We start from the raw sequence: 141313 nt of genomic DNA on the forward strand, positions 1-141313 counted from the left end.
ACTGGGTACAATCAGCCTTAGTCAACCTCTTAGAGATGATCGGCACTCCAAGATATCGAATCGGAAGTTTACCTTCCCGAAAGCCAAATTCTTGGAGGATTCTATTGCACAAAGCAGATCACCTCCCGAAAGAAAGATGTCACTCTTATTTTTGTTGGGGATAAGACCACTCCATGAAGAGAAAATGTCGAGGCTTCTTTTAAGGATCACAGCCGATTTCCAATCGCTTGGCAAAAAAGGAACACATCGTTTGCAAAAAACAGATGAGTGAGCTTGGGAGACTTACATCTCCAATAATATTTGAACTCTTTAGCCGAAGACCTTTGGTTCAAAATTCTGAGAAGATTTCCATGATCGCGTGAATAGATAAGGTGACATTGGGTCGCCCGCCTAAGGCCTCTCCGCCTCCGGGAAGAAGCCATTAAGCTCCCATTAATAGAGATAGAGAATCTGGGTATGCGTACACAAGCCATGATCCGGCGAATAATCCACGAGGAAACCGGAAGGGCGATGAAGGGTAAGTTCTAGGAAATCCTACCAATAGTGTCATAGGCCTTGCGAAAATCCACTTTGACGCACATCTTGGGAGGTATGGGTCTAAGTGGAAGCCCTCGCAAATAGCTCTTGAGCCAATAAGATATTATCCCTTATTCTTCTACCCTTCACAAACGCAGGATGGACTAACAATATCCTCAAATACAGCGCAATTCTATTGGCCAAAATCTTGGTGATAAGTTTGTAAATAGTGTTGCAGCAAGCAATCGGTCAAGTCGTTAACTTCACAAGCATTCGGCACCTTGGGAATTAAAGTTAGGATGGTCGCATTGACTTCTTTAAGAAGAGAACCTACCGAAAAGAAATCTTTCACAGCCTCAGTAACTAAAGAGCCCACGATACCCCGATTACTTTAAAGAATTCTACCGTAAAACCATCCGGACCGGGTGCTTTTCCCTTTGCAAGTGAGAACAAGGTCTTCTTGATTTCCAAATCGAGACAGCGAAGCTAGGGCACATACACAGCTATCGATAACGGCTTCAAATGAGAGAAGTAAGCTCTTGAATATCCGGCTTTGCTAAGCCAACTCTAGGAGCAAGTAGATCCGAAAAGAAAGATAGAAAAACTTGAGGCACCAAATCGGGATCCGAAATCACCGTACTGCAAAAGTCCTTGACAGGAGAGGATACGGTTATTAAGATGTCTAGCTTTAACACGCTTGTGGAAGAATTTTGTGTTGCGATCTCCTTCCTTGACCATCTAATCCTTGATTTTTGCTTAAAGAATGATTCCTCTTGACCACGAAGGTCTATAAAAGCACGGCGCTGCCCTCTTTCAAGATCAGCTAGTGGAACATTTTCAGGATCCAACTGAAGGAGATTCTGAGTAGAACGTAAGGCTTCCCTCGCTTCAAGAGTTCTTAGAGAAATATCCGAGAAAGCCTCTAGATTAAGATCCTTGAGGCGAGATTTCAACAATTTCAGCTTCGAGACTAGTTTAAACATAGGATATCCCCACACTTGAGTATCCCACACCCGCAAAACCGTAGAATGGAAGTCCGGTGATCAGCCCAAATCAAAGTACTTAAACGGCTTCCTCCTCGGACGCGGATCCACCACCCCGACAACCATAGGGGTATGATCGAAATTCCAGGATTAAGAAAAGACGCTCCGAGTATGAAAAGTCCATTCTCCATTTAGAGTTGACAAGAACTCTGTCAATTTTCCGCATCTTCCTATTCGCACCCGCCGAAGTCGACCAAGTAAATCGAAAGCCGTGAGTACCCGAGATCCTCAAGTTCCGTTTGATCCAGGACAAAGCTTGAAATCATCAAAACAGGGATCCGGGCATTAGTGCTACCAACGCGATCGAAGGGTCCTTGATTGCATTGAAATCTCCCGCAACTATCCAAGCATAGTCTTGAAAAAGATCGTCAATGGATCGATCGACCAAAGAGGCCTCCGCCTCAAAAGAATGCTCGCCATAGATAGCGAATAAAGAATTAAAATTTGAAGATAACCCCTTCACACACCCATGGATGGCTTGGTCATTTGAAGAGATCAACTCAAAACCGACGGTACTGGATCCCATCCAATCCGGACTCGCGCGAGGAGCAAAATCATAGTTCGCAATCCACTTCCACCTCTCAAAATATTGGAAGAAATGGAACCAAACAAAGGCTCGGAACTTTAGTTTCACAAAGCCCCATAAGGCACGCTTATTTGCAACAACAAACTTCCTAATCTCCGCCCTTCTGACAGGGTTCATAATACCTCTAACATTCCAAAAACCAAAAAACATAGAAGCAAAAGGGGAGGATTATTTCCGCTTGGCGATCCTACGCCTACCTTTAGTTGGTTTCAAGTCCTCCGCTAGCCGAAGGTCCCTGCGGGTCGTGCAAAAAAGGAGAAGCTGATCTTGGCTTGAACCAACCGATAGGTTCCGAAAGACCACTCATAGGGGCGGGTCTAGGCGTGTGGCCACCGTCTTCATTAGATAAGTTGTTGGTATCATCTTCCCGGTTTCCGTGCGGCAATACATATTCCGGTACCAATTCGAAGCCTCAAGTGGCTTAGCAGGGGACTTTAGGAGGCTTTTGGCCCGCACCGCTTCCTTCAAAGTTGCGAGTCCGCCCCCTCCTCCGAGAATGGTATCGGCGGATCGTTCAAATTCTGCGTTCTCGCTCCTTCTCTTTATCTTTAACTCCGATTCCCATGCTGCGCAAGGTCGCTTTGGTGCGATGGGAGAGGTTCCTCCAGTCCACCACCAATGAACGAGCGGAGAGGAACCACCGGGGAGCTCCCTGTTCGTCCGGCTTCCATTGGAGATTCCGGAAGAGAGGCCAAAGGCATACCCGAAGACATTCCCTTGATCCTCATACGCCACCGAGGGTGGTATGGTTTGCTGAGAGCTGCCATTTGCGGGCTTGCTAAGAGGTTCAGATTCCTCTGAAGGACGACCAAAGATCGGCACGCTCTACTCCCAGTCTACTAGGCCTCGATAGCCGTTGCACAATTGTGGCCAAAATGCCACATTCAAGCACAAGCAAGTGGGTCGCCACTCAAACTCCACTCCTATTTCACACTTCGTACCATTATGGGTTTTTTATTTGTGACACCAAAAACCCAAAAAAAAATTATGTAACACCAAATATGAATACTGAGAGTAATTTATTTTAGAAGATTGTATACAGAAGCGCTGCAGGCCAAAGTCGAAGCTGATCCAATAGTTTGGAGGATTTCAAACAGAAATTTGATGGGAATACTTAATTGGGGTCGAAAATGGTAAAGCCATAAGGACTAGAAATGTGAAAATCCGATTACACAGGGACCAAAAGCGAACTTCTCAAAACATACAGGACCCTAAAATGTAAATTAACTCATTTATTGTTGCGGTTTCACATTTCGCGGAATTACTGAGCATGGTATTAGCATCCCAACGGTTGAAATAAATGAACTCCATACATAAGGTGCATCATGCGATCTGCATCAACATGAAGTTCTACTTCAACCTGTAATACAGGTCCTCTATATAGCTCCCGCTAGAAGTAGCTGATAGTCATTATTTGCCAAGGCCGATGCAGAGCTCGACGGCGTACCGACCTAACTCGCATCCCCATTTTAGCTATAGCTAGGAGCAGTTCATCCGCCACGCTGTTTCTTGCCAAGCAAGTAGCTAAAGGGAGGTTGACTGTACCTCCCATTCAGAAACATGTCGGCAATCACCTTGTACATGGCTTCCGTGAGATGGACTCCGTCCCAGTTGATGTACTCCGAGGGACGAGGGCAGAGGTCAGTGGACGGCGTGCCACACGTCGCGAACGGATTGTAGTGATAAGGGTCCCCGGTACCGCAGCATGCCTTGAAAGGCTCCTTGAAGCCGTACTTGGCCGGGGTCTTCATGACCGAGTGGTACGCGTTCCAGTAATCAGCATAGACAATCACAGAATCAGGGAATCGCTTCCTGAGGTCGGAAATCTTGGCCAGGAGTGCGGCATTATGGGCGTGGGTTCGGTCATTCACGCTCTTCACGCAGCCTATGTCGTCTCTGTCGTTCTCGGGGGCCAAATACATGGTCAGGGGCAAGCAACCCGAAACCGGCAGACCTTGGACCACCATATACTTTGCCCCCCGCTTCAGAAGCGACTGCAAACCAAATGCAGTTAAAATCATATCATTGTGAAGTTACTGGCTATGGTGAAAATGCATCAGATTGATACTTGGATGACGTTATCGACATTAATTATCCGTGCCATCATCCAACCGAAAGTTCAAGCGCTTATTCAATGTTCGTCGAGGTTTCCACAGCAGATACATTTATGATCGGCCCACCTAAGTTAATTGAATTGAGATTATTCGACTCAAGGGACTTGCTGTCTGGCCAAAAAAGAAAGCAATCGGGTTCGATCCGGTGGTGTCGCCATGCTCCCTAATTAAGGCGCAAAATCAATCGGTCGAGGGTTTAGTACGGCAGACCCGAACAGATATTACCATAATTGGTGAACATCTAAAGGTATGAATGGACAAAACCCGACACTCGCTCTCTGCTCGAACATCGTCTGAGGATCGGGATTGACAGATCACTTCGACAGGGTTAGCGCGATTTCATTGCTTCTCTAAACAGTTGACACTGACCTAGATCTCCAAACTCTTCTCACTAGGACCATGACGGCAAAATACCAAGCTAAACAATGCGACTTTAATTCGACACTAACATTACGAAAAGCCAATTCGAATTAGCTAGTTTAACGTAGAAGTTCAGCTCAAAGGGTACCGGTGCCGGAGCTGGAGCACTGAATTATATGTCGAGCTTTATCAACTCCGTCATGGAATTTACTTCGTGCGAAACGCAGTCACGTTCGTCTATCTGTTTTTGTTTTCGAAGTTACCTCCAGAACTGCGGTGACGGTGGTGATGGTGAGCTTCTGGATGGTGTCGGCGGAGACGTTGGACCCGATGGTGTAGGCGTAGTCGTTGACGCCGATCTCGCCCACCCACACCAGCGCGTCCTGCAGCGCGCCCCGGCACGCCTTTCCCCTGCACCCCTCGTGGCTCTCCATGTACTTGCTGAACCAGAGGAGCTGCGTCAGGAGCGACTGCGGCGTCACGTCCAGGCTCATGTTGTTCCTCACGAAGAACTCGTGGTTGATGGCCGTCGAGCCGGCGACGGCGAAGTTGACGCCGCTGGCGGCGGCGGCGGCGGCGGAGGAGGAGGAGATGTTGCGGTAGGGGGGAAGGAAGGGGAGGGAGAGGGACTGGGCTACGAAGTCGATGACGAGGCGACCGTCGGAGTAGCGGTTGGTGGGGCGGTGGAAGAAGGTGACGCCGTAGGGGGGGCTGGAGACGTGGCCGTAGCCGCTGGGGCCGGACTCGGAGTGGGTGTTGCCGGTGTCGGTGAAGGAGTCCCCGAAGGCGTAGATCTTCTTGAAGGGGCGGGGCCGCGGGCCGGCCGCGGCGGAGGCGGGGGATGAGAAGGAGAGGGTGGTCAGGGTGACGACGGCGAGGGCGGCGAGAACTAGAGAAGAAGCGGAGGAGGACGGCGGCGGCGGCGACATTTTCGTCGGTGCTCGGTGCTCAGCTCTGACTGTGAGCTAAGCTCTTCCCCCCGGAGCGGTGCCGCCTATTTATGTTACGTCGCGCATCTATTTCATGAGATCCACGTGGGCCCCAGCACGGTCGTGATGGACCCGATCCAGTACATGCCGGTCCAACCAAGATTAGCCCGTGACTCGGGGTGCGCGAGTAACCGGTCGAACCAGCCGAGTGCTCCCCAAAAAATTGAGATACGCAACGTTTCTTGACAGAAGGCTAAGATTCAAGCTTATAAATGGATTTCACTCCATTCTTATCATGCCATGCGGTACGCTAATTATGTTTAACTACACGAATGACATTTCAAAAACCAAAAAGATGAGATTGATTATTAAGAGAAGTCACATTGGAAAATGCGATCCGTGCGTTGGAAGCCCGACATAATCATTCCTCATTATCTCTAGTAGGGGTATGCATGGTAATCGAAGCCTCTAAACAAGGAATAATGGGCCTAGTCCTAAATTTAATAATTGAATTGGAACCGAGTTGTGTGGTCTCGATTTGATTCTTGATTCTAAGTTGGAATTAGGAATGAGCAGTTTTGGATTTTATATAAGTTCCATTTGAAGTCTAAAACATATCCGTTGAAACAGGTGTTCATTTTTTAAAACGTGAAACCTATCCTACATATTTTACAACTTGCACCCTATCCTGTCATAGATTCCAATGTCTATACATGTTCTGCTTATATAATCAATTGAACGATTATAATTAATTATAACATTTAATGATCACCACTTACGGTTGCAATTTACTAACAATAGCTTATATTTATATGTATACACATAAAAATATGAACATTAATAACATAAAAGTCTTGGTTATAAAATGCAAGTTCAAGGCTAATGATTTCATATTATGGTATAGAATATTATAAGATCGCGCAAAAATATAGATCAAGAAAAGTATTAAAATTTATTCTAAATTCTAAATTATAGATTACAGATTCCTCCAACTAAAAATCTAAAACTTACTCGTCGTGAAACTTGAAATTTACTTTATATAACTTTGAACCTCTAATATACGAGTTCCTATCAATCTGATTCTCAAATTTCACATCCTATTGTAGAACCATGGTCATTCTCAATTGAAACCGCCCTCATTGGAAACAGACGTAAATATTATATCTAGGGAATGGCACGTCTGTTGGGCACGTGCGCGTGCTCTCCTTATCAGCGGGCGACGACGGTCGAATTAAATTGCCTCGTCGATTGATTTCAGATGGGATGGGACGGGGAAGGTTCGGAGGCGGTGGGGCAATCGACTGCGGACCGATGATGCGATGGGCGAGTCCCATTGGCCGGCATTAATTCGGGAGGCCCTCGCGAGTTGGAACGCGGGTACGCGTCATAAATTCTTGGCGGGGGGACGGGGACGGGGACGGTTGAGGGTTGGGCTTTCGGTATTAATGCCTTCCTCGACGATCGTGTGATGCACCTACCCGTCCACCGCCAGATTTGGCTTACCATAAATGGGCAATTTGAAAGAACGGATCAAAAATATATGAAAAGATCACCTTAATCACTGTGCTGGGAAGAAAAGTTTCGATGAAAATCAAAAGACCTACGGATAAGAAAGGTAGAGTTCACGTTGGTATTTCGATACTAGCTATTGTCGTATAGGAGGGTATAGAAGAAAAATTAAGCGGAAATCATTTAGAAGAAAAATAGTGAGTGTTTAATCTGACGTTGGCCTTATCATTGACTGAAGCAAGCAAATTTACAAAAGACAGTGTATGAAATTCGATAAAGGAATCTGACGAATGAAATCGACCGCATATCTTCCTAGCTAAAAGGAAGATTGATTGATAATTTTAAATGGAATGGTTACTTTTCAATAAGGTTGTTAGTTTTTGGTACACGCAATTGCCATTTCTTCATTAATAACTACTTAAACCACAAATTAGTAATCAAATGGATAAATTAACTTCACCGCTTTATATGGGCCTTATGAATTCAAATCTGGAAAGGTAGTTAATACTTACTTAATCAATTTTATAAACATAATCACACGGTATGCACATAACTATGACCGTTGAAATGTAATTTATTCACTGGTAAAAGGCACAAGAGCTATTCTTTTTTGTGTTCCGGGGATTTCTTCTTCAAATCCTTTGGCAATATCGAAAAACATCATAAACAAGAATTCAATGTGCTTCGAATGTGGAAATTCAATTATGTAGCTTCTTCTCTAGTACACAAATCACATGTCTAATGATTAGTGGAACCCGGATGCATGTTGTTTTCACCGATTGACAATTTATCTCGTTTAAATAGTACATTTGTTGCATGGAGAAACATTTACACAATATGATAAAAAATATATGAAACTAGCATACCAGCACTGATGCTCCCATCTCTTTGTAACCTTCCACTCCTTTTGTAAATTAAGCTTAAAATAGATTACTTATATGAAATATCTTATCTCGACAATGATGATGAGATATCTAATCCATATGTCACTAGTAAAACCTTACTCGGCTATCAACAAGCATGTTCACTTTTCTCCAATAAAGTCTTTAGAGACTATGTTTAGTAGCTAGGAAAAATTCATAATAAGATAAAATTTATATTATCACGTGTTTGGTTCCTGTCCAATGCATCATTAAGTCGGAAAGCATGGAAGACTAATGAGAGGACAGCACACTTGTCTTGAATCTCTGTCATGATGGGTCACCAAGAAACCCACGTGGCTCGGGTCAAGCCAGCCCACTCGACTGTCAACACAGCTCAGCCCGAAACACCACGGCCCGAGAAGCCCAATACAAAGCCCGGCCCGATAACCCGAAAATTCAGCCCAATCCACTATGCCCTTCCCTCCTTCTTCGCAAGCCATATATAAAGAGGCGAAGCTAGGGTTTTGGAAACCCTTACCCTCCATTGCCGTCGCCACTGCGGAGCTGAACCCTCCCCCTTCAACTCGGCAACCATGGTGATCTCTCCTTCTCCTCCGGTCGAGGTCGCCGGTTTTTCTCGCCAAAAATGGTCTCGTTTCACGTCATCATCTCGCGTCGCTTTGTTGGCATCTGCAGGGTCCCAAGAGAGGCGGAAAGGCTGCGGTCGCGGGCAAGAAGAAGCAGGAGAAGGTGACGAACCCGCTGTTCGAGAAGCGGCCGAAGCAGTTCGGGATCGGGGGCGCCCTGCCCCCGAAGAGGGACCTGACCCGGTTCGTCAAGTTCCCGAAGACCGTCCAGATTCAGCGGAAGAGGAGGATTCTGAGGCAGAGGCTGAAGGTCCCGCCGGCTCTTAACCAGTTCACCAAGACGCTCGACAAGAACTTGGGTACGACGCGCCGCGTTGTTTTGGCTGCTGACTGACTGCTGCGGCTTGCTATTTTCGCAGTTCTGAACCGTGGGGGATTTTGATTGGGATAGTATCTTAGTTAGGTTCTTTCTGCAACCTGGAATGACAGGAGCATGTTAAGATAGGGCTTTCGAAGTTTGATTATCGGCAATAGAGCGAGTAACACAGTTTATACTGTATTTGGCTGTTGAATTTGTGATTTTAATTCATTTCCCATGTGGAGTAAATAGTGATTCGTCTATCGCACCATAGGTGTTTCCGAAGGATTAATTCGGTCTATTCTTATGGAGCTTCACGGGTTGTTGCTTTCCAGCTGGTGAATTGTTGTAGATAAATCGTGTGGTACAAGGAGCTACATTGTGTTATATATGGATGGTATTGATCCTCATACTTGTAGATTTGTTGTTTATGACTCATGTAAGCATGCTTCATCGTCATGGCGGTTGCTTTTGACTAAATCAATTATAGTCTGATCAAGATAAATGTTTGAGTTCTACTTTAATTTCTCGTGTCTGTCTAGATTTGATCTCCAGCTGTTTTTCCTTGTAATGCTGCACACAATTAGATATTTCTTGTATTGATTAGGTATTATGGAGTAATACGACAATGAGAGAGTATCTCACAAATTAAATTCGAGTCCCTAGATATTGTCATACATTTCGTGTCTATTATATTTATTAGCTCTGGGGAGATCTCCTTCAGCAGTTTGTAGCTTTTGTGCCGGCATTAGGACTCGTGGCAATGGCATAATATGTTCTGCCTCTTTTTGTTCTATTTTCCCATAGTGATCCGAATCGTCTGCTTGTTTTACTCTTTTCCTTTTCAACGCATGGCGCATATGTGTGCTGCCTGCCTGCCTGCTTACCTTTTTATTTGTTTCATGGGAGCAAACTCAATCAGTAAGTCTTACGCCTATGCAGCAACCAACCTATTCAAGATGCTTCTCAAGTACAGGCCCGAGGACAAGGCTGCAAAGAAGGAGCGGCTCTTGAAAGAGGCTCAGGCAAAGGCAGAAGGCAAAACTGTTGAGGCCAAAAAACCAATTGTTGTGAAATATGGGCTTAATCACGTCACTTACCTCATCGAGCAGGTTTTACTTTTGTATTTTTGGTGGGTTCTTTTTTCTCTCCATATTGGAAAGTAAATTTAAGTCAAATAAATTTCCTTGCAGAATAAGGCACAGTTGGTGGTTATTGCTCATGACGTTGATCCGATCGAGCTGGTTGTGTGGCTCCCAGCATTATGCAGGAAAATGGAAATTCCATACTGCATTGTGAAGGGCAAGGCACGCTTGGGAACGGTAATTGCACTGCCTCCGGTTGCCTTGTTTTCTGAATTTCTAGCAACTGTCTCCTCAACATCATTTCTGTATCTCTGTAGATTGTCCATAAGAAAACTGCATCTGCATTGTGCCTGACGACGGTGAAAAACGAGGACAAGCTGGAGTTCAGCAAAATCTTGGAAGCCATTAAGGTACGGAAGTTCTGCATCTGCAGAATGAGGATAAAGAGTCCCATTTATAGGTCTCTTGAATTCTGCATTATGATACTGATATCTGTGATTTGCTCTTTCAGGCTAACTTCAATGACAAGTATGACGAGTACAGGAAGAAGTGGGGTGGTGGAATCATGGGTTCTAAATCCCAGGCCAAGACCAAGGCAAAAGAACGGGTTCTTGCCAAGGAAGCTGCCCAGAGGATGAATTAGGGTTGATATCGAGCATTTGCTTTTCCTTAGGATCAAGCTCTCTTGAGTCTTTTATCCTGGTTTTTGGTTTGTGCCCTTGATATAAGAGTAGACGCAGAAGTTTTGGTTTCTTCGTGGAAGGTTGGGATCTAAAATATTCCTTGAGACATCGATTGTTGGCTTAAACTTGAAGTTTTAATGTACTGTAGCCTTCTTCTTTTACGGGAGACTTGTCTTGATGCCTTTATACCTTGCACTGTCGTCAATCATGCGCATCTGTGGAGCTTGGTATCGGTTTCCTGATCATGGAGCAGTAGCATTTCATTTTTTTCTTCAACACTAGAAATGGATTCTGCATCCTTGAGCTGCTGAAACCCTTTGAAATGAAAGAGAATCAGCTTCCCTCCGATAACCAATCTTAGTATCATGGGGATGGTTCGTGCGTGGAAGAGGTCGAATGATGTTTTCCTCCAAGGCTTTAATTAGACTTCTCTAGAAGTGTTAGTTTAGTTTGACTGCGTTTGTCTTCGGCCCATTCAAATATGCAAGGCTTTTTCGGGGTTAAGTTTTCTCTGGAGGAAAAAATGCCCGCCTAGTTAGGCTGCGTTTGTTTGTATTTCTTTTTTTTGTTTTTAAATACTTTTAAATTTTTTTTTGTTCTTTTGTTCCCGGAACAAAAAAGAAAAAACAAAAAAACACAAATTTTGTGTTTCTTGTTTCCGAAACACAAATCAGAAAACAAAAAAGGAACAAAAGGGAACATGTCTCCTCCGAGCCTCTCCTCGTGCAAGCGTCTCCACCGTCAAGTCGTCTTCTCCCGGCGCCTCCCACTCTCCGGCGCCGACCCGCCCGCCTCGTCTCGAGACCATCCTGCTTCTCTACCGTCGTCCTCTCCGACGCCGACAAACCGCTGGCGAGCGTCTCCACTCGCGAGCGGGTGACGGCCGGGTCGCGGTGGGTCGGCGGGCGGCGGCGGCGGTGCGGGGCTCGCCGTGGGGTCTCGAGCGGCGACGCCTAGGAGCGGAGCGGCGAGGACGGCCTGGTCGAGTCGTGGGCCGACGCGGGTCGACGATCGAGCGGATCTCGAAGTCGTGGGTCATGGCGCGGTGAGATCTCGATGCGGCGATGGCGAACGAGGCTCGAGACCCGCAGATGCGCGATCGAGCGTGAGGCGGAGGGGCGGTCGCCGTGCGGTGGCGGCGAGGAGGCGTCGAGCGCGGTCGCCGATGCGGTGGAGGGAGACGACGGTGTGGCTCGGGTCACCGTCGGCCGGCGCGGCAGGCCGACCTCACGCCCGGGCCGGGCGAGCTCGATCTCGCCCGTGATCCGGCGAGGCCGAGCTCGCCCGGCGGCGGCGACGCCGAGCATCGCCGGGCCGGCGACGCCGAGCCTCGCCGTGGCGCCGCCCTCGTCGTCCCCGGTCGCCGGCCATGGCCGAGGCCGGCGACCGATAAAAGTAGAAAAAATGAAAAAGGAAAAAGAAAAAAGAAAAAGGAAAATAAGAAAGAAAATAAAAATTAAAATTAAAATATTAAAAAATTAAAAGAAATAAAAATTATACAAACTTACCAAACGTGTTTCTATTTATTTTTTATTCCCGAAACAAGTTTACCAAACGCGTTTTTGTTCGTAAATTGTTCCCTAATGTAAAACATTTTTTTCTATTTCGTTCCTAACAATTTTTAAACGAAAACACAAACAAACGCACCCTTAGGGCCTGCATGTTTTTGTTCCTCATTTCGTTTCGATCACTTTTTTTGTTTTTTGGTTGCGTTTCTGTTTTTTTTTTTTTTTTTTTTTTGGTTCCGGAACACGAAAAGAATGAAATGAGAAACAAAAAAATTTGTTTCTTGTTTTAAACGATTTTGAAGAAACGCATCTTCTTCTCTCTCTTCTCTTTTCTTCTTCTTTTTTTCTTCTTTTTTTTTTGGCCGATCGCTCGGCCTCGGCCATGGTCGGCGATCGGCCGTCAAGGGCCGGAGACACCGTCGAGGGTCGGCGACCTCGCCGGCCCCGCAAGGCCGCCGATAGAAGAAAAAATAAAAAGAAAGGAAAAAATGAAAATAAAATAAAAATATTAAAAAATTAAAAGAAACAAAAAATAATAAAATTTACCAAACGTGTTTCTATTCATTTTTTTATTTCCGAAACAAATTTACCAAACGCATTTTTCTCGGTCAAAAATTATTCTTCTAACATAAACACTTTTTTTTTTTTTATTTCGTTCTCCTAACAAAAAAAGAACAGTGTTTCATGTAGCCCCTTATTTAATATCCGTGCGTTCAGACTGTTTACGAGAATGTCATTCTTCTGATCGGGAATATGCTCGGGTTGTGAGGGCCAGGTCTTTGAGAATCAATCAAGCAGGACCTGCATGATTTAAGTATTTTCATTTGAACCTAAGATGCACATGGTAACGCTTCTTAGTCGGGGAACAATTTCTTTTCAAAAATAGTTATTTTTTATTTCTACTGGGAATAATTTCGAGTAAAATAAGGTGTTTAGTAACTATACAAAATTTCTATTCTAGAAATAGAAAAAGAATTGGTACGAAACTTCTTACGTTTCACCAAAAAAAGAAAAAAGAATTGATACGAAATGTTTCTTTTTTGTATTTATTCGTTTTTTATTATTGCTCATGGATTGCCGACCGCCGATTGCCGCCCACCACCGCCGCATGATCGGCCGCCGATCATCGCCGCCAACCGTCGCCAACAGTCCATCGGTTGCGCCGACCACCCGCCACCGAAGGTGGACTTCATAATTTGCTTTGAAGAAAATGTTTTTTATGTATGGTAGAATGCATTCTTCTCTACGGCAGACAGAACCCAAGTTAGTGAGTTTTAAGTCTATGGCCCCTTGGAAACAAACTCGAGTGGAAAGTACGAACTTTGGCTGAGTAATGAGCAAGCCTTCCACTAGAAGAACATATATAATCGAGCTGTCATTAGTCTTAGGGTCCATTCATTTCGCTAAAATATCACGTTTCCGAAAATATTCCTAAAATGACTATTTCCCTAGCCTTTTGACCGAAACCTAAACTTTGAATAGAATATATTTTCTACCGTTCGTTAGCTAATTTAATTCTTTGGTAAAAAATTATCAAAAATTGAATTTTAATATTTTTCATTGATAAAAATTAGTTATATTTTTTATATTTTTTTAAAAATGAATTTTTAATTATTTATATTTAAAAAAAATATTTTTTTTTTCCTTTTTCTTTTCCTTCCTCCTTCCTTCTCCTTCTTCCTCCTCATTCCTCATGCTGCCGCATGCCTGATGATAGTTGGCTACCTAGCGGTCGACCAAGACCTGATCACTAGATTCAACAAGCTCGAGGGTTGGCCAATCTCGCCCGAGCTCCACCGCCAGATCCAGTGAGCTCGCGACTCACTAGAGCCCAATGAACCCTAGCCTTGTTGGCCTAGGGGCTAGGCGTAGCCTCGCCGGCTCCGGGGCGAGGCCCAAGCCGACTTGTTGCCGCGGTCAATGACTAGCAGTGAAGAGGAAGTAGGGCATGTCGCAGAGATCAAGCATCGTTGGACAAGGGGACGCTCGCCGTTTCTAATCGTCGGCGTCGAAGGAGGAGGAGGACGAGATCAAAAACCCATGGCTTCATGAGGGTGGAGATCATCGGTGTCGAAAGAGGAGGAGATGAGATCATAAGGGTTTAATGAGAAAGATGGCAGAAATGAATAAGGAAAGCAAAAGATTGCACATGGGAAAATGATTTCCTCCTTTCAAAAGAGGAAATTATTTTCTACAATCTGATGGGGAGATTTTCCATTGATCAGAAAATATTTTCTTTGACCATCTATTTTCTGCCATCCGAACATCGGAAATTTCAGAAAATATTTTCTCGAAAATTGTTTTCCGTGAAACGAATGGAGACCCTTTGGGATATCGAGGGGCTTATTGATTTGGCAACACATTATAGCACTCGGGAGAATCACCATAAGCCTAAGATAATAGTTCAACCTGACAATGGAAAAGAAGACAAGGATGCTTGGATTACGGAAAAATTGTGAGTTAAGCATGAACGAGTCTAAAGTGTGAGATCCATAGGGACTTAATAATAAACCTATCGAAATGAATTTTAGAATGATAAAACTCGAAATAATATGGATGTTAAATAGCGTTTGTAATTTATTTAAATTCGATTCATCTCTATGCCCTCACTTAATTTCGCATTTGCCTATTCATTTCATCACCTCAGATTAATTCAAAAGCATTTTAGTAAAATGAGTCGGATCACTAAATTTATATTGCGTAAAAGTAAATCAATTCGAATCGAAATATTTTTGAAGCCGACCCACCGTGGACCCATCGACTCAAAAGAAGCATCCTCCGTTGCCTTAGTCCTTAAGGACTCCTCGGAACATTTCCCATTTCTACGCGCACATCCAACGCGCCACGGAGAAAGAGTCGCGGGTCAAATCGGCCTCCGCCATTTGGCAAAAACCCAGAAAGGGAAAAGAAACATACCATCGTACCTGATAAATGCCCGAAGCCGTTCATCGACCAGGAGGACAAAATGACACGACGAAACGGACGCTAAAACCCCATCGCCTCCAAAAGCATATTTCCCAAGCGGGGGGCGAATCCGTAATTCCGGAGCTCCTCCTCGCCTTCGTGCTCTTCCCGCGACCTCCGCATTTCTTCTCTTTCTCTCGTGTTTCTCTGCACTAAAAACCTCTTTCCTGTTCTTTAGAATTTCAAACCCCTCTCTCTCTCCCTCTTTCCGACTTCGCTTTTCCACTGCTCCCGAGCTCGCTTCCAGATCCGCACCCTCCGCCGTCGACGGATTCCGACCCGACCCGGCCCGGCCCGATCGGCGTCGCTCCTCAGCAGCAGCACGCGTGCGCGCGGCCGCGGGATTCCGGCCTCCGGCCTCCGTCCCCCTCCCCCCTCCGGTGGGAGGAGCCATGGCTAGGTCACGCGAGAACTGGGATAGGCTGGTCAGGGCGGCGCTGCGGAGGGAGCAGCAGCTGGCCGCCGGCCGCCCGGGCCACGCGCGGACCCCGAGCGGCATCGCCGGGTCGGTCCCGCCCTCCCTCACCCGCTCCACTAACATCGACATGATCCTGCAGGCCGCCGACGAGATTCAGGCCGAGGACCCCAATGTCGCCCGGATTCGTAAGGGCCTCTCTTCCCCCCTCCGAGCTGTCGTTCCTGCTGTAGCTCCGAGCATTTATCCATCTGATTCTCGGCTCCCGTTTTTTTTCTTTTTTTTTTTTTGGGTCTGAAGTATGCGAGCAGGCGTATTCGATGGCTCAGAATCTGGATCCCGGTAGTGAAGGTCGAGGCGTTCTCCAATTCAAGACTGGCTTGATGTCTATTATCAAGGTAGGGACTGGACGACTGGATTTGAATTGAGGCGTCGGCCTCTCTTTCGAGTTTCGTCATTTCTTGCTATCGGATTTTAGTTCTCCGGACGGTGGCGGTTGTTCTTTTTATTCTTTTCTTTTCTTTTGTTGGGTTTTATAGTCGTAGTCTGAAAAACTGGATCCTGCTGCAGCAAAAACTTGCCAAGAAGGATGGGGCGCCAATCGATCGCAATCGGGATATGGAAAACTTGTGGGAGTTCTATCAACGCTACAAGAGGCGCAATAGAGTCGATGATATGCAGAGGGAAGAGCAAAGGATGCTCGAATCCGGGAGCTATAGTGCTAATTTCGAAGAGTATGGAGAACTTCTGCTTGCCTCATTTACTCATTATCTGTCTTGATTGCCTAGCATAATGTTTTATTACATGAACTACCCCATGATTTCAAGGATCATGGGCTTTTTGTAGGATGTGACTCGATCAATAAGACCAGTTAATCCTAATATTTATAGGATATCATGTTTATTCAGAGCAAGACTATTGGCTTTTGGTAACTACTGCTTACACAAAAGATAATGCCTAATGAAATGGATTCTTAATATTGGAATGGCAAAAACACAAAAGGTGGCAATGGAGGATGCATCATCTTGACCCCTTGAATCTTCAGAAAGTTAGATGTATGCCAGTGACATTGGGTGGCTACAAAATCCGAAAGTAATTCTTCACCTTCTCACCAAAACATGAATATATATATATATTTTTCAAAAAATCATAAAAAGGTCTATGTGAATCTACCCGACAGAATTGATATGTTGTGAAAGTTTTGGGTGTTCAGGGTTGAAAAAGGATATATATTTTTGGTAAGGGTTGAAAAAGGATATTGAAGTGCATGAGTCGCAAGATTTTGATTCCGCACAAAGGAAAAAGTAGAAGACAATCTAGATGCGCCTTGAACTGATGAATCAACAAAGTTGGCAATTTGTAGTCTGTGAAGGTGAAAGTCTTCCAATGTATGGGCTTTTGTCAACTGTGAAGTTCCTTTTACTCCTCAGCTCTCGATTTCTTATCCTCCATGAAAATGATAGTAATTATGAACGCTTGTTCTTCGAGATTCCCTTGCTTATAATGTATTTTCTTCGCGATTGCTCTCTTACTGTCTTTTGTCATGAAATTGCGAACTGATGTTACTCCTTTATGGCTGCTTGACTAGATAATTGATATCAAGATGGATCTTTCCCCTGCAGTTCTAGAATGGGGGCAGGGAATGTCTGGCTCTTTCATGTTACTTTCCTGAGGTGGTTGACTATAGTACTTTGTCTGCAGGTTGGGACTCAGATATGCAGAGAAGAAAAAGGTGTTCAGTACCTTGAGAGCTTTAGTTGAGGTCATGGAGACACTTGGCAAAGATGCAGGTCCTGATGGTGTTGGAAAACTCATCCAAGAAGAGGTTATCGATCAACATTTTTGGGTTTTATCAGGACATCGTAGAGTTACTTTAGACAAACGCATGCTTTCTCTTTGGTCAATAGCTTGGTAGATGTTAGGTGCAGTGTGGGAATGGAAAGGCTTCAGTTTAGATTTCATGATCTTGTGATGTCTGAACTTTTTCTAGGAATACAGCTGTGGTTTTAATTAGTGAAATCCTTGGTAAGTGTGATCCCATGGGATTCCTTCAATTGTGAATGTTCTCTTTGAAAGGTTGCTTTGTTTGTGTGTGTGTGTGTGTGAGAGAGAGAGAGAGAGAGAGAGAGAGCAGGTGGTGGGGAATGAGAGGGCTTCTGTTAGTATTGGATCCTTTCCATAATTAAATGGATGGGTGCCTTCATTATGACTTTGGGTGGTAAGGATGAGATGGTCATTCTGGATGCTATACTATAGCTATGTGGTCTTCCTTTTAGAGAGTAAAGCTTTTTACTCAAGTTGTGCTGAAAATGGGTTAGTACCCACTCATAGACTTGCCATGTAATTCATCATTACTTACAGGAAGTTAGAGAAACTAGCTTTTTCGTAATTCCACAATTCAATCTTCATAATTACAGAAGAACAGCATTTTCCAAACAACTATATTAGTTGTGAAATTTTTTATCATGCTGTCGTGGCATATATGATTGTTTTTATTAGGTATAGTACTTACATAGTAAACCCTTTATTAGTGAGACAAGCCATGGTTGCTATTTTTGTTGCTGGTGTACTACTGTGCCAGGTTGACTCTGTATTTTAACATAAACAATTTTGTGAATTTTTGCAGTTGCGAAATATCAAGAAATCTGATGCAGCAATGGCTGGGGAGCTTACTCCTTACAATATCGTTCCTTTGGAAGCACCGGTGCTTTCTAATGCTATCGGCATATTTCCAGAGGTAAGTTAATCTCCCTTTAGGGGGTCCTAGTTACCGAAGTCTCTTGATCAGAGATTCTGCCCTTCTTTGGGAAAGCAATTGCTGTCATGCACTAGAATGTTCATTGTCAAACATCTGCCAGCTGGAAGTGATCCTACTGTCTTAGCTTATTGGTTTTTGCTGGTCACCATTTCCCTTTTTTTCCAAATTTTCTAGGTTAGAGGTGCCATATCAGCTATCCGATATGCTGGTCACTTCCCTAGACTTCCTGTCGAGATTTCTGGACAGCGGGATGCTGACATTTTTGATCTTTTAGAATATGTGTTTGGGTTTCAGGTATGTACATTTCATATTCAACTATTCACTTAGTTTTATTTTTTTATTTTTTTATTCCTCTGGTTAGTTGTGGAGTGCAATAAACTGTTTTCATACCTCCGTTCATACTCAGATTTCTTTTGGCATACCACCATCAGAATTCTTGACTGTAATCTGTTGAAGAATCAATAGTCCTTATCATTATGCATTCTTGTGATCACTTTCCCTTTATCTGTGCAATGTATATCATATGAGGTGCAATTTTGCTTATCATGCATGCACCCTGCTTTGAGTGGATCTAGATATTGATTTTAAGGGATTTCATGGGGCTATAGTAGGGTGGTTCTATATGATGTGCATAAAGGAGGAGAGAAGAGAGAATGAAAGCCAGGTTAATGATTGTAGGAGGATTAAAAGTAGTTACATTGACCTGATAATATCTCTTCTTGCGCAAGAAAAGTACCTGTATTGTTATGTAATGTCTATACTACAATGCTAATAATTGCACCTGGCTATTCTTTCTGGTGTCAAAATATTCACAATCATATTATTTTACTTATGGGCATTACACAATAAACTTCCTATATAGGACAAGATGCTGCATACATTTTTAAAAAGTTTGGAAGATGATATGCAAAACTATAATCTTTGTGTAGTGGTTTAGACTTACAATGCTCTGTTTTTAAATAGATGGGTTGTATAGCAATGCCCACCAGTCCATATTTTATAGTCTCTTGAGTGAGCGCAGATTTCTGTCATTTGCTTCTCCAAATGTTTTTCTTGGATTAAGCTCTTACTAGTGATTGCATGATCTTATTATGAAGCTAGAGTAGATAGTAAGGATACAAGCCAGAAAATATAGAAGGGAGGAAAGCAGGTACAAGGGTTGGACTTGCCTCTTACTGGCATAGTTTCTGCGGAACTTCTCTCCGAAATTATCACACTTGCAATTTACCTTTTTATATACAAATACTTGTTCAGTTGAACATTTCACAAGTCATAGGTAGCTGTTCTTCTCTCTAGCATACCTATAAAGGACTGGTGGATCAACCTTTGTGCTGGTATCATGACTTCTGCTTCAGAGATACAGCTCTTCTAACTCTTTCAGTGGCCTCACCACAAAATATTTGCCAGTGCTAATTGAAGCTTGTCAATGTAACCTATTGAATAATATTGTGTTGAGGAGTTTTTTAGGTTTTGCACCTTTTTCACTACATGCTGATGATAACGAGATTCCCTTGCAATGGGTTGGTTAATCAATTGTCTAGTTGCCAATGTCTCCATGGATTTTGTCTTGTTTTAGTTAAATGTGCAAGGTTTAATAAATAGTGGTAATCATTTAAAAGACATAGGATATTTCAGTTGAGATTAGCTGGTGCCATTTTCCCAGCCTGCCAGGTAGATTCTTTGTAGTTTCTGAAGTGCGACTTCACTAAAGACATTGCTTGTCCATGTTTTTCTCTTTGCTTGATAATAACGTGTGATAATATAATTTTTGTGCCTTTTATTTTTGTAGCAGAAGTACGATAGGGCATGGTCACCAACTATTCTGTCCATTTTAATTTTTTCATCGAAGATGATTGATAGGATGATCTAATTTTTTGTTTTATCTGCAGAAAGACAACATAAGGAACCAGCGTGAGAATATTGTTCTTGCTCTAGCGAATGCACAAAGTCGACTCATCATATCCGTTGAGCCCGATCCTGATCCTGTTGGTACCTTTGCTTTGAGACAAATTCTATATGGAAGAATTTCTACTGTTTCTCCTCACTGTTAAAGTTGCTCATGTTATTTGCTTTGCATACAATCTTCACATGCAGTTATTTGGTGAAATTTTTCTCCTTGATTGTCATAATATCTAAAGAATGAAGAGGTAGAAGGTGATTATTGCAATGTACTTACTAGTTTTATGTGCTTTTATGCCAACTATAATTGCGATTTCAGGTAGTTTGTTGGATCTTTTCAATATCAGTTTTGTTTGAAATTTATAGTTTGACAATTGTGGTATTCAAATTAAGCTAGGGATATTAATAGCAAATTTGTTGTATTTGATTTGGCCTATCTTATTGTTCTTCTCCCAAGTGTAGCTTTCTCTTAAGTAGACTACATGCATCTATGAGTTCCATTTGTGGTCCGATCCTTTTATGTCGGGTCCTGTCACTTGATTCATGGAGACTTCTGCAGGTGAAATTTTGCTGTATTTCCACCAAAATGTATGCCAAGATGATTGTGTGATAGGGATTGTTGAAAGGACAATATGACTCATGAGTCCCTCTATGTATAATTAGTTAAAATGGGTTTGGGAGGGTATGTGTCTCAAGAATGGATTGGTTCACGAAATCAACATAAATCTTGTCAGAGCATCTGAATTTTTTGTTACAAAAGGTTCCTTCTTTGAGTCTCATGGGAAATGATTAAATACTGTCCTCTTTTGGTTCCTTCTTTGAGTCTCATGTGAAATGATTAAATACTGTCCTCTTTTGCAATGTTTCAAAGTGATTCTCGTTACTAAGGATTCTAGAGGAGCTTGTTGACCAATCAGTCTCCTTCTAGATATTTTTGTTTCGATGGAGTGCATTCTAATCATTTCTTCAATAGCTTCACGGGGAATAGATCTAAAGAGGCAGGTTGCCTGAGATACATCCTAAAGCATATCTGTTGGTTTAGAAATTTTTTTGGGGTTTTATCTCAAGTTGTAGGAATTTGTTGATCAGTGCCATATTTAAGATTCTAAACAAAGATTTAACTGCTGTCTGCATTTTACTGCCTGGATGTATGGCCTCTTGGTGCTTATTTAAAAAAAAAAAAAAAGCTTTCCATGGAAACATGTAAATATATGATCTTTGTTCTGCATGGGTCGGTGGCTGAACCCTATCTGGTCTATCTTTTGATCCAGAAAATAGATGAGAAAGCAGTCAATGTGGTTTTCTTGAAGGCACTGGATAACTACATTAAGTGGTGCAGATACTTGAGGATTCGACTTGTTTGGAATAGGTTAGATTGCTGCTTTTGGAGACTTACTTATGTCCTGATTTTCTGTAATTTCATTTGTCTTGATCTAGCTAATGCTTTTATCTTCAGTTTTGAAGCAATTACAAGGGACAGGAAGCTCTTTATGGTTTCATTATACTTTCTTATATGGGGTGAAGCTGCAAATGCGCGTTTCCTTCCTGAATGTATCTGTTATATCTTTCACCATGTAAGTCCTTTCAGTTTGCTGTTCGATTGTTTAGACTTGTCCTTGGGCACTTATTCCTTACACGTGTAGTTGTAGTATCTTCAATTCTCTTGGTTTTGGGTTCTGGCTTGGGAATGGCGACGCTTGAATCAAGGTCAGCACTTGAGGAAGGGTTGCCTCTACCAATTCAGCAAACTGATGGTCTTGAGCATTAGACTATTTTATAGCTGACCGTACTTGATGCGTACTTCCGTTGCCAAAAGATGTCTGAAGTCTGTCTTGACATAGGGTTGCAACATTTCTTATGATGTGAATTTATTGGAGAATAGGACATTACTCAATTTAATATTTACTAGGAGTTACAAGCCAAGAAAGTAAGTCTAATGTCTACCAGTAGTCTAACATAGGAGAGTGCCTTCTTTGATATCCTGAAAGTTCAAAGAAATTAACCACCTCTTCTATAGCTTATGGGTCAGTTTCAGACCAAAATGGAAAAAATCGAGAAGACATGAACTTAGTAGCTCTGTATTTTTTTTTCTTTTTTAATTGGGTAATGTTTTGTCAAAGCACAGGAAGCTGACAATTTCTCTTCCAGTTATTTCACCTCCATCATTAATCTTGTTCATTGCTCTTTGAACAACATATTACGGCTTCCATATGTATGACCTGTGAACTTCTTTGAAGAAATACCATTTCCCAGTAGCTGGCTTCCCACCTGCATCTTTTGTTTGCCTGTCATATTCACCTTAATTTAACAAATAGGACAAATATGAGAACATCTCTGTTCATTGAGTTGTCGAGACCTCTCGAATTCACACTTGTCGTAAATCTTCATTCTAATTGTGAGAAGGCATGAGCATATCTATTGTGATGAAGTCCTGTGAAAACCAATGTCATTTTGTTTCCTATGAAGAAAAACAGGGTTTGGTCTTTCAAGGTCTTGAAGCATCATATCTGTTATAAAGAGATCATGCATTCGTTTTCCACGCTTGTTAAGATCATTTTCAATGCCCTAACTCCATAAGCCATTCTCCCACCTTGAAGCTCTATCAACTGTCACTGAGATTGCCCTGTTAATATATTTCAAGAATTAAGTCTGTGACTGCTAGGGGAGGTTGGAAATTTTTCTTTGACCAAATTTTTGTCCCTCTTATGCTAGCCCCAGAAAATTCTTTTGAAGACTTTTGACCTGTTAGCAATGGTTTACCTTCAAATTTCAATTTTTCTTGAGGTCAATGCTGTCATTTCTCGAAGTGCAATTTTCTTTTTCCAATATTTCGAGAGTTTCGGTTCAGATGTCAATTTGAGTTTGTTCTAGGTGCGAGTTGAGGAGTTATTTGTTGGAATGCATGCTGCCCATATAGAATTCTGAATATGCATTGCCTCATGGATGGTAACAAAATCGCTTTATCTTTACAGATGGCAAAAGAATTAGATGCAATATTGGATCATGAAGTGGCTAACATTGCTTCAAGCTGTGAAACAGAAAGTGGTCCAGCATCATTCCTGGAGAAAATAATTCGTCCTATATATGATACCTTATCCGCGGTGGGTACTCCTAGTTATTTTGATGATTCCTTTCTGATTTGGAAAGATGCCAATATTGTTTTGTTTCCCCTTAGAGTGTCGACATTGTGTTGCTGTTTTTTCTTCGAATGCTCTTGAGGCCATGGAGTTTCTATGTAGTCTCTTTTCAGATCTCTCTGTTAACTTTGAGATTTCACTGGAATTACTGTCATTGTGTGTTGTATGTTTATAGGCTTTCGTATTCGACAAAATGTGTGTTAGATTGATTAAGTTGATAACTTTACTGACATAATAAAAAAAAAAATTCTCATTATGCCATTTCTATTTAATTGTGACGTTGGGTTGTTCTGTATGTATATTTTCATCCAGGTGTACGTTATCTGCCCTTGCTATTGTGCTAACATACTCTCAAGAGTTCATCAGCTTCATGATGTGCTTGCATTGCTCTTCTTCAGTCCAGCCTTTTTTCCGTTTCTTTTTTAGCTGAAGATGGGCAAAAAATTTAAGCCTGTTGGTTTCCTTTGAGAGACAATTGTTGCTTAAATTAAATAAACGGATGTGACAAGACTGAATTAAATAATTTCATTTAGCATGTCAATATTATTAAGTAAAGCGAAGTAATTTGAGTCACACTTTTAGTTGGCAAATTTGTATTGTAGTTTGTGTATTTTCAGTTACTTTCTGTACCAAAATTTTCACTTTGGTTTAATGCAGGAAGCTGCTCAAAATGATAATGGTAGAGCTGCACATTCTAAATGGAGAAATTATGATGACTTTAATGAATACTTTTGGTTTGTTCTCCTACCTGATATAAACCTTTTCAAATTGGTAAATTTGTTGTGCGAATTTCTTTGTTTTTAAATTTCTGCTATTTGGATCTGTTGCAGGTCACCTGCTTGTTTTGAGTTGAGCTGGCCTTTCAAAGCCGGATCATCTTTCTTCCAGCGCCCTAAAGGGAGGAAAAGGGTTTGTTGTAAATCAGACCTAAATTTTCTATCTGTTATGCTAAGCATGGGAATTCTGTTGCATTTTAGTGTATTGGAATTTGGTGTTATTTTGAGTTTTTTTTGACATGGATTATGTTGGGAACATACCAAAGTGGAGACGTGTGTCCAGTATTTGTAACTTGTTCATAGACTCATTATTAACTGAACATAGGCTTGTAAGTAGAATTATCATATTTTTCTTTTTAATGGCTGGCATTGCTTATTCTCTAATTTTAAGGAAAAATTCCAAATAAGGGCCTAAAGTAGAAATTGTTTCAAATGAGAGTCTGAAATGACTATATAAGTTTCAAATAAGGATCCGTCTGTCCAGTTGGTAAAGGGTATTTTTGTCTGTCTTTTTTTTTTGTTTTTGTTTGAATTTCTTCTCTTTTTTCTGGTTTTCTCTTCTTCTTTGCCGGTGGTTGGATCAGCCACCGGCAATGCCCAGAGAGGGCTGGGCGAGGCCCACCCTCACCAGTCACAAGTAGGGGATAGCCTTGCCTTGGCAAGTCTTCGCCCTTGGTGAGGCTGCCCTCGCTAGTGGCCAGTGAACAATGGACTTGCCCGGGCGAGGCTGCCCTCAAAAGCTATAGGTGGGGATGGCATAGAGGCCGACCTCAAAAGCAATAGGTGGGGTTGGCCCTCCACAACTCTGTGATAGGGTCCCTTGCCCATGGCCGGCAACCCCTCGCATAGTGGTTGGCAATGTTGCTGGGCCTTCACCGTTAAAAAAAAACAGAGAAAAAGAAAAAGAAAAAAAGAGCAGAGAAAAAAAGAAGGAAGAAAGAAAAATAATAATTTAAAATAAAAATGGTCCTTTGACAAAAATACCCTTTGATTTGGCGATCAACCAGCAAGGTCAGGCCTTTATTTGAAACTACCATAGCCACTTCAAGCTCTTATTCAAGCTCTTATTTGAAACTAATATGGCCATTTCAGGTCCTTATTTTACACAGGGTCCACTTCAGGTCTTTTTTTGAGAAAATGAAGGCACTTTGGGTTTTTATTTGGAATTTTCCCTAATTTTGATGGGCGATGTTTCATTGATTATTATCTTTACTGTAAATATCAAAGGACTGGGAACCTATATTTGAGTATTTGGTCACATCAATGGCTTCGTTTGTTCCAATTTTGCCATATGGATTTGAGACTTCTAATTGTTGAGCTTTGAGTCTTTTTATTTTGTGCTTTATGCTCTGAGTGATCGCGTAAGATGATCCATGGAGTGTAGCCATTTAGTGTCGATAAGCTTGTGTCGCTGTGAACCGTTCAATGCTTGCTTTCGTCAATATTTTTGTGGATTGTACATGAAGGGCTGTTGCAAACAAATCATACAAGTAGATTATAAATATACAATATTGTACTTGACGCCATTCATTCTTGTTGTTGTACTTTTAGAGTTCTGAGATATTCCATCTTGATAGTTGCACATTTCACTGACTTGCATGCATGTGAAATTTGCAGACTGGGAAAAGCACATTTGTTGAGCACCGTACTTTTCTTCACTTGTATCGGAGTTTTCATCGTCTTTGGATCTTCTTGGTGTTAATGTTTCAGGTAGTTAGATAATAATACAACTATATCAGGTTCAATGCTATTCTTTCTACAATTTGATACAAGATCTCTTTGCTTACTTTTATTTCAGGCTCTTACAGTGATTGCCTTTCATAACGGTGATATTAATTTGCGTACTTTCAAGGCAATTCTTAGTGTCGGGCCTACATTTGCGATAATGAATTTTGTTGAGAGTGAGTTCTCCTTGGTGTTTCTTTGTTCATGCATCTGCATATTTGATGATAACCCTTGTCGATTTTTTTTCTTTTTTAATACCCTTTTTAAGAGCTCTCGCTTTGGTTGCTTGCTGATAGGTTGCTTAGATGTCCTCCTCATGTATGGGGCTTACTCTACGGCAAGAGGAATGGCAATCTCGAGGCTGGTCATTAGGTTCTTCTGGTGTGGCTTGACCTCTGTAGCTGTGACATATCTCTACCTGTAAGTTTGTGGTTTTGGCTTTCGAAAAGTGAAAAGGAAAAGAACGGTCATGCAATCTTGTGGGGGTTTTTCTTTTTGTTTCTAACTGGAGTTAATGAGTTGTAATCGATAGTGATTAACTTGCAGGAAAGTTCTGGAGGAAATGAATAAGAACAACTCTGATTCTACCTATTTTCGGATCTACATTCTGGTTGTGGGTGTTTATGCAGCTTTACGCTTAGTCCTAGGGCTGCTGCTGAAACTACCAGCATGTCATTCCCTTTCTCAGATGTCTGATCAACCATTTTTTCAATTTTTTAAGTGGATTTATCAGGTATTCTGTGTGGCTTATTTGGCTGACTTCAGAAATTTTAATTGAATTTTTCTTTTGCAGCTAATTATTGGTATATGACCGTCTCCTTTTTATTATGATCTATGCTGTCTCTACCAGGAACGTTATTATGTTGGCCGTGGACTTTATGAAAGCTTGGGTGATTACTGTCGGTAAGCTTCAACCCTAACGGACACGAGGACTAATATTATCTATGGATGCCTGAACCTTGCGTGATCCTTATCACTTTTGCTGTATGGTGGTGTAAAGTTGGCTTTAGTTTACTCTAAGAAGTGAGAGTTGTAGGATTGTTTAATCTTATTTTCCTTTTCATACTTTCTACAAAATAGGCTACCAGATGAGCTTAGCTCTTCTCCTTCTATTGTCTCAGTCCAGTTACTAGTCAGCATGAAGTCCAGAATCGCTGGTAAAAGTTCGTTGATATATATATATATTTTTAAATTTTGTGCACAAATTATGAGAATATTATGTAGCCTTTTGTGAATATTATGTGTCAGAATCCTTTCTTACATACCTAGTGATATGCTTTGCTTCTTGGAATCATTTCTAATATTTTCTGCTGTGTCAGTTTGGCCTGGAAAACCTCCCCATGCATGAATATTAAATGATGCGAGTGCTACTTCCTTATCTCAGCCTTTTCTTTCTTTAAGTCTTAACCTACGTCAATAAATAACTCCATTCTAGGATGGCCTTCATAATTATTTTTAGGCAATCGATGAAAAAAAGTTGTCGATCCAAAATTGCTAGACCAAAGATACAAGTAACACATAGCAGAGTACTGAATGAATAGAAGGTTGATTAAAAAGAAGAGAGGGTTGAAGGAAGACTGAGACTGCATTTTGGTCCGAATCTTACTTGGATGGTAATAGTTGGATTAGCATGGTATGTTATCCTTAAAATAGGATTTTTCTATTCCTGTCTCCCCAAGTCTCTTCTCGCTTTATCTACCTTGTATGACTTCCAGCATATGATGAGTTTCAGCACAAACGGTGGCGATGGCCCATTGAGTTCCAGCAACAAGCCTCGTAACAGGCAATAATGGTTGTACTTGTGCTATAAAAATTGGTAATCATAACACTTGGAATGGGTTTTTCTACTTTTTCATCTACATTTCTCTGGATGGCTATCTGTGGTTATGGTGTTTGGGTAAGTTGAAGTCTTGTAACTTGATCCAATTAGATATAATGGAATACTTTTTTTTTTTTTTTTTGGTAAAGAGATATAATGGAAGACATTTTAGTTTCTTTTTTTCTTCTATGTTTGCTGATTTTCAAAATATGGGGCTACTTAAGTGGTCTGGCATATACATTCTTTGCTCTTAAGTATGCTGACATGATGTCCCATATGATTTCTCTATTGTTTTGGTAACCTTTAGATTTCATTTGAATGTATTTTCTTTTCGTCCGCTGCATGTCAGCTGTTAGCATAGAGAATCTATAGTGACTGTTTTTCGTTATCTGCTGCAGGTATGTTCTATACTGGTTGGTAATTTTCATATGCAAATTTACATTTGCATACTTCCTCCAGGCAAGTTGGCGTAACTTGCTTAGTTGTAAAGGCTAAGCCACGAGTGTTTTCTCTCTGCTCGTGTTCAATGTACAGAATATATGACTTTTTTTCTAAGCCTGATGTCTTCTATGACTGCAGATTAAACCTCTTGTGGAGCCAACCCAGATTATTATTGGTCTTCGATTTTTAACATATTCGTGGCATGATTTGGTTTCAAAACGTAAGTCTTTATTTAGTTTTCAAATTTATGAATCACAAAGTAAGTTGTTTATGTAGTTTTAAAATTTTAGGATTGCTCTTCATGTTTTTTTCCCATAATGATACATTTAGGTAGGGAAACTAGTACTGATTTTATTTAGGCAAAAAGTTCTCTTTTTCCTGCTAGTTTATTGTTTATGTAGTTATATCAGTACCAAATTGATTAAAAATGAGTAGGAAATTGGCTTATCTAGGTTTTCTTTTGAGATTTCCATGAGGTAGATTGAGATACGGGGTGATCTGTTTAGTGCATGTGGCTCACCAGGGGCAAGATTATGCTGAAGTCGGAGTTTGAAATTTAGCTAGGTTACCACTCTAATTTGCATATTTGGTGCTCTCTAGTGACACTATATGATAGTTGCTAGTGTTATATGGACCTTAGCTGGCAATACACGTTAGTTATATATAAATCACTAGCTCTCTGGACATAATGCGATGGTTGTGCAAATAGATATCTGCATTTTTATTTTGTTAAATTGTTAGAACGTCCAACCCAAAAGTATTGTTGGTGGAGGAAGACCACATGAATATGAATAGCATATAAGTATTGTTGTCAAGTGATGTGACGTGCAAGTTGGATTACAAGTTTCTTGCGGAATTTTGACTACGCACATTCACGTTGAATTTTTTACCACGCACCTTTGCGTGATGGACAATTGGCTTTGATACCATGTCGAAAGACAAAAACTGAATTGAATGCTTGATTAGGTCAATTTGACCCCAAGCCGTCTATTTATAATAAAGCCAAAAGGCCAAAAATTACAATATCATTATTATTGCCCCCATACATAAAGTAAATAGACAAATATACCCCTATTAGCAAAATACTCTCTAACATAAATTATCTTAAAGGTATTTTACCTAGAAGACCTGTTTTAATCTTATGTTGGATAACTGTGAGACCCCCAAAGAGCTGGTCATAACTTGTTCATCCATGGAATACGGACCCTTCTCTTGTGCTACACCTTGCCTACTCCACTCTAACTTAGGATTGCTTGGCGTGACATGGGCTATTGGCATATGTTTGGATTCTTATCCAGCTGGTTGTAGGTTTGCTTCTGTAGATTAAGCTTTTTCTTTGAGCCTATACTTCCCGTGGAGTTGCCTGTCTAAGTTTTTCAGTCAAGATATGCTATTTCTATTTCTTTGGCACTGTTTACATAAGCAATACTGAAAGTAATTCCCACTTTTGTGTCACATAGAGAGGGAGAGCTAGTGGTAATTGTTAAGTAGCTTCATTTCTTTCCAGTTTAATGTCTTTATTTTGGGAATATAAAATACTTCGTGGTGGATGGTTTGACTCTAGCACTTCTCTGAAAAAGAGTCAATATCGCTCAGACTTCAGAGAATTTCCAGGAAATTGTGATTTGCCATTTTAATGCTATCTAAGAGAAATGGTTTGACTGACATTAATATTCCAAATTGATTATTTTGTTGGGAAGCATTTATAATGTTGTGGAAGTGCTAGCAGCTGGGCTAGAAAAAGATCACGCGCAAAATCATAGATAGTTAAACTTATTGAGGGGAGAATTTTTTAAGGAGGACTGTTTGATTGTAAATGAGGTTGTTTGGTTCAATGTGGAAGAGTAACTATAAAGGAGTCACTAGTTAAGTCCTTCTTGTTAATAGAGTCCCTTGTAAAGTTAACATGGAGAAAGTGTAGGACGATGTTTCTCGACATTGCCTATTGTACGTTATAGGGAGAATTGGTTTGTGAAGAGATGGTGGTGGTGGATATGGTTTGCGGTGATTAGGAGAACGGCATGAATCATTTGGGTGTAGCCAGTAAAGTGAGTGATGACACTCCTTGGATGAGGCTTTGTAAATGGATTGTTGAGCATTGGCATGATTTGATAAGTATTATCATCTGCAACATTTCCAGATGAGATTTCATTTCTGGTTGGCATGGCAGTGCTGTTCAATACCACCTAAAACCCAATTTCCTTAAAGACGTAGAGGCAGCACCTCAGCTCCAGAATTTCTGTTTTTATGGTGGAAATACTATAAAGGTGGATGTTTGAGGAACTTTAATCAGTGGGAATGGTATCCTGTTGCTGAATTCCTTAGGGAGAGTATACAAAGCTGAACGAGATGTGGTAAAATGGCAGTCTGCTAGGAATGAATGATTTAGTCTAATCTTACCAGTGCATAATTTCTGAAATGAGTGAGAATGAAACCGTACTTGCCTTCGATTCAGGTGATCAGGGTTCACAGGATTTCCAGTTTTGCTGGGGAGGCTTTTACTGCAATACATAATGTTGAAGATTGGTTGGTTTTGGTGAGCAGGTGCAATAGAGAAAATAAACACCTAACTCCATCCCCTAGGATGCAAATTTGTTGGAATTTGATTTTGGCCTGTGTCAGGATTAGCTGGATAATAGTGAAATTGATCCAGGAGGAGCTAAAGCTGAAGGCTTTGGCAGGGGTTTGTTTTAATAAAGAGGCGAGGAAAAAAAGAGGATGCTATGATGGTTGATCCCTCTTTAGTTCATGTGGAGGCTGAGAAGTAGAAGAGAATTTGGAGAAGAGAGATTTTGTCATCATTAATGGTGGAAGTGCTTGGTATCATGGATACCCTGGGTAGAGGATGGTACATTGTTTTTCTCTAATGATTGGTGTTGTCTGGGTGCCACTTCATTAAATTTTTGTTAGACATTCAAAACATGTGTATGTATCCATGTGTTTGCAAATGTATTTGCATTGTGGGGAGCAATAATGATTGGTGCAAATGATCTTTTCACATGCTTTACTGACACTTTGCTTTGCTGGAAAAGTGAAGTCTCACATTTAGGAAACACGCGTATCTTTTCTTAGTGGATTAGGTTATTATTACTTATTGGTTTCTCTGATTGTTGAGCAGATAACAATAATGCCTTGGCCGTAGCCAGCCTTTGGGCTCCTGTTGTTGCTGTAAGTACCCTTTTTCTAGTTTGGTTTTCTTGCCATCCAACGGTGTATAATTGCCCTCATGTCAAGAAGAAAAAAGTTTGTTCTGTTTGGAATCCTCCTAGTTTATTTTATGTCATGGAGAAAAGCTGCAGTTCGATTTTAAAGACTGGATAGTTAATTTATTTGTTTGAATATTACTGTTGATAATAGTCCCCTATATTTTTAATTTGCCAGATATATCTCATGGACATTCACATCTGGTACACTCTCTTATCTGCAATTGTTGGTGGTGTGATGGGTGCTCGTGGCCGATTAGGCGAGGTACAGTTATTTCTAAAACTAGTATTAGACTTGGCTGAGAGTAGCATAGTTTTCTAAGTTGCATATAATGTGCTTTATAGAATGGTTGGATGTTCTTTCCCTCACTAACCTCACACTGTGCATCGAAAATATTTTTGGCAGATACGCTCCATTGAAATGCTGCATAGGCGTTTTGAGTCCTTCCCTGAAGCTTTTGTTAAGAATCTCGTCTCTTCCGAAACAAAGCGGTGATAATTAGTCTCTTTGTGGATTATATACAGCATCTCTGGGTTTTTCCTCACTGTCAACTTTTTTCCCCTTGTTGTTTCTTGATCACGCTTGATAACTCATCTTTTGTCTTTTTTCTTTCAGGAGGATGCCCTTTAATCGGCAGTCGCCCCAGGTTAGCAATGTACTCAATGTTTAATCTTTCATCCTTTTTCTCTAATTGAATTCATGTATTCTGTTTCTCTTATTTTATGGATGTGTGTGCAGGATGCACAAGACATGAATAAAGCATATGCGGCCATGTTTTCTCCGTTTTGGAACGAGATTATCAAAAGTTTACGTGAGGAAGACTATATCAGCAATAGGTAGGTATCTGAAAGGGTGCTTCTTTCTAGTGAGAAAGTAATACCTGGATTTTGTTTCGATCTATGTTTCTGTTTCCTCCTTTTCTTTTTATGTTGGTTAATACTTGTTCAATTGGTTTCTTTGCTACAGGGAGATGGATTTGCTTTCCATTCCTAGCAACACAGGAAGTTTAAGATTAGTTCAATGGCCATTGTTTCTTTTAAGCAGCAAGGTATGTTTCTCAAGTTTGCACTAGCTTTGGAGAATCCCATTCTGATATCGAATGGATGATGCTAGTCATCAACTGAACTGCTTTTTTTTTTTCTCTCTTCTGTCTGATCTGCTCAGATCCTGTTGGCAATTGATTTGGCACTGGACTGCAGAGACACCCAGGTGGATTTGTGGAATAGGATATGTAAAGATGAATATATGGCTTATGCTGTTCGAGAATGCTATTACAGCACAGAGAAAATATTACTCTCTCTTGTTGATGGAGAGGGTAGACTCTGGTAGGATTAAAATTTTAGATTTGTATGCTTATGTTCTAAGTCAATGTAATGATATGGTTCTTGAAGAAATCTGACAGAGCTGAATGTGTTAATATAATGATTTAGTATCTTCTCCTGAGAAAACTTGATGTTGATAGGGTTGAGAGAATTTTTCGTGAGATCAACAACAGCATATCGGAGGGTTCGCTGGTTATTACATTGTCTCTTAAGAAACTTCCTTTAGTGGTGTCAAGATTTACTGCATTGACTGGACTGCTGGTATGCATTTTGGCACTTTTTATGTTTTCCATGATTATCTTTCTTTTTTAATGACAAATAAGATGCCCATGACATTTGACCATGTGAACTTTCCCTTAATTATTCTATTATTTGTGTTGCAAATCCATTTTTGCCAGACACGGAATGAAACTTCTGAAGGTGCTGCAAATGCTATATATGAGCTATATGAGGTCGTTACACATGATTTGCTGTCACCCGACTTGAGGTATTGAGTCAGCTCACATTTTGTTTGGCTCTTTTGATCTATATTATATCTAGGAGAGGTAAAAGATTGTTTTTGAACATGTTTTAGGGAGCAGCTGGATACATGGAATATATTGGCAAGGGCACGGAATGAGGGTAGACTATTTTCTAGGATTCAGTGGCCCAGGGATCCAGAAATTGTAAGAATCTTTGAACACAAGCAACTCCAGAATGATGCTATTCTAATTTTTGAATCAATTGTTTTTCTTGGAACAGAAGGAGCAGGCGAAACGTCTGCACCTCCTTCTCACTGTTAAAGAAACGGCGGCTAATATTCCAAAGAATCTGGAAGCGAGGAGGAGATTAGAATTTTTTACCAACTCGTTATTTATGGATATGCCATCAGCAAAGCCAGTTAGTGAAATGATGCCATTCAGGTCACTCCCACTTATTTTCAGGCAGCTTTTGAGCCATTGTCTTTCTTCCCTTCTTTACCCATTGTTCTCCTTGTTTTGCTTGAAACAGTGTCTTCACGCCGTACTACAGTGAGACTGTTCTATATAGTTCCTCCGAATTGCAAAAAGAGAATGAGGATGGAATATCCATTATTTTCTATCTTCAAAAGATATTTCCTGGTAACTATGATAACTAGGCTCTTCTTTTTCCTTTAAATGGGCGTTGGCCTCATATGTGTCATCTTCAATTATTGCATGCTTTCCTCAACTTTTAGATGACGTTACATTTCTAACGTTGAGAATAAATAGCTCTGTCAACATATGATTGGTACATTGTCTTAGCCAGTCGGCATGCCTTTTCTGCCGTTCAGAAAGATCTGCTCTTGTTAGGAAATTGCATTTATTAGCTTAATAGGCCCAATTCTATTTTGCTTGTCTTTTCCTTTGATTGCCTTAACTTGATTTTTGCCACACTGTCCTTGTGATACTTGTATATATCGATTAAGTAGTAGTTTGGGTTCGATGAATGGAGTTTCCATTTTCTTCATTTAATTTTATGCTCCATCTTTTTGGTAGAACATAATTTGCACTCTTAGTGGCAGATTCATGAAGGATAATGGCGCATTCACTCATCATTAGTTTTAGTTAATTCTATGAGTTGAGAAGAGTATAGTTGGAACAATGTTTTCTTCTGTCCAGAAGCTGGGAAAGCTTATAAATTTGTTTATTTTCTCAAATATAAAAAGAATCCTCTTGATTGACGAGCTTCTTATGATGTAGGAACTTCTCTTTTTTTCTCAGCCTGTCGAGAGTCAATTCCTTTGTATTGGTCTTGATTTAGGTCTGGCGGGAGTAGAAGGGTGCGTCATGTGCTGCATATCTGACTGAATTATAGGGATAATTAATCTGCTGTAATGGTGTAGGGCTCAAATGGTGCACAGGAGTGCAGGATGGAAAAAGTGGAGAATTTTGTGTAGGATGTTTGGAGTGGTCATGAGGTTGTTTAATACACTGAAGCTACAAAATTGTGTGCTGTTTCTGTGTATTTTCTATTGCAGATGATGATAGGGTCGAAAGATGATTTTGGGGGCTTGTGCTTGGTTTTTGTGCCTTAATTGCATGAACTTTTTTTCCTGTGCTTGGAGTATCTTAGTTGTATATATACTTGTTCAAACCTGATGTGGCATTTGTGTAGTGGAGTGTTAGCGATTTACATTTGACAGAGAAGCCAATGAGAGAAATATGGTATTTTTAGATTGTTCTTCCCTTTTCATGGTGCTTTCATGCTCTTAGATTATAAAAGATTTCAAGAACGTGTTGTTCTAAGTTGTCAATTCACCAGAATTTTTTTTTTTTTTTTTGATACTTCAGCTTCAAGATCACAAAGCTAACACGTACTTTCTTTAGATGAATGGGCAAATTTCTTGGAACGAATTGGTCGAGGCGAGTCTACTGGAGATGCAGAACTTCAAGATAGCTCAAGTGACTCTCTGGAGCTTCGATTTTGGGCTTCTTATCGCGGACAGACTTTAGCGAGAACTGGTTAGGACTTCTTTATCTTTTCTGAATCTTTGGATCAAATTCATCTTAAAGTGTGAAGCATCCTTCAATGGGAAAATTTCTGAATGTTCAGTTATCATGTAACAGTGCGTGGAATGATGTATTATAGAAGGGCTTTAATGCTACAAAGTTTTCTGGAAGGAAGATCTTTGGGAGGTATGAGTGATATTTTTGCAGCAAATCCTTTTACTGTTAGGGGTGAAGCATGCCTTTACTTAAGTATGACATTGTGGCTCTAGTGGTAGACTATTCTCGGGCAAACTCCCCACCAACTCAAGGTTTTGAACTGTCGCATGAGGCGCGGGCACAAGCGGATTTGAAGTTTACTTATGTGGTGTCATGCCAAATTTATGGGATGCAGAAGCAGAAAAAGGCTGCAGAAGCTGCTGATATTGCTCTTTTATTACAGAGGTAGGCCTTTTAGATGTTAATTTACAACTTCTTGCATGTCTATGGTATGTATATGGAGTTTCCTTGCTATGATAAATTTGTTAGGATGGCACTTTCTAAAGTACCTCATACACCTGTTTAAGGGATTTGTCTAGGCATGTAGACATGTTTACCTTACATTTAACTTAGTTGGTCGAAGACCTATTGTATAATTATGTTTCATGGAAGGGCTCAGCTTCTCTGTGTCAACCAACAAAACAACCCCCCAAAAAAATAAAAATAAAAATTCATGGAACCTCTTTTTGTTGGGCAGGTATGTGATGGAGAAGGTAGGAAAATTGCATAAATATGAAGCATAAAGATTTATTGACCTGCATTTTCAGTCAATTCTTTGATTAATTTTTCTAATTAGGAATGAGGCACTCCGTGTTGCTTTCATACATGTGGAGGAAAGTGCTGGAGCTGAAGGAAAGGATGTCTCCAAGGAATTTTACTCAAAACTTGTGAAAGCAGATGTAAATGGAAAAGACCAGGTATATGCTACTCTAGTTATGTAGCTATTATACATACTATATCCTCTGAAGAGTGCGGTAATTGTCTTGTCAATTGTCTTTTGTCTTCCATGCATAACGTTTCCATCCTTTCTTCACTCGAACCGAATTCAAAAGGAAATGAATCCCCAGATGAAGAGAAAATCTCCCACTCGTGGTGGATTCACAATCCACTGCCTTGATCCACTTGGCTACATCTGCCCTTACCCCCTCGGGATTGGTTTCTGAAAATGAATTTTGGAGTACTATAAGGAAAAAGGTTAAAGAGTGTCCCTGAAGAATGTTAAGTGACAAATCAAAGAAACTTTACAGTTTCCAAAGCTGACTTTTCTCTTGTTATGTGTAATCAATATGATAAGATATGAAAAGCTATAATATCCCCAAATGCGATCTTAGAAAATGGTACCTGGGTGGTTACTATTTGTTGCTAAGTTTTGGTTAGGAAAGAATCTAATTAGTTGGAGAATAAAGAACCTCATGATATCATTTGATTGAAAATTCTTTTATGTCGTGGTTCTATTTCCTTATAGGTTCTATCCATAACAGCTGGCTCCTCATTTTTCCCCCATGCAATTTGTGGTTATATGCTGCATTCTTTCTTTTGCAGGAAATATATTCCATTAAACTTCCTGGAGATCCAAAGCTAGGAGAAGGAAAACCTGAAAACCAAAACCATGCTATAATTTTCACTCGCGGTGATGCTATTCAGACTATTGACATGAATCAGGTGAAGAACAGTTTCTTGTTTATGCGAACACTTCGTCGTGCTTTTTTAATGCGATAGTCTACTCTAGCTTATATGTTCGGAGAAAGAAAATCCTGACATAAGTTTTGACAGCTGCTTCAATTTGGTAATGAGTACATTTGTAATTTGAGACAAACTTAAAAATAATGCTAGAGATATACTGCATCACTTAATTCGCTAATTTTTCAAACCAATCATACTTAGCGCTATCCTGCCCAAAGCTTAATTGGATCAACTATATCATAAATAAAAGAATCTGGTCTATGCTGAATGCTAGATGGCCTTAATGACATTGAATGCTGGGAAGTGTCAATTGAAACATTTAATGATAGTAGCCTGCACGGTTCTCTTCTCTCTTGACAAAATTGCTCTCTTCTTTTTCATAAATTTTTCCTTCCTTATCATGGAAAGAACTTAATGGCGCACACACTCCTCCACAAATCATCCTTTAGCATTTACTTATAAAGTAATGGGGATAATTGCACTGTTTTTGGCTTTAGGCTGTTGATGATACAATGATTGAGCGTAAATTATAGGTTACCTTCTATGGGGTAGTGAACAACTTCATATACAGAGTTGATGATGAGCAACGATCTTTATGGGCATATTGGTGTTTTGGCAAATCTAATGTGTGGAATGTTACAAATTTCCTCGTCTAATCTACAACATTGCCATCAAAATGAATGATTGTGCTTCTGAAAGCCTTCTATTGGGACTTGAAAGGGTTGTGGGACAATGAGTGGATAATTTTTCCATAATGGTCTTTTTGACTGCAGTTGGGATTTAAGAATATTTGGCTTAAAATTCCAGTTAAAATTATTGTATTCATCTTAATGCTTACTGTGCCTTGAAACTTAAAAATAGCAAACAGTCAATAATAATATAAGGGGAAAGATCTGATTTTTTGCTGAAATGTTTTTGTTGCACAAATAGGGTGAGGTATGTCCATGCTCCTCGAGAAACATCATCCTCTTCTATCTAGTTAAGATCGGAATAGAATTGGGAACCGAAATAAGCATTTGTATCACTTAAAGAACTTTGGAAAAATTAACACTTAGAGATGCTACTCAACATTGCAACATCAGAGAATGAACTAATGCAGAAACTCAAAGTTGAAATGCATGAGTTGATGCTTCTCATTCATGGTCAGCAAAACAAAAGATCTCATGTTGAAGCTTATTTGATTTAATATTCCGCTATCAACTCAATTTCAGAGTAAATATCCAAATTCTTCCATCTAAAAAAATGTGCCTCTTGGATGGAGTATCTTTGCTACACAAGTGGAAAATCGCAAGAAGAATTATAGGACATCAATGTGTACACAGTAAATGTTTTGGTGCTTGTGTCTGTGGTTTTACATCGTGTAGGAAAAAGTGAGGTAATGATATTTAATCAATTGGGAGATGTTCTTTCCTTGGCTTGTCTGTATCTTTTGAATGAAGGTTGCATGTTAGAAGAACAAAATGCGCTCTAATTTAAGTCATGCCTTATTGTTTGTATATTTCTTTGGCAAATAATTCTAAGTAGATTTTAAGAGTACTTCATTTTCAGTCATTTCTAGTTTGTGCTATGTGTATTACATTCTTTGCTCCTTTATTTATTTCTCAAAGGGAATAGGTTCTCATCCTCTGTTTGGCTTTGGATAGATATTGATGTTAGAAAGAGTTCTATATCAATTACATGGCAAAATGTTATAATCTTCTCACGCTTCTTGTGCAGGACAATTATCTTGAGGAGGCAATGAAAATGAGAAATCTTCTCGAGGAATTTCGAGGAAATCATGGAATAAGACCTCCAACCATTCTTGGTGTTAGAGAACATGTTTTTACGGGAAGGTTTGGCATCATTGTCATGGGATCATGTTATTCCTTGCTCTTTAATGATTGCACTCTATTATATTTGAACAACTTTTTTCCTGCAGTGTCTCATCTTTGGCATGGTTCATGTCCAACCAAGAGACTAGTTTTGTGACTCTTGGTCAACGGGTGTTAGCTTATCCATTGAAGTAAGTGGTCTGCAACCTATTATTAAACCAGTTCTCAGTACCTAGTCTGAGTTTTGTGTCGTGACCCCTCCTGAGAAAGCAGGAGCACATGTCGACACCTTGACTCACCATTCAAATAGTCAACGTCTTTATATAAACACAATGGCTTATTTGGTCAACCTCATTGGAATCAGATTATGTACAAATGATTGCCCTTTGTCATAATGTTGCAGGGTCCGTATGCACTATGGACATCCAGATGTATTTGACCGTATCTTTCACATAACTAGAGGAGGTATTAGTAAGGCATCACGTGTCATAAATATCAGTGAAGATATATTTGCAGGTAAATATGTATTTAAGTTTTTTTCTTGTGCTGACTAGTTTATATTTGTTAAGTGATAAGTGGCCTTCAACTATGGGTGTTTGCTGGCTGACAGCATAAGTAAAGCTAATTGAACTCTTTTGTTTAGAAATAAATCTCAATTTAAGAATTTGACTTATTATGTTATTAAATTAATGGTAAATATTGTAACCAAATTTTGGTTTGAACCTTAGAGGTCTCTCTCTCTCTCTCTCTCTCAATAATTTTGGTCTTTATTAATTAGGTGTGAGATTTTGGTGGGACTACTACCAACTATTATAAAATCTTAACCTGCTAGATGAATGCGTGATTTAATATTTAATTATCTATCACTCCCCCTCACGCTTAATTTGGTGTTTTTGCTTAATACTAAGCGTGGACATATTTAATTGATGAGGCAAATGAGGCTGGAAAAATTTGAACTCAGGACCTCTAGCTCTAATATCATGTGAGATTTTGGTGAGACTATTGTCACTTGTTTTAAAAGCTTAAGTTGTTGAATAAATGCAATGACAGCAAAATTTTCTACCTTGGGACTTGAGTGATATATGCATTTCTTCGTAAAATGCGTGAATATAACTTCAAGATTCCTCCTTCCATCTTTTGGATTATTTGGGAAGAGTGAAATAGAGAAAGCTATGTCATTACTCTAATATATGAATATTCCCTTCATCTTCTGCCTGATGGGCGTGATTTGTATGATCTTCACTCTTTCTTTAATTCTGTAGATCTGTTTCCATTTTCCTATTTTTGTTCGGTCGATATGCAAAAGATAACCGCCAGGTATTACCTTAGAGTCGAGACTTCATTGACCTGCATATTGAGAAGCTTAAGGTCTTTTAAAGTCTATGCTAGTGTAGTCCCCTGAGATTCCACTGCATGGTCAGTGTGCCTTGTTCTTACACTGTGTGAGGAGGGATAGCAAGTATGTAAGGGACAAAGAAGGTGCAAGACAATCTTCAATATCTACTTCATGTTGAAAAATAAAGGATGTTGCTTCCCAAATACTCTCAATGTTGTCGGACTTATTTTTCTGAGCATAGATAATTTTCAGATATGTTTGTATGAAAGTATATTGTTTAACTCTTTGGATAAACACAACTCACTTCCAAATTTGTCTCATCTTGGTGTAATGAAATACTGCAGGGTTCAATTCTACGCTGAGGCAGGGCAATATCACACACCATGAGTACATTCAGGTTTTCATATAGGAACAATCTCTATCTCTACTGAGAAGATTGTAAAATTTTTTGGGAGTAACCTTCTTGCTTATGTCTTATGTAGGTGGGAAAGGGCAGGGATGTCGGCTTAAATCAGATTGCCCTGTTTGAAGGAAAAGTAGCTGGTGGTAATGGAGAACAAGTTCTTAGCAGAGATGTGTACCGCCTTGGACAACTCTTTGACTTCTTTAGAATGCTTTCGTTCTTCTTCACTACTGTTGGTTATTATGTTTGCACAATGGTATGATTTATTTAGTCATTAAATTCTCTTAACAGTGACTGTACAATAATATTATTTTTCTGGAAGTGGTGTTTAACTTTGTTTCAATACAGATGACAGTCCTTACAATATATATTTTCTTATATGGGAGGGTTTACCTGGTAAGATGGCTATCTTCAATCTTTCTTTCACATTGAATTAATCATTTGTACCATTTAAATTTGAAGATCGGGAGTGTCTTGCATTTTTTATGAGTTTCTGGTAAGTCACTCTATATGTTGCTGCTTTATGCAAGTCCTAGTGCACAGAAATGTGAACAATGGAGTTCTGATTTTGGAGTATCATGGAAACTGTGCGTGAAACTTGCCATGTCTTAATAGTGCTGGAACGTTTAGTCACAGTACTTACAGAAGATTGCCTTGTAATTACGTCTTTGCTTGTTCTTTCAAATCTGTGGTTGGCATGAGTAACCAGTGAGCATAAATAGGACTTGGAAGGGCATATAAGTAAAACATACATGTAGATATACTTCTGTGTGTCAGATTATCCCAATTGGTGTATCAGTGCAATGTCTTTTAGAGTGTTGGTTAGTTGATGCTTTTTGTTTTTGGCTATCTACTTCTCAAATAGCATATGAATAAAATGTCTTTTTGACTGTTTACTTATTGGATCTTTTTCGCTGTGTCACTTGTTTCAGGCATTCTCTGGACTTGATGAAGGGATCTCAACGCAGGCCAAAATGTTGGGAAATACAGCCTTAAATGCAGTTCTGAATGCACAGTTCTTGGTTCAAATTGGAGTTTTTACCGCCGTTCCCATGATTATGGGCTTTATCCTTGAGCAGGGGTTACTGAAGGTCAGGCAGTACATTTCGCTGGTCTTTATCCCATTCGTTTTGTCTGCCTCAGCGAACTTTATTTTTCATGTTTAATGAGAGTTGATCAACTTGTGATTTTTACTGCATTGCAATTTTTAAGTGAATGTGTCACTGTGTGTGTGTGTGTGAGAGAGAGAGAGAGAGAGAGAGAGAGAGAGAGAGAGAGAGAGTGGGAGGGAGGGAGTTTGTCATATTGAGTAGTTTTATCACGATGCAAAGGGATGGAGGGAGGGAGTTTGTAATTTTTAGTAGCAGACAGGATCCTATACCATACTTTAACAATCTGTCGATTTTCACACTTGTCAACAAGATATGACATATAATTCCTGTTTTTTGTTTATGTGCAGGCTGTTTTCAGTTTCATCACGATGCAACTCCAGCTGTGTTCGGTGTTCTTTACTTTCTCATTGGGAACCAGAACTCATTATTTTGGACGAACTATTCTTCATGGAGGTGCAAAGGTAGGAGCCTAAGTCCAAGTTGAAGCTGCATACTTCTCTTAGGGCTGATCTCTGAACTTATATTGCCCTTGTGCTTTAAGATTGTTTACCTTTATTTCTTTGATTTGGATCAACAGTACAGAGCAACTGGGAGAGGCTTTGTTGTACGTCACATCAAGTTTGCTGAAAATTACAGGCTTTACTCAAGGAGCCACTTTGTTAAAGCGTGAGTTACATGCTGCATTGGAAGAATTGTTTTGTTTAGGGCTTTCCCCTTTCTGTTCGTCTTCCCATGTGCAGATTTTCTAGGTTGTGCATTTTCTTTTCTGTTTTTCTGTTCCATATTGCATATTATATAAACAGTTCAAATTGTCAAGTCAATGCTCATGTGATTTTTTTATTTGCTTTGAGTACAGGCTTGAAGTGGCACTACTACTAATAGTGTATATCGCATATGGGTATACAGAAGGAGGCGCTGTTTCTTTTGTTTTACTAACTGTCAGTAGTTGGTTCCTTGTCATCTCATGGCTCTTTGCTCCTTACATCTTCAATCCCTCAGGTTTTGAGTGGCAAAAGTAAGACCAGCCGTTCTTTACCATTGATCTGTCTAGTTCAAATTTCAATGATTTTGTATTAACCTACCTGTGACTTCTGAGTCTTTTCTTGACTGGATGACAAGATGCTTGATTTTCTTTGAGCACATACTTAATCTCTTTTGATGATCAGGACTGTTGAGGACTTTGATGATTGGACCAACTGGCTTCTATATAAAGGTGGAGTAGGGGTGAAGGGAGAAAATAGCTGGGAATTTTGGTGGGAAGAAGAACAGGCATGTACTACTTGCTTTCTGGTTGCTATTTTTCCTTGTAGACCAAAAAAAAAAAAGTTTTGTTGCATAGTAATAGGTTTGGAATAAATACTGTCGGTTAATGGCTTCAGACTTGCTTTTCCTTGTTTTCCCTAATCTACCTTCTGCCCCTCTACTTCGTCCTCTTCTTTTGCTTTTTCTGAATTTGGCAATGGTAATCTCAGATACAAATGCCGGATTTACGATTTTCTTTAATTTTCCCAGAATTTTAATGAACTTTTACATGATTCACAGTCTATATGAATATACGTCAATATTTCTTGTCAATGTCACTTTTTCCTTGATGCATGGTTCCCTAATTCATCTCCTCTCTTATTTTAAAACACTCCCTGGTTTTGCAGGCGCATATCCATACATTGAGGGGTCGTATATTGGAAACTATATTAAGCATAAGGTTCTTTATGTTCCAATATGGCATTGTATACAAACTTGATCTCACTGGGAAGAATACATCCCTTGCGGTAAACTTCTTGGCCTCTTGTGTTATGACAATTCGCTGTTCTCTTTGTTAATTTCACCTTGATTTTTAACAAAGTGCCAGTCTCACTTTTGGAGACAATTCTTGTCATAAAGCCGCACTTAGGTTTGTATGAAGGCTGTATTAGTCTGTTTAACCTATCCTTCGGGCATTGAAGTTTTTGCTAGGATCTAGGAAATAAATTCTGGTATTTGAAGTAGCCTTGTTTCACACCTTATTTGCAATGTAACGTGTACATTCATGGTTTAACGAATTCAGCATTTACACTGCAATCATTTTGAGACCATTACAGCCAGTCCTTGTGTAATGCACTATTAAAACCAAAGAGAGAGATCATCCAATCCTGGTGACATGAAAACGGATTTCGTGTGCTGTGCTTGATGGATTTTCAACTTGTTATATAATTGTTATTTCTAGTGGTAAACAGACAGGCCCACTACATATATATCATGCATATTCCTTAACACACATCCTCTCGGGTGATTTGGACTTTATGCATGAAGCATCGGATGTGGATGTAACCATACACGAGCATAATAAGTAGAATAACAGCAAGATAATAAATAGAGAGAGTTTTCAAACTCATCATGTTGACTCTGAGCAATGTTAGATTCATATACGGGGCATAGTGTGGGTGACATGGTGGATATAATTGACATTATTTATCCACATTATAAATGAAATTTTCAAGAATTTCCTAAAGTTGCTAAGGCATGTTCAAGATGATGTGAACCTTCAGGTTTCCACTGGTTCCAATCAATTTTTCTGTGTTACATTGTAAAGATAATTCGATCTAGATTGAGAATTTAATTGATTTCACTATGCCCATTGAGAAACATGACTTAGCATGGCTGTCTACTTTATATCATAGCAGTTGCTTTTGATCGCAGATTTACGGCTTCTCCTGGATAGTACTGGCTGCCATTGTCATGATATTCAAGGTGCGGATTCATATTTCCATTTGCATCCCTCCCCTGCTATGGTTGGCTTTTGTCGGAAATTTTAACCAGTACTATTTGTGGTTTCTTTTTGCTGTGCAGATTTATACTTTTAGCCCAAAAAAATCTACCAGCTTCCATCTATTTATGCGACTTATTCAAGGAGTCGCATCATTGGGACTTATTGCAGCCCTCTGCCTTGTTGTCAAGTTTACTGATCTGACAATAGTTGACTTGTTTGCAAGTGTTCTTGCATTTATTCCTACCGGCTGGGGCATGCTTTGTGTAAGCACTTAAGATTAAAACCAAACTATCTATGTTGTAAGTTCTTGTTATTAAACGTGTCACTGCTTGACTTTTTAAACTCTGTGTTTGAACTGATACAGCTGGCAATTACATGGAAGAAGGTAGTTTGGACCCTGGGATTATGGGAGTCGGTAAGGGAGTTTGCCAGAATGTATGATGCCGGGATGGGGATGATCATCTTTGCTCCAGTAGCTTTTTTGTCGTGGTTCCCATTTATGACCACTTTCCAATCTCGTCTTCTCTTCAACCAAGCATTTAGTCGCGGCCTTGAGATCTCTCTGATCCTTGCTGGTAATAAAGCCAACGTTGAAGTCTAAACTTGTAGTCACCAAGGTATGCTGAATCTGTTGTACGGTAGAGCCTTGTAAGTCAGATAGATTCCCTAGTTCTTCTTCTATTTTCCCTTTTTTCTTTTGCTTCTATAGTTATTCAGAGTAAATATGTCTGTACATGCTCATACTGGAGAGAGAAATGTATAATGCTAGGAACATTGTTGTGGTTGTCTCAATCTTTGAAGTACTCAGGACTTACATTTTTTGAACTCTGATGTTCTCAAGTCTCTCTCAGTTGGAAGGGAGCCGTAGAACAGTCAGCTCCATTTTCGCCACACTGATGAGGATATTGGTTTAGAGCCTCTGTAAATCTGAAATGTTTGGGTTGATGGTTCCTGTCCGATTAATGCATTCCCAATGGTATTTTCTGAATTTGCAAGCCACGCACTTGATGATGTTAATGTATACTCGGTGAAGAGGAGTGCTAATTCAAGGTAAAAACTCCACATTCTGCTGTCTACTGTGCTCTGCATCTTGCATCATTGATTGCTTGCAGAAGAGCCCATTTGAGATGGTTTAGCCCCCCACCAGGGTGGGGCTTTTGTATCATCCCGCGAGTTGGAATGGAATTACCGTGCTGGGCCCAAGGATCATGGCAGCATGTTTCCCTAATATTTAGTAAATAATTAGAAAACAAGGCATGTGGCCTTACCTAGTGTAAAGGAGCCACCCTTGTAAACTTGTGCCTGAGAACAATTTCTTCATCCGATTGTTAGTTATTAGTGATGACGTTCCCTAGTATTACGAAGAAACCATCTTTTTACCGCAGAAGCCCCTCTGGTCATTCTGGCATTCTTCGCAGCACGCTTTGTTTAGACGCATGCAGGCTTACAGCTTCATGGAACGTTTTCGGACTGGAAAGTACGTTTTGATCTTTCTTGTTAGACAGCCTAGTTAGGCATGGCAGCTTGAGGGGCCAAGAGAAATTGTTGGGTCATACACCAAGTGCTTACAACTACAGTCGTGTACTTCGGGTGTTAACGATGCGGTCCGAAACGAAATGCCTTTGTTATTTAATGGCGTGGGACTTGCACAGGAGATTGTTGAAACAGAAATGCCGACACATCTTTTGCCTGAATGATGTAACAAAGCCAAGCCACTTAGCCTTCCTCCTCGTTTTCTGACTGCTCAATCTTCACCCGCAAAATTACATCATTTGAGGACAGAAACTACAGTAGAATCCCACTTATACCAAGCTCCTGCTCCATTTAGGGACAAAGTATTGCACATAAAGATTTACCAAATAATCAAAATAGAGCTCACTCACTGCACATCTCAAATTCAATCGGTGAGGATTAGAATGTATGGGAACTCGCGAATATAATGAAGGACTTATAAAGTAAGGAATCGCATGGGTAAAGCCAATCTCAGCAGCTTTATTACAGAGGTTAGCTACCGCTCTTAGTGCTGGCTTTTGTAGGGCAAGCTACGCCACAAATCTCACTCACCATATATTCATGAATGATAAGGTTATCGATACCCGTACCCGTTGGCTTTTATTATTCCAAAGCCAGATCACCTTCAATGTCCTAACATATGCCTTTTATTTAGTAGGGTAAAAATCTCCATATAGAAAGGATTTGTGCATTGCACAGCATCAGTTAATCCTGTCTTTCTTTGATGGGAATCAATACGATCTTTATAAGGTTCCTTCTCTGAATGAAATTTAATAGGATCCAGAGAAACCGTGTCTTCATCCATAGGATCCCAAGTACTTGGATCAATCGAAAGTTCCATTCGATATGAACTACTCATTTTCAAATAATATCCACATTGGTCACAGATATTCATTTTAAACTTCAAAAGTTTCTTATAATTTAATCATACAACTTCACTCGTCTTTGGCCTATTCCTGAACAACAGTCTCACTGATACTAACCAATCCCGCAACCAGACGAGTCCCAAAATATCCTAAACTGAGAAAATGTACAATTATTTAAATACTGACCAGTTAACTAACATTGTAAGAAAGCACCACTCACTGGAGATCTTGGGGCAGCTGGACATTAGTTAGATCCTCCATGCTCAAGAGCAAGGGAGACTAAAGCCTACAAAGCTAGAAAGCAGTTGAGCTATACAGATTGCTGAATAGCTTCGCTTGAATTCCTTGTCCCGTTCATCAATGGCCCATCACTTGTGGCAGAGTCGCCAATTGAAGATGGCTGATCTAGTTCGGATATGGTTGACGAGGTCAAGTGCTCAGGATGGTCAAATTTACAAGCAGGACCAAACTTGCAAATGCCATAGCGGCTGTAATATAAGCAGACGTTCTGATCCTGGATATAAACATATAGTCACATTTAGCGGGAAAAGAATGGAAATGGCTGCAATCAAGCGGACAATTCACTTGTCCTTTTACTTTCTCTTTTGCCCAGAAACTTCTGAATTCGCAAGTTATCACAGAAAAATGTCTTCATACCTTATTGATCCAGGAAATTAGAGCTTCCCCGACTTCAAAATAATATAATTATAAAAAAGATCCAAGAAATTCCTTATGGCATTTCTCTGCCAACGTTTTACAATATGGAGCACCTAAAAAGATCCACCATAGAGAAGACAAATACTGGCACTAGACAGGCTTTGAGCGTGCATATCAAATGGTTTTCTTTCATCTTTGTCCGTGAGAGAGCGATAACAAAGACATAAGACTAAAAAGAAAAAGTAGGAAACCATTACCGGTCTCAATGGAAGGCCCTTGTCACTCAGCACAACCGGAGGTGACTTTGAGATTCGATCCTTCGGATGGTGATATTTGCAGTTAGACTTGAACTTACAATCGCCAGTTTTCAGAAAGTAACTGCAGTCAGGTTGGCCAGGTCGTTCTGGAAATTCATCGATCACCATCTGATGATGGGGATAGATATGGATATCAGTCACAGGGTGCTTCATGATATATGCCGAAGGAGGGCGCACAACTGGTCCCGGTGGATTGACAGGAAACTTGACAAGCCACAAGCAAATACGAAACAAAATAAATGAGAGAAGAAGCACTCTGTTTGACCAATGTCCAACACAAGCAAACCTCACAGAGACAATACTCAGCATAACCACGCTATTCCTCCACCTAATTTACCTAAATAGCCTAACATCATGAGAACTGAGCAACACACAAATAGAAGAGCCATATGTTGACTAGATATACAAATTTCGCCAAACTCAAAATCTACCGTTAGAGCCTTCTTTCATGGGAATTACATCTCTTTCTGTCACATTGGCTATGTTTGCTACAGTCTCCATGCTATATATTTTTATGCTATGAATGCCCAACTTTGTTTTATAATTTTTAACATACACGGCAAGACTGGAAAGTTTTGATTCTATGAGGTGCTTAGAATGGAATATCTATTTGTGACATCTATTTATGGAATGCATACATTGGGATTTTCAGAGTTAGACAAATGATAAATGGCTTTAGGATCATGTATCTCTAGCAATGTCTTCCACTAAAAATTATGATGTGTAAAGGGGAGCGGTTTGGAGTTAGAATGGTTTGGTAATTAGGTGCTTACATGCACATGTCAAATCTTGAGCAGAGGGTGCTTCTAAAATGGGGTGATTCTAGTACTAACCATTTATAATCATTACATTTTTTGCTATCAAGTCGTAGTAATTACATGGTCCGGGAGAATTACTACTCATGATTTTCAACCACTAAAAATTAGGAAACAAAGGCAGTCAATGAAGAACACTCATTGCCATTAATGGTTGAGAGATATTGGGAGCAATCTTTCGGGTATTGGCTTCGTAATTGATTGATAAACGTCTCACGTGGATACCAACAGAATCTTTAAATAGTGGGGTAGCAAATTAAAATTTAATTTTCATAGCACAAGACGGAAGTTCAACAACCACTTGAGTTGGGCCAGTTAATGGATTCTCTTGATGTGTGCATTGCTATGTTTTAGCATAATTCAAGCCCTCCCCACCCCGCTTCCATGGATGCTATCCAGACCTGAATTGCTATTACCAATAGACATGAGGGCCAGATGAAACTAAAGAACTCATGATAACAAGGGGCATACTTGTATGGATAAGTTCTGGTTTTGTTTAACATATCCTTGTGCTTTTATTTCTGATGGAGGGAAAACCTTCCTCAAAATGATTACTCTCCACATGGCCAAGTTACGGCCCATGTAAAAATTTAACTATGAAAGCTCTGGCCCCCATATCTTAGAAATTTGAGAAAATAATCCACCAACAAAATGGTCATTCCCTCTAAAGCCATGCCTTTTTCCGTAGGGACTTGCAAGTTAAAGATACCATTCGTAATACCATTTAACATTTACCTGATAACCGTTCCATTCTGCATTGTGTGATGACACCGCATGAGTTGGAGAATACATCACAGGCACAAATGGCGCAGCATCGTTCAATGTTCCTGGTGATGACCATGAAGCCACCGGAAATTGTGATGCACTTTGCAGTGAAGCAGACCCCCCATTACCATATTCTGAAGGAGGGTCACCTCCTCCAGCAGAGGGTTCAGGATGATTATACCTGCAATTAGCTGCATACTTGCAGGATCCAGTACGCATGTAAAACGGACATTCTTTCTCTCCCTGTGTAGAGAAAATATCTAGTCAATATTGTCAGGTAGATGGCTTAATTAGACTATGATGAGATTAACAAACTCTTAATTGTGGTTTACAGAGATATAGAGAGAGTGTTATACGGATGCTATAGCATACCGGTCTGATGGGCAGGCCCAAAAAGTTGAGCCCTTGATAGGGGGGTACAAACGTTTTTGGTCTGGAATGGTTGAATCTACAAGCTTTGCCAAATTTACAACCTCCTTTATTTAAGTAATACTGCAACCAACACTCATGAAGAGTTAAAACATTGCACAAACTGTTAATACAAGAGAAAGGAAACCATCATACAGGAAAACTGTCCTTTATTGTAAAGTGTTAAGGGATCAATAACCCGTACAATGTGATGCAAGCCTCAAATTCAGAATGGATACACAAATCAGTAGCAGATTAGCTACCGATTGTCATGATTCGTTCAACTTAGTTAAGAATGTATGAAAAGTTTGAGCATGTAAAATACCATGTCTAGCTGCAGTTTACACTATCTTTTGCCAAATGATAGTGCAGAGGTCCTAACCAAATTGCATTTGACAGAGCATATTAGAATATAGTTACTGTTTCCTACTTATCCACGATAACGATTTATCTAACTCCAAACCATTAGAGGATATTGGGGATAGTATGTAATCTCCAATAAGCTATAGTTGGGAGAACATCCAACAAAGTTAGCAAATATAGAGTGGTGTAAGTATATGATCTGAGGACTCAAAAGAAGTTATATTAAGTTGGAAATCAATCTCTACTCTCCTCTGCGGTACTTGTGGAAAGCCAAAAGCTGGTGAGCTTCACAATAATTGCCTTGGCAACAGTTATGTCAGAATGATAAATTAGCAACCCAACAACATTAGCCCCAGAAAGTTTTACCGAAAACTTCATGGAGATTCAACATGCTATTAAGGTAAGCAATCAAATTCATTATTCCACCAGAACAGCTTTCTAAGAGTAGGCAACATCAGTTGTTCAATATCTGGTTCTAAGAAATTCAAGACTGCAAAGATTTTTTGCTGATGGATCTCAACAGTCAAAGTAATTAAAAGCAGCCTTCCATGGTATTGATACAGGATTAGACAGACTGAACAGGCCGTCGAATTCTTTAGCTCAAAATTGCTAATGCACACAATATTCAAAGGTACTGAGAATAACCTTGCATTCTGTCTGTCCCACCCTCTCTTTTGGTTCTTCCTTTTCCTTCATCTTATCCTTCGCAACCTTCACGATAAATCGATCCAAAACACGAAAGTCAAAACGCGAACAAACATAAGCCTTCAAACATGTCACATTATCTTGATGACCAGATTTCCAAGCACCCCAATCGTCATTTCTTCTCCGAATGACATGAACTCCCCTCCTAAGTGGAAAACACTTAAGTTCACGAAAACACTAGGCTATGCCGTGGGCAAAAACATTAGATTTAAATGCCATAAGCAAGCATAAACCTCCATCCAACAACTTCCACCTTAATAGAGCCATGGAGCCATCATCCAAACAAGACGTACACTATACCCATCGACACCACTTTCAGACACAAAACGATAAAACGGCTCGAACAGCTCCTGCTCGGTTCAAGTCGCGAGCTTTATTCGAGGAATGCCGCATAAAACAATGCAAATCCCTCGCCGACGCACCTGATTCTTCCGTCGCACCGGGTGATTGAACTTGCAATTGGATCCAAATTTACAAGTTCCCGTCTTGATATAATACGAGCAGTCCTCCGCCTCGGGCCTCACCGGATACTTATTAAACTTCCTCCTCTCTTCCCTCTTCTCGTCGTCGCTCTCGCTATCTCCGTCCTCGCCCTTCTCCCCGCCGTCGCTCTCTCCCCCGCTCTTCCCCCCGCCGCCGCCGCCGCCGCCGCCGTCCTCCGACCCGGGAGCACCCGACCCCTCCTCGGCCGCCCCTCCGCCTCCTCCGTCGCCGCCGCCGCCGCCTCCTCCTTCTTCCTCGACCAACGGTTCCGACGCTCCCCACGTCGAGGCGCCAGAGCTCCTCCGCCGCCCGATCGGGATCGGACGGCGGGGGATCGGGCTCGGCGGCCGGTTGAGGGGGCGCGTCGGGGCACGCGCCGTCGCCGTCGCCGGCGCCGGCGCCGCCGTGGTCGGGGGGAGTGGCCATGGTGGGTCCGTCAGCGGTCGCCTTGCCACCTAAGATGCGACTAAACAAGGTGATCATTCGAAGCACATTTCGAAGCTCCAATTCAATCCCCCTCAAGCTCCCGCGTGCAGACACAGCACGAGACGAAGAAGAAGGAGAAGAAAGGTTGATCCAAAAGATGAAGAAAGTCAGAGAGAGAAAGAGAATGAAGGAGAAGCAAAAAGGTGTTTCCTTTAAAGCAGGTACGTGTACCTGGGAACAGTATTTTTTTTTTAAAATTTTTTTTATTTTTTTTAGTCCAAATCTGTATTTATACAGTAATTCTATAATAATTTCTCATTCGTTCATCCATTCATTTTATTTTGTGTATTTGTGTATATGCAGAGGCGTATTTCATGCGGCGCATACGTACCCCGTACATGTATGTAATCCCGAATTAGGAGCCGGAGGAGTTTCATGAGTGAAAAGGGTCTAGGGTTTTAGTTTTTAGTTTCGATGGAGAGATGTTAGGAGGTGACATCGATCTATTTATTGAAAGATGGGGCTTATTAATTTCGGGACCATCACATTTATTTGATCTTGAAACGGAAAATTTCTGCTCCAATAACCATGGACCGGCATTGATGATCGAGGACCTAAGCTCGTCGCAGGTATTAATGATAATCGATGGTATCTTTCCATATGAAATGATTTCTCATTGGGTACTTTTCATGAAGCATAGTAGTTTCAATTTATTTGATCTTGAAATGGAAATTTTCTGCTCCAATAACCATGGACCAGCATTGATGATCAAGGATCTAAGCTCGTCGCAAGTATTAATGATAATCGATCGGCATCTTGGATTTTCACTAATGGGTGGTGGTCCACATATGAAATGATTCTTCATTGGGTACTTTTCATGAATGAAGCGTAGTAGTTTCAATTTGTTTTTCCATTTTTGCAATATATATATTTTTCAGCAACAGATTCCAACCCAGAAGGCATGTTGAACTAGTTGTAGGCATTTCACCTACCTCCATTCACCTAGGCACGGATGGGGTTATTTAGACCCAGCCTACCCGACAGTAGCCGAGGTTTCCCTCGACGCAGTGTCGTACCTTCACTGCCACCAAGCCCCCCAATTCACTCTCATTGTTTTTCTTCCCAAGAGAGGGAATATGGGTGACAGCACGGATCTCCCACCTTCCTCCTTAAACCTTTTAAGGACTTGCTCAAATCCAAATTAACTAATATTTGAAGATACTCAGTAAAATTTTGTTATTTGTAAACATGAAAGAATAAGGAAAGTATTTTCCGGATTGACATTTCCACCATCATGGACACCACCGGTCCACAGGTACAACTTTCATCTTCTAACCTAATAACCAACCATCACCTGTGACTTGAAACTTTAATGGTGACCAAGCTTCAAATCTTGAGATGAGCTAATTCTTTAACCCAAAAAAGAAAGAGAAAATCGAGTCGTCCTACCCTCATTTATCTCAAGTTTATCGTCGGATTCAACAGATAAGACATAAGGCTAACCGGTCCTAATAGGTAAAATACACTGGGTTGGTATGAGCCAAAACACGAGTATCAAACTTCCAAGATCAAACATGTGTTCGACTGAACAAGCCGCATGCAACAATACCATCCTTTAGGCCGAACGGTGATAGCTCTGCATTAGCATTATTTCGGCAGGAGATCGCCTGCCTACTCCTCAGTGATCACTAGTCAGTAAAGCAAATGTGTACAGATCCCATAATACCACCCAACGCAGATGAGTCGTGCCGTGCCTAACCCTACCAGGTGAGGCGTGAGAAGCAACCTAAGAGGAATTCGAACCCTTCATCTCATCAAATGAAGGACCGATGTAGTGGGGCTACAACCATTCTCGAAAAGTAAAAAGACTTTGCCGAGATGCCCGAAGCTCTTCAAAAGGGCTGTAGCCTCGATTGCTGAATCTGGACCACAGAGTATATTCTTCATGATGTGCACCATTCATCAAGCATGTTGAGGGATCTTTCTAGCTACAAGCAATGTGACCCCAATCTAACTCAACATTAAGCAAGCTCAAGCCCGGACGGCATGCTAATCATGAATCTTTCTAGTACCAACAATGTCTTCCAATCCAGATTTTTCATCAAATGATACTGAGAATGGAAACTTCATGCCCAAGCAGACAGATTCTCTCCCAGCCATCCTCCACCAACTAAAGCAAAAGATGCCACTGCCATTTGGGATGCCATGAGATCAGAAAGCACATCACCCACTTTTCCCCAGTTCCTATCTAAACAGTTCAATCGACAAGCAACAACCCTAGTGTACATTAAAGAGCCTCTGAGCAGTGAGCAGAGTCTAGAAGCCATTAGGTATGAGTCAAACAAAACGATACAGTCAACTCCAAATCTGCCAATTGACATTAATGATTGGTTAGTACAAAACTTGACCGAAATGTAAATGCTGATGGGCCATTGCAGGTAAGATAGCATGACTATGGACTCGACAATCCTAATATTAAATTTCAGTCTGACAAATGCCTGCACCATGCTTCTAAAAATAAATGCACCATCGATCTAATAGATGCCCATCCGAGGAATGCATGAAACATCATAACCTTAAGTTTAGACCTTGGCTCTACACAGAATCTGATATGGCTTCTGAAAGCTCAAGGGAGACAGGGCAATGGTCGCTTCCATAAAAACCTGCATTGTGCTCAACATCTTAGCAAGAGGCTGAAGCTGCAGGAGAGATTAACTGAAGAAGAAGAAGAAGAAGAGGAGGATAGAAGAGTATAAAACCACTCATATCTTCATCAGAAACTACTGATACCTTCATTAGGGAAAAGTCAAATCTCACTTTATAATTGGAATAGACGGACGGATAGACCTTTAAGCCTCAGTCTATGGAGGAAAGGAATGCAACTTATACAACTTCTATATATGTACTTTGTTGCATTTCCACGGACATAAATTCTGCATGGAATTTCCCACCAGAACCGAACCGAAATTACAAAAGTAAAATTATTTTAAAGGATTTGAATGAGCAGATGATGTGAAAACAATATACTTCCCTCTCACACCTATTAACCCACCAGAAACTTTTTTTTTTTTTTTTTCAAAATAGAAATTACACATCTTTGCTAGTTTAGATTGTATATAACAAGCTATAGAAGACAGGCAAAACATAAAACGAGCCGAACCTTCCAATTCAATCCCTCGCCCGTGCATCTCACATGATTTGATCCTATCTTTGAACTTCTCTGAAACTATGAAATAATCGATTCTCATTCTTTTTCCTCTATACCTGCAAAAGAAACAGCCATTCGTCACCTTGTGGCATAACTGACAAAATCTTCGATGCAATCAATCACTCCTTTTGATTTAGCAGATATGAAGAACTCAGTATCACTTCATCATATACACGTGCATGCAAGGATAGGTTGCTTCACATACTTCCCAATAGGATTTCCGGACCATGAAAAGCCGCACTCCATATCCTTATCTTTGTGCAGGTATCGGTATGCATCTATGAGTTTTCCCCTAAACCATAATTCAATTAAAAGCAACTAAGAGTTAAAAGAAGTGTTGACAACACAAAAATTTCTGAGAACCAATAAACCCAAATCATATAAATAACATACTCCTTCAGTATGGCTCCAAAGCGCTTCCTCTCAGCCAGGGTAAATCCAGGCTGTCCACAGTCCTGGGAGTGCAAACAAAGTTCAAAGTCACAAAGAAATAATGAATACTCCATCAAAGACAATAAACTACCTACTTTCGGCGAACTTAGCATATATAGAGTGTAAGATGTTTCACAGTATTTCCAAGTAAAGGAGGATTCTAAATTAAAGAGTCTGAAGATGGCAAGCATATAACTTATGGTTAAGGTCCATAACATCTCCAAGAATCCGGGCTAGCTACAAGGAAATTCTCTTAGATCTTAGAATATTACACATCCGAGGTTTTAACATCTCTTGTAGACATTTATGCACATGTTCAAATGGAAGGCAAAACACAAGTCTTAAATTCATTTCAAGGTCAAAATACCAAAATGCTACTTTAAGTAAGTCCATCTCTTTTAAAGTCAAATCCTTTTGGAGTTTCCATTTCTAAATTCCACGTGCATTATTCATATTATGGAAAGAGATGCCAGTCCAAAAGCCAAAGTGTTAAGGCAAACAAGTAAAAAGTTTATTCCATTTAGGCTTTGTTTGTTTCAAGGAAAATGAATGATTTGGAAAATATTTTCCTACAAATGATAGCTTGTATCATTAGAATAATTAGCCAATGAAAAATGTTTTCATTATTGATGATAATTTAGGTCTAAATATTTTTGTGGATGATAGAAATATTTTTTGTTCATTCATTTTTGTAGTATTATAAGAGATCATTTTTAGGAAAATATTTTTCAAATCATTTATTTTCCACGAAACAAATAGAGCCTTATTCACACGAACTTCAAATGACAAAATTGTCACACACAACCAAGGAAAATGACACTGCAGTTCATAGCAGGAACGGTCTATATGGTTATTGAAAACCTTCCGTTACAACAAAACAGTAAAGCAAGCAATTAGTCACCCAGCAAAAAGACACCTGAGCAAACAAAACAAATGATTCAGTGAGCAGTCCCTGCTCCTCATACCATAAAGCCAACGGAAGTTGAATAAGCAAAGAATGATATCTAGACATCGCTAACATCCAGAAAATCCAATTGCACACCGATATTACCTCTGGATTAGGAGGGACATAACCATTTTGTTTTGCAGCGCTAAAGAACTCTGGATGAGTTACATCAATCTCTTCATGGCTGCAGATGATAAATAAGAAGCCAATACTTGCATGATTAACTGCACAAAGTGCCATGTCATCATATTGCAAACAAGTTTGTTTAGAACCTTCAAAAGCAAGCTTAGGGCTAAGAAAGTTAAACCAAGCATACCACATAATATAACCTGGTAATACAGAAGTTTTCTTAAGTCAATGCAAAACTTGCAGTAGTTTACAGTAGAAGGTTCGACCTTAATTTAAGCAATAGTCAAAGACCATCTAAGCTAAAAACTGTAGGCAGGTCAATGTTTGCAAACAAAACCAGCCATCGACAGACCATCTGGCACCATAGCATGTGCTATCCTCAGGGTTGAACTTTTTGCAGACGCATTTATGAAATTTCACAGGCCAAAGCAACTTCAATGTATGAATATGGAAAGAAAAAAATGCAAGAAAAGGGACAATGCAGCAAGATGGAATGACATAGTGATCGACAATTCAAATAGTACCAAGACAAAGTCAAAGGAAAAGAATAAGAAACGAGACGGCCTCACCTCACATTAAGATCACCACACCAAATCAAGGGCTTGTCTAACGATTTGACAACGAACTCCAGTAACTTTTTATCCCATTTCCTTCTTCTTTGAAATGAGTTCTCCTCCTCCTTCCAACCATTGTTAGGGGAATATGTATTCAACAAACGAAATGTCTCAAATTCGGCCAAGATAACTCGACCGTCTGGCTCGTGCTTTGACGCTACACAAAGACAATTAGAGCATGAGAAGGAGTGCATTCTTCATTCATCCACAAATATAAACATTAAAGGAATGAATTCTCTTCATTGCAATTCTCTTTGCAAAAACTAGCATTGATTTCAAACAATTGAATGATGCCTCCACCTATGAACTTAAGCCTCAAAATGGTGGGCACTATCACATAACTTATCATGATATCAACGCCAGAGATCCTCTGTCTGGATCTGATTCCAAACCCTCTTTCCCCTCCAGTAGAATATTATCCTTCTAGACGAGAAAATAAATATGATTGGACTTAAAGTTTGCAAACTGCCCATTCAAACTAAAGAGGAAGGCTGTGCAGAAGGGGTCTATATTCAGATTCAGGTAGAATAAGTTGGGACAACTTCCTAAAAGAGTTCATTATAGGGCACCATGGGAATGCAGCCCTTTAAAAAAAATCTATTCAACAAAAGCAATAGTATAATATTTACATTTAACATGTTAATTCACGCGAAATGTATCATACAAAATTTCTCTATTTGATCATCATAAATTGTCCAATTAGAAAATTTAGCTCTTGTTTTGCGATATTTCAGAATTTTCAAATCGGAGATATTTAAGGGTCAATATAAATATAAATTCTAGTAGGATCAAGATTCAAGATCTTCATATTTTTTAGCAAGACAAATTTTTTATTTTAGAACATCATATAAAATAAGAAAAGGAGAGTTCAGAGGGTGCAATTGCGCAGACTGGACAAAGCTTGGTATCATCCCTGTACTGAAAACATGTGCATCTGAGTACATTTTCAATTCTAGAAAAAATTGCTTAAGCAAACATACTGTTAAATCTTCCAATTCTCAGTTTCACCTAAGAGGAACTGTTTTTAGGCCAAAAACAGACAATAACTTCTTTATCAAGTACCTTTGCCATCGAGAGAAAAGGAGACTTTCGGTTTGAAGCACTTCTTCACTAACAGTGCAGTCCCTGCATACTTCGACTCTCCAAGGGACCACCAAACACGATAGTCTCCAAAGGGGGGACTTGAAAGCGCGCGCATCAGTATCTACTCACATGAAGAAACAAAAAGGTACCATTCATTCTGAATCAGCACAGCCATGAGCATTAGCACTTCATAAGTGACAGCACACAATTACCTGCCTTTCCTCTCGTGAGGAGCTTGTATCATCTTTCAACTCTCCAGGATTTTTAGGCGCACCTTTTGAACCAGCTGCAGGCATCCTTACTTCCTACCATCCCTAAGCCGTTAGATGATTTTATTTATGAAAAAATCTACAAGGTACCAACTTCAAAAGCCAGCATGTTACATAGTGAAAACAGCTATCGTCACAGACATTTACAAATTAAGAAACAAGAAATGGAGGAAAAAAAAGGCTGGAGCTCAAATTGGATTCGCAGGCATGCCTCCTTTAGTCATACAATTTAAACAATAAACCAACTCGAACGAATGCTTATTAGTGTGATGGAAGCAAGTCTATTCCTACCTCGACAAATTTTCTTTTTATCACAGATGGTAAAAAAATGGGCACCAACCGGAGAAACCAAATGAAGCTTGCAGTTCAAAATGTACAATACACATTACACGGGTCATGCCTCGACAAAGAAAGATCGCAGACCACCAACCTCTCTCCGCAAATGCAAGCAAATTATAGTACTTTCGATGACTCCCAAGACCCAAAAAACATCTAAACCGAGGGAAAGAAAGGGAAAAAAAACGACACCCATTTCACTTCATTGTCATCAGTCGTGAACAAGGAAAAGGCCCTCTTTTTTCCGCATCGCAACTTAAATGGCTCATCAAACAGGAAAAAGAAAAAGAGAGTAAAAAGCGAGCGATCGGTAGTCACCTGTATGGCAATGACGTCGGGGTCGAGATCGGAGACGAACTTGGTGAATTCGGGCCAGTTGTTCTTGACGCGGAGGAGAAAGCTGTTGGCATTCCACGTCAGGAACTTCAGTGGCTCTCTCTTCTTCTTCTCCTCACCCGCCGTTTCGCCGTCGTCGCCGCCATGAGACAGAGCGGGCTTCTTGTTGGAGCCGTCCTTCTCCACGGGCTTGAAGAATCGCTTCATCCTGCGTCTCCCTCTCGCCCTCTCTCGCGCTCTCTCTCTCTCTCTCTCTGCGGTGTCGAGGACCCTGCAAAGTTGCAGGGACTGTACTGGGATCCGCCTCACTCGTCGGGCTCGTCGTCCGTCCCGGAAAGGTGCGATTTTGAAACCATTACTACAGGAAATTCATGCGTCTCCACTCCACCTTCGTTGGACCCTTCATCGCTTGGACAATTTGTACGAGGAAAGATGGGTCCAAGAAAGCTCCCGTTCGTTCATGGGTCCGACAAGGTTGTGATGAAGGGTCATCAGTTCGTTTGTGTCGTTCAGAAGCAAAAATTCTTTGTTTTAAATTTTTTTTCTAAGCTTAATCTAGATTTGAATCAAATCATGTAAATCTCTCATATCTTTTGATTGTTCTTCGTTTATTTCCTTGGTTATTTCGTGCTAATTTAATCATGTAAATCTCTCATATCTTTTGATGAACAAGGATCAATTTAAAGTAAAAATATAACCGCCGACGTGGATAGAACTAATAATAATAACACAAAAATTAACTTTGTGCAAGGTTTTTTGAAGAACTTTTGTTTCTAGGTGACACCAAATAGGGATCCTGATATATGTTAGTATACATGTAAATCTCACTTCTGATCTCTTTCATTCTGCTCAGCCCAATCCTCCATGTCTATGGCCCCATACAAACAAATTTCATGAAACGTGGGGAAGAAAAGCATAGCAAGAGCTAAAGCTAAAGCTAATCTGTTATATGGCAAAGGGAAACGACAAAGTACAAATGAGCTGCAACTTCGGACAATTCGCTATGTACAATCATCGACATTTGACGCACCAATCATTTAGTTCCTCAATCACTCTGAAAATAGTGGGTCTATTATCGGGCAATTCACTGGTGCAACATAATGCGATCTTCCCAAGAATAGCCGCCTCAGGTTCAGTGAAATTTCCTATCGATAAAGTTCTCGAAACCGCTGGAAAGTAGTCGCTTACCCAAGAGGATCTGGAAGATGATTACGTCACTTTTCTCGGTAAAACGACTTGTTGTAATGTACTTTGGTGCCATATAACCCATGGCGGCACTAGTCTTGAGAGCTGAGTATATGACATCATCGGCGAGAAGCTTGCTGGTCAATGAGAATCTTCTCAACGAAAATGTTTTGGTGAACAACTGCAGGCTTGCTGCCTTCACCGTTATCCAAGTATCCAATGCCTGCTCGAATAAAAATTAATGAATAATAATTAGAGTAGACAGAACTAATCTAAATGGGAACTCTTGTTTTAGAGAAACGAAAGTACTGCATCTCAAGCTTAGAGAAACGAAAGTACTGCAATGAATCTATCACATACAAAATCAAAACTAACTAAAGCAACTACTTGTCCGAGGATGACAAGAAAATCTTGAGTAATCTCTAGTAACAGAAAAGGCTGGTTTGTTATAAATAACAGATATTCAAAGGCTGAACATCCAATTCAGGGAATTACAAGACACTCTGAGGGTAAAACTTAGAGCACAGTGACATGCAGAAACTGGTTGTTTCCAATGCAGTCAAGAAAAAAATCTAGAACAGACCAAAAATGGGATGTTGCAAAGTGACTGGAAGGCCATTCAACATCACTTTTTTTTTTTTTAATCAGTTAATCAGTTTGAAGTGTTCGTTCATGGGTCCGACAAGGTTGTGATGAAGGGTCATCAGAGCAATGTCTGAATTTGTGTCGTTCAGATCAATCCAGCTTCGCCGTGGGCCGATCAAAGCAGCGGCCCGTGAGCCGGCAGGAGTATTAGATGTCCGAGGCTCTCGTTAGTTGTTACCGGTAAATGAAGGAGGAGGTATGATGGTCAGTTTCAATGCACTGTTCGTCTCGATTCTAGAGGTGATTGATTTGGAAACTGGGACTGGTCACTTTTTTTTTTAACTACCTGATGCATGTTATGAAAAACTGATTACTTTTATTTTTTTGAAGAAATAATAAAAAAAGTACAGATAATTGGTCCAATCCAATTCGATTTGACAGGGACCTTAATCGCAGCCTCAAAAAAGGGAACCGGTGGATTCTGCTCCGTCTCAAGATCCCCAAATTCTTATTTTGATTAAGCACGAAATTAAAGAAGAGAATGTTGTTTTTGTTGTTGATAGTAGCTTTCGAGATTGGAAATATACTCATAACTACATACGTAGTAGCCCAGGCCATGGCGAGGTCCGGCGAGCTTAGGTCACCGACGAGGCTCGGCCTCGCTGATCTCTTATGGAAGTTGTTTATTTTTAGTCTAATTGTGTTGGAAGTTTAGCTCAATTCATACATTGTCTTATTGAAAAACTTGAAATTGATCTTTTTTTGCCTTCAGCCATATATGGTTGCAACATTGAAGTTGAACAAGGGAAGCCGTCACGCAACATTTCAACTTTCTCTACCAGACATACCAGAAATGTGCCCTAGTTGCCTATGGGGGATTATAATGAAACAAGGGGCATTAGTGAAAGGATTGGCTCGACTATTTGTTCGCCTTTGGGTATGGACAACATGATTGAGGAACTTGCATTGATTGAACCTCCATTTATAGGCCCTTTCTTCACATGGACAAACAAAAGCTCGAGGGAAAATCTTAGAGCAAGCATAATTGACAGAGGCTGCGTTTGGATTCGGCTTTGCAAAGCTACTTTGGGCTTCCAAAGCCCTTTGGGCTAAAAACAGGGCGTTTGGGAAAAAATTTCTAAAGATCCTTAGCTGAAAGTTTGCCTTTTGAAGGCCGAAAGCCCAAGGCGGGTGGGGGCCGCCTTGGGCTTTCAAATTTCTCGCATGCTTGAGCTCTCAAATTAAATAAAAAAATTTCCTTCCCAAATTGTCTCCGTTGATTTTTCGTTTTTCCCTTTTTACCCCGACTTGTTCATCTTCTTCCTCTTTCTTCTTCGTGAGCGGTTGCCGACGAAGGGCACGCACCGCCGGCGACCGTCGCGCCCGCCACGCCGACCCGCCGCACCACGACCTCCGCCGCGCGCCGCGCGACCCTCGGCGAGGGTCGCGTGACCCCGCCGAGAGGTCGCCGCGAGGTCGCGACCGCGACCCATTTGGTCGCAGATCCGGTCGCCGGCCGCAACCTTCGCGGAGGTCGCGACGCAGACTCCGTCGCCGGCCGTGCCAGCGACCTCCGCGGAGGTTGCGACCTTCGCGCGACCCATCTGGTCACGACCTTCGCGCCGCGACCGATGGGTCGCCGACCGCGACCTCGCGGAGGTCGCGACGCAGATCCGGTAGCGACTGGATCTGCGTCGCCGGCCATGCTTCAGGCGACCTCCGCGGAGGTCGCGACCTTCGCGCTGCGACCAGATGGGTCGCCGACCGCGACCTTCGCGGAGGTCGCGACGCAGATCCGGTAGCGACCGGATCTGCGTCGCCGGCCATGCTTCGGCGACCTCCGCGGAGGTCGCGACCTCGCGCGACCCATCTCGGTCGCAGATCTGGGGTCGCGACGACGCCGGCCGCAACCTTCACGCGCGACCCGGATGGGTCGCGGCGACCTCTCGCGGTGCAAGGGTCGCCGGCCCGATCCGGGTCGCGGAGGTCGCCGGAGGTCGCCGGGGTCGCGCCGCCGCCGGATGCCGCCCGCCTTCTTGCTGGTTTTCATTTTTTTTATTTTTCTTTTGATAATTTTTTTTTCTCACAAAAGTCCTTTGTCCCCCAAACACTATTTTACTTAAAGGTACTTCACAAAAGACTTTTAAATTACAATTTACCAAACACAGTTTGCATTTTGAAGAACACATTTATCTCAAAGGTCTTTGCATTTTCTTAAAGACTTTCCCCAAAAGTCTTCCCAAACGCACCCAGAGTCCTGATGAATGTAGAATGACAGAACAAGTATAATCACTATTCTGTTGAATTCTTACTTCCGGGGGTTTCTGACCACTCCCTATGTTTGGTGTGACTGGATACCACATATAGGAGAAGGAAATCTTTTTTAAATTCTTCAATTTCTAGACTACTAGTCTTGATATCCTACCAATGGTCTCCACTTGCTAGCAACAGGAAGTTAGAGGATCAAGAATGTTCACGGTGGTGACGAAGCTCAAAGCACTAAAACAACAACTTAGGCACTGTTTGGTAACCATCCAAACAGTGCTCGATTCTGATTTTTTGTTCCCGGGATCAGTTTGAGAACAAAATCACGTTTGATAAAATATTTGTTCTCGGGAACAAATTTTGGAGTAAAATCAAGAATAAAAAAAATTGATTCTTGTTCTGGGAACAAAAAAGAGAATAAAAAAAGTGGAACTCTTCTCTCCTCTACTCGACGTTCTCTCCCATCCTATACGTTCTCTCCTCTCCTTAAAAACTTTTCTTCTTACATCACAAAAGTCATTTTATCCTCAAGAACGGCGACGGCAACTGCTGCTTCTTCATCGTTGAAGTTGCTCGTTCAAGGTGAGTTCCATTCACTCGAAGCTATGAGTGGTTGTCGGCTAATCTGGGTGACGACTTGCTCACCATCACCGTCGTTTGTCGTCTGCGATGGCTGGCGGGAGCGCCACCGGGCTTGAGTCGGCGGGTGCCCACGCCAATCTGACTGAGGGGTCGCTTGCTGAGCGACCCCTCGACCTGAATCGACGAGCGCCTGTGCCGAGCGACCCCTCAGCTCGAATTGGTGGGCGCCCACACCGATCTAGCCGAGGGGTCACTCGCCAAGCAACGATTTCCTCATTTTGTTGAATTAATGTTTCGCTCTTACGAATTTCATGTGTGACGATGAATCTGTGGAAAAATAACGATTTTTTTGGGGCTGCATCTGATGAATTAGTGAGTGAAGCAGTCGTATGTGTTGTGTCCAATAGCTATAGTTTGAATCTGCTTGAACTGAATATTCTGGTATCAATTGTGACATTTGGAAATTTTCTGGATTATGAGTAGAGGTGTAGGACTGATTTAAATGGCTTGGTATGTGACTACTGACTAGTGTTTGTTGTCAATTCTCTTCTTGCTTCAATGCTTTTCTTGTTCTGTCCCTGCTGTTTTCCTAACTTGTGGGTCTATGTGAGCATATCTATTATCTTCTTATTCGAATGCCTGTTCGACTTTGCCGCCTAAAGAGCTCCTTAGGCAGTACCACTCAGGGATATTGGTCTACTGCCAGTATCATCAATTTATTGAGTTTCTATACTAAATGTAGCTATAGGGATCCGGTTGCTCATTTGGACTTAGTTTCTTGGACTGCAGTGAAGGCGAATTAGATGCGTGTTTGATGTTGTGAAATAGGAGGTGAGAGAGTTCTATTTCTTGTTAGATCTCTTAATTAATTAAGAAGTTGAACTTCATAAATATAAGCATTCCAATTGTTTTTCTTCTCTTTTTGGCCAATGCCAAATTCCAATTACTTGACTTGCATGCTACACTAGATGTCGGGATTCTTTGGTTTGTATCGGATCTCCTTCCTTTTGGTGATTTCTTTCCTGATTAGATGTGGTGTTCTCCTTGTTCGTGCCCATTGACTAGACTTCTTGCTTTGAAAAAGTTCTTCTCATAGTTAATACTCAAATTCTTTTCTTCTATTGGGATCTAATACAGAAAATGCTGTAAGAGTTTGAAGCCACACTTACTACTTCTCCAAGACAAGATGGAGATCTGGAGTACCCATTTGGAACTATAGAAGTGGAGGTTGTAGATGATACATCAAATGAGCAAGCAATGGAGATAAACATGCTTCGGAGAAGTATTACAAATAAAATGACAAGGAATTAAAATATGCTAGAGATTCCATAACTTTATGTTTCCAACTTTTGTAATATTGTTTTTACTTAATGACTTATCAAAGCCAATAATTCAAAGTTGAACAATGGACTAACTTCCTTCATTATTCATTTATGGATAAGTTGTAGTGATGAGTTTCTCGTTAAAGCATTTTCTTTGTTTCAAAGAGTCATGTTGGTTTGAAGACTTATCTTCTTAAACGTTGGGTGTTCGGTTTTGGGGAAGGGAATATATATATCGAGAGAGAGAGAGAGAGAGAAATAATCTTGGCTAAATTAAAATTAACATCCATCTATATTAAATTCAAAATGGATTAGATATTTAATCATATAAAAGTAAATATTAATTGAAAATGAGAAATCACCATGATAAAAAAAAAAAAAAATATTATTTAAATATAAATAATATTGAAATTCTAATAAGAAAACAAAATTTAAAATAACAACAATTTTCGTTTTTTATTTTTATCTATTTTTATTTCTATATTTTATTTTATTTTCTTCCTATTTTGGGGTATATATTTGCTATATATAGAATACATATTTAATTTTGTATTATAATTTTGTATTTATATTTATTACATATTTTAGGTATATTAGTATAGTTTATACTATGGTTTATTATTTACTATTTAATAAAAAATTGATTAGTTAATATTTTTATTATTTAGTATAAATATAATTAATTAATAGAATTTCTATGATTTGATAGAATTTTAAAATATAATAGAACTCTAAATTTGAATTATTTTGAAATTGAAAATATAATAAAATATAATATGATTTCTTCACTCATAAAAGAAGACAATTATATTAGTGAGTGGTTTATGAGAATTCAATATCAAATTTACACTCATCTAAAAAGGTAATTAAAAAATAATTGGAATAGAAATTTTATGCAGTTACCAAACGCATTTATGTTCTTTTTCTATTTCAAAATTGGAAATTTTGTACAGTTACCAAACGCGTTCTTTTGCTCATAATCTGTTACCGGAACAGAATAAAAAAGAATCATTTATGATTAGAATTTGTCCCCGAGAACAGAATTGTTAACAAATGCGTCCTTAGGGGCCTGAATAGATCTCAATTTGGTGACATACACTTAAAGGTTAAGTAGGCTAAGAAGGGCCTTCATCGACTTCAACAAGAGCTTGTGATTTACTCTTTTAATCTCATTTTTTGGGATGAAGAAAAGGCACAATTGGAGGATTTTCTTGCTTTTAGTATACATGAAAAAGTTTTGCTCAAACAAAAATCTAGAAATCTTTGGCTCAAGGAAGGTGACAACAATAGCAAGGTTTTCTTGGCTTCCATGATGCAAAGAAGTGCACAGAATAAGATCAATCATCTCCAACTCGAGGATGGCTTCGTTATTATCAAGGAGGATGCTCTTAGGAATGCAATCATATCATATTACTAGCACTTTCTTGGTAACTCTAGTCATCCACGTGTTCCTTATGAGAGGTATGCCTCTTTATTTCATGAAGACATCAATACTTTAGTTACATTTCAAACACTTCAAAGATAAGATATCCTCAAAATTTTAAAGGGCTTCAATGACTTCAAGTGTCACTCTATCCCTCAAATAGACCTAAAGCAATATTGCTAGCCATGATAGATCGTTAGCTTAGAAGTAATGTAGTACTTCAGAATGTATTGAGCAACTTGCTCTAATACCAATTGATGTGCTAGCACTATCACCTAGAAGGGGTGGATAGGTGATCATTTACAATCTCGGTAAATTAAAATGGAATTTAAAAACAATCAAGATTAATACTACGAATGAACAAAGTTTGATGAGAAAATGTAAGAAAAAACATCTTCAAGTGATTTTGATGATGCACAAACTATCCTTAGTATATTACTTAGTATTTTGTATGCAGATGTTTGGACAAAGGACCAAACAACATCCATGGTGTGACCCATTGAAGAGAAGTTCGCAAATGTCCTGTTATGACAAACAACACTAGTTAACCTAAAAGATCATCTACTAATGATGTTTATGTTGAAATTATAAAGATTAAGTTGATGGTGATGTAACAACCAATTACATCGAATGATGTCCATTGGGTCAGCTAAGTAGTAGTTGAAAGACCTGGATTCGCACAGCAGTAGAATGAAGATAAAGCATGTAGCAGAGTAGCTAGGTTGTCTGACAAGTTAGTCAAAGACTACAGTGAGAAGATAGTGGCGATTGCTATTTTTGGTTAGCCTACAAAGGTTCAAGGACATAAATTGTATGGGTAGTACCTTCCCTGTATAGTAACTCAATGGAAACTCTCCAATGGTTATTTGCTTCTCTAATTCATCTTTAACGATTAGATTGAGAAAAAGTATAAAAGAGAAGACCACGAGGAATTGAAGAGAGTGTGCGACATATACATAAGATCAAGTAGCATTGTTTTTAAGTATAAGCTCTCTGTCGTACTGTTTTGGTATTCATGTTGTTTGGCAATTGTGCTAAGGATTAAGTGTACAAATGTAAGAGCAACAGTTGAGTCTAGATAATGGCATCTATTATATAAAGGATTAGTGCTAGCCATTTATAACTTTCCAAAAAAAATTGTCATTGGAATCCAGCCTGTTTTAAGACTATTAGTCTAAGGAGTGGACATGGATTTTTAGAAAAAGTTGAATCGCTATGATTTTTTGTATTCCACTATTTATATCTGTTTTACATACATTGGCATACGACTAATTAGTACTTACTTAAACATTAGGTTGAGTTGATCTTTACGATGAACTAATTTTCGTAAAAGATTATCAAAGTTCAAAATCAACCTATTCACCCTCCTCTAAGTTGTATTGTTAGCCTCCCCTCCCAACAATTGGTATCACAACTTTGCTACTCACTATTTGAAGTGCATTTCTTCTAAGTATAAAGATCCTTTATATGGCTAACCTTGGCAGCTTCTTTACCAATGATGCTCAAGTTTCCAACAAGCCATCATACTTTGACGGAAGCAACTATGGCTAGTGGAAGCAAAGAATGAAGTCATACATCGAAGCTACAAACTTGGATATGTAGGATATAGTTGCTAATGGTCTAGATGTACTAGCTCCTCTCATTTTACTTGTCCCTGTCTAGTAAGCATTACAAAGTGTGATCAAGGGAGAAAATACAAAAAAGTGTCTTAGTAAGTTAGAGAGTTCTACCACTGAGTGTATGCTTATAAGTTGTAATCTCTTGATTAATCATATAGTGGAATCCAGCTAGTAGACTGTCAGCGTAGAAAAGTGGACGTAAACTTGATCTAAGCTGAACCACTATAAAATTTGTATACAATTTTCTTTTTCGTTAACTCCTTTATTTATAGTCTGTTGCATACTTTCTGATTAGGAGTTTCGTGTTTTTGGTTCTTATCCAGACTTTGCAAGTAATTTATTTTATTTCACACCTATTTGCCAAGATTTCTTTTGAACAACTATTCACCCCTTCTAGGTGTGAGTACTAGCTTTATCACTTGTCAACTGCTAGGTAATATGTTGATTTCTTAGTTCTCAAAGAAACAAAACTTAGTTGCTCTTTTAACCACTAAGGTTGAATATATTGCTATCAGAAGTTGTTGTGCACAACTTAATTTGATAAAACAATAACTTAGTGATTTCGGAGAATGTGAGGAATGTATTCCTATTATGTGTGATGACACCAATACTATAAATATTACCAAGAATCCAATCCTACATTTAAGAGCAAAACGCATCGAGGTAAGACATCACTTTATTAGGGATCACGTTAGTAATTGTGATATCTATATACAATTTGTAGAATCAAATTAGCAGTTAGCAGACATTTTCATTAAGCATTAGATAAGCCAGCCTTTGAATACATTTGTAGTCAACTAGGAATATGCAATGCTTTAGAATGATATTCTCCAAGTAATGTTTCAATTTTGTCAAAAATATAGGTATGATAGAAACTATAGGTACGTACCTACTGTCTCATTTCAAAAAAAAAAAATTACCATTGCACTATTTATTTTTTTTGTCAGTCCTACTTTATTTTTATTGGAGAGAAGTCCGCAAATATCCTCTTATGACAAATAGTACCGGTCAACATAAAAGATTAGTTACTAATAATGTTTACATGGAAACTATAAAGATCAATTTGATGGTAATGTAACAACCAAATACATCGATAATATCCGATGGTTCAGCTAAGTAACCATTGAAAGACCTAGATTCACATAACAGCATAATCAATATAAAGCATGTAGCAAAGTAGCTAGGTTTTCTGATAGGTTAGTCAGGGACTACAGTGAGAAGACAGCAGCAGTTATTATTTTTGGTTAGCCTACAGAAGTTCAAAAAAATAAACTATATAGATAGTACCTTCCCTAGACAGCAGCTCAGTAGAAACTCTCCAACAGTTATCTGCTTCTCTAATTCATCTTCATTGGTTAGATTAAGGAAAAGTATAAAAGAAAAGACCACGAGCAACCAAAGAGAGCATGCAACATATATACAAGATCAAGTAGCTTATGTACTGTTGTTATTAACTTTAAACTCTCCGTCGTATTGTTTTGATACTCATGTTGTTTGGCAATTGTGCTAAGGATTAAGTATACAAGTGTAAGAGCAATAACTAAGTTCAGATGGTAGCATCTATTGTGTAAAGGATCAATGCTAACCATTGTAACTTTTCAAGCAAATTGTTAATGGAATACAGCCTGTCTTGAGGCTGTTAATTTGAAGAGTGGACGTAGGCTTGTAGAAAAAGTCAAACCACTATAACTTTTTATGTCCCACTGTTTACATCTGTTTTACATACATTGGCATATAACCAATTGGTATTTACCTAAACACTCGGTTGAGTTGATCTTTGCTTAGTGACTAACTAATTTTTGCAAAAGATCATCAAAGTTCAAAATCAACCCATTCACTCCCTAGGTTGGATTCAATTCATTGACTCAAAGAATCAGTTGGCAAACATATTTATAAAGCCACTGGAGAAAAGTCTATTTTCTATTCGCGCTAGACTGAATATTATATCTTCTGCTGGTTAAAGTTTGAAGTTAGTAAGACTCAGAATATTCAGAAATAACATCTGTAAGTTAATATCTTCTCTTTGCAGGTAATTTTAGCATAAAAATTTCGAACAAGTATGATTGATTTTTGCATTGTTACTTGCCTATTATTGGAAATTATCTTTTTCGAATTTTTGAATTTTTGGCAATTTTTATTTTCGAAAAGGCGGTTACTTTTTTCCTTTGTGACTGTTCGTATACCCCGTTTCACTTGCTTTATATACCGTCGAAGTCCTTCTTCTCCATTTACGATTTCTCAAACCCTAGAATACAGAATTTCTACTTTCTCACTTTTACTCTCAAGTTTGCTCTACAAGTTTTCACCTTTTTCAACCGAACGTGTTTGAGAAATCCTCCTCGACTGTGAAGATGTCTTTCCAAAGGAAATCGTCTCGGATCGCAAACATGGGACCACAAAATATGCCAAAGGGTCCTACTCATTTTGACTTGACCGAGGAAGAAGATTCTCTACAACAACAACAACAACATTCTCAACAGGGTAATCCTCCACGACAACAAATGGAAGAGGAAATCGTGGAAGATGTTGAACTTGTAAGAACATTAAAACCCCGGTTTCTCTTTAAACTCTACAATCAGTTGAAGCAGGGCGGTACTGTTATGACATTTATTGATGAATTTCTGTAAGAAAGAGGTTATAAGAATGAGACCCTGTTCTTACGAACAACGGAAATGTTAGGCATAGCGCTTGAAGGAACAACAGTCAGAATGTTTGCTAACTTTCCAGTTGATCCGCATTTTAGTTCTTTTAATCAACTAGAGGTGAAGGATGATGATGATAGAATGTACGCAAATTTTCAGCCTAGAATGGGCGTTGCTGCTGATGTGCGTGATGAGGGAATGAGTTTGTTTCGTTCTAAAGACCACAAAAAGACTTACTCGAAATTGCTGAAAAGAGGGGTGATGAACTCTCGATCTGTGGATTTTGATTTCTTGGATTCTTTGAAGGTGAACCTGAGGGAGAAGCCGACTCTCCTTCAACTTGAAAGATTTTGCTCTGAGACCTCTGTCGCTTACCTTGAATTAACTGCATATTTCTATTTGAACTTGTCATTTCTTGACGCGAATAGATTTCGTTTTACTATGAGGGAAAAAGAGTTCGTGGTGGATGTGGACATATTGGCGGATGTTATTGGTGTGGAAAATAAATGTGAGTGTTGGTCATGCAACAAGTTTTCTTGTGAAGAACAAACTTTCTTAGGGTGGCATTATCTATTCTAGAATGACTGCCTCCAAACATTTTGCTACACAAGGTTGTGATCAATTGCATCCGACCCAAGTCAACCTCCAAGACATGTGTCTCTCGTTCTGAAGCAAAACTGATGTTCGCCATCAGTAATGGGATGAAGTTCTCGCTGCTACACACAATCCTGATGTACATGTACATGACTATTGTGAAGGATAAAGGACAACTTCCTTATTCAACGCTGGTCACCAAATTGTTTAGGTATTTTCAAATTCAGTTTATAGAATCTCTCTGTGTTCGAACCAGTGCTCCTATGGTTATAGGACTGAAGATGGTATCAAAGATGAGACTGAAGGAACTGAACAAAGCTTTGGAGTGCTTGAAGGAGAAGTCCCTCAACAAAACAAAACAAGACTCTGCTGCAAAGAAAAGAAGAGGCAAGGAGCCTATGAGTGCACCTATCAAGTAGAGAAGAGCCCTTACCCTGCAAGACGAAGAGGATGAGGATGATCTCACTCTCTCTGCATTTGCCTTGAAAAATCTTCGGAGTTTTGTTAGTTTTGAGCAGCTGCAGGACAAAGAGGAAAGAGGACAAGGCAAAACAGAGTAGAGAAGTGAAAGAAGAAAAGAGAGAAGAGAAGGAAGTGGAGAAAGAAGAGCAGAGGAAAGAGAAAGAGAAAGAATGGAAGAAAGAGAAGAAGAAAGAAGAGAAACAGAAGAGGGAGAGAGAGTCAAGATGACTCTATTGAACCCACTTTTGCAATTTCCTTGTCAAAGAATTCTGAAAAGACTAGGAGTGGAACTACAGGAGATGGAAAAGAAAAAGAACATCACTTGGGTGCTGATACTAAGAAAGAACAAGAAGAAGATTTTCCTTCTCCACCTATAGGCACGAAAATAGGGGGAGCTACTAAAAAAATAGGTATTTCTTCTTCTCCTATTTTTACCAATGATGCTGTTAGCAAATCTCCTGCCAATCTAGAGAATGTCTACGCCTCTCATTTTCCTAAAGTTGATATTGAGGCATCCTCTCCAAGTCTTGGTGTTTGACAAGCTGAAGTTCTCTCATCTATCAACACTCCACAAATTGAATGTGTTGAAGCTAGTACTCAAACAACCAATTCTGCAAACTTTCAAAGGCTGCTAGAGCTCCTCCTGAGTTAAAAGCATAGCAATATGGAATGGAGTGTGAAATTCAGAACCTCCAATCTACATTGAAATCTACTTCAGTCTCTTTTCACGATCAGGTACAAGACCTTAAATTTCAAATTCAAGAGACTACTAAGTCTGAAGATGTTGAGAAGGTGCAAGAGTCACTGCGAAAGTTGGAGGAAACAATTCGTCGATGGGAGATTTCTAACTCGTTCGCATTCCTAAACAACCCTAATTTAATTAATCTTTTTATCCTTCTCCACTTTTTGCTATTGACAAAAAGAGGGAGAATGTGCAGATTTAACTTTTTCTTTGATTGCTTAACTTTTGGTACTTTTTGTTTGGACTGTTTGGACTTTTTTTTTTTATATATTATTGTTGAACCTTGTTTGAACTTTTTGACACTTGCAGCAACTTACTTTGGCAATAATGATTAGACATACACCCGGTCTTCCTGAATGGCAAGACTGTACCGCTCAATATCAGCTAGGCATGTCATTGGGTTTGGACGACGGAAGTCGATCTCCCTCCACAAACCCTGAAGATTATTGTAATAAGCCTCAATTGTCTCTCCACCTTGTCTCATCTGAGTCACCCGCCTCTTCAAGTCATAACTTGGGAGGCATCACTTCCATCAAAGAAGGTTGTTGCAACAAAGTCCCATACCATCTTCGCATTTGGGAAGCAAATAAAATTTCCTATTAATGCAGGATCTATCGAGTTGATTAGCCACCCCTTCACAATCGCATCCTCGCCTTCCACTTTCGAAATTGAGGATCGTAGGTGAGGGCTGAGGGAGATCACCATTAATATAACCCAACTTGTCTTTACCGGAGATGAACATCTCCACCACTTGAGACCACAATTCATAATTTGATCCATCCAATTTGATTGAGATTTGTGCAGTGGATGGCTCCTGGGATTGTGTTGATATTTGAGTCGAACTCTGAGTCAAAATCTATGTCAACTTCATCGTAAGATTCTCTAGAAGAGAAGCAATTGTTGAGTTCTCCCCTTGGTCTTGATGAGGTACCTCATCAGTTAGCTTTGTCATGGTTGCCAATCACAATTCCTTCGCAAAGGAATTTTTGGTCGAGTCAAATTAGTGCAACAACAGCACAAGTCAATGCTGCAGCAGTGATCTGATTTGGTCGATGCGGCGGCAGCACAAGGAAAAACCTAAAGTTGCAGCGGCAATCTGATCCAGTGGAAAGAGTGTGGAGAAAACTAGGGTTCCTGCTCCGATACCATGTTGAAAAAATAGATCACTATCATTTTTTGGTATATTTTTTTTTCCTTTACAAGGCTATATATATACATACAAGTACTGCTAGGGTAACAATCGACTATTAGGTAAAATATTCGCTTTTTATATGCATTACCCCCACAAATCAACTCGTGCAAATATAAATATTTTCTTTCTATACATATCACTCCTACAAATCAGCTCACGCCAACACTATTGACATACCAAAGTTTCGACTCTATAGCACAGATCGCCTACCGGCCTTTTGGCAAAGTCAAAGTGACTGCATTTTGCGTATAAGGGTCTCCCTTTGCTGAAGCCCCATCTTTATACTCTGAGTTTCTCTCAAAGAAGTAACTAGGCTCTTTAGGTTCAGGCAAGACCAAGCCACCATTGAGTATCATATCAATTGCAAAAGACACAGCTGGTCTATCTTCAGGGAACTTTTGGACACACAACAAGCCCACTCGAATGCATCTTTCCACTTGGGTTCTGTCAAATGAGTTGTGTAGGCATTCATCCATTATTTCCAAGGCCCTGCCTTCACACCAAAGCAACCACGACTGCAGAAAAATTGGAATTTGTCTACTTAGTTATTGAGAAATCACCCTGAATGCACGAGTAAAAGATCAAAGAGAGATGGAATGCCAAGTTACTTGTGCCTACTAACTTACATGTCCAAGAAGGTTGTGGTGATGGCTTGGATGGGAAAAACCTCTGTTCCTTTTGCCACTAATTATCTCCAACAAGAGCACGCCAAAGCTGTATATGTCGGACTTCAAAGAGAATTTCCCATCGAAAGCATACTCAGGGGCCATGTAGCCACTGCATTTTGCACCCAAAAAAAAAAAGTTTCTAGGCTGTGGTCCTCTTTAGTAGTTAGTACTTAATATCAAGAACCCAAAAATAAAAATTGTAAGGAAAAGACTTACTAAGTTCCAATGACTCTTTTTGTTCTTGCTTCCTTTTGGTCAGCTCCAAAGATTCTCGCCAAGCCAAAGTCGGAGATTTTAGGGTTTAGGTTGCCATCTAGTAATATGTTGCTTGTTTTAAGATCTCGGTGGATTACTTGAAGTTTGGAATCATGGTGAAGATAGAGAAGTCCTCTTGCAATACCGACAATAATGTCAAACCGTCTTTGCCATGTCAACAACAAGCTTTGTTCTTGATCTGTGGACGGTTTATAATTCGCATAGTCAATCTCAAAATGAATATAATTAATGAAAAGTGCTAACATGCTTAGATTAGTATCAAGAAGATGAAAGAGTATTATTTGATCAATAGGCAATTAAAACATGAAACAGTCTGACCAAATATGAAGTAATTCAAGCTCTTGTTCTCCATGTACTCGTAAAGCAAGATTCGCTCCTCTCCCTCAATGCAACAGCCTAAAAGTCCAACAAGATTCCGGTGTTGAAGTCGCGTGATCAAGAGTACTTCATTCTTGAACTCTTCTAGGCCTTGCCTTGAACTCCTTGATAGTCTCTTGACTGCTACTTGATGTCCTGTCTGAAGATTTCCCTACACAATAGCAGCATCTTTTATAATGCGTCATCAGTTTAGCACAGAATTCTGTATGATATACGCTAAATTCGGTACCTTGTAAACAGAACCAAAGCCACCAGCCCCAATCATATTGTCATCAGAGAAGTTGTTTGTGGCACTTACAATGGCGGCCAGATTGAATAATGGTAAATCGATGTCTTCTTTTGTGATTTCTAGATCAAGTAAAGTAATATCCGCCAATTTTTGGATCAGTATAGAACTATGACAATGAGCTAGCGCGCCTACTAAACCAATTGAAGCATTGCAGCTTTGAGTTTATAAGGAAATCTGGCTCAATCAAAGATCAGGCTTACCTCCAATCCTGATTCTCCTTTTCCTATGCTTTACACACCACAATACAGTTACAACCGAAAGCAATCCACCAATGATTGAACTCGAAATGACAGCTACTAATATTATTTTCCTCCTGGTGCGGTCACGAATGGCATCTAGAGTAGAGAAAAAGAATCGTGAAGATTAACTATTTCCACATTTCTCTTGCCCAAATAACAAGTATTTCCATAATTTAGCTGATAAAAGTCAATTAGCATAAGTATGCATACCTAGTTCAGAAGCTGATAGCCGTATGTATAGAGTTTGCCCGTAGTTCTGTTTTTCAAACACTCTCATGTCGATCAAGTCTCCAAGCCACATCAGACAGCCACTGCCTCCATCTCTGATATCTGAATTAGCATAAGCCATACACGAACAGTTCTTCAAGCACTCATCCTTGCATTTCTTCAGGCTCATATTCTTGTTCAGTGTAACGTCCAGGAGGTCCGGCAGTTTAACTCTTTTAATTTCCATGAACCCTTCTCCTTTTGAACAATTTGTGGGTATTGTCCTCATGCACCCGCTGGAAAACTCAAGGACCTTCCATTCGTCAGGCGACCTAGGCATGAACCCTTTCACACATTCGCACAAGCCAAGGCTGCAGATGGCATTAGCCCCACACCTGTCATAAAGATTGCAAGAATCACTAGGGAACTCGTGCATGAGCTTCGACATGGCACTTCTCGATCTATCCGTCACAAAAACCTGCAGCACTCCTGAATAGTTTAATGTTATTTTCAACAAGAGTTGACTTTTCTGAACCTCAAACATGAATGAGATCTCAGTTTCATTGAACATGAATATGGGCACGATAGCTTGATCTGGTATTGGTATAGGGGGAATGCCGACAAATCGAACTCCGTTCCATTGCCCGGTTCGAATTTTTGCTATGCCCATCCACTTGGACTATTTCATACTGAAATAGTCCCTGATTGTAGTTTAACAAATTTACATAATCTCCAGGAGAAGGGTCGTCCATGCTTTTCCACGCAGTCAGACGCCATTCAAAACCCGTTTTCAAATTCAATCCCAGCTTCATACCAGCTAAAAGCGTATCAGACGGGTAATCAAAGCTTTGCCATGAATAGGCTTCATTAGAACTTGAACTAAATTTATCCCAAATAACAAGATTTCCTGAATCCAGTAGCTGCACAACTGGATTCTGGAGGACCCTAGATGACTTGGAAGACCAAACAACACCATTCGACTGGTTGAGAAGAACTAGATTACCCACAGTACTAAATGTGAGAACACCACTACGCTCGGCTAGCGGGTTGTTTCTGTTAGCAACCCACACAACCGTTTCAGGACTGAACTTGTACCATATGCCCAAGTAGCTCATACTGGAGTTGCCACGAGTAAATAATCCTAGCTCAAATATTAGGTCTGAAGAAACCAATGTTTCTCCATAACTGATGGACTGGTTCATGCCTAAAATATCGGCTGTAAGTGACAAACCGATCATAGTGACTATGATGAAAATGTAGAGAGCGATCTTTGCCATTGTTTGCAAATGCCCTCTTCTAAGTTTTAACTCCATCTTTATATGCAGATCATTCTAAACCTGTCCCCAACATGAACACAAGTCAAACGGGTCCTTAAAGTCTAAACATTTTGAATTTTCCGCTTTAAGATTCATCGGTTCCTAGCACCGGTTTCTGCGCATTCCCTTGGTTCTCTGTTCTTAACTCTGACCGACATTTTTCCCCTTTCAAGTTCTCCATGTTTACATTGCGCATTCCCTTGGTTCTCTGTTCTTAACTCTGACTGACATTTTTCCCTTTCAAGTTCTCTTGGTTATCTGTTCTTAACTCTTGACTGACATTTTTCCCCCTTCAAGTTCTCCATGTTTACATTGCGTATTCCCTTGGTTCTCTGTTCTTAACTCTGACTGACATTTTCCCCTTCGAGTTCTCCATGTTTACGTCACCCACTTCGTTTAAAGTTGATTTTTCAGATTCCAGTTGGTCATGAAAGGGCAGGAACTCATAAGTCGTACTCAAGAACCACTTTCCACCGCGGCCATTTCGTACCTCATCCTTTTTCCAGCTACATCCTTCAAAGTCAGATGAAACCCAGACATCATGACGTGAACAATTACCCGCTTGTCTCTATCAAACCCTCTACTTCTGATAAGGATGATTTCAGGGTCAACAATGTCCGTTTAAATGCACTTTCTATGCAGGTCATTTTAACCCTTCAGTGGGTTGGACGGTATGACAAAACGATTAAACGACAGCAGCGCAGTCAGTAACGTAAAGAACGAATTATGAAGAATTCGCTCAAAGGGTTATTTTCATATCGTAATGGCACACGTCATTCATATAATGCAAATGATTTACATGGCTATATTATTTTTTCCATTATGCATGAATGAAAAAGCTCATATAGTAATTTGAGATGGACTTATTGTACGACAATTATAGTTTAGAACGTTAAAAAAGGTAATTATAATTTTAAAAAGACTTAATACCTACAAATCCCAAATTGGTACATTCGTATCACATTTACTTCAAACAAATTTTATGTTACAAAAACTCCCATACTCATATATCCATGTAGCATTTACTTCAAATTAACTTTTACTTCACAAAAAATCCAAATTTGGTGCACTTGTGCTACATTTATCCCAAATTAATATATGCATGTCACATTAACCCCAAATTGTGGTAAATCTAGGATTTTTGGGGATATATATGTCACGAATACACCAATTTGGGATAAGCGTGATACGGGTGTATCGGTTTTAAACTTTCTGTGACATAAAAATTAATTTAGGATAAATATGATACGAATGTATCAATTTAGGATTTTTTGTGGTATTGATCCTTTGAAAAACTGACTAAATATTAAGATAAAAAATCATGGATTGAACAATAAATAGATTATATAAATTGTTAATTTAAAATTAATTAGCAACGAAATGGACCAATGTCTGTAAAGTAAGTCCGCAACCGCCATGGTCTCGCCGGAAGCTATTTTTGTAATATATGGGTTTTGACTAAGTTAAAAAAAAAAATGACAACAAAAAAAGGTTGAAAAGTCATGCAAGAAAAAGAAAGTGGGATGTTCAGCCCAAAATAGGACAAACGGACGCACGAAAGAAAAAGAAAGAGAAAGGAAAAAGAGGAGAGGTTCGCGTGTACATGGCATGGACATCCAGCCGAGCTGGATTTACTTTGATTCGCAACACCCTGTGAGGATTCAAGCCCTTTATTCGTCCAATTGAGATATTTTTCAGAATTATGGCTCAAATTTAGAATTAAGTGAAATTTAAATTGCGATATCCGAGTTAAGAGTTGTTAAAATCAGAAATTATGAGCTTTGATAATTTAGAGAGTTGTGAAGCTGTAGGATTTTAAGAAATTCAATTTAAACTTATGGTTTGCCCAAAACAAATTCTCAAAGTTCCTCATGTGTGATGAACAATAACGACCAACAGCTTTCACGTTGATTTTCGTTAGTTTTTGGCCAAGTTTGGGTCGGCCAAATTATGGATCTTCTAATACTCCAAAAGGGCTATCTTTTGACTTTAAGTTTGCTTAAAACGGAGTTCGTTAGAGAGTGTTATAGCACAACCAAGTTTGATGCACAAGTTCCGCATTGCGAACAACTTTGAATAATCGATTTGGACAAGTGATTTGTGGGTGTGTATAAGTCATTTATTAACAATTAAGTTTAGTTTAGCCAATTTGTAGTTGAGGTAGCATTTTTCCTTGGTTTTGACGTCGATTCTTGTTTAATTGATAGGATTACAAGATTGAGATTCAAGTGAGCTTGGTTGTTTGGTTTTTTGGCATTCTCAGGTGAGTGGTGTTATATTCTCTATTAATTTATCTTGGAAGCGACATGGACTTGATATATTATGAGTTTTAAAAGAGTTTGTTTGTTGCAAAAAATTTAGATCAGACATTTACTAATTTCTGATTATTTGCAAATGGTTTGATAAACATTTTATGAAAGGCATTTTAAAATGGAACTGGTTTATGAAATGAATTATGAAATAGTATAAGAAATGTTTAGTGGAAATATATATTATGTTTGATGAACGAAATTGAAAAATATTACATGCGTTGGGTTTATGAAAGCTCTTTGTGAAGAATTATGAAAAGCTCTAGACTTTGAGTATGATTTTTGAAAGGTTATGTGTTTGTGAAATGCTGTCTGACATGCATTCTGTTTGATAAATTGGGTTATGACAAGTAATTTGATTCAGTTTGTAAAATCAGTTTATGAGATGAGTCCTAAAATGATTTAAGAAATATTTTACGAAAAATATTTTTAGCAAATGGGTTGAGTTACAAAAGGTCATGTGTTTGGTTTATGAAAAGTATTTTGGTTTATAAGATTGATTCTGAATTGGTTTTGTGGAAAGAATTGATTTATGAAAAACTATATGTTTTGATTTGTGAAATCAATTATAATACGAATTGGTCAAGAGTTAAGTGCTACATGATGATGTGAGTCTAGTGGCAGCTATCTCTAGGGCCTCGCACCATTGATATACATTGGTCGAGAACTAAATGCTACACAATAACATAAATTCCGTGGAAGCCACCTTAGGAGCCTTAGTTGGATATTTAGTACGGAAATTGATCATCCATGTGTGATTTGAGATTAGTTAATGGAATTGACCGTTGACATATGAATTGATGAGATTGATCAAATGACTTGACCATTGATGTTTGAATTGTGGAGGTGGGTAAAATGAGTATTTTAATTTGTTTTTCTTATTTAGGGTCCATTCGTTTCACGGAAAGCAACTTGCGGAAAAACGTTTTCCGGAATTTCCAGTGTTCGGATGGTGGAAAACAAATGGTCAAAGAAAATATTTTCCGGTCAATGGAAAATCTTCTCTTAAGATTGTGGAAAACAATTTCCTCTTCTCCAAAGAGGAAATATTTTCCATAACTTCTTCCACTTGTTTCTTTTCTTTCTTTCTTTCTTTCTTTCTTTTAAAAAAAAAATCGAGTTTTTAATTTTTTTCCTTTTCTTTTTTTTTGTCTCTCTCTCTTTTTTTCTCTCTCTATATCTTCAGCTCCCCCCGGCGGTCCCCATCACCGATCAACAGCTCCTGCTCCGCTACCGCGATGAACCCACCCGCCACGGGCGACGCCACCCACCCCCCGCCGGAGCCCTCCGGCGTCGCCGCCGCCGCCGCCGCCAGAGGATCCATCTCTGTCCCCGTCGGCAACGACGACCCCCGCGTCCCGCTCCTAAACCTCGCCACCGTCAGCGCAAAGATGGACTCGGTGCAGCAATTCCTGTCGGGGTCCCTCAATAGCAACGCCCTCCTGAGCAAGGACCAGATGGACATGGTGTCCGCAAAGATCGCATCGGTAATCCACCAGGTCATAGTCAACGGCGCCACCCTGCTGGCCTGCTTTCAGAACCTTAGCCTCGATCCCGAGCCAGGGCGCACGGATCTGAAGCTACTGCTGGCGCCGGCACCGGCAGCCCCATGGACCTGACGGTGGCGAGGCCGCCGAAGGTCAAATTGAAGGACGAGAAGGACGAGGTCAAATTGAAGGACGAGCCCGTTGAGCTTGGGCCTCGCCAAATTGGGCGAGGTAGAGCCCCGCAGGCCTAAGGCGAAGCTCGGGCCTGGCCAAATCCGACGAGCTGGGCGGGGCTCGAGCCTTGCCCGAGCTCGGCAGAGGTTCGCCGGGCTTTGGCAAGCTCAGGCGAGATCGGCCGAGTCTCGCCCAGCTTGCCGGATCTGGCAACCGAGTCTTGGTTGGCCGCTAGGCAGCCAGCCATCGCTAGGCATGTGGCGACGAGAAGAAGGAAGGAGGAAGGAGGCGGCGGAGGAAGGAGGAGCCAGGAGGAAGAAAGAGGAGGAAGGAGGAAGGAAAAGAAAAGAAAGAAATAATAAAAAATCGATTTTTTTAAAATACAAATAATTAAAAATTCATTTTTTTTAAATATAAAAAAAATAAAACCAATTTTTTGGTTAATTAAAAATATTAAATTTAATTTCTGATAATTTTTCCCAAACAATTAAATTAGCTAACGAACGGTGAAAAATATTTTCCACTCGAAGTTTAGGTTTCGACCGAATACCGGAAAATAGAGTCATTTTCCTAAAAAATAACTTCTAGGAAAATGTTTTCTAGAAACATGATATTTTTCGCGAAACGAACAGACCCTTATATAAAACATTATTGAAATGAAACAAGTTATATTTGATTCGACATTTGTGATTTGAAATGAGTATTTCTGATATGCATAAAATTTTGTTGAAAAGACAAAAACCGTTTTGGCCTTGCACATATGTTATATTATGGATTTGAATTGAATGAGTTTCAGTATGGTTTTGTAAACATGCATAGTGATTACTCAATCTACTTAGAAGAGATATACTACTCACCAAGCTATGGTTGCTCACCTCATTACCAAATATTTTTAGGTTACTCGGTAAGTAGTTGATAGTATGAGAACGCCATTGACAGGAACTTTCAGTAATTGAATTTTGAATTCGTTGGAGATGTATTCATTCGTTTTGTTGGATTATAGAAATTCCGATATGCTGTTTTGACTTGGAGACTACATCATTCAAGTGAAAACAAATATGATCGTGTCATTACCCCTATTCTTGTAGGATTCGGATCTGACAATTTTAGCAAGCCTAAAGCTAGCGGGGTACAAGCTGAAGGGCTCGTCTTTCCCTTTTGGATCTCTAATAATTGTCCAAAACGGAAGAAAATTGTGTGGGTTGCCCATTTTAGGATTAGTCATATGATTACTTTAACTAATTATGTTCCTTTAATCTAGTAATTTGACTAAATGTTAGACAGTGGTTAAGGAAAAGGTCAATGTGAACCATCTTCGAACATTTTTGTTGGCTTTTCAAACTAGTACATGCACGCATATCGGACATAAGCATGTACAAAAAAGGCTAGAAAACATTCGCACACAATGGTTATGTGACATCAATTAATACCATCTCCATGCTATTACAATCCAGGCATATTATTTTTTGACAGTGAGATTTTGGAACGCAATGAGTTGACATAAATTATCACGAATCTGATTGTCCGGCCTAGTCACAAGGTCGGGAAGACTTGTTGGACAGGTTTTAGTAAGACTATTTGCTTAAAAAGCCCAACACAGCCGATGGTGCCCTAGTCATAGCCCGAGCCCGATTAAAAAATATATATTCTTAAAGCCAATAAAGCAAAAGGACAGTCTGCTCTTTGAGATGGATAGGACCCGAGGTTTTACGGTATTTATCAAGAAAAGTTCTATGAGCAAGGAGACTATTAGGAATGAAAAAGTCTTCGAGAGCTTCAATTTGTTCTATAGGAATACCATTTAGAACAAAACCAATGATAGTAAAAACATCAAAAAGAGTTATGGACATAGGACCCCAAGGGAAAAAGAAACAATTGGTAGATGGGAATCAGAAGCAAACAACAGAACCCACTAACCCCTATTTAAATCATGGGACAACTTGCTAATCTCTAGTGCCATCTCTATGCCCACATTCATCCCTAATAATCGCGTTCCCAAATCTTCTTGCAATCGTAAGTACTAGGCGTGGAAGTTTTCTTCAAATGGACGGAAGCTTCAAAATTTGGTAGGAGCAAATGCATAGATATCCTTGATAGAAGAATACTATATGGAACGTTTCCCATTCCTCTTGGTCGGAATGCAAGGTTTGAGAGGCAGTGGAACATGGTTGTGGTCCAAAAGGCAAGGCCCAAGGAGCAGTGGCTCTAGATGCTGCTCTACAACGCTTAACAACTGAAATCGATCATAGTTGGCCTCTTCGAAGTGAAGAAGGCCGTCGAAGTTCAAAATATAGGTCTCGGGAGCAAATTTGGGAGCTTCAGTGGTCATGGAAAACTTACAGATAGTATACAAAGGGTTTAGGGTTTAAGGAAGAAGAAACGTATTATTATATTTGGAGTAGGAGATGACGATTCAAAATTAAGAATATCTATCAAAAGCCGAAACAATATGTCAAGATGCAATGGGAGCTGTTATCGATTGTGGTATGTCAGAGAATAAAAAGATATAATGATCATCTATAGCAGATTGTGCGCAGAACAGGGTATTTCCTTTAAAAGAAATAAACTTCCAATTTACTTCTTTTAAAAGGGAGCATATGTTGACACCCAAAAATACCCATGCAATCACGTGCTGGTCACGAAGAACAAAAACCTTTAAAATCACCCTTGCTACCACATGTGGGTTGTGATTTACATCAACCCAATCCATGGTAGTCATGAAAACGAAGGTTAGCCAAGGATTTCAAGAACCCTTAGGTTAGGTTTCGATGAACCTACATGTAGAGATACATAATTCTATGATAAGGCAGTTGATTGACACATGTACAAGCCAAGAGACGTTGTTGAAGTTTGAAATACGCGAAACATCTATAGCCTTATTTGGACTTGTTTCAATTGTCCATTGTAGCAATCAAACATGAAAGCTTGCTTCAAGAAAAGGATGAAGACGTGGTTGAAAGGGAGATGTTAGCTTCGTTGAGACAAATGACTTCGATGAAGAACAAATGGAGCTATCAAAAGTGGTTGTTGCCAAGATGATCCTTGAAAAGCCATATACATGCCAAGCGTTAAAGCCAGCAAAAAAAAAAAAAAAAAAAAGCATCATGGCTAAGGCCAAATAATCAGTCAACTATTCCTTCAATGTTAGTAGGACTGGAGAAACCTTTGACATGCTACCGACAGATGGTCAAATAAAACTAACAGAGGGACAGAACATTTCCTCTAAAGATGAATCGGCGGAAAAGAAGTTGAAGGCTTTATTAGTATTGGGCTTAAGGCCCGTCCGCCCAAGTTGGGCCGAGAAAGCCCGGCCCACGGGAATAGGGCCCGTGGAAGGAGAGAGGTATAAAAGGGAGGAGAGAGAGAAAAACACACCATTTTGTTTTAGAAAAAAGCGTACGTTTTTCCTCTCAACGAACACTCCCTCTCTCTCTTGTTTTTCTTCAAAGCAAAAGGAAAACAGTGAAGAATCGGATCGAACAGAATCAAGTTTCTCTTCCTCTAACGGCGTTGGTGTCTAATCTGTGGCTAAAAGGTACGCTTGAATCCGTGGTGTGCTTTAGGATCGGTGATACGTGTTGTTTTTCCCGGGCTCGTCTTTCGCATTGATTTAGGGGTTCGATTTAGTGTCGAATCCGGTTTTTCGGGGATCAGTCATTCCCAACAGAAGTATTGCAAATGACATCATTCATGAAGCCATAATACTTGAGATTGTGTGGTCTTAAAGAAGAATATCCAAGAGGCAATTCAACAAGGGAAAATAAAGTTTTCTGACGCCAAAGGGAAATTTCTAATGGAGATGGATATAAACCCTTTTCTTGTAATGATCGGTATGGTTTTGATAAGATCTCAAGGCAAAAGGTACATATCACCGTGTGTTCGTAACCATTTTAGACATATAATTGAAGACGATAATCCTCGATACCTAAGAAAACATGGGTGCCCGTCGAGGGATTATACATTCGGTGAGCATCAAAGTAGAAGAACTTCTAAACCATATCGTGGGACTCATTGCCAGAATAAAGTTGTTCACATGGAAGATCTTCCCCCTCGTCAAAAGCCCTACAAACCATTCAAACAGAGGTATGATGAAAGAGATCCTGCTATAGACACATTGGGTGAACCCAGTGGGGAGTTCGATTGTTATGTAAGTTACATGCCTCCTCCTTCCTATCCCTACAAGGTCCTTCCTTCCGAATGGGAGGAAGAATTTCATGATAATAATGCTAGGGAATATGGCCATGCGGTATAATCGCATCATTGAATGACTCTCAAAGTGCCTTATAATCTAGCAGAAGGCCAATGGTACGAAGCTCAGGAGATCTAAAGTGTTAATATGACGTGATTCCAAAAAAGAAGGATCCAAAGGAAAAGAAGGATACGACAATTGCAGCAACAAGTTAATCAAATCCATATTACCCAAGTTAAGCCAGCATTAATTGCGGCGGATAAACAAAGACCTTATAAATCCAAAAACCTAGTATGGAGAAGGAAGCCAAACATAGATGGAGTAGCAACAGAGTTAGAAGGAAGGGACAGAACGACCATACAGGCTAGAGATAAAGATGAAGAGCATAAACCAAGGCCATTGTCTAGGTCAATCTCTCCTTAAGTTCATATATGGTACAAGTCAAGTTACCCAATGAATTTTGAATGGATCAAACTATTACTAACATGATTGAGGAGGATCTAGTTCATGAAAAAGAAGGAGCATAGCTTTCCTTTGACAATGAAGAGATAATAGAATTTAAAAAGCCTCTTGAGAGCCTTTCTAATCATTTAAGGGCTTTGAATATTAGTGCCAAGGTGAATGGTCGTCCGTTGGTCAGAGTATTGATTGATGGGGGATCAATATTGAATCTTATCCCATACAGATTTTTTAGGAAATTGGGCAAAAAGATGAAAAAATAATCCTATCAAATATTCAGCTCTCGGACTTCACTAGAGAAGTCACCGACATCAAAAGTATATATGTAGCTAGTCTAACTATAGGATCTAAGACCTCGAGAACTTCCTTTTGTGTCAGTGATGTTGATGGGTCATACAACCTATTACCAGGAGACATTGGATCCATGAAATCAGTGTGTGTCATCAATGTTACACCAAATGTTGGCATTCCGGAATAGAGAGAAAGTTGAACATGTGAAGGCCAACACCAAGTCAAGTGTTACATGGGCACAAGCATCAGACATAACAAAGGTCTGCCAGGAAACATCATAGGACAAGATGTGTGTTTGTAGACCCCCAGAGATTGATGCTAGTAGCATTGTGTTCTGTCGTTTCGACAAAAAAAGTATCGAATAGGTCCCTAAGAAGGAGCTGGTGGGACATTTAGATAAGGTTATCCATGAAGAACCTTATATTATTGTGTAAGAAACTCAAATAGAAGTGTAGGAATTGTAACTTACTTCATTGAATTGAATAGTGTTACAGAGATGTATATATCATACAATTGGATTGAATAAAAAAGTAAAGAAAATATTCTTAAGAGAACAAATATTTCTAGTCCTAAAATAATTACAATCCAAATCAATTACAATATTCAGTCCGATTCCATATCTTCAAGGCATATCTTCTTTCAACACTCCCCCTCAAGCTGGTGGCTTGTATATATCCAAGACTCCAAGCTTGTTTAGAAGATATGTATGTTGTCTTTGGCAAAGAGGTTTAGTAAATATATCCGCGGGTTGCTCCGTGGTTCTAATCCCTCTTGTTTTGATGATGCCTTCTTTGATCTTCTCTTGTGTAAAATGACAATCAACTTCTATATGTTTCGTCCTCTGTAATATGGGATTTGCTGCAAGTTTGATTGCTGAATCATTGTCACAAAAGAGTAATGTTGGACCTCTAACTTGTATCCCAAGATCCTGAAGTAAACCTCGTAACCATACCACCTCACAAACGGTTTTAGCCATGGATCGATATTCAGCTTCTGCTGATGATAATGATACCGTGGATTGCTTCTTCGTCTTCCATGAAAGCAATGACTCCCCAAGCTTAATACAGAAACCAGTAATGGATCTTCTACTCATGGGACATGTAGCATAATCCGAATCACAAAAGGCCATCATCTCCATATTGCACTTTTGAGAAAAAGTATCCCTAGCCTGGACATTTCTTCAGATATTTTACCACCTTCGGGGCCGCATTCATGTGAGATTGCTTTGGACTATGCATGAACTGACTAAGAGTCTGTACGGCATAGCAGATATTTGGCCTAGTCATGGTAAGATAGATAAGCTTTCCAACAAGTCTCTGATAGCTTGTCGGATCCTTCAGTAATGGATCATCAGAGGAAGACATTCTAGCGTCGTAATCAACACTGGTTAACTTTGTATTCTGTTCAATGGGAATGACTGACGGTTTGCATCCTGATAATCCCAATTCTGACACAATTTCCATCACAAATTTCCTTTGGCTGAGAGAAATCCCCTGATTAGAACGAGCTATCACTATTCCAAGAAAGTATTTAGGTGGCCCCAAATCTTTGATGTGAAAGGAGGAATGAAGATATTCCTTAAGCTTCCTCACAGCGGAATCATCATTTCCCATAATAAGTATGTCGTCAACATAAATCATTAAGTAGATAGATGACGTACCTTTTGTCCAAGTGAAAAGAGCATAATCATACTTGGACTGCTTGTATCCGGCGCTCATGAGTGCATTAGTAAACTTGGCATACCACTGCCGAGAGGCCTGTTTTAAACCATAAAGAGATTTACGGAGACGACATACCTTAGACTCCCCCTGTCTCCGTAATCCTTGGGGAAGATCCATATAAATATCTTCTTCCAAATCGCCATGAAGAAAGGCATTGTGGACGTCCATCTGATGTAGTGACCAGTTGCGAAGAGCAGCAACCAACAAGAAGGAACGAACCGTGACATCCTTGGCTACTGGAGAGAAGGTCTCATGGTAGTCGAATCCTTCTCGTTGTGTAAAGCCTTTGGCCACCAACCGGGCCTTGTATCTTTCCACATAACCATCTGCTTTATATTTGATTTTATATACCCATTTACAGCCAATGGGCTTACGATGAGAAGGTAATGACACGACATTCCAGGTGTGATTGTTAATCAACGCCTTAAGTTCTTCTTCCATGGCCCTTTGCCATCGTGGATCATGTACAGCCTCATGATAACTAGATGGTTCTACTTCCTCAGAAATGCGACTAATGCAGCATAAATGGTCTGGTGACAATTGATCAAAAGACACATAGGAGGATATAGGGTAACGAGTACCTGAGGACTTTGATGAAGAACAGACATAGTCTTTTGTCCAAGTTGGTGGGCGAGTGACCCGACCAGATCGTCGAGGTGGCTCATGCAGCACGTCTGTCGAAGTTTCCTCAATATGTGGGGGTTCCATGGAATTGATCACTTGAGGTTCGTCTTCGATGAAATCCTCCTCAATTGGATGGCCAGTGGAATGCTCTTCAGTTGGCGAAGGTGATGCTGCATGTAATATCTGCTGTGGCGAAGAGGAAGTAATAATATAGGATCCTTCAGAAGACAGGTCTTCTTCTGACAGAAATTTACAAGTAGTGTCGATATCATCTCTAGACATGGAAGCAGAATTCCGGAAGGGAAAAATATCTTCATGAAAAACCACATCTCTACCGATAAAGAAATCCCCGTAGATTTGTCATAAACTCGATAACCCTTTTTGAGATTGACATACCCCATGAATATGCACTTCCGAGCCCAAGGACTCATTTTATCTCGAGGCCCTACTGTAGTCACATAACGAGACAACCAAACACACGAAGATGACTCAAATCTGGTTTCTTCCCATATAAAAGTTCAAATGGAGATTTTCCTTCAAGATTCTAGATGGCATTCGATTTATTAGATATGCTGCGGTGACTACACAATCTCCCCAAAAATCCTCTGGTATAGATGCCTGGAATTTAAGAGCTCACGCCACTTCCAAAAGGTGGCGGTGTTTTCTCTCAACGACTCCATTCTGCTGTGGTGTATAAGTACAAGTACTTTCATGCAAAATCCCATTTGAGCTAAAGAATGACGCACATTCACCACTGAAAAATTATTTTCCATTATCAGTACGAATCCAACGAATTGATTTGCCAAACTGAGTTTTGGATAAAGAGATCAAGATTCTAAGATGAGATAGAACTTGATTTTTTGATTGAAGGAGAAAAACCCAGGTGGCACGTGAGAAATCGTCCACAATCGTGAGAAAGAACCGTGAACCGTCACGATTTACGGTATGAATTAAGGAAAAAATGCTGTCAACACGGGTGTTGCTATTTGGAAAAGGAGAACGGGTTTGTTTCACTAAAGGACAAATAGGGCACTGAGGACAAGGAAAAAATGCAGTGTGACCCAATCTTTTATGATGAAGGAAATTTTTATTGCTATCAACATTACATATGGATTTATTGAAAGCAACAGAAGAGGAATTAAAATTGGTTGGAAGATCAGTCCAAAAATATAATCCTTGATAGATTCTACCCAAGCCCATCAGTTGCCGGTCGAAAGGGCCTGAAATAGACATTTATCGAGTCAAACAAGGCACGACGGGAGTTGTCTTGACAGGCTTGTGAAACGGATATGAGATTAAATTGAAAACTAGGGACATAAAGGACATTTTTAAGGCTAATGAGTGGGCTAAGATTTACAGTTCCGGTCATATCAACTTTTGTGGTATTTCCATTCGGGAGTTGTACTGATATAGGAAAAGATAATTTCTCAACTGTGGAAAAAAAATTTTGATTGCAGACAATGTGATCACTAGCTCCACTATCAATAATCCATGCATCCATTGCAATTGAGTTCATTAGACAATAAGAAATACCTGTGAAACTCCCTGCCTTGTCAAAAGCGTCTAATTTCTTTAAAGCTTCCATCAGCTCCTAATATTCTCCATGGGAAATTGATTTGTCTGCTGATTTTCCCAACACCTGTAAAACAGTTGAAAATTTTCCTTTCTCCTTTTCCCCGGGTTTGCCATGGAGCTTCCAGCAATTTTCAATTGTGTGATGTGGGCGTTTGCAGTAATCACAGTACAACTTACCCTTGCCCTTTTGATAATTTTTTCCGAATGAATTGGGCCTATTCATGGCATGGGCCGTCGTTGCTCCATACGGCCCATCGGCGATTCCCGCGAAATTTCCTCGCAGCCCATCGGAATAAAGGGAATTTCCTCGCGGCCCATCGGAATAAAAAGAATTTCGCCCACGTGGGCTGTCTGGCCCGTATGGACTTGGGCCACGGTAGCCATTGGATTCCATCCTCACTCTGCCTCCAGAACCGTCCGATTCACCGCCTCCAAGGAATATTTGTGGACCGTCCGATCGATCAAATAAATCCTGGCCGCCCATCGCTGAACGACATCCCCTAGGGTTTTCTTCGTGGAACCCTAGAGCGGTTTCGTGCGCCTCTCTTCCTCCCGTGGCTGGTTGGTAGGCCTCCATCAGTTCGCATTCCATCTTGATAACCCGGCGATGATGTGTTTGGACTAGTTCCATAGTACCAAGGATACGGTACCCATGGGTAAGGTGGCCCTGAATAGGGATGCCCCATATTAAACTGAGCCGGAGCAGTTCCCCACTGCGCATGCTGAAGATGAATTTGTGGTGGCTGAATTTGTGGTTGAACTTGCTCCTGAGATATTGCGATTATTGCCGAGGGTTCGACAATCTGAGGAGGTGGTGGCGGTGTCGTCTCTTCTGCAGATCCTGAGGTAAGTGCTTGTGGATTTGTCATGATGACAATTTCATAAAAATATGCAATAATTCTGTCTTGCAGGTTAATCTGAAGTTGGATGAAGATGGAGGACAGCAGGCTGATCTGTTCTGCGAGAGTTGCAGCAACAAGGAAATAGAGAAGACTAATCTATTCTGCGGAGTGTTGCAGTAACAGAGGTGCAAAAGCTATGTCAAGATCAAGACATGCTCCGATACCATGTAAGAAACTCAAATAGAAGTGTAGGAATTGTAACTTACTTCATTGAATTGAATAGTGTTACAGAGATGTATATATCATACAATTGGATTGAATAAAAAAGTAAAGAAAATATTCCTAAGAGAACAAATATTTCTAGTCCTAAAATAATTACAATCCAAATCAATTACAATATTCAGTCTGATTCCATATCTTCAAGGAATATCTTCTTTCAACATATTGGAAGACCTTATTAAGAAGTACACAACCTACAAGGCCAAATAAGCCAAACAAGCCTAACAGCCAACAAACACTGTCGACGGCATTTTGGATTTCGACTAATCACTTATCAAAGAAAATGACAAAGTAATATAAGCCCAAGACCCATTAGAAGAAATTAACCTCAAAGATGAATCCATCCTTGTCCCATTTATGTAAGCAAGCTGCTCGATGACAAGTTTAAAGCTCGGTTGATAAATGTATTGAGAAAATACAAATATTGCTTCGCTTGGGATTATCATAAAATGCCAGGTCATACAAAAGATTAAAGAAGAAATCGAGCGCCTGTTATCTAGTATAAGAACTATGTGGTATGTTGAATGGCTTTCAAATGTGGTCCCAGTTAAAAAGAAAAATAGAAAATTAAGAGTATATATTGACTTGCGCAACTTAAATGCTGCTACACCAAAACATGAATATCAAATGCCAATAGCTAACATGTTAGTTAATTCTACGTCTAATAATGAAATTATGTCCCTAGTAGATGGTCATTCTGAGTACAATCAAATATTCATAACGAAAGAAGATGTACACAAAAGAGCCTTTAGGGGTGCGCATGGTAAAATTTCTGAAACAGAAATTGATTTCTGGCCAAAAATCAATTTCTCAATTTCTATTCCCCGGACAAGTTTCTGAGCAAAAAAACCCATTTGATAACGATTCAAAATTTCTATTTCTGAAACAGAAATCCGTTTGATAACAGAAAAAAATTTCTATTCCTATGAATCATGTTGTCCCCTTCCTTTTATCTCACTCTTCTTGGTGCTTGTGATGGTAATTTAATTTGATAAAAGTTGGTAAATCACTTTAATTTATATTGGTAATTCGATAGAGTAGTTAAGAACTTCAAAACATTAGCAATTTATGTAAATAAAATCTAGTAATTAGTATAAAAAATGCTAATATGCAAACTATAAAAGATTTGGTAGTTTCAAATGCTAATATGCAAATAGTTAATGTATTTATTCTCCTCATTCAAGATTCGGGTTTAAGTCACTACATTTTTTTTGCATTCTTTTGAGACCATGAAGTGATTTTATGGTAGGTACTAGTTGACATGGAGGTAGGCGCAATTTGCGAGAGATTCAAAATTGATAAAATGGAAATTGTGCTAGAAATAGAAATTGATTAGATAACAACATAGAAAATCCTCAAATACAAAATAATAGTCAAAATAACACTAACGCATTACAAAAGTTGAAAATACAATTTCATGGAATTTCCGGCATATTATTATCCCTTGCCATTTTATTGGCAATGGTTTTCCTAAGCGTATTTATTTGGTTTCCCTCCTCGGTCAACTGAATGTTTGCAAGGTCATCCTGTGTAGGTTTAGCCAAGTACATCGGATCTCCATATAGGGAAAAGTTCCTATCCATCTTGTCTTGATCACGGATGTAATTATGGATGGCACAACATGCAATTACGATATGTGCTTGCTTTCCAAGTGCAAATGAGGGCATGTGCCTCAAAATGAAAAAGCGATTCTTCAATGCCCCAAATGATCTTTCAATGACATTCCTTAAAGAAGAATGCCTATAGTTAAACAATTCTCTTGCAGTTGTTGGCCGTCTCGCTCTACCCCTATACTCATTTAAATGATACCGGTCACCTCTAAAAGGAGTTAAAAATCCCGGAGTAGCTGCATAACCAGAATCCATGACATAGTATTTGCCTACAATAATGTATTTATACATTGGTCATAATTTGTAACTATAAATATGATCATAAAGAAAATTACACCTTAAAGGACAAACAAATACCTGGTGGCGGCCGAGGAAATTCCAAGTGAGGAGTCTCCAGTGCTGCCGCAAGCACTCGACAATCGTTGGCGAGCCTTCCCAACCAGCATATACAAAAGTAAATTTCATATCAAACGAACAAACGCACAGCACATTCTGAGTGGTGGTGCTTTTCCTACCTCTAAATGGGATTTGCTTCGACACGGTACGAAGCATGAATGTGGGTGCCATCAATAGCGCTTATACAGCCCTGTCATTTTATCAAAGACTAGTATTATACAAAATTATCAACTAAATAAAATTAATTGTGTAAAGGAATATATGAGAATTCTACCTTGAAGTAACGTTTATGCTTAGGATCCATAAGAATCTCTTGTGGAACAACATCAAAGGAAGGTGGTATGATAATCTCTTTTGCCAATTTGAGAACTGATTGCAATACTTTAGTGAAGTATTTGCTTATAGTTTGTCCCGAATGCTGGAATCTCTCACATAAATCTCTATTTGAGTTCTTGTGACAAATCATAGATAAGAAAATCCCGATTTGTTCATCTACCCCAATATATCGGTATCTTCCAACCAACCTTTTTCCTTCATTAGACCACAAAGGTTGAGAAAGACATGTCTCTCCATTCTAAAAGCTTCATATACTTTATCGGAATGCCCATGAAGAACCTCCCTTATCCATTGCGCTCCTGATAATGAGCTATCCCTAATAGGTTCTTTCGTGTGCATAGACATATCCACTGCAACAGTGGCCAACCATGCTATCAGTATATCAAGATCAAAATCATCAAAATCCTGTCCAATTGATTCAACTGATGTTACTTGACCATTAGACATGCTACTTTCACCCTCATCCATATTACCTATATCATCACACAAAATAAGAATATAAACCCATTAGATAAGGACTCCAATATTAATCAACAATAGCAATAATGTCATCATAAGTGCAACATAAAAACATAAACAAACAAAGTCTCAAATACATAAGTCATGGAATGAAATTAAACAAAATAGAAATCTATAGCATGTTTCTTAACAACTACTCAAGAGATTCAATAAGTCCACGCCTCCTTTTAGGTAGAGCAACCATGAAAGCCTCTCTCCAAGTGGCATTAAGGCATGCCTGATTCACAGCCTTATTGTAAAGATTTTGCTCCAAATCAGACATGCCATTTAGAACGGCGACCACAACTGCTATGGAGTAAGGGTCTACAGGAGGTGGGGCTACAGGAGGTGGGGCCTCTGAGGTTATGGAGTCACTTGTTGATTTGGCGGTCCTTAATTTGATCATTTCTTGAATGGCTTTCATGGTGACACCGAGTTCATGGTTGTTACTCTTTCTTCTCCTCTTGGAATTTGAGGTCCTATTTAACTTGTGTTTCTCACGAACAGAGGTAGGAGTCGTGTCAGATGCAAGGACTCCCGTATCAACATCGTTTTCATTAGATTCCTCCGCATCACCTATGGTAGCACCACCACCATTGTCGCCACTAACACCATTGTCTTCTTCATCCGACACCACATACTCTTCTGCATTTTCTTCTGCATTTCCTGCTGTATACGCCCCAGTAGCATATGTATCACCAAACACAATACAAAGGTCTGGATACTGAGGAAACCCCTCATTCTTGAATTTAGCCCATTCAATATTATCCTGCAAATTTCATTGAAATGACATACATGAACAATATAATTGAAGCCTCAATAAGAAAAAATGGACCCAAGTAAAGTGATACCGTGATGTGAGAATCCCATACACTTGAATCCTCCACAGTAACTGTTTTGTTGACATTATCCCATCCAAATCCATATTGTGAAAGAAGCTTCTTAAAACTACTATTTGCTTCTTTAGTTTGTTTACCTTATTTTTCAATTGAATTACATTATAGTGGAGTTCTGTTTGTTTATTGAACTCGGCATGTATGTTATTCCACCCTACTTTGTTGTAGGTGCGGGTGAGGCGATTTCCTTTTTCACCTCTTCCACCAACAAACTTATAAGCACATTGGTCAAAGACTCAGTCCACTTTGCTATAAATGCTTCTTTGTGGGGTGCCATTTAACCTTAACTGAATCGGTATTCAATGAAAGCGATCGGATGATGCACCAATTCAAGAACAAAAGCTTGTGATTAACAAGCACATCATGTAGGATAAGCTGAAATTAGAAGTTAAAGAATCACAAATAACAAGAAAAATAGTTGCATAAGATTAATAGAAGCTAAATGGTGAAATTTATAATACAACAGTGAATGCTTTATTGCACAAAATGCATGGAATCCAAAAGCAAGTCACTCCTGGCTTTAGAGTTTGCACCAGCAAGAAATTGATACAATACATAAGACTTCTACTAAGCAATGTCAACCGGGAAAAGTACACCATTTATCCTCATTTTTTAAGGATATTGTCACTTCTTTTATTTCTGAATAAATTTTCTCAAACAAAAACAGCATGAGCCAGAAATTCCCTTTTCTAAACCTTTCAGTCATCACTTTTAATTGACTGCATAAACTACAAATCTAGTCCACCAAAGTGCAGGTCCCAACCAAAAAATAAAGAGTAATTGAAGCTGTAAGGTTAATCTTGGTATGAAAAGGAGCCTCAAAGTGAGTGCTACATAGGACCACATTGAATTGGATAGAAATAGAAAGAGTATCACACCTCTTACGTTAGCTGTAAAAAGAAGCGATGCAGCATTGATATGAATTCGATCTTTCCATTCACATGTTCAAAAGGTAAGGAATGGACAGAGGTAGAACATGGAATTAACAGAATTTAACTGGTCTAACAACTCCATGCGTCTTTATGCACGCTAAGCAAGGTTTCGATTCTTTTGTGAAAAACTTCGATATCCAACACAAGTCAAGGGCCAAAAAATTAACAGAACTCGAGATGCAGCCATGAACCACCATCTACTCCGCCACAATCAACCATCACAGCTATTTCAGGAAACTATCCTAGGAATTCCGGCGGCAGGGATCCCCCCCTTCCTCACGCATAAGGGCTCCATATTTCCTAGTGGCAAACGGCTCCCAAGAAACCTCCCAAAATCCCATCTTGATCACCTACCACAATCCGTCCACACAAATCCAGCACTCCCTACCTCTTATTCCACGAAACCGCCCAATCCAGAACGACCGGCCTCCCTCCCTCGCCAAAAAATGCCCGTGGACAAACGCGGGCGAGCCCCGAACTAAGCACTCCCCCAAGAATCACGGTAACTCCGCAAGCCAAAACTCTAGGGTTGAAGCCAAGTACCCCCAAAACCGAACAAATGAACAAGAACGAGACAACACAACCAAGAAAGAGGCGAAAAGGGAAGGATCGATCGAACCTCGTGAGGAATCGAAACGAAATGGGCAACAGCGGATCCGCGGAATCGAGAGCGTAAGGGGACGCGGACGAAGATGGGCGACGAGAGATGGGCAACGGCGGCGGTGATTGGAGTTGGGCGGCCGGATCCGCGGACGAAGATGGGCGGCGGCCGGAGATGGGCGCGGCGACCAGAGTTGGGCGACGGCGGCCCCGGAGATGGGCGGCGGCGAGAGATGGGCGCGGCGGCGGCTCTGCGGAGTTGGCGGCAACAGCAGCTCTGGCGATGGCGGCCGGAGCGCGGCCCAGGGACGCGGACGGACGAGGCGGGTCGGGCGGGGGCACCGGAGCAAATTGGCCGGTGGAGATGAGCGGCGAGGGCGAGGGCGAGGGCGAGATGAGCGGCGACGGTGAGGATGAGAGTCGCTAGGGTTTCGGTTTGAGGTGAGGAGAAGGAATGGGAAAGCTACGGTAGTGAGGAGAGAAGAGTCGATATTTGCTTTGAAGGAAGAAGGGCATGGATAGAAACAATTTCTATTTCTACTTCAGGAAATAGAGAAGCTAAAATTTTTAGCTTCTCATTTCTCACCCAAAACAATTTCTGAAACAGAAATTTGAAATAGAAATAGAGAAATCAATTTGCGTTACCAAACGGATTTCTGTTCCAAACCTGTTCCGGGGAACAGAGAAATTGAGAAATTGAGAAACAGAAATTTTACCATGCGCAGCCTAGATGTCCAGGAGCTATTGGTACATTTGAATGACTTGTTATGCCTTTCGATTTGAAGAATACTGGAGCCATATACCAAAGTGCTATGAATTTTATCTTCCACAACATGATTGGCAAATTCATAGAGGTCTACATAAATGATGTCATCATCAAATCTGACCGAATATTTCATTGAGATTACCTAGAACGAGCCTTCATCAGGATGCAGAAATTTAAGGTAAAAATGAACCCACTAAAATGTGATTTTGGTATAAAGACTGGTAATCTTCTAGGCTTTCTAGTTCACCAAAGAGGAATAGAAATAGATAGAAATAAAGTGAAAGCTATTCTAGAACTGCCACCGCTTACCAATAGGAAACAACTCCAAATGATACTTGGGAAAGTAAATTTCTTGCATTGCTTTATAGCTAACCTGTCAAGGAAGATCAAAGTCATTTTTCCCCGTTGCTCAAATTGAAGAACTAGAAAGGATTTACTTAGGAAGATAAGCATCAATATGCTTTCAATCAAATAAAAGAGTATTTGACCATACCACTAGTTTGATGCCATTTGAGGCGAGTAGGCCGTTGAAACTGTATTTGTTGGCTATCGATACTACAATCGAAAGCATATTGGCACAAGAAAATGATAAGGGAAAAGAACAAGCAGTGTATTACTTGAGCAGAATACTAAATGATATTGAGACAAGATATACTCCTATAAAGAAGTTATGCTTGTTATTATACTATGCGTGTACAAAATTTCGTCATTATATGTTGCCGACTACGGTACATGTAATCTACAAAACTGATGTAATTAAGTATATGCTAACTAGGCCAATTATGAGAGACTGGATAGCTAAATGGGCATTTGTCTTAATTAAGTATTCAATATTTTCACATAGTCTAGGGATTCGATTGAATATTTACTAAAAGTTTAGAGATTATACTAAATAAATTGAAAGTTCATGGACAACATTACAAATTAGGTTAAAATTTAAGGATTATATTGAACAAATTAAATATTCAAGAATCACGTTATGTCATTTTTTCTATTAAAAAAAAAAGACTTGTCAATAGATAAATAAGACGGAAAGCGGGACAAGGGGAACCATTGGGACCATTGGTTCTTGGGGTTGGAGAATGGTCTTCCATTTGCTTTCGTTACCATCTGGTCCTTCGGCTTAAAGTATGTTTTTTCATTCAGTTAATTTTTATCCCCTTGAAGGATCACAATGTTGAAATCTTTATCTTGGAGCTTTTAAAATGTCTCGAAATTATTCTAGCAATTACAGTTGCTCGTCTAAGGCACGAAGGGAGGGATAATACATGATTTCGAGGTTCTAAACTCAGAAGTACTTTCTATTTCGTAATCATAAAATGACACAATAATTTGGCGATTTAACCTTGTGCTTTCGTATCTTTCCATTAATATAGTACGGGCATTGAAGATGTTATCAGCGTATTTCAACCGTTGGATGGACTTTGACTTGTTTGGATGCATCCAAGACAACGGCCCTGCTTGATTGGACATTTGGAAAGCCCTTTGGGACTCTAAAGTCCTTTGGCCAAATGTAAAGGTGTTTGGTTCCTTTTTTTGGGCGATTTTGGAGATATGCAATTGCATCTCAAAGTAACTCTAAGAGCCTTTAGCCCAATGCAGCTCCGAAGGTACTTTGAGAAGTTGCGTCTCCGGAATGCAAATCCCGATACTGTTCATCTTCTCCAAAACCACCGCACACCACCGAAAGAAGCTGACTAGAGGCCGACGACCACCGGCCAAGGGGTCACGCGTGCCGGCGGGCGCCGAACCGTCGCCCGAGGGTCGCCCGTCCTCGGCGACCGTCGCCGACCTCAGCGGCGCCGCCGGGGTCGGCGGCACGGTCGCCCGAGTCACGCGACCCAGGCGCCATCGCCTAGGGTCGATCCGCGGTTAGGTGGCGAACTTCAAAAAAAAAAAAAAATACAAATGTTTTTTTTGTTTTTTTAATTTAATAAAAATCATTTATAAATGTAAATTTTTTGCCAAAATTGTATCTCAATGCAAATTTTATCAAACGATATTTGCATTTCAGAAAATTTCATTCAGCCTAAGGTATTTGCATTTCGACAAATACATTCTCTAAAAGCCAAACCAAAACCTAGAGATGTACCAGGAACAACTCAGGCAATGAAAATTCTAGTTGTCATGATGCGGTGGAGAATGAGATCGACTGATGTGTTGTTGACAACTAAACAATTCGAATTATTTTCCGACAGTGGCGGGACCCACCTTAATTGATAAAAATAAGAGGCATGATAATTTCATTGTGTCCCCGCCAGTTGTGGATGAATTGGCTCTCTCTCGCCTTCTCTGTTTCCCTTTGCTTTTCCACACCATTGGTCACCCATCTTTCCAAAGATAAAAGAATATATACCCATTGACACAAAAATTAAAAAAAGACCTAACTTTTAATTATAATCGACAAGTAACAAACTTGATTGATGAAAGTAAATTCTGATGAAATCATTGATAAAAATGGCAATTGACAACTCAAAGAGTGTTGAGAAGTCATTAAGGAAATTATCGGCAATAAATATCAATTATCAATGAGAACCCTCACTAAGCCGAAGTTATCGATATCCACGTATAGCTACGGAGTAGCAACATTTTTGAATATGTAGCATCTTTTAAATAAGTATTACTATATAATTGATAATTGCTGAATTGTTATGTTTATGCCTACTATTTTAGGGTTTTGTAATTTCTTATGGATGAGTCTTGTTGTGGTTTCTTGTGGTCACAAATAGGATTAGAAAGTTATTTATTTTGAAGATAGGATAAGAAAGTTATCTTTTTTAAATTCAATAACTACTTTCTAATCGACGATTACAGGCTTAAAAGATCCACATCTTACTCTTTGTAAACCCCAATCAACCACAGAACTCAAAGTCATACATCAACTTTGCTATATGGATCCAACGCATGAGAAACGTTCTATTAGCCAAGTATCTCCGATGTAATCGCACGTCAACCGTCGACTCACCATGTTTCCCGAACCAAGCCATACGGCTTGGGATTGTGTTTACCAATTGGACATAATTTGAGAACCAAAAAAAAAACGGGGTACCCTTAGGGTCTGGTCGGCCAATTAATTTATATATATATTCTTTTTGCACCAACGCTTAGCGATTGTGTTTACGTCACATCACAGTTGACTAAAAAGATATAATTTGTGTCAACTATTGTGTTTACTTTAAAACTAAAAGACCATTTGTGTCGACACTTTCGCATGAGGATGAAAATTGGGAGTCACATGGATCCCTCGTAGCGCACGCAAGCCAACCAGCTAATGCCCTAGCTAGAAAGCTATATTATAAATAAATAAATAAATGCAACCCGACATCCTTGCCTCGGGCGGCGTGGGCCTACATTCTTCGGTTCCACATCAATTGCCAACCACTCCCAAAATCAAATTTCTCTCTCTTTCCTGTATGGCAATGACGTCGGGGTCGAGATCGGAGACGAACTTGGTGAATTCGGGCCAGTTGTTCTTTACGCGGAGGAGAAAGCTGCTGGCATTCCACGTCAGGAACTTCAGTGGCTCTCTCTTCTTCTTCTTCTCCTCGCCCGCCGTGTCGCCGTCGTCGCCGCCATGAGACAGAGCGGGCTTCTTGTTGGAGCCGTCCTTCTCCACGGGCTTGAAGAATCGCTTCATCCTGCGTCTGCCCCCCTTCCTGCTCTCTCCCCCTCACCCTCTCTCGCGCTCTCTCTCTCTCTGGGGTGTCGAGGAAGGACCCTGCAAAGTTGCAGGGACTGTACTGGGATCCGCCTCACTCGTCGGGCTCGTCGTCCGTCCCGGAAAGGTGCGTCTCCACTCCATCTTCGTTGGACCCTTCATCGCTTCGACAATTTGTACGAGGAAAGATGGGTCCAAGACAGCTCCCGTTCGTTCATGGGTTCGACAAGGTTAATGTCTGAATTTGTGTCGTTCAGATCAATCCAGCTTCGTCGTGGACCGATGAAAGCAGCGGCCCGTGAGCCCGCAGGAGTATTAAATGTCCGAGGCTCTTGTTAGTTGTTACCGGTAAATGAAGGAGGAGGTATGATGGTCAGTTTCAATGCACTGTTCGTCTCGATTCTAAGGGTGATCGGTTCCCTTCAGTCCAATTTCAATGTGAAATTGGGAACCGGACCAAGAGGCAAGTTCTCAAGATTGGAAACTCGAGACCAGACCAATTAGTACTAAGATCGACAACTGGACAAAAAATGGATATTTTTATTTTTTAAAGAAATAATTAAAAAAGAAAAGTTAGAACTAAGAACCAAACCAACACTCTTGAAAACTAAAGCCAACTAGCCAATTCGGTCTAGTCTAAAGCAATTTCCGACTTGGATAATCTGTTTTGCACATCCCCACTCAATTTGATGTCGAGGATGATAGAGCATTGAGAATGACAACATTTCTTTGTTAAGCATGGGTAAGGAGCGTTTCAGAGTACTCATTGATAGCATCCTGGACATCGAGAGAAAATAAGTGAGACAATCTTATAAAAGAAAATGGGATAATGAGACAAATAATCCCTAAAATTTGGTCAAATATGCAATGTGGTCCATGAATTTTTAATTTGTTCAATATAATCCACAATCTTTAACCTTATGTGCAATGCCATCCCTAAACTTTTAATTTGTTTAATTTGGTTCCTAAACTTTTGGTAAATATTCAATTTAATCATTCGACTATATGGAAATGTTCAATATCATCATTCCATTAATTCAAGTTTAATAATAACATTATAAAATTTCATATAGTCTAGGAACTTGATCGAATATATACCAAAAATTTAAAGACCACACCGAATAAATTAAAAATTCATAGACAACATTGTAAATGGGGTTAAAGTTGAAGGATTATATTGAAAAAATTAAATATTTAAGGATTATATTGTATATTGAATCAAATTTCATAAATTATTTGTCATTTTCTCCAAAAAAAAAAAAAATCGTTGATGCAAAAATAAAATAAAAAGAAGGAAAGCGGGACAAGGGAACCATTGGTTCTTGGAGTTGGAGAATCGTCGCCCATTTTCGTTTGTTACCATATGGTCCTTCAGCTTAAAGTAACTTATAAAGAACAAATCGTTTTTTATTTATTTAATTTTATCCCCTTGAAGTATAACAATGTTGAAATCTCTATCCTGGAGCTTTTAAAATGTACTCAGTAATTATAATTGCTTGTCTAAGGTAATAAGAGATCGAGATTATGGAGAAGCCTCAACAAAGTCGTCGTAACAAGAAAATCGACTCCATAATTTTCAAGGTTCTAAACTTAGAATTACTTTCTATTTCGCAATCATGAAATGTAAATAATACATGGTCTTAATCCAAACACAATAAATTGGTGATATAACCTTGTGCTTTCATGTATTTCCATGAATAGTACGGAACATTGAAAATGTTGTTGTCAGCGTATTTGAACCGTCGGATGGACTTCGACTCGTTTGGATACATCCAATCCAACGACCGAGAGATGTACCAGGAACAACTCAGGCAATGCGAATTCTGGTTGTCATGATTCGGTGGAGAATGCGATTAACTAATGTGTTGTTGACAACGAAACAATTCGAATTATTGTGTCCAACATGGGGGGACCCTGCCCACCTTAATTGATAAAGAAGAAGCATTGATAATTTCATTTTGTGTCCCCCGCCAGTTGTGGATGAATTGGCTCTCTCTCTTATATTCTCTCTTTTTCTTTGCTTTTCCACACCATTGGTCACCCATCTTTCCAAAGATAAAAGAATATATACCCATTCACAAAAAAAAAAAAAAAAAAAAAGGGCCACCTCTTCATAATAAAAAATAAGATAATAGTAAATTTTGGTAAAGTCATCAATAAGAATAGCAATCAACAAATCAAAGAGCGTTGACTACCAATCATCAATAAGAATAGCAATCAACAAATCAAAGAGCGTTGACTAGTCATCAAAGAAATTATCAATGGAATACACTAATTATCGATGGGAATCCTCACTAATATCAATACATAATTGACAATGGTATACATAGCTTCTTTTAATAAGTGTTTCTAGATAATTGATAACTGCTCTATTGTTATGTCTATGGCCACCATTTTAGAATTTTGTTATTACTCATGGATAAATGCCATTGTGATTTTTTGTGATCACAAATAGAATTAGAAAGTTATTTGTTTAAAAGATAAGATTAGAAAGTCATCTTTTCTAAATTCAAAAACCATTTTATAACTCACGATTGTGAGCTTCAAAGATCACCATGGCACTCTGTGTAAACCCCAATCAATTACGGAACTCGAAGTCAAACATCAATTTTACCATCAGGATCCAACGCATGAAGTACATTCTCTTAACCAAGTACCTGCGATGTAATCGCACAGCAACCGTCCCCAGCCAAGTTTCATCATGTGTCCCCAACCAAACCGGTTAATTTAAATACATACATTCTTCCACCCCTTGCGGTCGTATTTACTTACATCACAGTTGACTAAAAGACATAATTTTTGTCAACTATACTTTAAAATTCACGCACTTTCGCATGAGGATGAAAATTGGGAGTCACATGGATCCCTCGTAACGCACGCAAACCAACCACCTATGCCCTAGCTAAAAAGCTATATTATAAATGAATGCATGACCCGACATCCTTGCCTCGGGCGGCGTGGGCCTACATTCTTCGGTTCCACATCAATTGCCAACCACTCCCAAAATCAAATTTCTCTCTCTCTCCTTTCGGTCGGATCGCTCCAGAAAACACCTCTCTCTCTCTCTCTCTCTCTATCATTCACACGTGCCAGAGTCGACGACGATCGAATCGCTTGTGTCAGAACCCCGAATTCCGTCCGCCAGAGCTTTAGAGATGTACTCCCAGATACCAAGAATCGTCGAAAACAAGCTCTGCTTGCATGCTCCCGTGAAAAGAGCAGAAACAAAGCTTTGATTTTGAATTCTGGATGTACATTAAACAGCTGAAATCTCAAAGACCCATCTCGGTGATTCCTTGAAATTTATGAAATTTAATAGAAATTCTATATTTGGGGAGCCGAGGCCGGATCGACGTCAAGATCCAGTGAGAACCCGTTTTGGAAATCCCCGTGAACGATGAGCGATGACCCATCTCTTGTCATCGCTTGGAGATTTAGCAAGAACCACAAACGTCCCACCTCATCTTTCCAGCAATTTTTCCCGAAGATCTTCCCGAGAAAAGTTACAGAGGGAGGAAAATTCATGAATTTGTGTGTTTACAATCTCTATCTTCGATCTGGGTTGCGTGGATTTTTCCCAGATGATCAAGAATAACGAATCTATGGAACGAAAAAAGACAAGGGAAAAAGGGAACGAATGAGCGTGTAAAGAATGTGAATCACGACCTGCGGCTTTGCTGCTTCGTCTTCTTCCTGAAAACGACCTCAGTGTCGAGGCCGAACCCGTCGATGCTCCTCGACTCCACCAGCTCCGACTCCCGGAACATCTCCACCAGCGGATCCAGGCTGTAAAGGTCGTTGGCCGAGTACTTGTCCGTCCGGTGCCGGACCGTCACGTGCAGCACGCAGATCCCCCGGGCCGCAGCGTCCGCTCCACCTCCCCGACGAACTTCCAGGGGTACAGCGCGTGGTCGAACACGTTCGAGAACTCGAAGTCGAACGTCGCGTTCGGGAAGGGCTGCGCGTGGAAGTCGCCCTCCACCACCAGCGGCGGGCGGGGCACCAGATCGATCCCGATCGAGTCGTTCACGCCCACCAGCTTCAGCGCCGCCACCTCCTGGCCGACCCGCGCCCCGATGGAGAGCGCCCTCCACGACTCGGCGAGGAGGCCGCGGCGCTTCAGGCTGTCGAAGAAGCGGGCGAAGACGCGGACCTTGCGGTCCCAGTCGCGGGTGGTCCAGATCTTGCGGAGGTTGGGGTTGAGCGTCTTGTTGAGCTGGTGCTGGATGTAGGCCTCGTAGGAGGTGTACCCGGAGCGGATTCGGATGCCGCCGCCCCCGCCGCCGCCGCCGCCGGAGACGGCACCGGAGGAGGCGGGCGGCGGGTGGGCGGCGGCGGAGGGGCTACGGCGGAGGGGGGTTTGGGAGGAGAGGAGGAGGAGGACGACGGAGAGGGAGAGGAGGAGGGAGAGGGCGAAGGGCTTGAGGAGGAGAGGCAGCTTGGAGATGGCGAGGACTCTCATGTCTGCATGAAGAGATAGAGAGAAAGAAAGAGAGAGGATGATGTATTTGTATGGGAGAGTTTTTTGTTTCCGAGTGAGGTTTTGTCTTTTGTTCTTTTCGATTTGGGAAGATGTACTCTCGCCGGGGTGGGTGTTTTGTTTTCACTTTTGGCAACTTCCCAAATACAAACCCCCTTGAGTTTGATTTGGAAAAAAAAAGGAAAAAGGGGAAAAAGGGGAAATCCTATAGATTAACCATATTTTTACTTGTCACGGGTTGAAACTTTTCTAGTCGAGGACAGCCCATACGGCGCCTGATGAGTCGGAACACCAGGCCTGCCTTCTCTTGATAGGCCGTTTGCAAGGACGGTATGGTCATCGCATTCTCATCTTTGATTGAACTACACTCAATATAATTCCAATATCCAATCCCTCGAGCAAAACATACAGAGCACTTCAGTTTGGGCTTGGGCAACAATTAGTTTTGTCTTTTGATAGGGGGGAAAAAGAAATAGGACCATCATCACAAGAAAGACGTTAGCTCCAGACCAATTTGCGCACGAGAAAGTAACCCCACTATTAAAGATCCTCTAAGATAATAATAATTTCGATCTTCGATTCGTAACACGAATATTCTGAGGTCATTCTCACAAACCAATTGTATCAACCCTTCTGTATATCTCACACACTTCAACCCAATGCCAGAAACTCTAATTTCAGCCCACAATTGTATCAACCCTTCTACATATGGTGATACTCTCCTCCACCCAATTGTCCCAAGCCCTTGTTGCTGAGTATTATGTTGCTCACTTAACGTTTTTGACAATCATTTTCACTTCCTTGGGACTTACATGAATGACAACACTTGGCCAACAAAGCATGTCACTCTCTCCATCGATTGCTTCCTCTGATCAAAACACATTAGTGAATCTCCAGTCACTTGGGCCTTCCTTAACAAGTGTGGCATCCCAACCAAATACGCTCTCTCAACAACACTTTCTTTTGCCAACTAGATTTCTCTTGATCTTAGCAAATCAAGGAAGGTTTTTTCTTCTTGTAGGAAACATGGCAACAAATCTCTTCTTTGCATCCACCCAAAAATTTTGGAATATCTACATGGATACCATCTCTACTTTCCTACCCAAGGACAGCCCTATACAACGCTTGATGAGCTAGAATAGCAAGCCAATTTGCCCTTGATAAACCATTCTTAAAAACAATATGGCAAATTGCATCCTTATCACTAACCGTATCATGCCTAATTTACTTCAAAAGATTTCCGGCACACTTGATCTTAGCAAAAACAAAAAAAGGACAGGTTTTTTTGTTTTTTTGTTTCTAACGAAATTCTTTTGAAAAGAACACTTTCGACGGAACACAAAACCAAAGAAACAAAAGAACAAAATCGGAACAAAGGCGACGAACTCTTCTCCTTCGTGCGTGCTCGTCGCTCCTCTCGTCGGCTGAAGCTTCCGGCTCCCACTCGGCTGACTTCTCCGGCGACTCCTCACCCGGTGACTCCAGGTATGGTTTGGCGCGACAGATACGGCTCGCTCGAGCCTTGAGCGAGCGTTGTTCGCCCAGATTTGCCGCGCCGAAGGGGGAGCAACGCTCGCTCGAGAGCGAGCTCGAGCTGCAGCTCGATCTGCAGCTGCTCGAGCTCCCCTTCGCTCGAGCAGCAGCTCCAGTGATGCGGCGGCGCAGCTCGGAGACGACCGAGGCGGCGGCGCGGGATCGAGGGAGGGAAGTGGGAGCGGCGGGAGTGATGCGGCGGAAGGCGGAAACCGCCGAAAAAGCCGGCGCGGTCCGGTGTGAAGAGGAGGAGGTGTTTCCAAGCGGCGACGGCGGCGATGCCGGCGTCGCGTTGAGGAGCGAAGAGGAATCGGAGAGTAACGGAGGGCGAGGGGTGGGGCGACAGGTGATGAGGCGATCGAGCATGGTGGCGAAGCAAGTGATCAGCATCGAATCTGCTCTTTGGCTTGGGGTTCGTCTCTCAGCTCTGGGTGGATACCCTCGGTAAGTGATGGAATTCTTCATCTTGGTTCGTGTAGCAAAACCTCGCGTGCCTGCAGAAGATTGTCCATTGAAAAATTTAGGTGGGTTGTGCTGTAACAGGTGACTTTGAACGGTAACGAAGGCTTAAAAGTGTTGTCCTTATAACAACTCATGGAGTTTACTAGTATTCGTCTTGGTTCTTGTAGTTTTCTGTTGTCTGTTGTGGGAAGCAAAAGTCGAAGTTATCTCTAGAAGTGTCGACGCTTTCTGGGTAAGGTTCCGTCCGACCACCCCATCTGTCTTCGATCGCGCTCGACACTTGGCCGTCCTTCTTCGTTTGGTTCTCTCGTCGTTGCTGCGTGCTGTTTCCGTTTAGTTTGATTCCCTGGTCAATTTGGTCGCTGCGCTGCGGGCTCTTGTTGTGAACTTGATCGTGCTTGCGCGTTGACTTCAGCGGGGTCTTGAGTTGGGGTTGGAGTGTTGGAGTGGGGGCGTGGCGGTTCTGGTTCTGCATGTCATCCGGTCAGTCGAACCTCTTTCGACCGTGTGGTCTAGACCGTTCTTGATCGCCTCGTGAAGTTCTTCGTTGGAATTCCCTTGCTGTATTGATGGCCAAATTAGAAGTGGCGGGACCCGTTTTGCCCTTTCTTGAACCGTCAATACTGTTCTAAGCACGACAAGAGTTGGTGTGAGTTCGTTGTGTGTATTTGTTAACTGAATCGGGAATACTTCCTTTATTCTAATCTTACTGTCTGCAAAATTTAAATGCTTTCCTGCTGGAAAATGAACCTTTGGTTTTGGAGCTTTTAGGCGTCTCAGTTCAGCGCTTTTTTGGGTTTTTGTGGAACCGTACATCGTGTGAGGCCTAACCTGACTAAGTGACTATATTGGAGATTGGGTGCTGAAAGGAGGATTGTTGAATGGGTTTCACTGTTGACGTTTGTCTGAACTGCTGTCTGGTTTGTTTCCTTGGGGAATGGCCACAGACTAAGATATGCTAGAGATTCTTCTTTTACTCAAAATGGGTATGTCAATAAATGTTCTTCAATGCTTGTGTATTAATTCGTTGGGGATGCCAAGAAGTTTTTTGAAGCCTCTAGTTTCTTTTTGATTTTGACTATGTTTCATCACAGTATAGAGTGGACCTTTAGATTAGCAAAACCTTAGTCTTATCTGAGAGGGGTGATGGTTGTCAAACTTGTAATCTCAAATGAGTGACGTGTGTTAATATTGGTAGAAAAGTTGTACTTTTTTGAATCATGCTAACTGCTCTATTATGTACCATATTCTTTATGTACCATATTCTTTGCAGATTTATTCTGTCTGTCTGTCTTCATTCTCTTCTTTTTGTGGAAGTTTATAATGCTTTAGAAATTTACAGGTATATAGAGAGAATTGCAGTTGTCTCTGTTAATAATGATAGCATCGCCTTCAGCAGTGATGACGCTATCTCAATGGATGTAAAATACAGGAGTGGAATCCAAAGTTTTTCACATTATCCCACGTCCCTGAGAAGTATCGGCAAGCAGTGTCCAAGTTTTTTAGAGAGTCTTGATTGCTCGGATGGCCGAAACCTGGCAAGTTCCTACCACCGCAAGCTAAAAGAGGCATATCACAATCGAAGAGAAGCTGAGAGACCCAGAGGTTGTAAGGCGGAGCAAGGAACATCTAATCAGACTTGATGAAATTGAGGACAGTTTGAGCAAGACTTATATTGCAGGGGAAGAGTTCAGCATGGCAGACAGGTTGAGCAAGACGGCTTATATTGCAGGGGAAGAGTTCAGCATGGCAGACGTAATGTTCATTCCGGTGCTAGCTCGTTTGGCACTCTTGAATTTGGAAGACGAGTATATAAACAGCAGGCCAAACATGGCCAAATACTGGAGTTTGGTTCAGCAAAGGCCTTCCTACAAAAAGTGATAGGAAGATACTTTGGCGGCTGGAGGAAGTACAGGACCCTGGCTAAAACTTGGTGCTTCATTTGGTTGAGGAACACGCTGAAGAAGTATTAACTTCTTTGTAGGAATATCTCAAAACTGTAAAAAGGAGGGTGGGGAAAGTTTTGGCTGTGAAAAGTCTTTAGGCAAAATTTACCTTTTGAATTGCTGTAAATAGGTTCTGTAGTGTTTCCTCTCTTAGTGTTGAAAGAGCAGGCAGTTGAATTTTTTCATGTACTGGACTGCTTTCTGTTCTGTATTCCCTTTAAGGTTGAAATAATTATGTAGAAAACAAGCATGTTATGAAAATAAAAAATTGTAAAGGTTCGATTATTTTGATTGCAAGCAGTGAACTTCATTGAGTTTGCAGTCTTAGAGCACAGTTCATCCGTATTCTAGATCTTTAAGATTCCTGATCTTTAGTAAAAGTTGGTGCAAGTTAGTATATCATAAGGCAGAGTAATGCTGCTGTAATTAGATGTCAAGAGTTATGAGCAAAAGAGAGTTGATTGAAGCACTCCCTTGGCGAACCGCAACGATTCCATATCTGAGTCCCGGATGAGGGACCAGGCCACACATCTTGTGAATAGCTTGGACCGACAGACAGGCAAGGATTGGAGAGACAGAGCACTTCCTCTGGCGTCTCTATAAAGTGGCTCTACTTCCTGAAAGCTTTTCAGATAGCAGTCCGCATCAGCTGCCCCGGCATAATTTTGGGAAGCAAGGTCTTCGCACATGGCCAGTGAACGACATTTCATTGGAGGGATCTGCCATTCTTTCCCTAACCTGAACGCCTGACCCTTGTTCTGGCATTACTTTCCAGATTACAATGAATTGCACAAGTGAATAATTCCATATTGTTGCTAATTGCTGTCGCAACAGCCACATTGCGCATCTCTCGAAGCAACTCAAGGCGGCGTATGTTTCAAGAACAATTTCATGATTAAAGAAAATAATTTTTTTCGAAATAATTTTCCAAGAAAATGTCCATTTTCAAGTTAGAAAATTTATTTTTTTAACTTTGAGTATACATGTATCTTTGACCATAATCATTTTTAGCCAACTAAACAAATGAAATTTCAGAAAACTAGTTGGCAGCGAATATTTTTACTTGAGTAAAAGCAAAAAGAACAATTATTCGATTGGCTGCGTTGCCTAGAAAAAAAAAAAAGTAACTAGTTCATGTTGAGATGTATGAAATTTTCGTTTAAGGGCGCACATATGAGCATGTTGAAAAAATTTGATACAAAACATTTTCTACGAAATATGCTATATGATCATGCTAAAAATGTTTGTCTTCACTAACCATGAACAAAATAAAATTAATGAGCATTTCATAATTTAGAATTCAATATCAATTTTAAACTTTATTAAAAAAATTAAAAATAAAAAATAAAAAATAAAACAGAAATTTTTTGCATCCTTATTCTAGGAACACATGTTTCTATTCTTTTTTTTATTCCAAGAACAGTTTTTTACACTTACCAAACGTATCATGCCTAATTTACTTCAGGCATTTAGTCCCTCAAGCAAGACAAATTGATCACTCCATTACAAAAACCAATTTCAGCCTATTTGGCCATTGTCAGGAAAGCAGTGTCAACTCCTAATTAATTTATGCATGGGAAGCCAATTTTTAGAGATCTTTTGAAATAATAATCATCACATCCCTGAATTTCTGGCACGCACACTCTAACGCTACTTCCCCGAACCAGTTGTATTAACCCTTTTACGTCTTCCACACTTCACCTTGATTGCTCAATGCTCCACCTTTCGGCCCGTATCGGTATGAGAGAAATCGAACCATGACAAATGCACTTTGCATCCTCCTATAAACATTGGGACGACAAAATTGCAAAATGAATTTTGTTCTTACGACTAAGGGAAAAGTACAAAAAAAAAAAAAAATTTTAATCCTATTATATTTGTATTATTTTAATCATAAACTTTTTAATTAAACTAAATCTCCTTCTAAAAGAAATTAATGATTAATTTTATTTAGTCTTAAACATTTTTACATTGGAACTAATTCAATCCATCCAGCCAATTTATGCCAGAAATTGTTGGCATGGATGCCGACCGTCTTACGTAGCATGACTAGACGGCCACATTGACAATTTTTTAATAATTTTTCAAATTTTTTATTAATAAAAAGAAATCTCAATATCAACATTAGTCATGTCACAGAAGGCCAGGCATCCACATCATTGATGTTCGGCCTAAATTGATCAAATAGATTGAATTGGTACTAATTTGAAAATGTTCAAAATTAAATCGGTTGTATGAAAAGTTTAGGACTGAATTTGTATGAACAATTTTGGTACTTTTTCCTATGACTAATGGAAACAATCTTTATCAAAAGACATTTCATCATGTGCATGGTTTTGCTTTATGGTTCCTATTTGCATCTGTATGACACTTTTGGGTTTGGACACCAACTCATCGTATATAGAAGGAATGTACCAAAGTACAGAAATGTCAATAAATAACCAAATCAGCATTTTCAACATGAACTAGTAACGACATTATACGGTTAGAGTTATAATATATGTGTTTTTAAGGAAAGAATTGCATGACACAACAGTAGTCTTGCATTCATGCTGTGCGTACATAAGTCTAGTGACAACTATTCAGAGGCATTTGAGACTTTGAAAAATTATCACATGAATTACCCATTTCGAACTCTAGTCTTTCTAGCTGTTTTCCCCCTCCCAAGGGCAGGTTCTTATGGTCATTTTTGAATATATGGATTGGAGCATCCGTGACCTTGAAGTTTACTCGGTGCAACAATTTACCACCTGCATTAGGTAACAGTCCATTCTGATGTTTCAAGTACATGGAATGGAAAGCACGTGAATACAATCCTTTTTACTCTACGAGAACGTGAACATGGACATGGACATGGAGAGGCACTTCCTGAGATGCCTTTTCGATGGAAAGAGGGCCATAGCTGAAGATATAAGAGGAACATAAAGTGTATTGTTGAAGTTGCCATGCAAGATTCAAAGTTCTGAACTTTCCAGCAGATTGGAAGCTGAGGCTATTATACACATGTTTATTGAGCCTAAGACTTGCAGAGACTCGTACGTTGACTATTGTCCTGACAGTAGAGAAATTTGATTCTTGCTCTCAACGTAAGTTCCTCTATATGCCCTACCTCTTCAAATGCTTTAGATGGCATTCCAGACAAATCTGTCAAACGAGGATCAGATGACTCTCCCAACTGATACATGATGTACTGATTATTGTTTTCTTCTTCACATCAACGAACTGCTTGACATGGCAACCCCTTTTGTTGACGAGCTCCTGTCTTTGCTCTAGCATGCCATCGAGCTTGAAGAACAGGAAGAGAAACCTGCCCTGGCCAAGAATTCACCGCCAATTTGATTTGATCATAATGGTAGATTTCGAGTGAGTTCGCAGACATCGCCTTGACACATTCATACTGTCTAAGCCACCAGATAGAGATTCACAAAATCCACATGTTAGAAAACTTTTCAGGCGTATCCTCAGCTCAGCTCCAGCCAAATGCCGTTGGCCCCTTGCATACTATCTTGGCTTCTGATGCCTCCACAATTGAATGCAGGAAGATACCCGGTGGTCAGCAATAATCACAACATCCACACTGCAAACAAGTGAACAGAAAGTCCAGTTTTCAAAGACACAAGAACATAGCCATCTGCACTGTCTTTGCAGCTGCCCTTTCTTTTGCAGTAGATTGCCGAATGCAACGTAATAACGTACCTTGAAAATGGCTTCTCTCTCTTTAAAACTCTTGGGAGAGAATATCCCCTCTCTCGTTAGCAGGAGAGATGGCAACAGAGGGCATACATTAACTAACGTGCGCCTCCTGACCATTTTCCTTACCAACCGGATATAATCCTCTTTGAATCTTTATGTGGACCTTGGATTTTCTGATGGTTCTTCTTTCTTTGAGCATTTGGAAGGCTTGATTGAGAGATACGGCTCTATTCTAAGTGTCCCTGATTCATCACAAGAAGTTCTGAATGACGTGGGGAGACTCGCATTGGGTTCTCTGCAGGAGTTCCAGCAAGATTCTACTCAGGAGCATTTGAATGTTACTCAATCGTCCTGGAAGGATATTCTTCTTGAGTCAAATGCAAGGAAAATGAATTTCCATGAGCCTCACATGATTGATGGTCGTAAACAAGTTCTAATACCTCGATCAGTGGTTTTGGAGGGTATTATTAAGTGGAATGATTTTCTTAGTGGACAGATTCTGGGGGAAAAAACGAGTTTAGGAGTTGTTGCTTTTCCAGCGAATTGATTATGGGGCAGAGATGGGAGTATTGACCTTCATGAGATTGGAAAATGGCTTATTCATGATCAAATTGGCCAATTCTTCTGTATAAGATTGAATTCTTAAAAAGGGTCCTGGCATATTGCGCATTTTCCCCTGCTTCTTAAAAAATGGGAGCCAAATCTGTTAAAGTTGGATGCTGAGAAAACTCGAGCTCCAGTTTGGGTTAAATTTTTTAAAGTGCCTTTGATGACATTAGAGAGTTTGAGTAATAGAGCTACAGCAATTGGATTTCCTCTCTTCCCTGATAAGATAAGGCAAAAGAGGAGGGTTCTCGTTTATCTTTTGCAGAAGGTTTTTACTGAAATAAATTTGCCTTTGCCTTTTCCTGATTCGGGGTCTTGTAATCTGGAAGATGGGTCCTAATCAGAGATGAAAGTAGAGTATCCACGGGCTTTGCGGAAACGTACTTTATGTAATAAGTCTGGTCACTCTACTAATGCTTGTTCTGCAGCACAGAAGTAGATGGTGGAGAATCACTGGATTCCAAGGCACTCCTGTGCTAATGAGGTTAAGGTGCTGTTAAACAACCAGGAGATTCGGTTGGAAAATTATCTGATATTGGGATAAGGAATCATTCGCAGGTGGATGAAACGCACGATGTTGGAAAGAGAAATGAGTTCTAGGTGGATGAATCACTGACAGCTGCAAATTGGCGGTGGCAATAAAGTTTGGGAGTTCTCCTATGTCTGTCTCGAACTCTCTGCGAATTAGAAAGTTCATGGCAAGCACCCATCTTCCGGTGAGGACGAAATGGAGGAAGTTTTGCAAGATAGTGGTATAGCCTCTGTCATTAATGATGACCCTATCCTCTCATGTTCTGCTCCTTCAAGGAAAGCTACAGAAGCTGCTAAAGTGCATGGTGAGATAATGAAGCAGATTGCTCAATCCAGGAGAGGAAGGAAGAGGAATTTGTCGACTGATCTGCAGCACGTGGCCGGTGAAGTCCAGCTCCTCCATCTTGAAGTAATAATATAATATCTTGGAATATGAAGGGTTTTGGCGAATGTCTCAAACGCAGAAAAGTAATAAAAGTTGAGAGGACGTCTATCCATTTGTTTTGTTTGCTTGAAACTTGAGTAAAGGTCCAAAGGACAAGAACGCTGAGAAAAGAGGAAATAGAGCTTTCCCAAATGTGACTTGGATTCACAATTAGAAAGTACGTGATTATGAAAGCATTTGGATTTTTATTAAGAGGGGCAAATTTGTAGATATTATACATATACATGGGCAGTTTATACATTGAAGATTCCATACAATGACAATTCTTTTCTCTTTACTATTTTGTATGGCTTCAAACGAGCCTGAAGAAAGGAAGCTCTTGTCTTACTTGATTGCCGGCCCTTGTGGGTGATTTCAACACCATCGTTCCCCATTGGAGGCTAGTAATGCTGATGTTGCTGATTCAGTCGTTAGGGAAGATTTTGAATAGCTGTCTGTTCGATGCCGAGTTGCAAGATGTAAAGTCTACTGGGAATATTTTTGCTTAAAGCGGCAAAAGAACACAAGATTCTGTTGCCAGGAAAAGGGACAGAGCACTAACTAATATGAGCTGGCTTCAGAATTTTCCCTTTTCAGCTGCTGATTTTCTTCCTCCAGGAATTTCAGACCGTTGTGCTGTCAATTGTGACCAAATAAGCGCACCAAAACCCTTTTAGATTCTTCAATTACTGGTGCTAGCATCCCCAGTTTTTGAACTAGTCGAGTCAGCACGGACTTGTGCTGTTTCAGGATGTTCTGTGTTCAAGCTATATGAGAAGCTTCAAAATGTTAAAGCAGCTTTAAAGAAACTCAATAGTGAGCAACTTTTGTCAAATTAATGAGCAAGTGAAGCAAGTGCAAGAACAGTTGACAGCTTTGCAGGCACAAATTAATTCAGGTGGGCCAGTTCCAGATGTATAAGTATAGGAGCATTAATTTAAACTCAGAACTGAGTTTGAAGACTCAAGAACGGTGAAGAAGCCTTTTTCAAACAGTTGGGGGATAAAAACACACATACATTCATAGAATGGTTAGAATAAGAAATTCCAAGGGATCCCTTAGATTACTATACTCTGGAGATGGAAGAAAGCTTGGGCATAAGGCCATAGCAGCGGAGGCTAACATAACTGCTATTTCACGGATTCCAAAAGTGAAAAATGCATCTAAGATGACCTAGTTCAGGCCTATTTCTTGTTGTAATGTCATTTATAAATGCATTACCAAGATTAAGGCAAATAGAGATTTTGCCATTTTTTTATTAATGTCAGCCAGTCTGATTTTGTTAATGATAGAAGGATTGCTAATAATGCTTAGTTTGCGCATGAACTAGGTAAAAACTATCATAGCAATCGTATTTCTCCTCGAAGAATGAAAAAAGCTGACACAATGGAGGCTGTCGGCTCAGTGAATTGGGATTTTGTCCTCAGCATCTTGCAGACTATTAAAGTGCCTGAGAACTTTATTTAACGGATAAGGGTAGGCATTACTCCCCCGTACTTCTCAGTCAGCTTGGATAGAGGCTTGAAGGATTTCTTAAAGGGGAGAGGGGACTGAGGCCAGGAGATCCTTCATCTCCATCTTTCTTTGTAATTACCACGAATGTCTTCTCTAGAATGTTGGACTCAGGCGCACAACATTGAAGGATCAGGTATTATCCACCTTGTGCTGAGGTAAAATTTACTTATTTGAGTTCTGCTGACGATTTCTTGATATTTTGGATAGGAGATAGGGCATCCTTGTTGGATGTACTCTCTCTTTCTCAGGAATTTCATAGTATGTCTGGCCTGAAGATAAATCCTGAAAAATCTCAGCTTTAGTCTTCCTGGAAATAAGTTTGATCACAGCAAAGATCTTCTTTGACTGAGTAACTTTCAGAGGATCTCGGCAACTTTCGAAGAGGATCTCTTCCTGTCAGAAATCTTGGCCTTAACTCATTTCAGGAAGGCTAATTGATCGTGATTAGTAAGCCAATGATTGATAAGCTGAGTTTTAGAAAGGATTAGTGGACTTCTACGAACTCAGTTATGCAGGAAGATTGCATTTGATATCATCAGCTATGTATAGCATGGTTAATTACTGGACTCAGATCTCGGTCTTGCCAAAGGAAGTAATTAAAGTTGTAGGAAGCTAGCGTTCTGCTTTTCTGTGGAAAGGTCAAACTGCGCATGCTTATGGAGCAAAAGTGGCCTGCTTTGATGTATGCATTCCCAATTTTGCAGGGGGCCTTGATCTTAGGAATCTTGCTTTGTGAATGCTGCTTGTATCCTCAAGAAACTCAGCAGATTGCTTCTAAAATCATGCTCTTTATGGGTTGCATGGGTTAATTCTACATTGATGAAGGGGTCTAGTTTGTGGCAAGCCAAGGAAAGATCAGACAGCAAAGATGCGTGGAGGAAAATGCTCAAACGAAGGCATTTATTTAAACCACATATCAAGCATCTGGTAGGTAGTGGAGAAACTTTCTTTAGGATAAGATGAATGGCATCCATATGGGATCTTGATTGAAAAATATTCTCTGAATCTTTTATACCTTTAGGTTATAAAGCAACCATTGCAGATGTTATTAGGGCAAATGACTGAGATGGCCTTTAGCAAGGTCTGTTGATGGCCTTTAGCAAGGTCTGTTGATCTGCTTTGAATTATGGATCGCCTTTGGCAAGGTCTATTTGCTGGATCATCTAGTGGCTCTTTCTCTGTAAAGGAGGCTTGGAAGCTAGACAGGAAATATGGGAACAAAGTGACTTGGCAAAGGCTTGTGGATTTGGTATAATGTGCTAGGCTATGGCTTTACAACTTGGATGGTGACTCATGATAGGTTGCACACATGGTCCAGGATGAAAACTTGGTGGGCATGGATAGCACTAGTGTGCTATGCAGACGACATGAAAAATCTCAAATGCACTTGTTTTTTCAAGATTATCTTCTGAAAGCAGATTTGGGAAAGTTTTACAGCTACTCTCCTGTCGAAGATTTGCAAGTGACAGGAAGGATGAATTTACTTGGGTCATGCAGAACGTGGAGGGGAATAGTTTTAAGTTAGCCGGGCATGCAACAATTTATTATCCCTGGAGAGAGAGGAACTTGGTGAAGCATGAAAATACATCCCCTCAAGCTCACCGTGTCCTTGATGCAGTTGATTTTTCTTTAATAGTCTCTGTAGAAGTTATGATTCAGGAAGGAAATTAGAAACTTACTGCTGATGTTAAGAGTTTGTGCAGAAATTGGCAAGTTCATGTGACTAACTTTTATGTAATCAGGCATGGTTTTGAGTTTGCATCCCTAAATCATTTTCTCCGGCTTGCAGTTGGTACCGGCAGTGTGGATGTGGAACATATGATTTAATGTTGTTCTTTTGATGTGTAGTTCGCTGTTAGTGGTCTTGTATGGGATGTAATCCTCCCCTGCTTTATTCCACAGGTTGTGCAATAAAATGGATAATCGATTATCAAAAAAAATTGTATAAGATCACAGGTCAAATATGTCTACTGTACTTTCAACCATGCCAGGTTCCCCAAATAAGTACCTTTGACAGCATGACCATAGGGTCTTGTGGAAATAATTTGGCTCAGCAATGCTTAGCAACTGAACAAAGCTCGAGTGTTCAATCTCCCATTTAAAGATACCTCAACAAGTCATCTTTCTTGTCTTGTGAAGCTTCTTTAGTTGCTCATTTTGAATGAGGGACAGAATTTTTAAGTCCACTGACCAGCATAGATACAGTAAAACACAAGCTTTCTGAGCGCAGCAGGATTTGCCGCAAAAGAATCTCCACTTCATAGAGAAAACAGCAATGACTGCGCACATCATCTTATAGCCAGCAGCAAACAACCATGGCCACCCTATTTGTCTCACCAGACATGAACCAAGGACAGATACATAAGGGCAGCCAAAGATAGCTGAGGCAGGGAACCAACACAGTCCAATTCCCTCTTCTTCCCAAGAACATTTTTAACGCCCATCAAGTACCCTTCGATGTCTTATCCGATCCTTCCAGAACTCATCCTTCTTTCCTTTCTTCTTGGGTCTCACTGAACCCATTTTGCTATTGACTATACCAAGAATAGCACTCCTGTCCTTCCTATTGTTTAATGCTGCTTTTACATCCAATATTTCCCTGAGCTTTTGGTATGATCGGGCATCTGGCACCTGTCCACTTTTTACCATCTTCTTGTGATAAAAGAATGCCCTCCTGAAATCACGAACACGGACAAAGGCATATATCATGGTCGAATAAGTGATAGAATCAGGCTTCAGATTCAAAGTTGCCATTTCTTTCAACAGTTGGGGCAACTTCAAGTGCTGACCTCCTCGTGCATATGCATTAATCAGCATATTATAAGTCATAACAGTTGGCTGCAGACCTATCTTCCCAAATTCAGAGATCACATCTCTAGCTTCAACGTAGTGACCTTGCTTAGCAAATCCATCAAGGAGAATGTTAAACGTAACCCGTGTCCCTTCAACTTTCTCGATAATCATCATCTTCCATATTGTCATTAACATTTTGGTGTCACCAGAACGCCTAAATGCATCCAGGAGAGTGGTGTAGGTTTCAATCGAGGGTTTGATTCCTTCTCTTAGCATATCCTCAAATGTTGAGTAAGCTTTTTCATGCCAACCACTTACGGAATAAGCATGAACAAGAGCTGTATAAGAATGTAAATTCGGTTTTATACCAACTCTCCTCATCCTCATGAACGCATCTGCAGCCATGTCACTCATTTTCCTCTGCCTGCCATATGCACTAATCAAGCATGTATATGAAGTGGCATTTGGCTCCAAGCCCATCTCTTGCATATCTTTAAGAAACTTTTTAACAATCTCAGGCTGTATCCTTCTGCTGTATGCATCCATCAGGATATTAAACGTGGCAGCAGTGGGTTTGAGGCCTTTTACTTTCATTTCAGCAAAGAGACCCTCAGCTTCTTCAATCTGATTGGATTTGCTATAAGCATCCATTAATGTGTTGTATACGATGACATTTGAAGGGATACCTTTCTTTTCCATTTCCACTTGGATAATAAGAGCTTCCTTCTTCAGCCCCTCATCACAGAATGATTTTATTAGAGCACCCATAACTTCTGAACTCCATTTAACTCCCTTTCTATTCATCTTCTCAAAGAACTCCCACGTTTCTTTAGCACTGTGGCCATTCTTCCTCATGACTGTGATGACTATAGAGCATGTCACGTGATCCGGCTGAACATTATTAGCCTCCATTGCCTCATACACCTTCCAAGCATCCTCGTAGCTGAAACGTACGATTAAGTATCTCATTTAGAACGTCTGGACACATGGGAGAAGTAAAAGGCAAGGGAATTACAGATTAAAGGAAGACAACTATTGCCAGAAAAAGAAAAATTCAATGTCATTGATGAAAGGACGATTGCAGCTGTCTAGGGTATGTTCTTATTTTGTTTCTGCAGAGACTCATGTAGGATATGAACAACATGGTCTAGATCTTGAACAGTGATCCAACAGATTGTCCTTCAGACTCAGAAGAATAGAGTCAAAAGCCAAAAATTTACTCCCACCAAGATATTACACAATGACAGGAGATTCAGACCTCGTCCAATTCAACAGGACAATAAGATAAAACTACTTTCTCCAAAACTAAGCTTAAATCAGCCTCAAGGACTTTGCTGATCTTACTATCGACAAAAGCACAATTGGTGTCACACAAAGTCAATCGTGACGCGGCATAACAAATAAAGAAGCACGAAACCAACGAACAAACTGAATACCTGCCGGAGCTCATCAGCCCTGAAATAGCAGAATTGTAAACACGAACATCCCTGAACTCTTCCTTGTTCGGCAGGTTTTCGAACAAGACCAGCAATTTGGCCCCCATTTTAGCTCTTCCCAACATGGGAAACATGACGGAGCATGCTCGAGCGGTAACAAGCGACGGCTCCCGCAACCCCATCCACTCGAAAAAGTAGACGCTGCTTCCCCACAAGCCCCTCCTTTCCATAATCCCCAACACCTCCACGCACTCTTTCGCGCTAATCTTCCCCTCGAAACCCCCCAACAACTCCCCCAACGTCGTGTTCACCGGCAACCTCCTCGCAAGTTTCAAAATTTCGCCGACCACGCCCTCGGGCGACCCTTTCGGGGCCGACCCAGAAGACCCCATCTCCTCCGCATCTCCGACGGCCGGCGCCGACGCATCCTGGGCATCGGTATCCGCACCGAAGCCGTCGGGAGCGAGGCGCCAAGAAGAGCGCCGGTTGCTCTGGAGGGAGACCCGCCCTTCGCCCGGCGGATCGGGGGCGGGGGCGCGAGAATTGAAGAATCTGAGAATTGGGTCGTCGCCGCTGCCGTCTTCCTCCGCCCGCCGCGGCTGCGACTGCGGCAGCACCTCCGGCCGCCGCCGCCGCCGCCGCAGCAGCAGCTGCTGCTCTTCATGTTGCTGGAGGTGAGGAAGGAAGATGGGAGAAGAGGGAGAGGGAGAGGCTGCGGATAGGGAGGGAGGGTTGCTGTTGTTGTTGTTGTTGCTGCTGCTGGAGGTGGTGGAGATGGCGGGGACGGAGCAGGATCTGGTGAAGTGAGCGGGAGGAGGATGGCGGAACGGGAATGGCAAGCGCTGGTTCGTGAGAGCCATCGTCTCGTCCCCAAAAAGATCGAATTTTTGAGTGCCTTCCCTCGCTGAGTACCGAGCTGAAATTTGTACTGTCGACTGTAACAGTCCTATTCCTAATCAGAACCATTTTTCTATCTCCGAAATAGAACACAATTTTATTATTTTAATTCTGAAATAAATTTTTAGTCCAAAATAAAGTTGGAACAGAAATGTTTTATATTTCTGAAATATAAATGAAGAATAAAAACTTTTTTCATCACTGTTCTTGCTACTAGTCAGCCACCCACTTGCCATTGTTTACCACCACTGGTCATTCTCATTCTCGCTATTAGTCAGCCACCCACTTGCCGCGCCACCATTGGTCTTTGTCCCCGTTGCCCTCCGTCGGTGGCCGGCTGTTATCATCTGTTCATTGCCATTGCTCAAGAGAGAAAAATTCCAAGTCATTATCAAACGAATTTTTATTCCGCCAATAAAAATTTTATGTCATTACCAAACGCTTATTTTTACTCGAAAACTCGTTTAAAGAATATAAATAGAAAAATCTACTTCTAAAATAAGAATTGATTTCTCAAACAAAATGATCAAATTAGGTCAAAAATGGTTCAACTCAAAATTGACTTGCATAACTCATTCTAACATGAAAATAACCCATTTTCATATGATATGGACAGTGGTCTATACGAAACCCAACTCAATCCAATCCATATTTCAAATGAACAATAATCAGTGTCAAAAAGTGAAAATGCAGCTCATTGTGTGTATCTATAATTCATCATCTAGAAAATGTGCTATACACAGATATTTTTCTTGAAATATAGTAATTCTTTTTCAGACCTTCTCCTAATCTGTCATGACTCTACATCACATTTCATTAGGAGGGAAAAAGATTTGAGGCTATAAACAATGGCACTCGGACTAGTCTTTGAAGTGAGAGTGGCTTTAGACCATTATCAAAGATGATACTCATGAAATTCAGCGCCTGATAATAGAAAAAATAGCTTGGATCTCGTTGACAAGCTCTTCAGAGGAACTACCAGCAACCAATTTTCAATCCTTGGAGTGGATCAAAGAATGCCTGCGATTGCTGAGCAGTGAAAATAACCATCCTCTTGCTCGGATACCTGCGAGTCGAAGGAAGAGTTTGGACTAAAAGTTCTGCCGTACAGCCCCTTCATGCGATTAATGTAAAAGCTAAGAAGTTGTATTGGAAGCTCGTGAACGAAGTCAAAAGAAATGAGGCTTCGGATTGATAAGATCATCTTCTACAACAGACCCAAGGCACGTCATTTCAGAACAAAATATGACCACAGCGAAGAAAGCACCGTGCCAAAGAATTTACATCCTATTTACACGAAAAGTCTCATGCTTTCTCACTGCAGCATGTTTCGATCTTAAATGATACATGATGACATGCTCGCACAAAGTCTAGACATCGCCGCTGCTTTGATCATGTTGGACTTGGCTGCATCTAGCAACGGGTCAGCCTGTAGAGCTTGGTTGAAACAATATTGGGCTTCTTCCAAGTTTCCCTCGGCAACAAACACGAGACCCAGGTTGTTGAATGCAGGAGCATATCCAGGGCGGAGTTCAAGAGACTTCGTGAGCATTGCCCTGGCTCGTCCATACTGTCCAAGACGCCGGTAGAGATTTCCAAGGTTGGAAAATATAGCATGCGCATGCTCAGCTCCCGTCAATGCCAAAGCCCGCTTGTATACTACCTCAGATTGTGATGGCTCCTCAGACAAATGCAGAGAGATGCCTGACCATAAACAATCAAAACATGAAGAGTATAGTTTACCAAAGCAATTAAGGGAGACGCGTATTGCAACGAACTGTACCTAAATTTGACCATGCACAGCTGCATTTGCTCATGCGAGCAACCGTAGCTTTGAGGTACTTTTGTGATTCTTTGAAATGTCTAGTACAAAGACTATGGAGGCCAAGCTGGTGCCAATGGACAGCATCATCAGGGTCCTCTGCTATGGCCTAGTTTATTCAAAGACATGCAATTTAGGAAGAAGGAAAAAAAGCTGAACTAAGACAAACTACCACATGAATGGGGTCAAAATAAATATGAAAGAACACCTATGCTCTGATTTTGATTTTAGTGAGCACAAAAAATCTCCACTCAAAAAAGATAAACCCCAATCCATTCACACCAAAGGACACATTTAACTCAATTCCACTAATCGCCAGGCAGTAAGCATACAATCAATGTGGTGGTGGCAGCAAGAAATAATTCAAAGAACTTCATTGATTTCCTAATATCTCCCAAATCAAACATCAAAGAATAGACAAAGTGGAATGAAGTAGTAGGCTTATACTTCAAAGATAAAAAATTTAAAACTGCAGGCTTAATCTATTTAAAAACAAATGTACATATCCATACTGTCGCCAATTCAAGATCGAGGCATACTTATAAATGTGATTGCTCCTATCATGAATAGCAAACTCAAGAGAGGAAGAGAGCTGACTATAAAAGACAGGCTAATTAAATACTTTACCCAGCTATTATCTTCATTTTGTAAGCCGCTTTATTATCAATGTAAGACCCTTTTCAAGCAAATCTACTACAGCTATACCTCAACATAACCTGACGGAATATTGTTTCCAAAAAGAAAAACCACCCAGTTGGGCTATTTCCAGTTACAGCACTACATAAATCACATAATCATACCAGTAGCCCACAAGCAATGACAGAATATGCGACTAAAGTTGCAGCCCACAAGCATCGACAGAATATGTTACTAAAGTAGCAGGCTTGCCAAAAAACCATTACAGTTACTAAGCTAGGCAGGACACCACCTCTTTATCTCGGGGCTAAACTAGAGACCAGAGCAAATACCTGCTTCAGACTATAGGTAGCACTTTCTTCTACGTCCATCAGTTCATTTGATTCTTTTCCAAATCCAGCCACAATCTCGTGTTGGACCTTATGAACCATGGCAAGCCCTGACCAAGCAACAGGAGCTTGAATTATTGCAGAATCTCCATCCCTCACAATTGAAGCCATTTCATTTCCAGCCAAAGAAAGCTGATCATAAGGATCCTGAGACCTCTCTACATCCTTGATCCGGTGGAGTGCCACTGCATATCGAGTCGCCATGCAACCGGGATCCAATTTTACTGACTAGAATAGGAACAGCCACAAGTCATTCTCATAAAAAAAGGAAATAAACAGCTGCACAATACATAGTACCACAAGTCATGACAGACAATGGAAGCATGAATTCCATTAGAATATATAAAGATTCATCAAAGAAACCAATGGACAACCTCAAACAGAGGCCATAAGCACCTTCTCCAAGCACTTGCTGGAATTACGATGATCACCAATCGTATAATATGCATCCGCCAGATTGATCCAGATATGCGATGCTTTAGGATCTGATTTCAAAGCTGTTAGCAGACACTCCTTTGCCAGATTGACAGCAGTAAGCTGATCTACCAAAGCACCTTCACCGGCATTTGCCCCAGCACCTGCAAAATTTAGATAACATTAGTCAGCTTCATATGACATACTAAAGGATAGCAGAAGTTAAACCATATGCACCAGAAACAGTAGATCCTGCTTCAATTCTCAACCGTCTTTTAGACATGTATCTCCAAAATCCAGTTAACTGTTTAAAACATACCTGGAACAACAGCACCGTATCTGCAGAGAAGAAGGGCTGCATAGTTCATTAAAGCAGCAGGATGATTTTGATCTTTCAGGATTAATCCTTGAAAGCATTTTGCTGATTGCTCCATCTTTCCACTGGAATAATATTAGTTGTTAGTCCATTATCCTTGTCCAGGTAAAATGTCAAAAAAGAAATGGACAAATTGAAAATTTGACTCAGCAATATAGAAATAAAGGACTCAAGTCATGCTAATCTGCAAAAGCAAAAGTTGGAGTCTCTCTTCTCCACCCCCCCCAAAAAAAACAAGAGAGAGAGAGAGAGGAAAAAGAAAAGAAAAAACACACCACCTTCCAACTTCATTGTCATAAACAAAAGATTCATTTCCTTTTCTAGCCATACATACTATTGATAGATTATACCAGTGGTTTTGCCTATAATCAACACCCATCCTTCCTGGCGCCAAATGATGTTGCTAAAGTATGCCACTAATAGCCTTGAACAATAAACTTCTGATAACAGGCAAAAACAAGTACATGATCCATCTCACCTTTGAAGGTAAGCAATCCCGAGATTCCCGAGGCAATCGAAATTGTTGGGAGCAATAGCCAACAAACAACATAAAACTGAGATAGCACTCTTCAGACAAATCAATAAGAAAGGTAAACTAATTGTCAGTTCAGTAAAGAAAACAGTGTAAAGGAAATGGTTAGCAGGAATATATTCACCTGCACACGATTTGTTTTAAGGAGAATCAAGCCAAGGGTGTTCCAAACAGTTGCATGCCTGGTATCGGCTCGCATTGACTCCCTCAGCTTAGAAATAATTTCCTCAAGTTCATCATGTTCAAGCTCTTTATCTGAGTTGTCATCCCCCAAGCTCTCTAACAGAATACACTGCACATTTGGACGACCACCATCATGTCAGCAAGCCCAAAGTTCTTAGTCTACGCCAAACAACAAGTACAAGGTTACTCCACCTGTGCATGATGAATCTGAACTAATGAGAGCAACTCCGGCCGCTCAATCTCAATCTCAGGACGCAACAAGATCTCCGCTGCTTTTTCATATACAGAGACTGCCTAGGAATTTTAGAAGAGACATGAATACATCAATAAGCACAGACTCATCAAGATGAAATTAGATATGTGACGCATGGAGGGTACCTTTTGAGGTTGGCCCAACCTCTGATACATCAAGCCAAGAATGAAATGAGCATGGGCATTCTTGGGCATCTTCCTAGCAACATGAACCAAACCCTGGGAGCAAGCACTGAATTAAGCATGGAGAACATTGAGAAAAAGGGAAAGAATTGACTGTAAATCAATTCTGCATCTTTACATGACACTGCACACCACATCCATTTTCTGTTAGCCAAGAGGTTACTATCAAGAACAAGGACCAAAAAGTTGTTTAGCAAATGAACACCAACAATAGCTCTTTAAAACCCGCTAGAGACACATTTCAGTTGCGACCAGCGCCAAAATCAACATCACGAGATGAAAATGGCTATAAAAGCTGAAGATGACTCACGGTTTTTAGACTGCTAACTTTTTCTTCTCGAGACGAAGGAGTCCCCTGACAAGGCTGATCAACGTCGCCATCACCTCCACAATCAGGAGAGCACTCTACCTTACTGATCTTCGTACGGCATTTCCCCAACTTGTTTAGCTTTCTAGAGTCACCTTCCGCACCATCTACATCTTTAGAGATTAATGTACTCTTCTCTTGGCTGCTTTCATCATTGTTCAACCTAACGAATACACGACTCACATCCGGTGAGCAATTTAAAAAAAAAAAAAACAAAAAGGGGGCAACCCCTCTTGTAGCAAAGGCGTGGCACAAGGACTTACACCAGTGATGCTATAAACCTCATCAAGTTAAAGAGATTGAGATTAATATAAATTCGCGCATTCACTCCTACTAAACAGAGACAAGAAACTACAAATCATTTCTACTTCTACCCTTCTTAACAATGGAGGGAACTAGAATTGGTTCCCCAGCCATTCGATTCTTGTAGCTACTGCACAAATTTCTCGAGCAAGGTCATCTCAAATCACCCTTCCGCCTATCAATTAGCTAAAACCGCCCCCTTTTCGCCTTCGAATTCTCGCAACTACCGCCCTCGGGAAGCTCCGAATCGGAGAACCCGAACGCGGCAGCCGAGCTAACCGAACACCGTGCTCATTACGACGAGGGAGAAACCATCGATCAAATCGAAAGAACAACCTCAGCTCCTCGTACCTGGAGCTGAAAGGAGACGGGGCGGGAGGAGGGAGGGGCTCGTCGCCGTCGGACACGGGAGGGTCGACGTTGAGGTCGGCCAGCACGACGAACCTCGACGCCGGCTGGTGGTGGTGGTGGTGCGGCGCCGGCGCCGCCGCGTCGTCCGAGGAGGCGCCGCCCGCCGTTCCGGGCTCGGTTTTCACGACGGCCGCGAGGTGCGGAGTTCTCGACATCATTCTCGCGCTCGCTCGATCCTTCCTCAGTCAACTGCACTGGTAAAGCGCACCGTGGTCAGCTCGACAAACGTCAATGCCATTAGGGCACGAACTTGGGCTTGGCCCAGAAAAACTGAATGGGCCAACTTTTTTGGGCCTTTATGATTTGGTCTTACTTTGATCATGAAGAAAAGACAAAAGCCCAATCTGCATTTGTTTATCGGAAAATGAATGATTTATATCATACTTTCTTATAAATCATCACCTATATCATTATAAAAATGAATGGATGAACAATTATTTCACCGCCCTCAAAGATGTTAAGACATGACTTATCATCAATAAAAGCATTTCTCATTGACCAATTATTTCTAATAATACAATTGATTGTTCTTTTAAAAATGTTCTCGAAATCATTCAATTTTCCCGAGACGAATGGAACCTGAGGAAACAATTGCCACCGTTATCAAGACATTCGTTTTCACATTCTCGAGCGAAGAATAGTTGCAAGACTGAGAGTTCTAAAAGCAAGCAATGGCCTGCAAGAAAAGAGGCCGCCCATCTACATTGCATTCAGGAGCAGGCGAGCCCGGGAGTTCATTATTCACTGACACTTTCAGAAAGTTTGTTCTTCAGAAAGTCACGTTTACTGACATGTCATGATTTACAAATTTGAAAAATTACCATCGCCAATCAAAAACTAACCAACCTATTGAAGATTATCGATCAGGAATTGTAAACACGTTATTTAAGCAACAAATTTGCCAAAGTATCTATACGAGAGTAAACAAACACCACAGCAACAAGTAAACCAGGAATTTATACAGGACATGGGAATGTCGTCGTAATCTCTACCCTCTTACTCCGCATTCGCGGAGAGTTTGAAGGTGTTCTCAGAAATGATGTCCTAGAGTTTCCTCCTAATTTGCAAAATTGCTGCGTCTTCAACTTCGCCCCAAAAACAGATTCAATTTAGACCATGTTGGGCCTCTGAGGCAACAGAAGATTATAGAACTTATCATGCAAGAAGAAGCTCTTGCCCTTGCTATCTACGGCTTTTTTCCAGCTACACCATCCACCATTCACAATCTTCTTATGATCATCGCTCCCTGTGTAGTGAGGATCGAGTATGAGAAAAGCGCAGTCTCCACTGGCTTCATTGTAGTCGATCCCTAGAAGAGTGTATGCAAGAACCCCACCACCTGTGCACACAAAGCAGTACAAACTTAGGATGAAGCAGTAGTGTTACATCATATGCATCGATCATGACCTGCTTGGAAACTCCCACACACCGATGGTCATTGTCTGCAGTATCAGCCTGTGAAGTACATTTCGGGTTCATCATCCCCCACATATTTTGCCAATATTAAAAGCTTAGATGAACCAGGGTCATTCTGACCATAACCATTAGCTCGTATAATCCACTCTTAACAATGTGTCGATCACATGTTTTCCCCCCTAAAAGCACTACGGATAAGGCAAGATATTTTTCCAATTAATTATTGAACAGAATTATTTATTCCGTTCTTTTATTAATCTGTTTCCACATTGAAATACTCAACTCAAAAATTCTTTTACAAAATTTTTTTTTTCCTGAACAAGAGAAATGAAATTGTAAATTACTTTTGACTGCCAAAGATGCGAAAGTACTTTTAGGAAAAAAGATTGTGACAGATGCATTTCACTAACCAATCATGATCGGTGTTCCTTGAGTCTCAAAATGCAAGGCCAGTTCTCGACACTTCTCAGGTAGCTCAGCTCCGGATCTCACATTAATCACTTTGCAACTAACCTGCTCAAGATAATCACATCTAGTTTTATGTAAGGCATACTCCCAACCATAGACACAACAAGAAGAGTTAAATGGATAAACCCCAACCCACCCCCAAAAAACAAAACCAAAAAAAAAAAAAAAAGATCCACTTCTTCCTTTCCCTTTTTCTTTCTCTCTTCCCCAAGGAGAAAAAAATATTGCGTTGCATTGCTTTCAACGAGTACACTGTAAATTTACCATTGAGTTTCACAACCTTAAACAGACAGTAAGGAATCAATAGGGAAAGCATATGAATCTCCACCACCTTTAACTAAGTACTCCTTACAAAAACTTGGCAGATGTATATAAAAAAAGATTGTCATGTGGGGATACTTACACCAAGGAGCTTATCCAAAACAAAGCTCAATTCGATGGCACCAATCCACTCACGAGAACCAATGAAAGCAGGCTCCTTATCTCCAATTTCCACCAGTGACTGCTGTATTTCCCTGCAGGACAAAGAAAATCGATCATTATATTGGCTGAAGCCAAAAATCTGAGACAGTAAGGACAAGCAATAGAAACCCAAGGAGCCCACAAAATCGTTTCTCCTGGGGTAATCATAGAAACTCATCCAATAGACATATTTGTACTCAGAAGAAGAGTTCCCACAACAATTGCCTAGGCCGCAGGAGAGGGGAAAGACAAAGGAAATTCAAAGAAGGGCATTAAAAGCCAATATCACATGACTAAGTTCACAGTCAGAAGCAGAGGACAAAAGAAAATCTTGCAATCATTTAGACTGATTACAAAGAGAACTGTGTCTAAGCTAGTGCACCAAAATCTAAACAAGGACCAAGACTGCTAAGATATCCATACCTGTGAGAAGGGACGTCAATGGATGTGTAGTATTGGAGTCTGAACCAAGAAATGATGGTTTGCAGAGAGCGGTAAGCACATCCCCAGCCCTATTATGAATGACATGCATAAATTCATGAACTCGTGAGGAAAGAAGAGAAAAATGTCAAACTGGGGTGCCCATGTGGACATGGACGGATCTGAATTGTCATTTCATTAAGTTGGATTCACAAAGTAAAAGTTTGAAGCCAGGAACATGACCATTGAGCACTCCTCTCTTTCATTTTTGGAAACACAGAAACAGAAAAGCTACACAAAGGTGAACCAAAAGTTCTTCAAAGTAACAGCATGGTTTTATAGAAAAAGGCAAAACAGAAACACATAAAGGAAGAAATAGCATTACCGAGTCATCAAAACCATCTTGAAGGTAATGATAGTACTCATATGAACCTTGAACAAGAGAGGTAACTCCACCAGAAACTATAAACAGGGAGAAAGATTCAGCATTTCGTTTGAATTAAAGGCCCAAGAGAAAAGAAGCAATAGAAAGACAACTTAATCAACATCTCACCACCACTGCTTGGAATGCCGATATGCACATCTTTAAGCAAAGAAGGCCCTGATATAACCAAAAATTGTTGCCCCGCAGTTATACACAATATTTTAATGTGTGAACAAAGAGAATGCAGTGTAGTTTGAACTAGAAGATTATTACCCCTTTGCCTTTCTTTGCTTTTTACACCATCAACCGTAAAGTATAGAGAATTTGAAATTCGTAGAAGCGGTCGATCAGTCGGTAATCCAAGTCTCATATGGAGAGATCTTCTTACTTCAACTGTAAAGTACAAAATCTCGTTAGTTCTTGCCAAACCACCACTGTCGCTGCTATATAACCATATTGGCAATTTCCAAGCCATGTGTGTGATTATACCATCTATGAAAGCATAACAAGACTAATTCTTCATTCAGCCTCTTCGATCATAAGAACTTAAAACTGGGGGAGTAAAAGCAGAGAACAAACTTCTTTATATTGATCAAAAAAGATATTGGGCGATGAGACCCAAAACTAAGATATATTCAACAATGGATTTTGCATCACAAGAATACTTTTCACCTATAAGCCAAAAACAAAAAATTACCTTGGCTCATTTCAGTCTCTCCATAACTGAGATCATAAATAACTGTAATTGGGTGCAACATTCCCAGAGGATTGAAATGATATGGATGTAACTGTAAGCAGCAAGATCAAACGCTGAATAAATTGAAATGAAAATGAACAAATGAAAGAAACAAGCAAACAGGCTTCAAGTATAATGTCCATTCTTAAGCAAGATCATCTCAGGGGCCGATAATTAAAGTGCATAATTTTAGACCAATTAGTGCATGCAAATATTTCTTAAGTTATTTGTAAGTGCTACGTGCTCAACTTAATATCGCCACTAATCAATGTACTTGACTATTTTAGCATATCATTTTTATGGCAAAGATGTCTTGGGATTTGCTGATACCGAAATTGTCTCATGTTTATGAAAAGCTTTTCTCAATTTCTTTCTTAGCTAGAAGTTGTACATTGAAAATACATAGTAATTACAAGTACAATGTGTGCATGTTCAGGCTTATTTGAGCACATGTTCAGGCTTCTATATATTCTATGGTGTGCATATGAGAGAGAGAGAGAGAGAGATTTTACCCGGGGATGATCCTTTAAAAGATTAGGTACATATGCATTCTTCATTGCAGTTAGCTGGTCAACAACACCTGGGATCAGTAACTTTGAAATTGCGCTGACTAGGGGAAGATCTTTTGGAGCATAACAAAGCACGTCCAACTTGAACTGAAGAACAGAAAGTCTTGTTTCCTCAAGCACTGAAAAGAAAAAATAAATCATCAACAAATCTCTGGCCCAAAAAAATCATCAACAAAAACTTAAGAACAGAAATCAATGGAACTGGTCATGTTATGGAAACAAGATCTGCAGTTAAGATTCTTACTTAGGCAGAAATAAACTAGTAGCTATACATCAGGGCCCATATCAGTCATGCCACATAAATTACACAACATAAATACCTGGAAAGTACACTGCCACAGGAGCAGCGGTTTCCCCAGACTTTCTCGATCCATTAAGCAGAAAAGTGACTTCAATAATGTCTGCATTCTAAGCAGATAAGCTTTTTAGAAACCAACCAAAAAGACCAAGCAAAACTAACACACTAAATATCTAGTAGAGATTACCTCAGCTGAGAATGACTTTGTTCCAGGATTACTTTCCAAGCAAAAATGTGAACACGGTAATGACTTTATATCTCTATCTTCCGCCACTTGACTAGAAAGCTTGACATTCGAGATATCTGCATCAACATCTAAGTCCCCAGCATGAAAGATGACTGGTTGAGGCGCTTCTGCATTTGCTTTATTTAAAGTCTCCACCATAAATGTGACTTCCGGATCTTTAAATTTTTCTGCCGCTGCCCCCACAGTCGACAAATACAGCTCCACAGCATCTGGATTCCCAAAAAAAAAAAGTTACACAAAATGGATTAAATGCAGAAAATAGAAAAGACGCCTCTAAAGTTCATCATCCTGTTCAAAAAGATATGACCATTATATACACATTGTAGCAGATGCAACATAAGAAGACTTGCATAAGGATACACCATATCCTAAAAATAAGAACATCAAAAAAATGTTCCCATTGCCATGCCTACCTTTAATATTTATAATGTGTATAAATATATCCTTGCCTGCATCTTAAAGCACCAAACTTTTGTCAATAAGCTTGTCCAATGATACATAAGTCAGCTTGTATCATATCAAAAACCATCTTTTATGCCTTTCTCTTACCTAGATCCTAGCCAATTCACCTCTACCCCATAGCTGCAGTCAGTTGTCACTATATTTGTGTACACAACTTCACGATTTTTCAGAAAGGACTATCAGCACCTAATAACGTGTACGGATAAAGTAAGTTTGAATTAATCTTTACCAAGAAACTTTCTCCCAATAAGCATGCATATACATGAACACTTTACACTTAATTTTTTAGCACTAGAAATGACAAGGAATCATTGTCCACATCCTAGGAGTATAGATTTTGCATGTTCCCAAACTCCAGTCAACAGGGATAAAATGCACATGCTTAAATCTCAAAAGTTCATTTCTAACTTCCTCTAAAGCTAACACTCTAACTTCCCTAGTAAGCATTAAGTAGTCATGAACATTAGCCATGAACACTTAGTCAATTACCAACATTTCACTTTTTGCACTAACAAAAAACAACCAACAAAACTTCCAATCTCAGCCTGTCGGTTATATAAGGTTCAGAAATGTTTCAAAACCGTTATCAGGGCACTCAAGCTGAAGAATAGGCTCAAACTGCAATCAATCGGCTATATCAATCTATAAAGATCAGCGAAGACACGTCAGCACAAGATGCAGATAAACTTACCAGACTTCTTGTTCTCAGGAAAATAAAATGGCAACTTTATAGGTAACTTGCAGCGAAGGAGGCATCCTTTCTCCCAAACATACTTCTCAGGATCACTGTCATATATAACAGATGTGACGGCCTCGAGGCTCTTCGGACTTTCACCGCTCGAGGAAAAGAAGTGAACATCACCAGAATCAATATCACCAACAGCACCAATTGTCCAGTGCTTTTCCGACTTTCCTCCAAAACCATCCACCCCTAGAAGCTTTTGCATCCTTTGAGCAGCATCGACAGCGTGACCAGCCATTTGCTCCGCATTGCCGTCTCTTTGAACAACTAGTGCTCCAATTACACAGAACCCCTTCATAAGCAATACCTGGAGATCTTCTGCTCCATCCAAACAAGGTCGGCAGTTGAATAAAAACCACAACATGGCATGCACATATTTTAAATTGCCAAGAGAAATGCGACTAAATCTAAGGGTGCATTCATTTCGTGAAAAATAAGTGATTTGGAAAATATTTTTCGAAAAAAATGATTGTTTATACTGTTCAGAAAAATTATTCAATCGAAAATATTTTCATCATCAATAATGATCTATGCCTAATTATTTCCGTGGACGATAAAAAAAATTTGCATTCATTCATTCTGTAAGCGATATAATCAATTAGTTTCCGGAAAATATTTTCCGAGTCACTAATTTTCCGCAAAAGGAACGCGCCCTAAGAGAACCAATTCCAGCTCCATCGCAGAAAGTGTACTTAACTAAAAATAATTACCCAGGAACAAGACAATGAATCGCTCTCTTTAGAATTCCTTCCGTTGTACCCATCTGCCATGATGGAAAATTCGAGCATGAACATAACGTCTAATTCAAGACTCCACTCGCCATTTCCCTCGTCTTCTGAATGCCAGAGTCATTATTAACTCCAAAAACATGCATCGAAAATTCTTACGCCAGTATTTTCTACTGATTCCATGCGAAAACAGACTCGACCCGCTCGTGCTGCAATCTGCAGAATACAAATCCACTGCCCCCCTCGCTCATTCGCGATTCCGACGAAAAAAAACTTGGACGCGAGAAATTACCCGATTCCTTGGCGTAATCCAAGGCGAGCGCGTCCCCCGGCGACCTGGAGTGGAGGCACCGGAAGGTCGAGAAGATCGCGACGGGATCGGCGAAGAACGGGGATCCGATCAGCCACTGGAGGCACGGCTCGTCCCTCCTGAGGACGAGCTTCGGGCACAAGACTCTTACGCCGGGGATTTCCATCGGGAACTCCGATTCCGATCGCCGCCGGCTCGCGTTTCCTCCCGACGAACGTCAAATTTCAACCGGAGCCGGAGAAATATATAACAGTCATTGACCGTAGCGAGCTAGACTGTCTGGGCCTTCGGGCGTTGTGGAAAGATCTAGGTAGAAGAGTGGGCCTTAAGAATGGGCCTCGAAATGGCCCAAATCAATGCCGGCGTTCCGTCTTCTGGGCTTCAAAAGGGGCCCGCTTGACCCGAAGGAATTCCCGCCCAGACTATACATAATGGGCCTGGAATTTTGGGCCTTTCGTGGTCCCCGATCGAGTTGAGATGATGGGCGGGCCCGGTAGCCCAGTAGCCCGACTGGACTGAATCCTGATCCTAGTCCGACTGCTCCGACCCGGGTTTTTCTTATGATTTTGTTAAGTGTTATTTGACTAAGGATACTCTATTTGTTTCACAGAAAATGAACAATTTTAAAAATATTTATTTAAAAATAATCACTTATATCACTTGCAAAATGAATGAACAAAAATATTTTCATGTCTATAAAAATATTTAAACATAAATTATTATCGATAATAAGAATATATTTCATTAATAAATCATTTCAAATTATTCAATTTTCATAAAACAGATGGAACATTTCGTTGGAAAATATTTTCATTTTCAATGCATAAATGCACTTGACATAATTGTCTTTTTGCTTATTATGGGTGTGTGTATGACAAAATTTCTGTAACAAAAATTGATTTCTAGCAATAAATTGATTTCTCAATTTCTATTTCATAAATTGAAAAGTTAAAAATTATAACTTCTGATTTTTCTTCAAATCCATTTATAGAATATAAATTTGTTCAAGAAATAGAAAAATCAAATTGCGTTACCAAACGGGTTTTTGTTCCAAACTATTCCTAGGAGAACAAAAAAAACAGATAAATAAAGAAGTCGAAATTTTAACACGCGCGCCATGTATGTCCAAATCGTTTACATTAAGACTTCTTATTCATTCAACCTTGATAATTTTTATTAATTTTGTCTAATTGCTTTGCGACCGTCTTGTCTTTTCTTATTTTTGAAAGACAGGAGGAAAAATAAAGTAATGTGATTAGGTGTTTTTTTAGCTCGGCTTTCAATTGAATTTTCATTCCTAGTCTAATCAATAAGGAGTATTTTATCCAAACATTAATTGTAGAAACGAAGGCCAGAATGCAAAGAAAAAAATAGTCAGTCCACAAATTATAAATTAAGATTAGTCATGCGATGAATTGTGAAAGCAGCAAGCACCGGTAATAAAGTCAGGCAATCTTACAATGATAAGCAACCCCATAAGAGGTCATTAATAGTTAAAAAAAGCTTATCGCAAAAGCTGTTAAGATGTCATCAAGTCATAATCAGAAGTTAGACATAATAATTGAGAATCAAAGTGCCCGACAGCTCTCTTGGCCTTGGCAACATCAAGCTAACGACCCCTCGATATATTTGTTTGTCGAATCTTGTTAACGAGTGCTCGCAACACACACCCAAACTTTATTTAATAAGAAAATATATCAATTTCCAGTGCATTAATCATACATTACGAGAAAGATAATACGTTAAAAATGACAAACTTTTTTTCGAATCAAGTACTTAACAATTATTCTCGAGACGCTTATTATTAAAATTATTGCAAACTCCCCTCTAACAGGGTCTCAATGGCTCAACCAATCATCATTATGTTGCATTGACTTCATAGACACAAAAGCCATTCCCCAATTATGGCAGGGAAACAGAATCAAAATCATCATATCTATCCACCTGCCGATGCCCTGAGCCTGATCATCGAAAGTCCTGCTGCTGCACGGTACAATCATCAATGCTCATTTGGTCCTTCCCCTTTTTGTCTCGCGGGGAGGAATGATGATGTTGAATAGCTCGATTCGCAATTTCGAGTAAGTTTCTAAACGAGAATTGCCGACAAGCTATGAAATGCATTTATTTACAACGAATCGCCATGTGTAAAAACCGTCAATATCACGTTAAAGTTACTCATCGTAATTTTAGCTTCCATTGACTCTAATGTTTGTTACTCAATGTTGTAGGCTTCATCGACATAAATAATGTATTCAACCGACATAACATTAAAAGAGCATTACCGAATCTTTGAAAGTGGTTTTACGTTGATTCTTGAAATTTCATATATGTCTTGTTTTTGTTGCTTGCGACATATATTTATGAATCTTGAAGCAATAAATCTCAACTTGGAAAACATAAAAGAAATGAAAAAATTTTAAAGGAAAAAGGGGTGATTTTGTCTCACTTTATCAATATATCTAATTGGACCCGCATTTACTCAGAAGTTCGAGCCAATGAGTTATGAGTAAATTAGGAATATTAACCATATCAATCCTTACCAAAAAAAAAAAAAGAGGGGCGTTTCTTGAAAAGAGATATCAAAGTAGATTTTATTTCAAATAATATCCCAAAATGACTGACTTAGTCTCCAAACATACCTTTGGCATATTAAGAGTGCATAATAAAAGTTTGATCCATTCACCTAAGGAGATCTCAAAAATAGAATAGAAGTCTCACTTTATTAACATATCTACTTAAATCTACATTCACTCAAAAATTAAAGCCAATGCGTTACAAGCAAATTAGGAATATTAACCACATCAATTATCTAATATGAGTTTTATTCAACATAACTCATATGCGCATCTTGACATAGCCCAAGCAATTTCATCCGAGATGTCCGAATTGTAAAGCAAGGACCCCGATTTGATTTTATGCGAAAGTAACATAACTATGCTGTAACTTTTCCATCTGTCGAGCGTCCATTCACCTTCATTCCCACCTTTTGCTCGACCCGATTTAATCCCTAAATTCTTTCACCCTCCTAGATCTCAATGGGACAAAAAGAGGGCTATAAAAAATTGTTATTCTAACGACCGATGTGCAATTCCGCCTCACCCAATTAATAATTGTCGGTGGACATCTAATCAAAAAGCTGAATCTAGCTAATTACGGGTTGATTTTGGCTCCTAGTAAAACCCACCCCAAAAAAAAAAAAAAAAAAAAAACAAAGCGAGAAAAATCAGGGGGAGCGAATAAAGGAGAATCCGAGACCCATCATTATTGGCTAATGAAAATCGCAAACAGGTCCTCCAGATTTTGGACGGGATTGCGATTGCGACCCCGGCATGTGCTGGAGGGCACGGCCTGGCTGGCCTGCCGAGGGACGGCCACGTGGCGGGGCAGCCGAGCGCCACTTTTCGTGGGGATGAGCGGGGGTGGTGCCGGGTAGCTTTCACGTCGCTAGTCTCTCCCCCGGCACAGGCCCATCGGGGAAAAAGCCCATTGGGCCCATCTAACGTGGCCTCCCCCTTGGGTCCCCCCCCACCTTCGACGGGGGGGCCCACCACGTGGCCGCTGTCCCGAGGTTGCTTCGCGTGAAAAGGCGGGGATCCCGAACCGACGGCTCTCGTCCCCCTTCCAATCCAGAATCGACGGTCCCGATGGACCCGTACGGCGAGAATCTTGGGCCGTGACGTTACAGAGGAACATGCGAAAATTCGGTCGATCTCCACTAAATCTCTTGATTTTAAGATAAGAATTTAATCATGGCTTTATCACGAGCGGCTTTAATCGCTTGGCACCTACAAATTTAAAGCAGCGGGAGGCCCATTACCACGGACAAAAAGTCATTTCATGAAGATCGTTTGCCTAAAAAAAATCTGTTATCTGGTACCGCGCCGTATGATCAGGCCTTGAATCACGAGAATGTTTCGGCTTGGCTTAGTCCGACTATTAGCAGAGCAATAAAGCAAAAAAGAGATCACACTTGGGTCTTGGAATCTTATGGACAGGTTTTGTGACCACATCATTACTCACAACGTAAATCATCTTCAAACTTTTGCTAAATATGCAATACGATATCTAAATATTTAATTTGTTCAGTGTAGTTAATGAATCTTAACTCGATATATAGTGTCATTCCTAAATTATTAATATATTTAATGTGATCCTCAAATTCAAACTAATTCATGAATTATATGAAAATGCAATATTTTCTATGAACTTAAATTAATGGAAATATAATATTTGATTTCTCAGATTGTCTAGAAAATTAGTCTGAACATCTATCAAATTAAAAGTTTGCCAATCACATTACTTATTTGGTTTAAGTTTAGAGATTATTTATATTAGTGTTTCAAGGGAAAAATGGAGAGAGAGGATCAGAAAGAAAAATGCAGGAAACTAAATAAAATATACGTTCGGTTGGGCCCCACGACCAAGAAAAGCAAGACCAATAACTGAGGAAGTAGCCCTCAACGAACAACGGCCAAAGTCAAGCGAGATGAACAGATAACCCCAAAAAAAAAATTAAAGCAAGATGAACGGACAATGCGGGTGCGGCCTCCATCCGGGGCCATGTGTCGGCCGCAGTCCACGGGCTGCTGGCGCCACGAGTGGCTCCCGTTGCGCCATGTCACCAGAGTTTGTTCATGCTAATTCCGGCGAACTTTGCGGTCGTTAAAAATAATATGAAAACGAGTTGCAGTGTTTTCAAGGCATCGTGGAAAACGGAGACGCCATGGGGCGGACCTACGGATCAGATGGGAAGTTTGATTTCTAGCGCAATTGCATGTGCGGCTGTCACGAGGATGTTGATTTCTGACGCACATTGCAATAGATACTTTTCTTTATTTATGAAGAATACAAGAACACGGGAGGAATAGAATCTATGAGTACCGGATAGGGGCAAGAAACCAAAATGACCATTATCTGAACAGTTTAAGATTGGTTCACAACGGGACCGATCCGGTCACATGTCCTGAACCGGTTTACTTTACCTGGGAATGTAGAACACGCAAGGCCATTTCAATAGTAGAACATTGAACCGACCCGATTTACCTCAAATTATGAGTAATTTTTTGTTTTTTGTTTTTAAAGAAAATATTTGTTAAAATTAAATATGTTTGACGTACCATTGTAAATGCGTGCATGTCACGTTTGATTAATAAAAAGTAAAAGGAAGCTCGGTCGATTCTCGATTGAAAAAAATTGAGAACCAAAGTTAGCAATTAGCACGGCGAAACCTACCCATATTGGAATTGATGCCCCAGGTGTCAGTATGAACATAAAACACGAGAAATTAGCATATACGTGTATATCTCCGCCGGTCCTTTCTCTAAAACACATGCCAATCAATAACACCTATCAAATCCACGCGAAAATCAATCTACTTGCTTTTGCGAATCGTTGCAAGGGGATAAAGAGGAGACCGGATTCAAATCCGAAACTTGTACTCTCGAAAAGGGGGCAAGTACCCGCCGCACGCTCCATCGATTCTTCACCAGCAAGTCATCTTCCTCGTCACGCAAGCAACCCGTGACGACGTGACTTGAGTCGAAGGAGCTTCTCTCGGGCCACACAAGCGACAATGGTGGAATTCCAGACTGGCCCATGCAATCTTTCGATCTCAGTCGGTGCCCGCAATCGCCGTTTGCTGGAATTTATTCGGATCGGAGAATAATTTACTCATCCGAAAGTGCAACTAAGTGCGGTCAGCATGCAATTTCAAAGAAAATTACATGTACGAAGGGATAGGTCCGAATACTTAGTGGCAACTATGCGACATACGTATGAAGATATCCCTCCCGTAGTGTCGGTGTATCTTTTCTTTTTGCTGACAAGAGCAATTCCTTGGTAAATGCACGTCTTTTCGGGTTTGGTGAGATTGCACCAGTATTTATGACTTTGCTTTTGGTCGGTCGGAGGCGCGCGGCATACATCGAGTCATTCCTAAAGAGAGAACCCGTATCTATCAAGATTTTTAAGCTCGAGTCACATTCATTCTACACTAATTCTTCGATACATGACTTTATCTTTTAACACAACTCATGCCTACATCTCGGCACACAGTAAAAGAATTAGGTGGCGCTGCAGCATTGCGTAGCGCCATATGGCTTTTCCTCTCTTGGAGACCGGGATTGTACCAACTATCCAATCAAAGAAAAATCAAAAGGCATCCCTAACTGCCCCCTTCCCAAATCAAATTTCTTTGCCCACTTTTCATCCAATCATGCTCTCTCCCACCCCACCTAAAAGGAACATGACCATTCCGGCCTCGCCTCGGCTCAGGCCACTTCCCTCCGCACGACGCGATGCGCGCGAGCGCAAGGAAGCAAAGGACAAAGCCGATTCTCGGCCGTGTCCTGTCCGAACCAAGGACGGCCGAGGACGAGAGGGAAAACGCTAACGCACGAACTTCCAATTTCTCAAAAGTGCCACCCAACCGAAGTTTTCCCCATTTTTTTTTAATTTTTTTTCCAAATTTTCCCTTGCCGAAAAGTCGTGGGCAAGGCAGCGATGATGATGGGTTAACCTCGATCCGTGGCCAGTTTAACGTCGCGAAGAACTTGCTCAAAAGGAATCCCGTAATTCCAGAAATCACGAGGCTGGCGGTGGGCCCCCGCGGCTGCTTCTTCTTTTTTTTTTTTTTCCAGTTTAATCGCGCCATGTTAGCCCCGGCCCCCTGCCCTTTTCCTCCTCCTCTTTATAAATACGCTCCCTCCCCATCCAGTTTCCTCCACAAACACACGCTCTCTCTCTCTCTCTCTATTCCTGCCTTCTTCCTTATTCGCCCCGAAGAAGAGAAAGCAACAGAGAAAGAAGACAAGAGGTCGAAAATGGCCGTGGCAATGCCCACTCTCTCTCTCCTCCTCCTCGTCTTCTTCCTCGCTGCGTGGCCCATCTTCTCCTCCCCTGTCCAGGACCCGGAGGGGGTAGTACATGAAGTACACCAGTAAGTTGGCTCCACTGAGTTCGCACTGACTCGTTTCTGTGTCAGATCTTGAATGTGACTGTTAAGTTATGTACGCCTCGTCATTGCAGGAGCATCGCCAATGCCACCCGGAACCGGAGGGGCCTCGGCTACCTCTCCTGCGGGACCGGGAACCCGATCGACGACTGCTGGCGGTGCGACCCCAACTGGGAGAAGAACCGCCAGCGCCTCGCCGACTGCGCCATCGGGTTCGGCAAGAACGCCGTCGGGGGCCGCGACGGCAGGATCTACGTGGTCACCGACTCCGGCGACGACGACCCCGTCAACCCTAAGCCCGGGACCATCCGCCACGCCGTCATCCAGGACGAGCCGCTCTGGATCATCTTCCAGCGCGACATGTCGATCCAGCTCAAGGAGGAGCTGATCATGAACTCCTTCAAGACCCTCGACGGCCG

At 40.4% G+C, this 141313-nt stretch overlaps 11 protein-coding genes and 1 non-coding gene across 16 annotated transcripts in view; 3 read left to right on the plus strand and 9 right to left on the minus strand.

Annotated features, from left to right (window-relative positions):
- Positions 1–3396: 3396 nt before the first annotated feature.
- On the minus strand, positions 3397–5590 carry LOC104417172 (GDSL esterase/lipase At3g48460). The gene is made up of 2 exons (XM_039307785.1): positions 4883–5590; positions 3397–4139 (listed from the first exon to the last, which is right to left on the minus strand). Exons 1-2 carry the CDS (start codon positions 5546–5548, stop codon positions 3636–3638), a joined length of 1170 nt encoding a protein of 389 aa, XP_039163719.1. The 5' UTR covers positions 5549–5590; the 3' UTR covers positions 3397–3635.
- Positions 5591–8430: 2840 nt separating this feature from the next.
- On the plus strand, positions 8431–10815 carry LOC104417183 (60S ribosomal protein L7a-2). Its single transcript, XM_010028500.3, has 6 exons — positions 8431–8516; positions 8617–8866; positions 9808–9977; positions 10059–10187; positions 10268–10360; positions 10462–10815. Exons 1-6 carry the CDS (start codon positions 8514–8516, stop codon positions 10591–10593), a joined length of 777 nt encoding a protein of 258 aa, XP_010026802.1. The 5' UTR covers positions 8431–8513; the 3' UTR covers positions 10594–10815.
- Positions 10816–15185: 4370 nt separating this feature from the next.
- LOC104417191 (callose synthase 10) lies at positions 15186–45166 on the plus strand. Of its 5 annotated transcripts, none has more exons than XM_010028515.3 (51): positions 15186–15708; positions 15821–15918; positions 16091–16254; positions 17222–17345; positions 18147–18257; positions 18453–18572; positions 20168–20263; positions 21449–21546; positions 21634–21751; positions 23150–23278; positions 23972–24048; positions 24145–24223; positions 25708–25800; positions 25889–25991; positions 26112–26235; positions 26362–26548; positions 26666–26718; positions 28033–28093; positions 28214–28295; positions 31194–31243; positions 31457–31543; positions 31685–31770; positions 31895–31925; positions 32018–32115; positions 32246–32327; positions 32444–32604; positions 32742–32862; positions 33000–33088; positions 33176–33266; positions 33343–33503; positions 33592–33701; positions 34929–35063; positions 35169–35237; positions 35321–35492; positions 35884–36004; positions 36630–36749; positions 38487–38602; positions 38689–38772; positions 38985–39097; positions 40262–40314; positions 40400–40576; positions 40669–40716; positions 41253–41411; positions 41780–41893; positions 42010–42098; positions 42289–42447; positions 42599–42701; positions 43082–43201; positions 44109–44159; positions 44259–44441; positions 44543–45166. In XM_010028515.3, exons 1-51 carry the CDS (start codon positions 15498–15500, stop codon positions 44777–44779), a joined length of 5718 nt encoding a protein of 1905 aa, XP_010026817.2. In that variant the 5' UTR covers positions 15186–15497; the 3' UTR covers positions 44780–45166. The 5 variants fall into 5 exon arrangements, with proteins under 5 accessions (XP_010026817.2, XP_010026813.2, XP_010026823.2 ...); XM_010028511.3 differs by having other exon boundaries at positions 31898–31934; XM_010028521.3 differs by having other exon boundaries at positions 31898–31925.
- A 1382-nt stretch (positions 45167–46548) lies between these two features.
- On the minus strand, positions 46549–51139 carry LOC104417216 (zinc finger CCCH domain-containing protein 43). Its single transcript, XM_010028535.3, has 6 exons — positions 51009–51139; positions 50527–50592; positions 49483–49602; positions 49081–49353; positions 47471–47638; positions 46549–47070 (listed from the first exon to the last, which is right to left on the minus strand). The coding sequence occupies exons 2-6, from the start codon at positions 50575–50577 to the stop codon at positions 46867–46869; spliced, it is 816 nt and encodes a 271-aa protein (XP_010026837.2). The 5' UTR covers positions 50578–50592; positions 51009–51139; the 3' UTR covers positions 46549–46866.
- A 1892-nt stretch (positions 51140–53031) lies between these two features.
- On the minus strand, positions 53032–59258 carry LOC104417232 (DNA-(apurinic or apyrimidinic site) endonuclease). Its single transcript, XM_010028545.3, has 9 exons — positions 58831–59258; positions 58120–58212; positions 57887–58028; positions 56780–56981; positions 56187–56265; positions 55097–55158; positions 54909–54995; positions 54656–54759; positions 53032–54158 (listed from the first exon to the last, which is right to left on the minus strand). Exons 1-9 carry the CDS (start codon positions 59053–59055, stop codon positions 54091–54093), a joined length of 1062 nt encoding a protein of 353 aa, XP_010026847.2. The 5' UTR covers positions 59056–59258; the 3' UTR covers positions 53032–54090.
- Positions 59259–73667: 14409 nt separating this feature from the next.
- On the minus strand, positions 73668–74231 carry LOC108954997 (G-type lectin S-receptor-like serine/threonine-protein kinase At4g27290). The gene is made up of 2 exons (XM_018861859.2): positions 74088–74231; positions 73668–73976 (listed from the first exon to the last, which is right to left on the minus strand). Exons 1-2 carry the CDS (start codon positions 74229–74231, stop codon positions 73668–73670), a joined length of 453 nt encoding a protein of 150 aa, XP_018717404.2.
- Positions 74232–74851: 620 nt separating this feature from the next.
- Positions 74852–76795, minus strand: LOC104434234 (G-type lectin S-receptor-like serine/threonine-protein kinase At4g27290). The gene is made up of 4 exons (XM_039305916.1): positions 76244–76795; positions 75522–75996; positions 75273–75407; positions 74852–74934 (listed from the first exon to the last, which is right to left on the minus strand). Exons 1-4 carry the CDS (start codon positions 76793–76795, stop codon positions 74852–74854), a joined length of 1245 nt encoding a protein of 414 aa, XP_039161850.1.
- A 26403-nt stretch (positions 76796–103198) lies between these two features.
- LOC104434235 lies at positions 103199–105055 on the minus strand. The gene is made up of 2 exons (XR_005547978.1): positions 103530–105055; positions 103199–103498 (listed from the first exon to the last, which is right to left on the minus strand). It is a non-coding gene; the product is annotated as an uncharacterized LOC104434235 (transcript).
- A 12514-nt stretch (positions 105056–117569) lies between these two features.
- On the minus strand, positions 117570–120818 carry LOC104417254 (pentatricopeptide repeat-containing protein At5g50280, chloroplastic). The gene is made up of 2 exons (XM_010028566.3): positions 119896–120818; positions 117570–119402 (listed from the first exon to the last, which is right to left on the minus strand). Exons 1-2 carry the CDS (start codon positions 120753–120755, stop codon positions 118100–118102), a joined length of 2163 nt encoding a protein of 720 aa, XP_010026868.2. The 5' UTR covers positions 120756–120818; the 3' UTR covers positions 117570–118099.
- Positions 120819–121957: 1139 nt separating this feature from the next.
- Positions 121958–126865, minus strand: LOC104417263. Its single transcript, XM_010028572.3, has 11 exons — positions 126601–126865; positions 125890–126109; positions 125523–125615; positions 125337–125438; positions 125086–125253; positions 124908–124996; positions 124373–124494; positions 124036–124217; positions 123583–123867; positions 122576–122723; positions 121958–122496 (listed from the first exon to the last, which is right to left on the minus strand). The coding sequence occupies exons 1-11, from the start codon at positions 126816–126818 to the stop codon at positions 122129–122131; spliced, it is 1995 nt and encodes a 664-aa protein (XP_010026874.2). The 5' UTR covers positions 126819–126865; the 3' UTR covers positions 121958–122128.
- Positions 126866–127373: 508 nt separating this feature from the next.
- Positions 127374–134179, minus strand: LOC104417271 (probable Ufm1-specific protease). Its single transcript, XM_010028581.3, has 13 exons — positions 133925–134179; positions 132854–133222; positions 131641–131909; positions 131476–131563; positions 131099–131274; positions 130548–130638; positions 130124–130243; positions 129980–130027; positions 129812–129888; positions 129430–129518; positions 128948–129059; positions 128487–128589; positions 127374–127999 (listed from the first exon to the last, which is right to left on the minus strand). The coding sequence occupies exons 1-13, from the start codon at positions 134106–134108 to the stop codon at positions 127770–127772; spliced, it is 1956 nt and encodes a 651-aa protein (XP_010026883.2). The 5' UTR covers positions 134109–134179; the 3' UTR covers positions 127374–127769.
- Positions 134180–140652: 6473 nt separating this feature from the next.
- The window catches only part of LOC104417282 (probable pectate lyase 18), a 2045-nt gene continuing 1384 nt past the window's right edge, over positions 140653–141313 (plus strand). The window contains exons 1-2 of the mRNA XM_010028590.3: positions 140653–140879; positions 140969–141313. The exon at positions 140969–141313 is cut by the window's right edge and continues 405 nt beyond it. Coding sequence (XP_010026892.2) covers positions 140764–140879; positions 140969–141313 — 461 coding nt within the window. The 5' untranslated portion in view covers positions 140653–140763. The remainder of the gene's footprint in view (positions 140880–140968) is intronic.

Source organism: Eucalyptus grandis, chromosome 2 (genome assembly GCF_016545825.1).
Source record: "Eucalyptus grandis isolate ANBG69807.140 chromosome 2, ASM1654582v1, whole genome shotgun sequence".
Classification (NCBI taxonomy): domain Eukaryota; kingdom Viridiplantae; phylum Streptophyta; class Magnoliopsida; order Myrtales; family Myrtaceae; genus Eucalyptus; species Eucalyptus grandis.

What these genes read in the sequence shown, in the direction of transcription:
- LOC104417172 (XM_039307785.1), bottom strand. Translation starts at nt 5,548, where the DNA reads ATGTCGCCGCCGCCGCCGTCCTCCTCCGCTTCTTCTCTAGTTCTCGCC. An exon ending in CCGTCACCGCAGTTCTGGAG is followed by an intron (nt 4,140 to 4,882) that starts GTAACTTCGAAA and finishes TTTGGTTTGCAG; the next exon opens with TCGCTTCTGAAGCGGGGGGC.
- LOC104417254 (XM_010028566.3), bottom strand. Translation starts at nt 120,755, where the DNA reads ATGGCTCTCACGAACCAGCGCTTGCCATTCCCGTTCCGCCATCCTCCT. An exon ending in GGGCTGATGAGCTCCGGCAG is followed by an intron (nt 119,403 to 119,895) that starts GTATTCAGTTTG and finishes CGTACGTTTCAG; the next exon opens with CTACGAGGATGCTTGGAAGG.
- LOC104417271 (XM_010028581.3), bottom strand. Translation starts at nt 134,108, where the DNA reads ATGGAAATCCCCGGCGTAAGAGTCTTGTGCCCGAAGCTCGTCCTCAGG. An exon ending in GGATTACGCCAAGGAATCGG is followed by an intron (nt 133,223 to 133,924) that starts GTAATTTCTCGC and finishes TGGATGGAGCAG; the next exon opens with AAGATCTCCAGGTATTGCTT. An exon ending in AAGATGGTTTTGATGACTCG is followed by an intron (nt 129,519 to 129,811) that starts GTAATGCTATTT and finishes CATTCATAATAG; the next exon opens with GGCTGGGGATGTGCTTACCG.
- LOC104417183 (XM_010028500.3), top strand. An exon ending in GCAAGGCACGCTTGGGAACG is followed by an intron (nt 10,188 to 10,267) that starts GTAATTGCACTG and finishes GTATCTCTGTAG; the next exon opens with ATTGTCCATAAGAAAACTGC. An exon ending in AAATCTTGGAAGCCATTAAG is followed by an intron (nt 10,361 to 10,461) that starts GTACGGAAGTTC and finishes TTGCTCTTTCAG; the next exon opens with GCTAACTTCAATGACAAGTA.
- LOC104417263 (XM_010028572.3), bottom strand. Translation starts at nt 126,818, where the DNA reads ATGATGTCGAGAACTCCGCACCTCGCGGCCGTCGTGAAAACCGAGCCC. An exon ending in ATACGGTGCTGTTGTTCCAG is followed by an intron (nt 124,218 to 124,372) that starts GTATGTTTTAAA and finishes TAAATTTTGCAG; the next exon opens with GTGCTGGGGCAAATGCCGGT. An exon ending in CTACCTATAGTCTGAAGCAG is followed by an intron (nt 122,724 to 123,582) that starts GTATTTGCTCTG and finishes TGAATAAACTAG; the next exon opens with GCCATAGCAGAGGACCCTGA.
- LOC104434234 (XM_039305916.1), bottom strand. Translation starts at nt 76,795, where the DNA reads ATGGCAAAGATCGCTCTCTACATTTTCATCATAGTCACTATGATCGGT. An exon ending in ACCCTTCTCCTGGAGATTAT is followed by an intron (nt 75,997 to 76,243) that starts GTAAATTTGTTA and finishes GGAGTGCTGCAG; the next exon opens with GTTTTTGTGACGGATAGATC. An exon ending in GCTATCAGCTTCTGAACTAG is followed by an intron (nt 75,408 to 75,521) that starts GTATGCATACTT and finishes TCTCTACTCTAG; the next exon opens with ATGCCATTCGTGACCGCACC.
- LOC104417191 (XM_010028507.3), top strand. Translation starts at nt 15,498, where the DNA reads ATGGCTAGGTCACGCGAGAACTGGGATAGGCTGGTCAGGGCGGCGCTG. An exon ending in TCTTCAAAAGATATTTCCTG is followed by an intron (nt 33,702 to 34,928) that starts GTAACTATGATA and finishes TACTTTCTTTAG; the next exon opens with ATGAATGGGCAAATTTCTTG. An exon ending in TCAGGTTTTGAGTGGCAAAA is followed by an intron (nt 42,448 to 42,598) that starts GTAAGACCAGCC and finishes TTTGATGATCAG; the next exon opens with GACTGTTGAGGACTTTGATG.
- LOC108954997 (XM_018861859.2), bottom strand. Translation starts at nt 74,231, where the DNA reads ATGGCCCCTGAGTATGCTTTCGATGGGAAATTCTCTTTGAAGTCCGAC. An exon ending in ACCACAACCTTCTTGGACAT is followed by an intron (nt 73,977 to 74,087) that starts GTAAGTTAGTAG and finishes ATTTTTCTGCAG; the next exon opens with TCGTGGTTGCTTTGGTGTGA.
- LOC104417232 (XM_010028545.3), bottom strand. Translation starts at nt 59,055, where the DNA reads ATGAAGCGATTCTTCAAGCCCGTGGAGAAGGACGGCTCCAACAAGAAG. An exon ending in CCGACGTCATTGCCATACAG is followed by an intron (nt 58,213 to 58,830) that starts GTGACTACCGAT and finishes TAGGGATGGTAG; the next exon opens with GAAGTAAGGATGCCTGCAGC. An exon ending in CTTTTCTCTCGATGGCAAAG is followed by an intron (nt 56,982 to 57,886) that starts GTACTTGATAAA and finishes GTCTTTGTGTAG; the next exon opens with CGTCAAAGCACGAGCCAGAC.
- LOC104417216 (XM_010028535.3), bottom strand. Translation starts at nt 50,577, where the DNA reads ATGAAGGAAAAGGAAGAACCAAAAGAGAGGGTGGGACAGACAGAATGC. An exon ending in TGGGACAGACAGAATGCAAG is followed by an intron (nt 49,603 to 50,526) that starts GTTATTCTCAGT and finishes TGTTGGTTGCAG; the next exon opens with TATTACTTAAATAAAGGAGG. An exon ending in AGGGCCTTCCATTGAGACCG is followed by an intron (nt 47,071 to 47,470) that starts GTAATGGTTTCC and finishes GTTTATATCCAG; the next exon opens with GATCAGAACGTCTGCTTATA.